This window comes from Paramisgurnus dabryanus, chromosome 8 (assembly GCF_030506205.2).
Source record: "Paramisgurnus dabryanus chromosome 8, PD_genome_1.1, whole genome shotgun sequence".
Taxonomy (NCBI): domain Eukaryota; kingdom Metazoa; phylum Chordata; class Actinopteri; order Cypriniformes; family Cobitidae; genus Paramisgurnus; species Paramisgurnus dabryanus.
The window spans coordinates 34,727,737-34,840,247 of record NC_133344.1 but is presented as its reverse complement, the minus strand read 5'-3'; the positions used below and the strand labels follow the sequence as shown (position 1 = coordinate 34,840,247).

The 112,511-nt window shown below is 37.6% G+C and overlaps 5 protein-coding genes across 9 annotated transcripts; 2 read left to right on the top strand and 3 right to left on the bottom strand.

The window, feature by feature from the left end:
• Positions 1–1,606: 1,606 nt before the first annotated feature.
• Positions 1,607–5,922, bottom strand: LOC141282519 (uncharacterized). The gene is made up of 2 exons (XM_073815626.1): positions 5,660–5,922; positions 1,607–2,996 (listed from the first exon to the last, which is right to left on the bottom strand). The coding sequence occupies exon 2, from the start codon at positions 2,716–2,718 to the stop codon at positions 2,011–2,013; it is 708 nt and encodes a 235-aa protein (XP_073671727.1). The 5' UTR covers positions 2,719–2,996; positions 5,660–5,922; the 3' UTR covers positions 1,607–2,010.
• A 1,614-nt stretch (positions 5,923–7,536) lies between these two features.
• Positions 7,537–14,492, top strand: LOC135771414 (uncharacterized). The gene is made up of 3 exons (XM_065281651.1): positions 7,537–7,827; positions 7,945–8,152; positions 12,577–14,492. The coding sequence occupies exons 1-3, from the start codon at positions 7,663–7,665 to the stop codon at positions 13,830–13,832; spliced, it is 1,629 nt and encodes a 542-aa protein (XP_065137723.1). The 5' UTR covers positions 7,537–7,662; the 3' UTR covers positions 13,833–14,492.
• Positions 14,493–17,855: 3,363 nt separating this feature from the next.
• Positions 17,856–67,562, top strand: nek3 (NIMA related kinase 3). 4 transcript variants are annotated; one of them, XM_065281650.2, is made up of 14 exons: positions 17,856–18,185; positions 18,283–18,376; positions 18,462–18,559; positions 18,657–18,740; positions 21,603–21,670; positions 21,762–21,848; positions 21,933–21,987; positions 22,279–22,479; positions 25,035–25,143; positions 25,841–25,993; positions 26,541–26,663; positions 27,167–27,281; positions 27,360–27,453; positions 67,009–67,562. In XM_065281650.2, the coding sequence occupies exons 1-13, from the start codon at positions 18,069–18,071 to the stop codon at positions 27,424–27,426; spliced, it is 1,371 nt and encodes a 456-aa protein (XP_065137722.1). In that variant the 5' UTR covers positions 17,856–18,068; the 3' UTR covers positions 27,427–27,453; positions 67,009–67,562. The 4 variants fall into 4 exon arrangements, with proteins under 4 accessions (XP_065137722.1, XP_065137720.1, XP_065137721.1 ...); XM_065281648.2 differs by lacking the exon at positions 67,009–67,562 and adding an exon at positions 41,505–42,332; XM_065281649.2 differs by lacking the exon at positions 67,009–67,562 and adding an exon at positions 27,616–28,140.
• lpar6a (lysophosphatidic acid receptor 6a) lies at positions 61,766–64,200 on the bottom strand. The gene has a single exon (XM_065281646.1). It carries the CDS (start codon positions 63,417–63,419, stop codon positions 62,331–62,333), a length of 1,089 nt encoding a protein of 362 aa, XP_065137718.1. The 5' UTR covers positions 63,420–64,200; the 3' UTR covers positions 61,766–62,330.
• Positions 67,563–79,946: 12,384 nt separating the features above from the next.
• Positions 79,947–111,772, bottom strand: rcbtb2 (regulator of chromosome condensation (RCC1) and BTB (POZ) domain containing protein 2). 2 transcript variants are annotated; one of them, XM_065281644.1, is made up of 13 exons: positions 111,622–111,772; positions 110,659–110,790; positions 106,201–106,351; positions 104,695–104,861; positions 94,735–94,893; positions 93,020–93,127; positions 92,574–92,716; positions 91,650–91,840; positions 87,004–87,130; positions 85,107–85,246; positions 84,538–84,668; positions 83,951–84,114; positions 79,947–83,121 (listed from the first exon to the last, which is right to left on the bottom strand). In XM_065281644.1, the coding sequence occupies exons 2-12, from the start codon at positions 110,782–110,784 to the stop codon at positions 83,974–83,976; spliced, it is 1,584 nt and encodes a 527-aa protein (XP_065137716.1). In that variant the 5' UTR covers positions 110,785–110,790; positions 111,622–111,772; the 3' UTR covers positions 79,947–83,121; positions 83,951–83,973. The 2 variants fall into 2 exon arrangements, with proteins under 2 accessions (XP_065137716.1, XP_065137717.1); XM_065281645.2 differs by lacking the exon at positions 79,947–83,121 and having other exon boundaries at positions 83,951–84,136.
• Between the last annotated feature and the right edge of the window lie 739 nt (positions 111,773–112,511).

Sequence of the window (112,511 nt, the reverse complement as noted above, 5' to 3'; positions counted from 1 at the left end):
TTTTCTGAAGCTGGTTTCTGTCATTTACCGTAGTTTTTATCATGCTGATGTAAATTCAAGTGTTTGTTTCACGGACACTACGTCCATATTATGGTTCTTAAAGGGACACTTCACCCATTTGCATAAAGCTTGTAGAACCCCAGTCATGTTTTTGAATGGTCATGCATCATTTCCTCAGTTGTCGCTGAGACAGGAGAAATACAGATTTCAGTGTTGCACTTCTTTCTTTTAATGATGTAAAAATCATCATTTTGCCTCATTGAAAGAAGGAAGTCCAATATCTTTGTTGAGGGGTGAGACTACAAACACCCATCTTTTTTCTCGGTCAAATAGGGACCAAATTCTAAATGTATGTTACATTTTAACTACAAATATGACACACTTTCAATAAAGATTAATGTTTCTACAGGTGAAATGCTCCTTTAAAGGTGCGGTGTGTAAATTTTAGCGGCTTCTGGTGGTGAGGTTGCGAATTGCAACCAATGGCTCAGTTCACTGCTTACCCCTCGCTTTTAAAACGCATAGAGAAGCTACAGTAGCCACCACCGGACAAACATGTCAACTTCAGAGACAACTTAGTAAAAAAAGTTTGTCCTTTAAGGGCTTCTGTAGAAACATGGTGGCACAAAATGGTGACTTCCATGTAAGGGGACCCTCTGTGTATGTAGATAAAAAGGTCTCATTCTAAGGTAATAAAAACATAACTATTCATTATAAAAGGTCTTTATACACCACTGATAATATAGTTTTGTATATTATTTTGCATTTCTGACAAGAGATCCTTCTTAAAATTACACACTGCACCTTTAAGTGGGTCATTCTACAGAAACGTCCACTTTTGGTATGGCAAGATGTCATAAAATGTATTTCTTTTTCTAACATTTAAACTTAGACCACATTATTAGATTACTCTTTGACTTTGAGTACACATACATGACAGCTTAATGATTTGTGTGTGTGTGTGTGTGTTATTATTTTTTGCATGTCCTTAAAGACTGCATACACCATTTTTTGGCACTGGTGTGACCTTACTTCTTTAGCAATATTAAAGGTGTTTATGAAATATTATTTTTATTTTTTTCAGCTTTAAAGCTTAATACTTAAGTGTAACACAATTCAATGAATTCAAAATTCTCATCATGTCACATGTAAAAGATTTTATTTAATGTGAAAGGAAAAAAACCACAGTAACACCAGTGACATCATATATCACCAATCACTGCTGTTACTGATCTTCACTGCTGTTACCCATAAGGAAAGTAAAACAAGTGACAGTAACACCAGTACCAGTGACAATTTTCATGAAAACTGCATTTTGCTGGTGCAAAATATCAAACCACATGTTGTCAATCATTGTATACTCACTAAATTAAGTAGTTTAATCCATTTATATTCTAGTTTTTTTGCAATTCCCAAACAATAAAGGAGGTCATACCAGTGACTTAAACTAAAAGCTTCATATGAAATCATGAGATAAATGAAAAGATTTCTGATAACTGAAAAGAGACAGTCGATGGATCTCCAGGAAATTGAAAGAGGGAAGTCAAGTGATGTCATCCGTGTAATTTTTATTTAAAAATAAGAGCTTTTTTGTTAAACGGTAACACCAGTGACACAACTCCAAGGGACCACTACTTTCACTATATGTTTTATAGAATTTATTTAGCATTTTGTTTATTAATATAATTTACATCATATATTTGGACACATAACTGTATTTTAAATGGAAGAAAACAGTTTTTGATCTCAAAATAAAGCATTTTCCCTCTGTACATGACCGTGGGGACGAGCACTTGTGTGGTGCTTGGATTTCTAATTAATTTATAAAAATCAAATATTGCCACATTGATGGCTCAAGAAGGTGTAATTGTTCATATAACACATTGTTTCCTTTTAAAATATAAAAAATTGTGTTTTTCCAAGTGTAATATTTCTGTAAAGGCTAGGGACAGAAAAAATGACATTTCCGTAGAATGATCCAAGTACGTTTCATCTGAAGACTCTCTCTCCTCAGATGTCCAAAGGTTTCTCTCCTGTATGAAGTCTCTGATGGGTTTTTAAGTTACTTGACTGAGTAAACGTCTTATCACAGTAAGAGCATTTGTAAGGTTTTTCACCTGTATGAACTCTCTGATGAGCTTTGAGACTAGATGGATGAGTGAATTTATTCCCACAATGAGAACAGACAAAAGGTTTCTCTCCAGTGTGAACTCTTTGATGGGCTTTTAAATTTCCTGCCAAATTAAACGTCTTGTCGCACTGAGAGCATTTGAAAGGTTTTTCACCTGTGTGAGTTCTCTGGTGACACACTAACTGGTCGTGTTGGTTAAACCTTTTTCCACAAACACTGCATTGATAAGGTTTTTCTCCAGTGTGAAGTCTCTGATGGGCTTTCAAATAATATTTATTAAAACGTTTATCACAGTGTGAACATTGATAGAGTCTCTCTTGAGAGTGAATACTCTTGTGTGATTTTAATGTATATACATTGCTAAAGGTTTTGTCGCATTCACTGCACTGATGCGGTCCCTCATTGGTGTGTGAATGCACGTGTTTTGTCAGATTGCTTTTTTGGCTGAATCTCTTCTCACAGTGAGGACACTCGTATGGTTTTTCTCCTGTGTGAATTCTTTGATGAGCAGCAAGGTTTCCTTTGTTGGTGAAGTTTTTGCCACATTCAGTGCAGTGGAAAGGTTTTTCACCAGTGTGTGTTCTCATGTGAGCTTTCAGCTGAAATAAGACGACATAATTCTTCCCACACTGCTCACAGTTAAACCGCTTCTTCTTTCTGTGCTCTTCTGAATGAAGTTTCTTCTCTTGTAAGGTAGTAAAGCTGATCTTACATCTCCTGCAGGTGAAGAGTTTCTGTTCTGTGTGTTTTTTCTCATGTCTCTCTAAATGTCTCTGTGAGCTGAACGTGGAAAGAGTTTGTGCTGTCAATCGCTCTTTTGATGTTGAGGATGTTTCTCCATCACAACATGACTCAATCTTCACATCTGAAAGAAACAAACATATAAAGACAACCGTTTGAATTAGTTTTAATACTATATAGTAGGAGAAAACAGTACGTGAAAATATTAGTATGTCCGAATCTTCAGAATTCATAAGTAGGCGAGAAATCCCCGGATGCTGTACTGCGTCCGCCCAGATTCTGAACCTGAAGCAAGCATCGATGGATATTTTTCTATCCAAGTCTTTCCAGGATGTTCCAGGTGAAAAAGTAGTACACTCCATAGTGTACTTAAAGTGCTTTATTTTCGCACACTAACTTTGTACTTAATATACTAAAAATTCATCTTTAGTACTTCACTAAAGATATATACTCTATACTCTAGTATTCATCTAAATGTACTTCACTGTGCTATTTTGAGACACTATGAATATGAACTAAAATGTGCTAAAAATGTATTTAGGTACCACTTGAACCCTTCATTTGTATGAAAGTTAAGTTCAAGTTTAAATATAGCTGCAAGCAGCAATTACCGGGGTCAAGCCAAAAAGGGCTTAAAGTTGAGTAAAGTTGAGTCCGGATGAGCAGTTTATAACAACTAGCAAAACCTCCTGATTTCAGACAAAATATTATAACAGTTATCAGCAAAAAAGCTGTGTTCTCATTCAGTGAAATCTCTGCCTCACTTCTCGAGGAGCATTGACAACTAGAACACTGAAGGAAATGTGAGTGGTGCTTGCAGTGGCAATACTCAGGTCACAAAATGTTACAGTGGTGTTAATGAGTCAAAAGAGCCCACCCGCGTGTCTCTACGATGTTCTGATGCAGAGATATAGCTCTTGCAAGAACAGTTGATAAGGTATTCTCATTGTTTGCTAGGGAGTGCAATTGCATGAACCAATGAAAATACTCCAGGCCATTAAAGGATTAATTCATGGTGACTCAAGGTTTAGTTGTACTGTAAGAGTAGGGTTAGGCAAAAATACCATATTTCTAGCTCAAAACCACTAGGTGGCGCAATGACAAAATTGTGCATGCAACGTCAGGTCACAATTGTTACATCTAGCTAGTTTTATGACTATACACTTTAGTTAAGTGAAAAAAAAGTTGTATGACCATGAGGTTGCTTGATTTCAAAGATTTTGTTTAATTATAAGGCCAACTAGTGGTGCAAGCACACAATTTTTTTTTGTGTAGACTCAGACTGTGGTCGTACATCAGCGTCTCAAATCTGGTGAAAAAAATCTATGTTCGTTGCGGAGTTATATCTATTTATGTGTAAAAAACACCAAATTTGAAGGCAATTTTTTCATTTTTTGCAATTTTTGGCCATTTCTGATGGAAATTTTGATATAACGCCAATAGAACTTTTTGTTTAGAAGGTAATGCAATGTTCTTCCTATGGTGTTTTCGAGTCGATCAAAATTACGCTCGCAGAGATATTCGCCCGTGTTTTTTAAGCGCTATTTTAATGCACAGGGCTAATCGTAAGACGAAATCTGGCATGTTTGGTATCGTTGGACTCAGCAACTATTCAGGACTTCAAGGAAAGAAGTCCTGTGAAAATACGTCAATCACAGCCAAAGTTATAGGCGTGTAAAGCATTAGTCTGACCACTAGGTGGCGCTGTGACAAAACTCTGCATGCTCCCTCAGTTCCTGACTGGGATCACAGCTACCAAGTGCCGTGTCAATAGACATAAGACTGGCGAAGATACATACTAAAACCTGTTTTTTTTTGCGCTCTACGTAAATTTTGTTGACGCGGTATACGACAACGGATTGGTTTATCAAAATTCTTTTAATAACTTTTTGCCGTGAGTGTCTCTAGATGCTGCATACCGATTTTTGTGGCAATCGAGCAAAAGCTCTAGGATGAGTTCGCAAAAGTAGGTTTTAAGAATAATTCAAAATGGCGGAAAAATTCATAGGGTCGAATCATTCGAATCGTCTTGAGCCAAGGAATCAGAGGAAACAAGAATTTCATTTCTAGGACTTACGGATCAGAAGTTATAAGCAAAAACGTAAGTGCAAATTTGGACTATTGGTGGCACTAGCGGGTTTGAGATAGAGACTCCAAATTTGCTGTGTATATTATTTGGACTGTCCTCTATCAGTGTGCCAAATTTCATAACTTTCCTACATACGGTTCTATGGGCTGCCATAGACCGCAATGGCGCAGGAATAATAAAAAAAAGAAAACTAACGGATACAAGAGGGGTCTTCGCCCATTCTGGGCTTGACCCCTAATAATACAAGTGTTAACTATATATATTTTTAATACAGAGATAGTATGTTAAAAGTGCATTTTAGTTCATATAGTTATCAGTGATTTCATTACATTTCTACTTGCCACAGACGCAATAAGTGGAAGAACAATTAAAAGACCTAACAATTACAATAGTGGTCTTCGCCCCCAACACTAGCGATCAAAGACAATATATTAAATGCAATGCATGAATATATTTACTAAGTGAGTAATCCACATTTTGTAGAGGAAAGTCAACATTTTTTGTTTGTACAATCCTTGTTGCATTGTCTGTGGGCTTTGACTCAGTATAACAGAGTAAAGTCAGACTGAGATCTGAGTCCTGTGTTTGATCACAACAATCCACATCCCGACAACACAACACACAGTAAGATTATAAATGATTTGATGTTGTCAAACAGACAGTTTGGTTCAGGTATAGGATGTTTAAGCTGTACAAACCTCTCTTTTCACACCTTCATCTCCTCTTATCCTCAGTTTTGTCTCCAGTAACGCCACCTCTTTCTTCAGCTGAGAGATTTCTGTGATGAAATCATCAATATCCAGCATGGACAGATCAGTTCCTACTGATTTACAGCACATCATCACATCCATCTCATCTCTCATCATCAACACTTAAATACACAAAAACAAGACCGTTTACACTCAATAAAACACTCGTGGACACATAAACACATCTTCTTCTTCTTTTCCACTTTATTGGCAACCGCACTTAACAGTGCATTACTGCCCATAGATATGTATATAAAGCCTTTATATACATATCTATGTTACTGCCATCTTCAGGTAGCATGGAGCTTGGACCCCACGCGAGCTCTCTCTTTCTTTAGTGGGTTTATCGGCGGACTGAAGAGCTGCGGAGCGCCACCTATTGTACTGGAAAGAGAAGACACTCAACACTTTATTCATCGGTCATAATAATTACATAAGGTGGTTGTTTCTTCATAGTGTGGTAAAGCCAAGGCTGTCAATGCTGATTTATAACCAAGGTAAAGATTTAGTGTCAATGAATACAGTCTCTGCAATATAGAGATTTGCACTTTTATATATAAGGAAGGAGGGTTAAATGGTGTCAAACAAATAGGCAAGTGCTGAAGAAATATAGGAAATTGTATAGAAAATAAGAATGGCAATACCCTAGGGCAAAGGGTGACCCGAAATGACCTTTAATTTGGCATGTCATGCAACGTGAAATAAGGAAAAAGGTTAAATATCATTAATACAGATGTTCGTATCTCCAATTAAACATTTTCTAATTTTTTTGTTTTATTTGTACATTACAAAAATTTAGTTAAATGCAAGGAATTAAAGTCAATGTTTTTTATGTACATGAATATTTGAAGGTTTACAGCATGCATCACGAAACTTGAACTCGGGAATATGCTAATAATGGAGAGGTCGAGGCAGTGTCACACAGACAAAAGGAAATTTTAAAATTATTGGCTATATATATATATTTTACAAAAAATACCTTTAAAAATAAAACTGTAGATATTTTTTTCTGTTAGAAAAAAACACAGCATCATTTACTTTCAGCCCACGGCCCTCAGTAAGGTTCGAGGAAAAAGTTTGGGCACCCCTGCCCTAAGGGGACACATGCACACTTGGCGCAGTCTTCAGGCCATTATTGTGATTTTTTATAGTGCGTTTTTAATAAGTTATTGTGCAAAGATGTCATTTAAACGCTAAAAAGGCAAGGGCCCCTATGAACCATGTTTTTTCCTTAATAATAAAGTACATCATATCAGTGAGTTCATCTAAAGCTTCATGAAATCAAGATGAATGAGAAAAAAAATTCTGATATTGAAAAGAGACAGTGGACTGCAATGTCATCAGTGTAATTTTATTTATTTTGTGTTAAAGGATTTTTTAAATGGCAACACCAGTGACCCAACTTCAGGGCAACTTCTACACTACTCATTTACATCAGGTTGTATTTTAAATGGTAGAAGAACCTGTTTTGATAATATACCTTCCCCTCTGTACATGACTGTGGGGACGACGAGCACTTCTGTGCTTGGAATTCTATATTGATGGCTCAAGAATGTGTTATTGTTCAAATTACATTTTTGTTTCATTTTAAAATATAAAGAAATTGTAAGTGTTTTTTAAGTGTTATGTAGAAAATTTTCCACACTAGGGTAATTAATAATGTATACTTCATACAAATGTTTTTTAAGAAAACATCTTGTTTTTTCAGCAGAACCTTCTTTATGTCTAGATAAAGGAGTCCCACCTTGTTTCAGCCAGCATACGGTCCGTACCATAGGCTATACCTCTCCAGTACAGCAGGAGGCGCTCCGCAGCTCTTCAGTCCGCCGATAAACCCACTAAAGAAAGAAAGAAAGAGCTCGCGTGTGCTGTGTTGTGGATCCTTTATTGATTTATTTCTTGCGTGTTTTAAACAGAGTCTTGTCTCTGTGTATTTTAGTGTTGAGGTTTCGATGATGATAGATGAGATGGAAGTGATGTGCTGTAAATCAGTAGGAACTGATCTGTCCATGCTGGATATTGATGATTTCATCACAGAAATCTCTCAGCTGAAGAAAGAGGTGGCGTTACTGGAGGCAAAACTGAGTTTAAGAGGAGATGAAGGACTGAAGAGAGAAGTTTGTACAGCTAATGTTTCTTTACATGAGTTATTCTGTGTTTTTGACAACATAAAATCATTTATAATCTAACTGTGTGTTTGTGTGCGCGTGCGTGCGTGTGTGTTATGTTGTAAGGATGTGGATGTGGTTTGTTGTGAACCTTTAGTGCATGTGACTGTTGGGAGCTCCACAGAGTCTCTGGATTCTGACTGTAACGCCGGAGATCAGCAGCAGACCTCAGTCGAAGTGATGGACTGCAGCGACCAGATGTTGGAGACGGGAAGAGAAACCACAGCCGAGGATGAGGGCAATCATAATGATGGTCATGATATAATTCCTTTAGGTATGTCTCCTCAATTATTGATTTTTATAATTTTAATTGCTATGTGATTACATATTTTATAAAAGGGGGGTTTAGTCACAAACTCACTAACCACATACAAAAACAATTAAAGACTAAAACTAGTGCTAAATTAAATAATTTTAATAATATAAATAAAAATATATAAATTATATTAAATTATTGAAGTAAATACTTCTGTGTAGGGGTGCACCGATATATCCGCTGATGATGCTTGCTATGCTTCTCAATGAATAACTGTAGCGTTTTTTCACGTAATTAATTGAGAAGCATAGCAAGCATCATCACCCGATTTATGGGTGCATCCCTAGTTTGTATTGATTCTAATAAAATATTATAAAAAATGTAACCACATGTTTCCATAATGTAGGTATGATGACAACATTTTCAAAACCCCCAAAGCTCAAAATGTATGACATATGTAGACAGAGCAGACATTCCCATTTACAAAGATACCTGGATTGTAAAAATCCATTGAGGATTGAAAAAGGTTATGATATTTTTAATATTCGAAATCAGAGCAAAAATGTATATATGGATGTCATTGTAATATGTGTGACCGTAAATGCTGCTTATTCACATGTTTTTGCTTGTAACTTTCTCATTTCATGAGATATTTGTGTGTAATTTTAACAGACGGTAGAATTTTGTTAGTTCTTTCAAATGAAATCATGAACATTTACTGTATTAGTTGGAATGGGCAATTTAGTTGGAATTAGTTTGTCATATTCAGACCCATGGTTTTTAGAACGATCCCTGCAGTTCTGATGTTCTGACAGGAGGTTCGCTAATCTACCACCACAAATGTGAATACCAAATTTCCACGTGAATACATTCTCCTTTCTCGGTTTCGATGAAACTTTGTCAGTACCCAGATAAAATATATATATGATTTCCATTCATAAGCTATCGGATCGATTCGATTCTCTGTTCTCAATGAATATAGATTTAATACAAATACTTTATTTATAAAAAAAAAACAGTGAACATAAGTTTACAAGTGGGTAGTTAATAAAAAGAAATTAAGAGCCACCAACCTGTATATTACACTTTGTTTATTTTAGGTACACTTGGGTACATTAAAGGAATATTCCATTTTCTTAAAAGAAAAATCCAGATAATTTTCTCACCACCATGTCATCCAAAATGTTAATGTCTTTCTTTGTTCAGTCCAGAAGAAATTATGTTTTTTGAGGAAAACATTTCAGGATTTTTCTCATTTTAATGAGCCCAACATTTAACACTTAACTCAACACTTAACAGTTTTTTTCAACAGAGTTTCAAAGGACTCTAAACGATCCCAAACGAGGCATAAGGGTCTTATCTAGCGAAACGATTGTCATTTTTGACAAGAAAAATAAAAAATATGCTCTTTTAAACCACCACTTCTCGTCTAGATCCGGTCCAGCGTGACCTCACGTAAATGCGTAGTGACGTAGGGAGGTCACATGTTACATATATAAAACGCACATTTGCGGACCATTGTAAACAATAAACTGACACAAAGACATTAATTAGTATCAGTTGACATACAACAACGTAGGAACGGTCCTCTTTCAAGACGCTTGTAAACAATGGTGCGGAGTTTCGCGTTCGTCCTCTGTGACCTCTTGACGTCATGACGTATTGAGTGAGGTCGCGCTGGCACATCACGACCGGATCTAGACGAGAAGTTGTGCTTTAAAAGTGCATATTTTTTTATTTTTCTTGTCAAAAATGACAATCTTTTTGCTAGATAAGACCCTTATGCCTCGTTTGGGATCGTTTAGAGCAGTGGTTCTTAACGTTATTCCTGGAGGCCCACTGCCCTGCACATTTTGTATGTCTCTTTTGTCTGACAGACTCAGTTCAGTTCATGGAGATCTCTTCTAATGAGCTGATGATTAGGGCTGGGCGATTCGTCCCCATAAAAAAATCTGAGATTTTTTTATAAAAAACTCGATTTACGATTCGAATCGATTTTTTTCCCCGACCCCATTTAAAACAAAATAATTGCAAACTGTATATATTTTTAAAATATATATTTATTATATTTAATTAAAATGCATCAACAAAAAATTGGGAAGGAATGAAGATTGGCGAATGCAAAATGTATGTCAGTGTTTCCCACAGATCTGAAATTTACTTGTGGTGGTAGCTGGTGAAAAGGGCAATCATTATAATCCACCGACAAAAAATGGTCTACTATACATGTGACACAGAACTAATAATGTGTGACACAACACAATACTTTGAATTATTGAACATTAATATTAATTTCACATTATAGTTCATTAATCTAACCACCCCAAACTTTCTTTGTCATGAACAAAGCTGACACTGTTTGTCAAAGCACCACGAAAACACTTTCTGTTTTTGCACTGGTATATGAAGCAATTTGACGACCCCTTTTATCAAACTCAATATATACAATACTATGTACAGTATATTAAAAGACAGTGCAGGTCTATAGATTATACATGTGACTGATGTTATAATGGTAATAATTTCTAGAGATAGGCACTTTTACTGCTTCTGCTTTCTATTTCTCTTTTGCCGATTAAAAAAGCTTAATCCACTCATTATTTCAGATTTAAAAGTTTACTTGCTGTCCTGATGACAGACTTTACATTACAGCTTAGCGTTTTTTTATATCCTGAGTCAGCTTTAGCTTTGCTCGTTCAGTGCAATGGGCTTGACATTAGCACTGCTTTTTGCTACAATCTCTGTGCAAACTTTTTAGATTTTAGAAAAGATATGGTCTATTAATAGTATAGATTAGATTATAAAAAAATGGATTAAAGAAAATGCAGCGCGTGGGCGCAACAAGAGACAGTTGTCATCACCATAAAAACCGGAGGCACGCTGAAACTTCACTCGAGCTTTAGGTAGCGCTCACGGCAGTTCTCCGGTCGAATCGGGTTTTACACACAATATTAATCATACTTGGGACTCAAAGTAATAAACTAGGACCGACCCGGACCAGACTGACCATTTCTAATATAAACCCGGAACCGTACGGGTCCTCTCAGGGAAGAAAGACCTCTAATGGTAAAACTCTGCTCAAGTTCAGAAACATAAAGGATACGATGTGACACTGAGCTTGCTTCGCGTCGCACCCAATTCATTGAGAAACTAAGAGCACGTGAACGGACACTCAACGGGAGAGACACAACGTGCTTGCACGCAAAATGAAGCCAACTTGGATGCTATAAACACATATGCACATAAGCATATGCGACCATTTTGGTCGCAGTGTAGTTCCCTGGCTGCTCAGTTACCTCAGTATGTGCTGCAGTTGATCCAGTTTGCCGTGCTGGATGATGAGTTTATGATGCGCTGGTCGCTGGATAATGAGTTTATGACGCGTGCATCTTCACGGGCTCTCTCAACAAAACACGGGTCATCCAGTCGAGTTCAGAAAATACGGAAATTCGTAAAGTGATTTTTTTTCCTGGGCGGGTCCATTTTACCTGGGCGGAATGCCCAGTAGAGCCTATGTTTGGGAAACACTGTATGTACTGCTCTATACTGCAGAGGGGGAGAAAAAAAATCTAAAAAAATCGATTTTTTAAAAAATATGAATCGATTTGACCTGCCAACTCGATTTTAAAATCAAATCGATTTTTTTCCCAGCCCTACTGATGATTTGAATCAGGTGTGTTAAATAAGGGAGACATACAAAATGTGCAGGGCAGTGGGCCTCCAGGAATAACGTTAAGAACCACTGGTTTAGAGTCCTTTGAAACTCAGTTGAAAAAAACTGTTACGTGTTGAGTTAAGTATTAAATGTTGGGCTCTATTAAAGTCCATTAAAATGAGAAAAATCAAAAAACATAATTTCTTCTCGACTGAACAAAGAAAGACATCAACATTTTGGATGACATGGTGGTGAGTAAATTATCTGGATTTTTCTTTTAAGAAAATGGACTATTCCTTTAAAACAGAACCCATCTCTAATTTTCAAATGCATGTTAAATACAATACAATTTTGATGCAAGATGAAAAATGTATGCTAAAAAAAGTAAAAACTTGATCAAACAGGATCAGGTTATTAAAAAAAAAAACGATACTCGCCTTTTTTAATCGACCACGTTTTTAAAAAAAACGATTAATTGATAAAATAGATTTTTTTGCCCAGCCCTAGTATTTATTGTAGTATTTAGTAAACAAATACTACATCCATGCGGCGAGAAGTAGATATTGCATGACACGCATCTTAAGTAACAAGCTGGATGAAACCCAGAAGTTTGACGCGTGCGCCCGCGATGTCAGCATTGCTACAAAATGTATTAATTTGATATGCACTGACCCAGCTATAATAACAGTACAGACAGCTGTGCGATCTGAAGAGACACATCTCAATTCATGCTTCTTTGTGTAAATAAGAATGAAAAGAGAATTGAATTGTTTCGTGTTTCTTTCAGATGTGAAGAGTGAGTCATGTTGTGATGAAGAAACACCCTCGACATCAAAAGAGCGACTGACAGCCCAAACTCAAGAGAAGAAACTTCATTCAGAAGAGCACATAGAGAAGAAGGAGTTTCGCTGTGAGCAGTGTGGGATGGTTTGTGTCTCTTCTTCTACTCTAAACATTCACATGAAGACACACACTGCTGAAAAGTCTTTCCACTGCAGTGAATGTGAGAAATATTTCAGCAGCAAGCACAGTCTTGATCTTCATAAGAGAATTCACTCAGGAAAAAAACCATACGAGTGTCCTCACTGTGAGATCAGATTCAGACAAAAAGGCGATCTGAAGAGACATGTGCGTTTACACACCAATGAGAAACCGCATCAGTGCAGTGAATGTGGAAAAAAATTAGATTCAGGTTCGTTGAAACCACAGCAGAATATTCACTCTGAAGATAAACCTTATCAGTGTTCGGACTGTGATAAACGTTTCCATCGGAAATCTTACCTGACGGTCCACGAGAGAATTCACACTGGAGAGAAACCTTACGTCTGCCCTCACTGTGGGAAGAGCTTCTCTAATTCATCTTATTTCAAAGTCCATCAAAGAGTTCACACTGGAGAAAAGCCCTATAAATGTAATGTTTGTGACAAGAGTTTTAATCAACGTGACAATTTAGTGTCACACCAGAGAATTCATACAGGTGAAAAACCTTACAAATGCACTCAGTGCGATAAGACGTTTACTCAGTCAAGTTCCCTTAAAGCCCATCAGAGAATTCACACCGGAGAGAAACCTCACGTCTGCTCTGATTGTGGAAAGAGCTTCTCGAATGTTTCTCATTTCAGAGCTCATCAGAGAGTTCATACCGGAGAGAAACCTCATCAATGTAGTGTTTGTGGGAAGAGTTTCAGTCAACGGGACAATTTAGTAAGGCACCAGAGAACTCACACAGGTGAAAAACCGTTTAAATGCTCTCAGTGTGATAAGACGTTTACTCAGTCAAGTTCCTTAAAAACCCATCTGAGACTTCATACGGGAGAGAAACCTTTCGTCTGCTCTGTTTGTGAAAAGAGCTTCTCTAATCCATCTCATTACAGAGCTCATCAGAGAGTTCATACTGGAGAGAAACCTTACCACTGCTCCATCTGTGAAGAGAAATTTGCTTTATTGGGAAGTTTTCGGAATCATCAGAAGAAACACGCCAAGGAACAAGCTACAGTGAAAACTGAACTTTCATGCAAAGTGGAATCCAATAACACTGTGTAATGCAGTGGATGTAGTTGTGTGTGTTGGGCGGAACAAGCCACGAAGCAGTTTTTTATATATATATATATATATATATATATATATATATATATATATATTAATGACGACTTATGTTTTTCTTACTTACAAGTGTATGTAAAGTAGAGGTTCATGTAAATGTACAGGCACATAATGATCAATTTTTTTTTTAGTTCACCCAAAATTGAAAATTCTGTCATTTACTCACTCTCATGTTGTTACAAACTTTTTTTATTCTAATGATCACAAAGGAAGATATTTGATACAAGCCCCAACTGACATCCATAGTAGGAAAAATAATACTATTAAAGTCAATGGGGCTTCTGATCAGTTTGGTTACAAACATTCCTCAAATATCTTCCTTTGTGTTCATCAGAACCAAGAAATTTATACAGGTTTGTTTCAACATGAGAGTGAGTAAATGATGACAACATTTTCATTTTCAGGTGAACTTTAACTTGAACATGACAAAATTTGTACAGTTTAGATGCTTTAAAATTAAATGCATTCACAACCGTTATCTCTATTATTATGTTAGACATATTATTTAGTGTTTTTTCTGTTTGCTTTTGAGAACTTGTTTATAAACAATGTGTTGTCTGATGACAAAAAAAAATAAAAAAAAATAAAGCTGCAAGCATAATAAACAATAAGTTTCACACATACAAAACACTGTTTACTAACAAGGGGACCCAGGCCCATTCAACAAATTTCCAAGTGGGCCTCAAGATGACTAAAAATGATTCAAAATAAGCTAAAACAAGTTAAAATCTGGATATTTCTTAGGCCTCGTCCACACTGAGACAATAGGTCTCATTCACTAAGCATGCGTATGCACAAATTTGTTCGTAAAATGTGCGTACAGATGTTTTAACTTATAAATCATGATTCAACAAAAACTTTCAAACTAAAATTTATTCTAAATGTTTGCAAAAACGTTAGAACAACTTAGACCAGACATGCGCAATAATCATAAACAAGTAAAAAGAACCCTTTAATATATATCTGTGTTATATATTTTATATATTTTTTCCTTGTTCATGAATATTGCATACGTGTGGATTATTGCGTAAGTTGTTCTTACGTTTGTAAATAAATTTTAGTATGTTTTTGTTGAATTATGATTTGTAATTTAAAACGTCCGTACGCACATTTTACGAACAAATTTGTGCGTACACATGCTTGGTGAATAAGACCCAATGCCTTTGTCAAGAAAAAAAGTTTTTTATAAATGCTTTTCAAAGTGGACAAATTGTAGTGTTGTAGTGTCGACTGTGAAAACTGCGAATTTTCCATTTTTTCGTTTAAAGAAGTAGAAAGTAAATGATGCACCTTTGTCCTTTATCAAGAATAAGGATTCATTACAAAGAATAAAAGGGAAGATAAATCACAATAATAACAAGAACAGGAATAATAGAACAAGAACAGCCAGGAAAAACATTGCAGACATAACACAGAAAAAAGAATAAAGAATAATTACATAGTTTATAAAAAAACTAATCCAAATGGGGTTTTAAAAATATTTTTTTAAAGAGTGTTTCATGATATTGTTTTAAATCATTGAGAAAAGTATTAAATAAAGGCTTAATCAATAATATAACTGCAAAAGCTCTTCCAAAAGTCTGAAAAAAGTTGTGCTGCTAATAAAATAATGAGAAGAGATAGGAAAACCTTGCTGTTTACCCCTTTTGACATCAAATCTGGTGGAACTCCCATACTTAAATTTAATTGAGCGGTTGACATTACAATATGGAGTCCTTATACCACCACATCCTTATACCAAAAAAAAAGGGTCATGACCAAATCTTTCCAAACTAATAAATATGCTATCAAATTGAAATCCAAAAATAAATTAAAGCTTTGATCCGAGATCTTAAATTTCTCATCAAAAACACCAGCAAATATTTTATAATCAGTGTTAAGGGTACAAATTGGTCACCGGTAAACAATAAATATTTTGGTATCAAGGTAATAAGAACCTGATCTATGGTAGATGAAAGCTGGTCAATAAAAATACTTTCATTGAATAACATTATTATTATTTTGTGGTGAATGACTGTCTGTCCCAGGGGGCTTGTTATTTTTTAGTCGGTTGATAGAATCTGTTTATTCTTTAATACTTATTTTTGTCACACAATATTTTCACACAAATCTTTATTTTCTGTAGATATACTTTTAGGTTGTCCTAGAGAGCCAAAAAAGGAGGCTGTTGGCTGTTCAGAGAAATAGGGCTTAATAAAGCCAAAGTAGAAATTAGAAATCACCTTTAAATCAGAAGTTACATTATCTATTAATATTGAGTTGATGTATAGTATTATAATTAGTCCATTTTTTTCCGAGATGAAGAAGTAAGAGGAATTTTGCTCACCCTAGTCGAGCCACTTCTTCCTAGAATGAATGAATTTGCCCTCGGCTTTAATTGTATAGATCTTATCTGAATTTTTCTGCAAGATTAAGCTTATGTAAACCCTTCTTCATAACAAGAAAATAGGTATTCATGATATAACATTATCCTCTATCTATTTAGTTTATTATTATTATATTATCATATTGTATTGTATTATAATATATTAAATCAAATTAATAATGCAATAAAGTTTAGTCTGGAGCACAAGTTTATTACTTATACAGAAAGCTCTTGCCCGTCAGGGGGGCGTTCCACTAAGTGCGTGACGACACATGAAAAGTATCACAAATGACAGCAGAACAACGGAGTATCTTTAAAATAAGGTGACCAGACGTGAGACGTCCCCGTTTTCCGGGGACAGTCCAGTTTTTTGGTGTTTTTTTCACCAGCAGAGGGGGCCGCGAGCTACACTTTATTTGCGCACGCCACTGATTTAGCGATGAAGAATTTACTACGAAACACACGAGAAAGCGTCTTTATCAAGTTGTCATAAGATATGAAAAAAGTTAAAGTTATGGGGGCTTAAGGTACAAAATACTCAAATAAAGTAATAAACCAATGAAGTGAACTGATCACAGTATGTTACGGAGCATTTGTTTTGTGTAGGCTAAATATGTTTACATTTTGCACTATTCCTTCTGTTCTTCACGTTTACAATGTTATGAAATCAGCTGAAGTAGTACCTTAGATTAGAAGTCATTTTTGATGGGGTATGTCTCTTTTGTAAAAAACGGGAAAAAATAGATTTTTAGGATACAGAAATTGTTCAATTAATTGAATTAGAAACACTGCAAAAAATGACTTTCTTATTAATATGTTTCTCTTGTTTTCAGTACAAATCTAAAAAATTCTCAAGTCAAGATGCATTTTCTTGATGGGCAAAATGACCTAAGAATATACGTCTAATTTTTAGACCAAAATATCAAATTTGTGCTTAAAACAAGCAAAAAAATCTACCACTACTTAATTCAAGAAAATTTTTTTTTTGCATGTTTTAAGCACAAATTCACTTAAATTTATTTTTTTTGTCTTTTTTCTTAGGGGATTTTGCTTATCAAGAAAATGCATCTTGATTTAAGATTTAGATATTTGTACTGAAAATAAGACAAAAATACAATTAAGTTAGAAGTAATTTTTGCAGTGAACCCACAACAATAAAAAGAAGAAAACTTTCAAAAAATCATTTTGTCCCCATAGATAACAACAAATAAGATTTTAATGATATTTTGACCATTTAACTAGGAAATGTCCCCGGTTTTCATTTAAAAAATCTGGTCACCTTACTTTAAAAGCCTCTCTAGTGAACTACTTCCTTCTGAGCGCTGCACCTGGCGCCATTTTTTTTTTTATCTTTCTTAAAACCATAAATACCTTACTGTTTGGAGAACAGCATAATTACAAAACCAACTGCCAAATATATATATATATATATATATATATTAAAGCAGTTTTTCTTGTTTACAGTTTCAACATTATTGTATAATAACAATAATTTTATATTATTTTATTACATCGTTCTGTAAGAGTAATATATAATTATGTCAATAAACAAATCTGTGCAAGTTTGCCACGATACAGCGAGACGTCATCGCCACGTCATACAACAACACGGAAATGATACAGTCATGCTGGTGTCGCTTTGTTTATAAGAAACATTCACACTTAGTTAATGGTGCACTAGTTAAAACTACTGATAGCTGTATATAAATAAATGATGTGCTATCTGTTGATTAAGCGTGCCAGTGAGTAACATAGCTGCTGCTTTATTAAGATAGAAGAAAGCGTCTGTATGTTGTGTGTTTGTTGCTGTTATGGATCAATATTCATTGGTGAGAGTCATTGGCGGGGGATCTTTTGGTCGAGCTTTGTTGGTTCAACGAGTGAACCATGAGGAGAAATATGTAATAAAGGAAATACGTCTTCCAAAGGTAATAAACACGGAAGTGTTAAAAGTCAATAACATGCATAAAATGAATCATGTACGCAGCGCAGTTTATAATAATGTTAAATATGAATATAATGCAGACTGAATCTGCTTTGAGGAAGAGCAGAAGAGAAGCTGTGCTCCTGTCCAAAATTAAGCATCCACATATTGTGGCATTCGTAGACTCATTTGAAGGTTTGTAAGGGTGTTACTTACATTTCATGATATTTTAAGATCTGAACAAACACGTGTAACGTGTACTCTCACTGTCTGTCTTCAGCTGATGGTCATTTATATATTGTGATGGAGTTCTGCAGTGGTGGAGATCTTCTTCAAAGAATACAACAGCAAAAGAATGAGCTGTTTTCTGAAAACATGGTATGACAAAGACGATGTACAACTTGTGTATTTTCTTTTAAGAACATTTGCAATTATTTCTGTCTGTTTTTATTTAAATTTAAATTCTCTTGTGTAGATCCTGAAGTGGTTTGCACAGATGTGTCTCGCTACTAAATACATTCACGACAAGAGAGTCCTTCACAGGGATTTAAAATCAAAGGTACAGAAATTCAGTTGTTAGCATAATTGCACAAAAAGTGAGCCATAAGCCAGACTTAAAAACAAAATTAATATAGTTAACACTTTTCAATAAGGTTGTATTTCTTAATAATATTATAGTATATAGTATAATAGTATTTTGTAATTAGTTGCATAAGCTAACATGAATTAGCAATGAATAAAAATTATATTTATTATTTGTTACTTTACATTTATTAATCTTAATCATGTTAATTTCGGCATTTATTAATACATTTATAAAATCAAGCGTTGTTACTGTTTAAATTAATGAATGCAATGTAAACTAACATGAATAACTGTATTGACATTAACTAAATGGATAAATGCATAGACAGTTTGTTATTGCAGAAATAAGCCCTGAAAGTGTGATCAGGACCAACAGTGACTTGAAGTGGGGCAGGGGCTTATTTTGCAATAACAACCGGCGGCCTGTACATTATCCTGCTTATTACACAGCTATTTACCTCTTCATATTTTTTATTTTATTTATTTTGAGCTCCATTAGCTGCACATAACCAACTACTCTTCCTGGAGTCAATACAATAGTACATACCGTCTACAGGACTTTTACACAATGTTCAATACATTACATTTTATAAAAAACAAAAACAAAACACAAACCAAAAACACTAATGCAATTAGTGCATTAGTAATACCTACATACAAATCCATACACACACTCATATACACCAGACCTAGTTTAAGTATAATTCTAAAATATGAAATAATCACAATAATACAATTTGATCATAACACTGTAAGCACATAGTTTATCATGAAATAAAAGTTTACCATTTGCAAGACACTTTAATTCATGAACAAATACCCTTTTAAAATAACTTTTAACTGATGTTTACTCTGTGCATTAACAATGTCTCTGGGCAGAATATTGCAACCAGACATGGCTCTATAGAACATGGCCCTCTTTCCATAATTTGTTTTTACTTTAGGTAATATAAACCTCCCTTCTGTGGCATAATGATGTTCATCAGAACTGAAACATAGCCTACGATAAAGTACTTTTGGTAATTTAGATAAAATTATATTTCTTGTTAAATTTAATCTTTCTTTTACCTTTAACCAAGAAAGTGTATTATACATCCAATTCACATTCGTTCTGAATGGACACTGAAGTACACATTGCGCTGCTCTATTTTGGACCATTTGTAAATCTTTTATATGTGTTACCGCAGCACATGACCAAACCTCTGAACCATAGTCCAACTGTGACAGAACAAGTGATTTTATAACATCCGTTCTCATATTAAACGAAAGTTTAACCATACTGATATTAGGGATGCACCGATAGGATTTTTTTGGGCCGATTTAAACAGACAACTTCTGGCTGATGCTGATACTGATATTAAACACTTGTATACAATACTATACAGTTGGTCTATAAGCTAGTTTATTTCTGCATCAAATTATTTTTACTGAACATGGATTGGATCTAATTAACATTCAACTGACCAACATAATAAGAGAGGCACAAATATAATATAATAATAAAAAATATAATAAGACAGCATGACAACCTTCAAAGGTGGTTTTTGCTATTCAGCATTTATTTTATTAACGTCATTAACTCATTTTTTACATATAATGGATTTCTTAATGCAGTTAATTAATAAACAATCGGTATCGGCCTTTCTCGTGCTATTGCCGATATGCAGATGGTTTCAAATTCATCAAAAATCGGTCGATAAATATCGGCGGCCGATACATCGGTGCATCACTAACTGATATGCTTAGACCATGTTAAATAGTTGTCAACTTCAATACCCAGAAGTCTTGTCTGTAGTACCTGCTCAACACACATAGCTTTAACTACTAGATTCAATTTCGGTTCACTCAACAACATATGTCTGGTACCAAAAACAATACTTTTTGTCTTGCCAACATTTAATTACTAACTTATTATTTGTAACCCACTCTACCATAGACTTTAAAGTTTAGTTCATCCAATAACACAATTTCAAGATCTTCAATTGTTTCTTGAGATAAGTAGATAGTTGAATCATCAGCATACAAAGCTATTTCCATTCTTTTAATGTAATGGCAAATCATTTGTATATATAGAAAACAGGAGTGGTCCTAAACAACTACCCTGCGGTACTCCACAGTAAACTGCTCTTTCATTTGAAAAACTTCCATTAAAAAAAAGTAAGGTAAGGAACATTAAATATTGATAAGAAATATTTTATTTGCTCATTTTTGAAGAAAAGAAAAGTCCGCACACAGTAATCGAAATAATGTCATTCTATGCCGAAATAATCCAATGGCCACAGATGCAACAATACAGACAAACGTTTCGGGCTTAGCCCATCATCAATGTCATTAGTCCACCTGACTCTAACGCGTAGCTTATATATCTACGTATTCGCTAATCAGAAAATACATACCATATTTGCTTGTGTAGAGTGTCTCTAGTGGTAGATCACAGAACTTACATTTGAAACCTTTTAATGCAAATCCACTTGTTCAATTTCTATTTAGACAGGGCCGGTTCTAGATGTTTGGAGGCCTTAGGCAAAATTTATGTTGGAGGCCCCTCACACTTCTTTAATTTTCAGAGTAATCGGAGAAAGTGTTTTTTTTCCTACCCTGTAAGAATTCATTTGACCACTACAGTGATTAAACATGTTTTCCCCATTACTTTTCTGTTTTATAAAGTTAACAAATTGATCAAATTTATGTTAAAATTTAATTAGAAATTATGCAAAACAACATGTGTTAATCAGATATTAGCATATCTGATATCAGAGCACATTACAACACAAAACATAATGTGAAATTAAAGCTGAACATCAATGCTAATTTTACTTGTATTTCCTCTATGAAGAACATTTTCTTGACGGATGAAGGAATTGTGAAGGTTGGAGATTTTGGTTCAGCTTGCACTCTTAACAGGTATGGAGAAATTTCATCATTTTTATTTTTTTCAGTAGATTTCATTTAATACAATCATGTCATTAAAAACACTTCCATATGTAATTCTCAGTGCAAAAGCATATGCTCAGACATATGTTGGTACCCCATACTATGTGTCACCAGAGATATGGGACAACAAACCTTACAATAATAAAAGGTAAACTTATAGCTGATAATATAACCTTCATTTCAACACCAAATTCACATACAATATGTCAAATACAATATGTATCTGTTACAGTGATGTCTGGTCTCTTGGCTGTGTCTTGTATGAACTTTGCACTCTCCAGCACCCGGTATTTCCCCTTCACACCCTCATAAATAAATATAATGTAGTTGCAGTGAAACAAACTAATCCTGTATACATTCATATATGTTCAGTGTAAAATGTAATTTATTCAGTAATGGCACTGAACTGTGTATTCCTAGGTTTTAAAGGGATAGTTCACCCAAAAATGAAAACTCTGTCACCATTTACTCAGGGAGGTACAGGTTTGTAAATGATGACAGAATTTTTATTAATGGGTGAACAATTCCCTTCAAAACCCTTTGATATCCTTTTTTATTTTCATCCCTCTCTTCATAAGTTTCAGGCACAGAGTTGGAAGAGTTTGATTCTGAAGGTGTGTCGGGGGGCGTACGCACCTTTACCCAGTCAATTCCCATATGAGCTGCACTACCTCATCAAACAAATTTTCAAGATAAACCCTAGAGACAGACCATCTGTACACACCATACTCAACTCTCACCGCATCTCACGCCTGCTGCATAAACATTTGACACCAGAGGTACCTTACAAGCACTTATAAAAACGTGTGTTTGACTTCATGCAGAGCTGCGCAGATCGAAAGGCAGATGACATCAAAGTAAAGCGAGAGCGATTTGAAAGCCTAAGAGCAGTCTGTTCTTAAATCGTTCTTGATGTACTTTCATGCCACATATCTGTTGCTACCGGGTGTGCCTCATAAGCCTTGAAAAGTGAAGCCTCTGGCTCTTTGATCGCCCCCTGGTGGCTGGCTGCAGTACAAGTCATAACCCCGCCCTCTCCATTCAAACGAATGGGACTCTACTCTAAATAAAAAATTTATTTACACTTCCAATAAAAGTTTCCGAAAGATGGTTTTGGGCCTTTCAAGTAGAGGTCTACACGGGTCCAAAAATTCCTACCCGAACCCGATCAGGCCCGCAAATGTGCTACACTGAACCGACCCGGACCCGTCTGTTGTTTTGAAAGCTGGACCCGGACCCGACCCGGACCCGTATATTATTTAAAAGCTGGACCCGGATCCGACGAAGACCCGTCTATTATTTAAAATCTGGACCCGAACCCGTCCGGGAAGACACAGACCCGAAAATGACCCGACCGGCAAATATTCTTAGCTAAATGTTATTAATAAGTCAATAAACAAGTAGCGAAAATTAAACTTTTTGTCTTACCCATAGAAGTTAGTCTTCTCCCTCCTTGTACCTGTCTGTGTGATGCACAATCCTTATTTCCAAGAAAGTTCCATCCATGTTATTCCTCTCTTGACGATTGAATTTTTTAATGCTTATTCCAGCTTTTAAAGTCCACTTTACAGTCATGGTGATTAATAACGCAGTTTTACATCGGGTCAACTTGCTTAATAATGTTTGCCCATTTGAATTATAATAACGATTGCTCGTTCAGTGCCATGGCTGCTTTCGTTAGCTTTGCTTCTTTGCTATCATCTATGTGCTCTTTGAGTCGCGAAAACTTTAGATATAAGAGCAGCAAGACGGTCAATTTATAATATTATTATAAAAATAAGAGAAGTCAGTGCAAAATGCGCGGTACGGCGGAATAGGTCCCGCCTTCTAAATAAAAGAGCCAATTGTCAAAGGTAAAGTCGTTGCGTCTCACTGCAGAAGCTCCTGACTGGTACCCAGAGAAACATTACAAGAGCGCATGCGCGTTAGCTGCCTGGTTGGAGCAACCAAATATAAACCTTTTAACGCAATTTTAGCGTCATAGAAAAAATTTATGCGACAGTTCATCTAAGTTTTTGTTGCTGATTTTGAAATATTTTATTTAAATGTGAGTGTGTGTTCTCCGAGTCCGATTGACCTCGGGTATTACCCACAATGTTAAACAGACCCGGGACCCGAAGTAATAGATTGAGACCCGACCCGGACCCGGCTGATCATTTAAAATATAGACCCGAACCCGTACGGGTCCCGGGTCGGATCCCGGGTCTTCGGGTCTCGGGTCTTCCGTGTAGACCTCTACTTTCAAGTAGTTTTTATCACGCTGGTATATGTTCAAGTCTTTATTATTGTGGTAAGTTTCATTTTAGCTAGTAATTTGATGCAATAGAAACGGGGCGTGACGTTATGATTGGCGTGGTTGAATTGGTCGTGCGGGCGTTTGGGCGGAAGTTTGATACCGCGGCTCCGCCTCTGGCTCCACGGACGATTCCTTCTGCGCATGCCTTGGCTCCAAACTGACGTTTTTACGTAACATGGCGGCGACCGTGGTCGGACATTTTTGGCTTCAATTCATTTCAATGGTGGGAGGCGCCGTCGCGTCGTCCATCTTTTTTACAGTCTATGGTTGCTACGCAGTGTCCAATGAAGTCAAACCACTTTATTTGTTGCATGTTACTCACTAGCTGCATTTCCATTACCCTTTAAATTGCGCAAACTGTCAAATACGGCCAATGGAAACACGTCAATTTTGCAAAAGTTTAGAATATAGCGCAAAAAGTTTATACGCTCGCATGAGGTGGTTTTTCAGGCAATTTGGAAAAGTTGTATTTCGCAAAACTGCAATGGAAACAGTTTATTCGCATGTCCAGGTCACCTGATGCAAGTAAGTCACATAATTATTATTCAAATATGACACGGTATGTACTAAAACCTCCCATAAACACGTCAATACGTGTCTGCTCCCAAGTATAAGAGGCTTTCCTTGCCAATAATGTTTGGATAACACTCCTACATCTCTTTTGATGTAAAATAATCTTCTATTAACTCCAAGAAACACCTTTCAGAAGTATAAGGGGCTTTCCTTGGCATTAATGTTTGGATAATACTCTTACGTCTCCTTCGGTTAAAAATAATGCCTAGTGCGGTGGATGTGATATTAGCAACTTTACCAACATCAGTCAAATGTTTGGATTGACTTATCGCGAGAGGAAAAATATCATCGTATCAATAGAAACCGTGTCATTTTGCAATAGTCTTTTTTGTCGACATTTAGAAAATAACGCAACATTTTTGCGCAAAACTGCAATAGAAATGCAGGCACTGTTAACGTCATTATGTTTGTTATTATATATAATTATGAGTATTATTTCTGTTACTATTGTCTATTCCTGTATAGAGTAAAGAGTTGCTGAAAGAACGAGCGTGCTGTTGGAGGAAAGAGGAGGGAGAAGAAGTGGCCAGACTGTTAGGACAAAAGAGTTTAGTGACTTCATCTACCACTGAAGGTTGCTTAAAATAATTACTGTTGAAAAATAATGAAACAATTATCATTAAAAATAATTTATAAATGTATTATTAATTAAAACAAATAGAAAAGGCTGAATATATTTTATATGTTGAATAGTTATTTTACTCAAAAAAGGAGACATTTTATGAATATTTCCATGTTTAAGTGCTATAATTGGGTCCCCAGTGCTTTTATCAATCTAAAAAACATGATAAAGAACAACCCAGTAACTTAGTTTTGGTAAACCATTCTCTGCAATCATGTGAAAAAATATGTAAAGGAAATTTGGTTCCCCTTGTGATGTCAGAAAGGGATGTTTTATAATAATACCACCCCTTGATCTACATTATCCAACCATAGCATTGCACTAAATGAGTGCAGAGAGAGAAAATAATTGACAGCACAATTGAGTTTCAATTTCAACAAACTCTACCACCATTGCGATCATTGTTTGCATTTCATTAACTCATTTGCATTTTTGCTCACACCTACAAAGTGGTTATTTTAACATAATAATAAATTATCTTTAAGATATTTTGAGCTAAAACTTCACATACGTACTCTGGGGACACCAAAGATTTATTTGACTTCTTAAAAAAGAAACTTGTGAAACGTCCCCTTTAAATGTTAGTGGTAGCTTAAATCTCTAATTAAATGTAACTACAGTAGGTGTATTCCTGTATCTTTGTTTAAAGGACCTTCCTGCACCGAGAGTAACAGCATCGACCCGACGTCTCGTAAGAGGTGGACAGTGGGATCTTGTAATACAGTGCTGGGTGTCTTAGGAAATGCTGATATTATTTCCTCTGGTAGCATGGCAGATACAGAAGGGTCTCATCCCATCTCAGGTACCTTAACACCAACAGAAATTACTTCATTATTTGGTAATATTTAATTTAAGTGCAAATTGTGTAATTTCTAATCAGAAGATGGCGCTGTTTCCCCACCGTTCTGGTACTTTGTTTAATTTAAAAACATCTAAGCATTTTAAAATTTTACAATTACAAATGCTAGGCAGAATAAGGACAAATGAGACAAAAATATAAAAACAAAAATGTTCAACTGTCCAAAGCATTGCCAAGATAAAGTTTGTTAACCTTGCATTTAAGCTTACATATTAAACAAAAATTTTAATTTGTTTATATATTTTGATCTTTATTCTAAAAAAATAAATAAAACAAAAAGAAGTAAACCCTGTTAGACAAATGTGTTAATGTTATGTTATAGTACAGTACACCACGCTCTCTTTAAAGTAAAGGTATCTATGGAAGAGCATTGTGTATATGAATCTTAGCACATTAAACAGTTTTGTAGCATCTATAAACATGCCTTTACCAAATTTCATTACATTGAGAATGTAAATGTATGCTCTTGTGTTCTCTGGCTGTCTCATAGAGGACATAAAGGAGAGGAGAGCGAGGAAACAGTGGGATAAAGATCAAGCAGAAAGAGTCCTTAGCGTCCTGGAGAAAGTTCAGCTTTGCTCCGCCTTTGAGACCTACACTATACACAGACACGGTCAGCGAGTACACATGACATCATCAGCACTCCGGTTTATGACATTAATAGCTGTAGTGTTAATAATTCATGGCAAAGAAACAAGACACTTAACCTCTGGTTACCCCTGGAGTATTGTAAGTAAGGAATAATTGACGACGGGCCATTGAATTATAAGAAAATAATGCACACCCAAGGTGCAATGCGGCACGACGCGAAGCGGAGTGGGCATTATTTTCAAATAATTCAAAGGACCGGAGTCAATTATTCCTTTTATACCACGGTTACCACAAACATTGCTCTGGTGCCTATTTTTAAGACATTTGAAAAGTTAGGTGTGCGGTTATCAGAAATTAATGCATACCCACAGAACATTTCTCAGCCAATCAGAATACAGCATTCAACAGACCCGTGGTATAATAGTAATACATTTATTGTAAGTCACTTTGACTAAAGCCTGCTTACCTTTCAGAAAGCTCATGATTAAAAGCTGTTAAAGATGTATAAATTAATTTTGTCAACAGGTTCTGATTATCTGGGAGGTCCTTTAAACTCTGAGCAGGGAGACAACGTTGATGGTCCTGAGGAGATCATCACAGACAACAGCAGACTGGAGTCACGCTCGGATGATGATGACACGTCAGTATCTCCCTTTTTTTGCTCAATATTTAAATATAATGCTCTTTTGTGAATCTCACATCGCTTTTCTGACTACAGGGATTTTGAAGAGGACTGTCAGTACGACTGGATCAATGAACTCGAGATGATGGTGGACGATCACTAGCAAATGTTTTAGGATTTGTACTTTAAGGTAATCACGTGCACTTTTCATGTAAATATAGTATTTTATTTGATGAGGTTTTCGTTTTAAATAGACCGGTATAGTTCAACATTAATCATGATATTGGATAAAATTTGCATAAACAACTATTTAAAATACATTCAGTACTGAAAACCAAATTGTTTGCTGTAGTTTATAGGTACACATAAAGGAAGGACTTTACTTGCAATCCAACATGTTGGGTTTTGTCTGTAAACATTTGTTTAGCAAAAGATTTGATCACATGTGTGTTTAACAACAGAAATGAATCATATTTTCTAGTCACTATTGTGTAATATTACAGAATACAATGACAACTTGAACTGAAGCATTTTATTACATTATTATTTAATTTTAAATTATTTAACTGATTTGATAGTGCTGGTACTACTGTCTAACAAAACTTATTTTGAAGTATAAAAATACTTAGAAGACTTGTGTATTGAATAAGGCTAAGATATGCCATATGCCACGATAGGCCACAGCTTTGGTACACAAAACGTAGCAGAATTTTTAATACGTATTATGTTATGTAATATGCCTAAAATATGATTTTTAACTTTCTAGGTGAAAATTACGTATGCTCAGAGACAGAAGTGAATTTTTAGATGCATTATCATTTATAATTTAGCTGATGCTCTGTAAAATAATAATAAGATAATAAAAAAAACAAATAGATTACCTTCACTAGTTCTGTGCTTATTTCAGAATAGTGGATGTGGGCTAAGTCAAGTCAATAGCTATATACATTACTGCATATGGCCAATATGTCTGCATCTTAAAGGAATAGTCTACCCATTTGCCATATTAAACTATGATATTACCTCAACCTAGACAAATTAATACATACCTATCTTTTTTCAATGCGTGCACTATAAAGTGCGTTGTGAATGTGTTAGCATTTAGCCTAGCCCCATTCATTCCTATGGTACAAAAAAAGTTTTATTTTGTGGCACCATACTTACTGGTATAACTCCTCATGTAACAGTCTTTAAATAGGGAAAACACGGAAGTGTTTGGTGGCTTCCCTGTTTGGTACCATAGGAATGAATGGGGCTAGGCTAAATGCTAACACATTCACGATGCGCACGCATTGAAAAAAGATAGATATGTATTAATTCGTCTAAGTTGAGGTAATAACATAGTTAAATATGGCAAAAGGGTAGACTATTCCTTTAAAGAGATCACCTAAAAATAAAAATTGTGAACTGAAAAGATGTCTACTGAAGTAAAACAAAGGAAGTGGAAGCAAATTAATTTTACAGTGCCTTTGTTAAACGTTACATGTAATTATCATAGTAATAACAGTAAGTTTTGCATAATTATATGCAACTAACCCTAAACCAAACTCTAACCCATAGTAAATGCATATTGTTAATTTTAAGTACTCTAAATGTATTATTTCACCGTAACAGTGACACTTAAAAATAAAGTGTAGCCAAATATATTTTCATTCACTTGGTTTAAAGTTTAAAAAAAAATCTGTCATAATTTACTTAGCCTCATGTTGTTACAAACCTGTATTAATTTCTTTGTGATAAATGCAAAGGAAGATATTCGTAATGAAGCAGGAAACAGAAGCACCATTGACTTCCATAGTCGAAAAAATACGTTGTTGCTGCTACAGAACGGTTGGGTTACAAACATTGCTCTAAATATCTTCCTTTCTATTAATAAATAAATAAGAATAACAACATGTTATTACTATAATAATTACATTTAATGTGTAACAAAGGCACTGTAAATTGAATTGTTACCATTTCCTTTGTTGTCCTTCAGAAGACATTTTTTTCAGATGAATGCAAAGTCTAAATGAAGTGAATGTTCGCAAATGTTGTGTCGATTTGTTTTTAGTGTAGTTACAGTAATTTGTTTAACACTTTTCAATCGAATAACCATAAAGGAATCTTTGATCGTCATTTCCTTTTCCAATAAGACCAACAGGTGTTTGGCCTTTCGGTGCTCTTTTTCTCTGTCTGTTTTCAGTCTGTTAGTCATTATGAGAGAGCACAGCTGTTGAAGCACATCTGAAAGCACTTAGGAGTCCTGGCACACACATGCTGTGCTAAGCTTTAGATTTCTAGAGGAGCTGTGTTTCCATTTATAACCACTAGGGGGACTCAATATTTTGCAGATGAAATGCTTGCAAGATTTCACATACTTTGGGTAAAAAATACACCTATTGTGAAAGGTAAACACATTTTAAACTATGTTGAGGACAAAGTAAACACAGCTCACTTGATTATATTATGTTTAATGTTTATTATTTAAGTAATATTCAAAAAGTTCACAGGATCATCACAATAAAAAAATCATTTTAATATGATACAGGATCATGAAGTACATTATACCTTTCTTATTATATGAAAGTAAAGATTTAATAATAATTCAACACTTTTAATACAAAACGCACTATGAATATACCCCACTTCTTATATTGCTCAGTCAGGCAGACCAACAGAGCAAGTGTTGATATTAGATGAGATAAAAAGCTCAAATTCCTGCAGGTGAAATCATAAACATGTTTAAACCTGTACAATACCTAGTAAAAATATCAAAACTACTGCCTCTTATAAAAGGAATGCTGCAATATCCCTCTGCCAAAGGCGAGCGTCATTTTGTAGTTTTGCAAGATCTGTTTGTTTTACGAGTGGTCTCTAGACTGACTGTTGGGGTGCTTGTTGTGCAGATAAATGCCCCTGCTTGAGTTATTGAGGAAACGCTGGGCCAGCATGGAGGCCTTATCTAAAACCCGCACGGAGTCCCTCAGGGTTCCAGTCTGGGCCCTTTAGCCATTTTTAATTTCCCTCATTCACCTCGGTTGAACCTCAACGTCTTATGAGAGACAAAGATAAACGTACGAGGATGTGCAAAGAAAGAACTGTTTCGATGATAGCAACTCATTATGGCCTTTCTATTAATGTCACTTTTGGGCTACTCTACTTTGAGATGTTTAAAACAGAAAAAACCCTGATTAATTATGTGAGATGCTGGCCTTGGACTTAGTTATATACCATTTAATTCAGAGTTAGAGTGAAACAGAAAAAAGCGGATATTAGATCTGGATTAGATGCGATCAGTTAACTCTTTCACAAAGGAAGAGACATCTGAGGTCAACTGCTCTGTACTCAACACAAACTCATCAGCCTTACAAATGGCTGTCAGGTCTGACATGTTTTATTGTAAATTAGCGACTCTTAATGGATTCTGACAAACAAACCGGTATTTGTGAATGACTTGAGGCCAAGATTAAGCGGATTTGAAGCTAACGTATTTTTGATTGAGAACATTTTTGACTGAGGTGGTTTGGCGACTCTGCATCTGAGCTCTTTATTTAAGTATATAAATAAAGATTGCAACACCAGGTAGTCTCCCAAAACCTATTTTGAGAATGTTGTCTACTAATACTAAAAATGCAAATAATAATTTATGTTTTGATAAGAAAAGGATACTCGGGTTAAGATTCTTTTTTCATCTTTCGTTTCATGCCACAAAAAAATCTTTTTACTGAGATATTTGTTCAAAATGGTCTTCCTTTACTAAACATCATGCGCAGTATGCAAGTGAAGTACTGAATGTTCCCCTTGCAGGAAGGAGACATGAAGTCATGTCTTTTTCAAGAATAACAAACAAATCAGCACAGAAATGTCACATTGTATTAATTGTTTGGCTTTACAATGCTCACACACGCAGTGCAGGCTAACAATGACTTCTCCCTGCCTTCTGATCTGTAAATTGCTCAAATTTTTAACAATTCTTCACAAATTAAGTGTAATGGTGAAGTTTGAATGCGAAATGTTCATGAGAAACCAATGATAGGTGTGAAACCACACAGTGCACAAAATGTGTTTACCACTAAAAACAGTTGCACGCAGGCTTTGTATCAACACATTTTTTAAGGATATCCTGTAGCTTCTTTTTACTTTCACATGTTTTTTTATTATATACATTTTTAATACTAGGGTGTGTTAAAATGTACTTTATATGTTAACTGCAGATTATAGGAATTCAGATCTTATGTTACTTTTATATTGAGATGGTTGCTGATTTAGTTTTAAAGAAGTGCCTTACCGGAAACTGATCATTTTGTTATCATTAGCACATCATAAATTATTCCAAACTGTATGATTTGGTTTTATCTGTGAAACACACACACACAAAAAAAGTTTTAAGCCAAATGCTTTTCTGTCCATACAATAAATAAAAGTACATTGAAAGTGAATAAGCAACGCTATCTCACGGCAATTTGTGGTATAGTCACAAAATATCTGATTTATTTATTTGTGACTTTCCTCCATTTCCTTGTGAGCACACATTTCTATAAATAGTTTTTCGTCATTATATATGTTGGTTTTTTTCTATTTTTAAACCATTGTCGCTTGGGTTGGGTTTGAGTTGGGGTTAGATTTGGGGTTTGGGTTAATATATCTGAAATGTTACAGAAAGTCGTTCTAACCCCAAGCGGCAATGATCAAAAAATGACACAAAACCAATTAAAAAAAAGGCACGAAAAAGAAAGTCATGCTCTGGGACACGAAAAAAAAAAGGAAAATTGTGCCCACCAACTCCATCAAATAAATAAATCAGATATTTTGTGACTATACCACGAATGCCTTGAGATTGGGTTGGGATAAAAGGCACCATTCCATCTTTGACTATATTCATGTAGAGAGCTGGTTAATCCTCTTGGGTCTTGGCTGATTTTGCATCCTTGAGCAGTTTTGACCTGACATTTGTGCTTTTTTCAGTTGCTTAAAAGCATCATAAAACACTGTGTTCGGCCAAAGTGATCTCATGAGAATACGATTGTATTTTTACGTTTCAGTGTGGTTGTACCATACGTACATTTACGTACGTTTAAAACACACTGAAACGTATAATATCGACATTTTGACAGGACTAATACGTAAATTATTTACGTATTTACAGCTTTACAAACGTACAAATATGTACGTAAGTTATTCCAATTCATAAATATTAAAATCGCGGGCATTGGCGTTTCTTACTATATTAATGACATGTTTTCAGTCAAATATCGCGCCTCAAGAAGCTTTACGACACACTGCTTTACGGCAGTGATATCAAAAGCTCATTGGCTCTTTGCGTGCCACGTGACATATTTGCGTCATTTCCTTTTCCGTTGGTGTACGTTTGAAATAAAAAAAATGCGTCGTGACAGAGGGAAGCCGGATCAACGCTGATCAAACTCTTGAATTAATAACTTTAATACTTTTCTTTACTTTACTTCATATACGCCAAAGAGGACCGCGGCTGCAGCACATCGTCATTTTAACTACTTTTGGTGCTGATTTTAATATTCGCAATAAATAAGTTGTTGTGATTACACTTGTCTCTCTGTTATGCTTTTTGTACCAGTAACGTTAAATGATTTTAATAAACTGTTCTGCGTAGGACTGTAATGGTTAAAATATATTTTGAATGCAATATTGTTACTATTGTTTTTTTAAAATGTTCCTAAACATGTCTCTCCGTTACGTTGCATAATATAAAAATAATAGAATACATATTTAAACATTTTGTATAAATGTTAAGGGTTTAGGGAAAGGTTTGGGGCAGGGTTAAGATGGTCAATTATTGCTAAAATGGTTAAAGGGAAATTATACAGCAATCTTTATGGAATGAAAGATACGTAAATGTTAAAAGTTTTTTAGCTGTATAAACATAATAATGCTACATTTAAATGTTGTAAATACGTCTACATTGTACGTTTTAGCATCTATTTACATACAAAAAATATGTTTTTTGTTTTTTAAAGTTACGTGTAAATACTACGTATTAACAGTGAGACACAAACTGGGCTACAATATTATATGAGCAACATGTATGTACACAGGTTGGGGAAGGACAATTTGTTATCTACAATTCACCTAACATGCACGTCTTTGGACTGTGGGAGAAAGCTGGAGTACCCGGAGTAAAGTGTTTACTGACACAGGGAGAACAAACAAACTCTACACAGAAAGGCTCAAACTGGGGCACACTGTGAGGAAACAGTGCTACCTTTTGAGCCACTGTGGGGCACCATGGGTTATCTGAAGCCATGTTTTTGATTTGTGAGGATGAGATCTTTCAATTCTCATTTTCATATTTTTAAATAAAGTGTCTCATGACACGTCATGAAATTATTAATTTGTCAATTAAAACATAAATCAATGGTTCTCGTGTCTTGGCATCAACCGCGGTTCACACATATTGAGGGTGCATATTTGAATGTGCGTTGACACAAATGAGATGTGAGAGAGAGGATTTTAGATGAAAAATAATGTAAATTTTAGTCTGTTTTTCATTAGAGCTTTAGAATACAGGTTTGGGAAGTAGGATACAAGTACTGTATAAAGCCCCATTCCCGTCTTACTTTTATTACAGTATCAGAAAACTATACTGAAGAGTATAGTATGCAAAAAACAACTTTACATTCACCAGCCACATCTCTATGTCTTCATTTTCATCTCATCCCTCATATTTTCTGTCTGTCTATGTATAAATGTGAATTCACAGGAAGAGGATGAGACAGCAGATGGACAGTGACCTACTGATCTTGACTTTACTGACTCCATTAGGTTTTATATTTATGTACTTCAGGTCTTCTGAAATTGCAGACACATGCAAAGTACAGTGGTGGCCAAATTTATTAAAACACCTGACAGATCTTAAAATATCGATCTGTTTTTTCCTCCAAAGCAATTATTTTATTTAATAATGATGGTTGCTTTGGGCACAACACATGTCCTGATTCATGCTGTTTTTATCCACGTTTAACTTTAATATTTGGTGTGTACACATTTTGCAGCAATTACAGCAGCACATCTCTATGGCATAGTGTCAGTATATTTCCTCAGAACTTCATCAGTATTATCTTATATAATATTTGCAACTCAAAAGGACCTAAATCTCCTTATGATGGCTCTATTCTATGGTTTATAGAGAATAATGATGACTCTGTATATACATTATCGCAGGCGATACATCAGCAATAATTAATGTGAAATTGCCTCGATTGTCAGTGAACTACGGCTTTGTGTAGTAAATGGCGCTCCATCTGAAAGCAGGTGATGGCGATTTACTTCGAGATGCGCAATGACAATCGCATGTGATTTATCGTGCAGACAAATAATATACATATACCAGTAATGCGCGGGTTGATCCAAAAAAAGTCACCAGCAGTTACGAGTCATCCAAAACTACTTTTAATGATATTCGGGTCACGGTCGGAAAAGAAATCTAAGTCTAGTAAATGATGAATTAATTGACAACACTGAATAAAATTGTATTGTGTATTGTGAGGCGTGCTCCTTTTTTTAACTCTTTCACCGCCAGCGTTTTTAAAAAAAGTTGCCAGCCAGCGCCAGCGTTTTTCATGATTTTCACCAAAGTTTAATGCCTTCCAGAAAATGTTTTTCTTTAAATAAATAAACATACAATATACCAAATGAAAGAACAGACCCTCTGCTTTCAAACAAAAAAAAAACGTTTCATCCTACCTTTAGTGGTTCTTTTGCAATCAGCTTTTGAATATGGGTAGGTTTTTGCAAAAACACCATATTTTGAGCAAAAAGCAAAAATAATTCAATTTTTGTGACGGACTTTTCATAGAGATCCCATTCAGAGCGATCTTTCAAACAGACACGGACATGCAGCAGCTTGCCATAGGGCAATACTTCCGGTTTTAAAAAGTTGCGGAAGGGCGCCACCTGGTGGATAATAGCGGTATTGCGGAAAGACGGAAAATCTCGTCATTGGCGGGGAAGCGTTTTCTCTTAATTGACGAGATATCTCGTCAATGGCGGGGAAAGAGTTAATGTTCACAGTGTTCTTATACATGCATTTTGTGGTGTACCCGACTTCAAACCAATGCCTAAATCTTGTGAGAGGTTGGGTTTAGGGTGAGGTTTGGGGTAGGATTAGAATAAAAACAGCGCCCATGTGGCGAGTTTTCATGACATTTTGCCGTTTGCTGTATCGTTTTGTCTTGTGTGGTTCTGTGTGATTTGGACAATGTTAAGTTACGCCCCTGCTTCAAGCCCCTGTGATTGCAAATAGCACCAGAGCGCGGTTTTAAGGGCGACACGTCAATTGCGCGACCAATCACCTTTATCAGCCTTCATAAAAACGTTCTGATGCACATAGTGAAACGTGAATGTCTGAGTTGCACAATCGATAGATCTACTAACCAATATGATAGGCAGGTGATAGGGCTGTGCGTCATTGCGCACCAAATGACTCAGAATAAAACACACAGACTTAACATCACGATGGGCTCCTGTGTTAAGAGAGCGATTTACGTCCTGTTTTCCTGTCAATCGCATGTTAATGACGAACATGTGCTCTGGCTCGTATTGATAAAAGTACCATGTGAGTGTGCTCTTACTGGGGAGTAAAGGGGGGGGGACAATCGCACTCGGGCGCAGTTCAGTTGGGTTAGGCCCTAAGAAGGTATAGGTCAAACTTTAAAAAAATAATTGAGGATAAGAGTACTGGATGATGCCCATGGTCACTAAAGGGTTAAACAACATATTCAATTTAAATGTATTTATATAGGCCAAGTGCTTTTTAATAATGTTGGATTGTCTTAATGCAGCTTTATATAAAAAAAACACAGAAACAGGTAAATTATTAAATATATACGCTAAAATATGTTCTATTTCACAAAATAGGATTGAAATGATGCTTCCGTCTTCATCAGTGAGGTTAATGTGACTGGGACCTCACAGTAGCACCATGAGTCAAAGATCCTTGGGTAACTATTTATATAGTCGTAACATTGTTATCGTCTCGCTCTATTGTCTCGGCGTACTGATTTCAGACCGGATGGGCCAAGAGAAATTGCTGCAGTGTGATTGGCTTATGTATGCCAGCGTAATTTATCCTTCGTTCAGTGCCCAAAGGTCGTCAGTGGGTAAAAATGGAAACAGTCGCAGGAGGAGCAGGGTGACGTGTGGAGCCACTGAAGCATTGTTCTCAAAGCTGTCTCTGATATGTCTGTCCACCTTTAGTGAGAGACATTAAACATCTGTCCTTTGCCTTTCCTTCCTGTTGGCCTGAAATAGACCAGAGTAGCCTCAGTAAAACATCTCAAACAGTCAAACTAAGATCTGAATTTATATTCACTGTTCATTATTTGAATCATGTCATTTGCACTGTATGTGAATAATGTTGTAAAGAAAATTCAAAATAAATAAAAACTATATTTAAGTCTTTAAAGTAGTCGCACTCTATAATTGTTGGGTTATTTTTAACCCTAAAAGGGATGAACCCAACCCATTGGGTTGTAATATAGCTTACGCTGGGTTGTTTCAACTCATTGTTGGGTCAACTAAAAACATTTTCTGGCTAAATTTAACCTGACACTTGGGTTTGTCCCACTTTTTTTGAATCCACCCTTTGCATAGAAATCATCAACATGTACTCTTGGTATTTTACCATCCCGTTTCTTAAGGTCTCAACTTAAGATGCATTTTAAGTATTTAGGGAGTTCACATATGTGCTTTATTTGCTAATAGTTTCTGTCCTTCAAAGTCATTTTAATTCTCAAATTTTAGTTTTTATCTACAAAAATAATTTCAAACATTCAGGCATACACCTTTATATTAAAATAGCTTTAAGATCAAGGGAAACATTCTGGTTTAGTGACACTAAACTGCTTAATGGTACAGTAGTCACCTTCATTTATCTGAAAACGAAAATGAATCTTGTTCTCCATTCCTCTTCTTCTGCCAGAGGCAGCGCTACCAAAAAAAACCGTGAAAACTGAAAGTAAAATGTGTCCTTGAGTCTATAAAGTACCGTATATAAGTATTTACAGTTTAAACTTAACATGATACTATCCTTATGCTTTTATATTGGGTAGTATCATCAGACTTTGTGTGTATCATGAACACATGTGTTCATTCTGTTATGGCTGCACATGTGCAGCAGTTATAGTCCTGCAACTGTCTTCCAGTCATTTGACACTGTTACGGCACGGGAAACAGGAAAGATCAGTTTACCTCCCAAATGATTCTTTGGAACTCATGAGCCCGTTTGTCATTTTCGGTTTCACGGTTTATTCAGATCTGAAGACCTAGTCATTTCTGTTTCCTAGTGTTTACTATACACGCAGCTGTTGCGTGGCTTGAAAGGTGAAGGACACACAGTCAAGGGCTTGTTCACTGTTTCACATCATTTTAATCTGGATGTAGTTTAATGAATATGAAATTTGTGTGAATGGATGGATTCAATGACTTGAATCACTTTGCAATATTGTGTATTATTACACGGCTCTCTAAAATGCTTGATTCTGATTGGCCAGTTGTGATATGCCAAGGTTCGTTCTTTTCAGATAGCATCGGCTCACAACTAATAACACACAGAAACCCTAATGCTGCAAATCATTTTGATAGGTACGATTTAATATTACACAAAATTAAATATAAATGTCTTTTAATAACATGTACAGTACTGTGCAAATGTCTTACTGTGGGTTCACACCAGATGCGAGTTCAACGTTTTGCGCGAGTAGTTGCATACAAAGTCAACGCAAACGTGTGATCAGACGCGACCTTGCGTGGGGCGATGCGAATGATGCTATAGGCGGCGCATTTGCTGCGAAAACACACGCTATTCGCTTCGAACGCGTCTTCGCCCAAGTTGAAAATGTTCAATTCGAGCAAAAAATTCTCATAAAACCCACGAGTAATCTAGAGTGAATAACGCGATGCACAGCATAATGCTACATACACACCAAACGCATTTGCGGCGTCAAATTCGCATCTACCACTCGTAGTTGGACGCTTGAACATTTTGACTTGGGTTCACATCAGCTGCGTTTGAGGCATCAAAGTCGCGTCTACCGTGTCTAGTTTGCCGCTTCAACATTTTGAGTTTACTCACTTCATTCGCATGTGAAAGGCGGGTGTTAAATTCTAGGCATCGAGACATTCACATGGAAATTTGTGTCATGGCTTCTGCAACTTCGCTCACTTCCTGTAATCACTAGGGCTGGGTATCGATTCAGATGTTCCAGATCGATTCAATTTCGATTCAAAAGCTATAAAATTAATTTGCTTTTAATTCTCGATTCAATTTTCGATTGCGGTTCTCGGGTCGGTTTTTATACTCGATTCTCGATTCAACTCAATGAATATAGATTTAATACAAATACTATATTAATAAAAAATACCCGTGAACACAAGTTTACAAGTGGGTAATTAATAAAAAGAAATTAAAAGCCACAACGCTATCGTTGTCATCTTGCTTGCGAAATCTAAAATGCTTCCATACCTCTTACTTTTAATGTGAAGGTGGCATCAACGTCGATGAAGCACCTGAAACCGCCATTTTAAGCACTGAATGAAATATGACAGGCTCCTTGCTAACATCGCCCAAGGCAAAAAAGAGGGTGACATCTAGTTAAGAAGACTAGTAATTTGATTAACGTTAATCTTATTTTCAATGTTTGCAGAAACAAATATGAAAAAAAATATTCTAAATTGACCACGTTTAAAAAAAACGATTAATCGAAAAATAGATTTTTTTGCCCAGCCCTAGTAATCACGTCAATACTAGAGCAAGCTCCTGATTGGTTAACGCGGCGCGTTTTTTCCGCCAAAGTTCAAATTTTTCAACTTGTGCGTTTTCCGTGGCAATGCTCAATTCGCACCATTCGCGCGAACTAGACGTCTCATTCATGGGAATTATGCTTCATTCAGGCGGAATCATGGCTCATTCGCACCGCGAGACCCCCAGACGCGCGCCAACGCATCATTACATTAACTTAACATTGAAATCACTCGCGCTTGATGCCTCTACCGTGGCTGGTCTGAACGCAGCATGAGTTTACTCGCTTCATTCGCGCATGAAAGCCGTGCATGAAATTCTAGTCATCGAGACATTCACGCAGAAAGTTGCATCATGGGAGGGGCTTCTGCGCCCCCGCTCGCTTCCTGTAATCACGTCACTACTAGAACAAGCTCCTGATTGGTTAACGCGGCCCGTTTTTCCACCAAGTTAAAATGTTTCAACTCTCGTGAACTAGACACATGAATGAGGTGGAATCACGTCTACCACGCCGCGCTAAACGCCTTATTCGCACCGCGAGACCTCCGGACGCGTGCCAACGCGTCTTTACACTAGGCTTAACATTAAAATCACTCGCGTTTGACGTCTCTACCGCGGCTGGTCTGAACGCAGCATTAGGCCACCATCACCAGCTTTGTTGTTTTAGCCAAGTTTTAAATAAGTTTTTTTTAAAATACAAACAGAAAATACAGGAAATATGTACACAAAATTAAAAACAAAACAATTTTCCGAACTAAATATCTTCTTCAGGCATCAGTCAGTATTTAGTGTGACCTCTCTTGGCACGAAACACATCTTGAGCTTTTTTGAGGAGACTGAAGTGCTGAAGTCATTCGATTAGAATTAGAAATTAGGATTTAATTTCATGTAGGTTTAAGAGATCCTGCAACTGCCTGCTATTGCTCACGTGGAAGGGGACTTTACCCTAAATACTTGACACTTCAACTTATACTTTTACTGTTTTTAATACACATTTCCTGGTTGTATTCTAATAAAGAGACTGAGAAATAATTACATATGATCATCACTATAACTGCAAAAACAACAAATCTAATGGTAGCATGAACATTAAATGTGTTGTAAGACTTTTTCACTGCATGACATTATATTTACAAATAATTAAACCAATTAGTATGTTATGTTGTCAATTTTAATGCTCCTTACCTTACTTATGAGGTAAGTAGTCGTGTAATAAGCGGGATAATGTACAGACAGCAGGTATTGCAAAATAAGCCTCTTTGATCCACCTGTTCACATGTCGGGGCCTGCTGCATATACATTATCTTTTACTTATAAAAACATCTTGTGAGGTTCACAACTCAAAACATCTTTGTTAGTCCAAAAACAGCTTTTATTGAAACCAAACCGCCTAAACGCTTCATAGCCTATCAGATTTTATCTCAGTATGATGTCATAGTGCGAGGTGAAAAGATCAATGCCTACTTCTACATCAGAGGTAGAGGTGAGACAACAAAACAATAGTTTCCAAGGATTATAGTGTCTGTGCATTTCTTTTTTTGGGATCCTAGTATAAAATTAGGAAAGCACAGGCTTTTTTTACTTAATTTTACTGCGATTTGTTTTTCAAACATGACACAGTTGGATGCAAATTTTACAGAGAGACTGAAAATAAAATATGATGCATTTCTGACAAAACACCCCCACTCCTCACTATCATCACTGACTCTTCTTTGAGTAATAATAACACTAAGGCCGGGGACACACTGGATGATTTTTACATGTTAAGTGATAGCCACAGACATAGGGACACAACATAATCCTACGAACGCAAACACTGGATGATTCAACCAGACCGCGAGACCACACACGTGATGACTGTGGTAGCGCTTTCAAAGTGATGTGAAATCTCACAGAAATGCGAGATCAAATGTGACCTGAAAAAACAAAATAATGATGTGGTAGGTCTTGCATACCACATTGTAAAAGCACTTTTACTGTTGCCATAGTCAATATTCTTTCTCAATACTCCTCTTTCATGTCATCTTTGTGGCTGTCTTGTTTCAGCCAGAGCCAGCAGAAGTCCAAAAAGCTCGGCCGTCAAGTGATTCATGGAGACTTCAGTTAGTGACTGAAAGCTCATAGTGAGCCATTGAAATACATTGAGTTAGAGGCAAAGAGCTGTGATTATTCCTAATTATTCCTAAGGCCACGCCCCCTTTCAAGCGCTTAGGGTGCAAATCGTGCTTAAAATCTTCACACACACACACACACACACACACACACACACACACACACACACACACACACACACACACACACACACACACACACACACACACACACACACACACACACACACACACACACACACACACAGATATACTGGCGCCAGCTACTGTTGAGACATTGCTGATCTCTAAATGTCATTAAAAAATTAAAGCAGGACAGTCAGTTAAACCCATTGTGTCTTTGTGATATGTGATGTGTGCGTGTGTTTTGTGTAGGTTATCCAGAGGACCCAGAATATCACGTCACCTTTGCTCCGGATGAGCTGAATCACAGTACAGTCACGAAATCCTCCAGACACAGATTCACAACTTGACTTCATGAATGTTTAGACACTGATGTATCTTTCCTGAGCCATTGGTGTCTGGTTCGAAAGGTTAACTTCTCTCTATTCCAACCCGTAGTTAACTTTTACGCCACAGCATGTAAACACTTTTACGAGATAATGAAAAGGCAGTTTGTGAGTTAATTTCACAGGATTTGTGTATACAACTGTTTATTTGGTTTTGGTTTATTACAGAGATAATTTGAGGGAAACGTCCCTCCCCGGCTGTTCTTATCTGTAACGGCTAAATAGAAAGAAAAGTTTCCATTAGATTTTTATCTTGAAAACGTTTACTGGGGGAAATTCTGCATAAAGTTCATAAATATTTTAATTAAAATATGACCCAGTTAGTGAAAACCCATATAAAGTCATTTTTGTGATTTAAAATGTACATAAAATCATCCATAATGTAAAGATCATTGTGTGAATATATAACCTTGATAGTAATGTGAATTCAAACTTTAATGCTTTAAATCTCATATTTAGATCATGAGACTTTAGCCTGGATCTTGCAGACCAACCCCACCTCAAGACATGTGGTGGTATAGTCATAAAATATTTGATTTATTTTTTCGTATTCATGGACACGATTTTCCTATTTTTTTGGTCATTGTGCACGAATGTCTTTTCCGGGTCACTCAGCACAAATTTCTTTTTCATTTAATTTTATGTATTGTTAGGTTTTTCAATTTTTTTTTTCAATTTTTAATAGGGCTGTCAAAAAATAAATCTCGATTAATTGCATACATAATAAATGTTTGTGTTTGTACATTTGTACAAATTTAATAAAAAATGTATGCAATCATTATTTATATATAAATACACAAATTTAATTTAAGAAAAACAAATATATATAATCGCATACAAAATAAAAGTGATTTTTTGCATAAGATATGAGTGTGTGCTGTGTGTAATTATTATATAACAATAAATAAACACACATTTATGTATGTATTTAAGAAACATTTACATCTGTATATATATATATATTTATATTTTTATATATTCTATATATAAACAAAAAATGGATATATAAATAAAAATGTTCTGAAATGTATATATGTATGTGTCTGTGTTTATAAATAATTATTACACAGAGACAGATATACATATTCACATATATATATTATGCACAAAATGGACTTTTATTTTGTATGCGATTAATCACGATTAATCTTTGCCCAGCACTATTTATATAAAATATATCAAAATGTAAATATATATATAAATATACATGTAAATGTTTCTTAAATACATACATGCATGTGTGTGTCTTTATATATACACAAAATAATTACACACAGCACACACACATATATTATGCACAAATGCACTTTTATTTTGTATGCGATTAATCACGATTAATCTTTGCCCAGCACTATTTATATAAAATATATCAAAATGTAAATATATATATAAATATACATGTAAATGTTTCTTAAATACATACATGCATGTGTGTGTATTTATATATACACAAAATAATTGCACACAGCACACACACACATATATTATGCACAAATGCACTTTTATTTTGTATGTGATTAATCGCGATTAATCTTTTGACAGCCCTAATTTTTAGTCCATTTTAAAACCTTTGTCGCTAATTGTAAAACCAACTTACAATGGTAAAATATAGAAAAAAATGAGAAACCAATATATAAAATGACATGAAAAAGAAAGACGTGCTTAAGGACACAAAAAACATTATATAGAAATCCGTGCTAAGTGGCGCAAAAAAAATATTTGTGCTCAATTATACACAAACACAAAAAAGTGAAAAATCATGATTTTTAAATAATAAATAAATCAAATATTTTGTTACTATACCATAAAATGCATTGAGACAGACAGGATCACAAATGCATTCATTCATCTTACCCCAGTCTTGACCTGGGCACAGTATGTCCAAACCACTGCTTACTGTAAAGTACTTATATACAGTACATATACATTTACCGTAGATCCTTGCTCAATTTGCAATGAATAGACGTGCATTACAGCAGTAGACACGCGTCAGTATAGATGATTCTCCTGAGGCATTGTAGACATTCCTCACCACGACTGTAAACGAACATATTTTGACTGTCTCAGAAGACCGTCATTGATGTTAAAGTAAGATGTCCCATAGCCTGAAGCTACTCTGACAAACGTGATGGATAGCCCATGCCCTGATCAGGTTCTCTCAGGTGACTCATGTCAACTACCAGCCTGCACACGCTCTTTAGTCAATCACTAATGTTCATAACGTCTGCATCCACCCTCTTAGAGAATCTGGAAGTTATGTTCCCCAAATATTCAAAGACAGGCAGAACATTCAATGCTACGAAGAAAGGTGCATATCCACTGCTAACACAATGCTCTACCACTAAGCTAGAAGCAAAATACAATATGAATGTTTGCTTTAATAATACGCTACTGTATATATAAAAACAAAGATGCTATAGCTGGTTTAAGTCGAAGCGAAAATATTTTGGGTTGGAGTTGATGATGAGTTACTCAACCGATACGCAAAGTTAAATACACTTGAGGAGCGCAGGAAGTTCCTGATGTCAGTTAACGGTGGGAATTTCCATGGAAGTGAAGTGGGAGGTTTTTGTGGAAAAGATTTCAGCACGAGAGTGAGTAACATTCGGAGATAGGTAACACTCCTCAGACATGCATCAAAAACATGTTGCAACAAGACTGGGAGCTTAAACGTAAAATACTCGCCTTTCCACTTATGTTTGAAAGCGTAACATTTTTTTTAAACGTAAGAATAATTTGATGAGTAATTGCAATGATTTGATGTTGTATTTGATTTATATAATTAAATCTTGAAAAAGTCAATTAGCAAGCTTAAACCAGGTGAGATTAGTACTGTGTTGAAGTGGCGTGTTTGCTGTTTGTCCTTGAGTGATGTTTACCCAACGTTGGGTTGAAAATAACCCCAACATTTTGGGAGTGTGTAACTCTCAGAATTGAGTTATTTCAGCTCAGTTCAATCTTTCATGTCCATTTAATTGGTAAGCAGCGCAATATTGTTAAGTTCATGCTACTGTAATGCCATCAACAAACCTAGAACTACATTACTTAAAATGTTGAGTTGTTTTAACCCATGGTTGGGTCGAAAATTGACATTTTCTTGGTTAATCTAAAACAAAGGATGAGTCCATATTTCAGACATCCTACCTCTCCTGGATGCTCTTTGTCTCTTGCATATTGATAGCGGCTCCCTGATGCCCGCAACTGATATAAAACATCTCGAAAATCAATTATTTGAGAACGTGCATGTTAAAGAGGTCAGTCTACGGTTTAGTCTGAGGAGACAAGCGACAAAAGTAACAAGTTACAGTCGACCACTTTCTCTCTCGCTCTTCACTTCCGTGTACCACTGTAGTTCATTGTAGTTCATTTACAATGTGGTGTCTAAACATAACACAACATAATATGTAACAATTTACATTAAAATATAAATGATTATAGTTGTCTTTTTTGGGGTGGGCTATTGAAATGAGCTTTTGCAGGGTGGGATGTCTGATATTTTACCCAACCATGGGCTAAAACAACCTGGCAGCTGTAGAAAATGAATCAAGACCCCACCAACCACATTCTGACAGGATGTTGGTTATCAGTTGGTTATCAGCTGTTTTGAATTATTTTTAGCATGTTACATACAGTACGCTTTTACGAGTTTGAATTTTTCCACCTGCATGTTTAAGTCAGTATGATGTAATGCATAATACAGGTTAAGGCATATGAATGTGTGTTACTGACACTGCACTGGCTGTTTGTTGTAATTCTTGAATTGTGTTATGCAAGGCAACGCTGATAGAGATCCTCCCTTGTGCTTTGATAAGACTTGTTTGTGGTTTCGAGAAGCCTGGATTGTATGACAGCTCGGTTTATGCTTTCCTCCCTTTCTTACCCTAAATGCTTCTTATTGAAATGATAACTCTGTGGGAGAGGAGGAGTTTGAGAAAGTGAGTTCTTCTGACATCTTACTAAAGTATGCAAAAATGAGTCACGCACATTAGTAACCAACGTGAGAAACTAGTAGTTTCATATGATATTTTAATAAACAAGATAAAGTTAATTTCCATTGACTGTCTTCCTGTGGGCTTTATTTGTGGCTTTTCTAAAGAAATGCTGCTGCTAATCCACACAGGCATAGCACAACACAACACAAAGGAGGAGATTTTATGAGGACAAATTGAATTAAGCCCTAAATTACTAAATAACACACAGGTCAGCACTGTATGCATGACTGAGTTTTATTCTAATTCACATCCTGCACAGATACCGCAGCTGAAAAACACACATGCCAATTCTGCACACAACCTTTACTCACACTTTCACCAGCGGAAGAAAGTTGCAGTTTTTCTCAGAAAAAGCTTCTGATACTCTCAGTAATTAGATGGCTTAAACGGCACCTTTTTCATTGCTAGAAAACAACAATATTTTGTGTATTTGTTATAATACAATGTGTTCATTATTTTCCACATACTGTACATTTTTGTAGCTCCAGATTTCCCTGCTTTCCTGAAACGCACGGATTTTGTACAAAATTCATCGATTTGAAAAGCACTGTGTCCCTGATTGGCAGCTAATCTGTACGTTGTGATTGGCCTGCATACCTCTGACGTTAGCAGGAAATGTGACGCTCCTTACCATGTTTGAAAGATTCGCTCACAATGCAATGCTATCAGGAGTTAACTTACAGGCTGAGAGTCCGAAGCGGGAGGAATTATGATAATGTCGGTCTTGTCTACATCACCAATCCCAGGAAGTAAACTGTTGCCTACAATGCGTGTGTTTGTTGTAAAAGAAAAGAGATTTATGTTGGAGATGATAACTCGCATCATTATTACCTTTAGGGTTTGTACCTTTTGCATATCATTAACATGTACTAATACACACTTACACACCAAATGAAACGTAAAAACGTGAAAAGAAAATAGTGGCGCTTTAAAAAAAGCTGTATTGCGTGTGCCAGGACAGTAGATGGCGATGTTACCATGTAAAGAAGCAATACACTACATTTCCTTCTACAGAGCGATAAATACAAACAATCAACACAGCAAAAGCATCTACAATCTTAAATCGAATGTGTTAAAACAACACATGTTATGTCTAGTTAAAGGCGCTCTAGGCAAATCTGTTTGATGTCCCTTCTTGTTGACGTTCAAACAAAACGGAGCGTAGCTAACTCCTCCCCCTCCCTTCCGTGCTTTCTGAACGAGTCATGAACGCGCCCAACCCCCATTCCCAAATCCTTCTTGTTGTTTATTGGCTGGAACACGTTTGTTATGTTTCGTGGTTGTAGGTTTGACCATTTTGTTTTTGTTGCAGTTTGTGGAGCCTGGGCTGTCTACAGAGACTGCATTTTTTTACAGTGTGTTCAGAGGACAGGCAGCTAGCAGATAGTGAGGAGATGTTTACTGTATGAAACAAAACATGTTTTATGGCCTAAAACGCGTGAATTCGCTTAGAGCACCTTTAAGGACAACACATTTAATGGTGTTGTCCCAAAATCAACACTTAATGTGTGTTTTTAACACATTCGTTCTACTGTTGCGTTTACACCAGCCGTGGTAGGGGCGGCAAAAACGCGCTATTCACGCGTAGTTGGACGCTTGAACATTTGAGTTCACTTGCTAAATTCACATGGAAATTCGCATCATGGGAGGGGCTTCTGCGACTCTGCGGAGACTCCAGCACTCCGCTTGCTTCCTGTAATCAGGTCACTACTACAGCAAGATCCTGATTGGTTAACGCGGTGCGGAAAATCTGCCTAAGTTCAGATTTTTCAACTTGCGCGTTTACCGCGGCAACGATCAATTCACGCGAAACACGCCATCGCGTGTAATAGCATCTTTGCATTGACTTAACATGTAAATCACCAGCGCCTGCCGCCTCTACCACGGCTGGTGTAAACGCAGCATATGAGCGTAACACAAAACATTAAAAAATAAACACATACTTTTATAAGACTATAGCAGTTAGTGTGTGTTGGTGGACGTTGATGAGCTAGTAAGCAGTGGCGGCCGGTGACTTCTTTTTTTGAGGGCGCTTGATGCGAAGTTCGTCACAACATGTATGTAGCCCATCATGTGTGTGGTTCCTTTTTTCATAGTATGTGTTTTGCGCATCGAGAGATCCTGTGTGCATCACATGTCTTGTCAAAATAAGTGTATGCTGCAGACGCATCTAAAGGATTTATGATTAAAGAGACGCTCGCGTTTGCCAGATACTCTCATAATCTCATGCGTATCAGAGTTTACCTTGTGTATTTTGTGAACGTGAGCGTCTCTTTTATCATAAACGGTTTTGACATGTGGGCAGCAAGCACTTATTTTGATAAAACACGTGTTACACATGGTTCACATGACGCAATAAACACATCTTTTGAAAACGCAGGCAACAAACGACACTCCGAACACTTATTTTGAATTAGCGCCCCTTGGATAAGCGGTCACGAGCCGTCACTGCTACTAAGTGACCATGGACTATAAAATGGCAACATTTTGTAAACATTGTTGGAAAAGCGTTAATAAACTCAGTATCTTAAGCAGCACAGATACAGTCCTGTAGGCCACCATTGTTGTTTTGGTTGTATTTGCGTATGTAGACTGAATTACCACATAGTTACGACGTCACCGTTATCACAGATTGGCATTTACGTAGTTTACACAGAGACGACGAGGCATCGTTATCAAAAACGTGCACTTTGAAACCCAGAGTTTGTGTTTTCAGGACCCAAAAAACAGCCAAACCGCATTAAAACTTGTGTAAGCGGCCTCTCAATATTTGCTTTTTCCTCATATGATAAGGGTGATTTACAAGGACTTCAAAGTATGACAACTTCTTTCATGTTTTACTCACCGTTTTTTACATATCTCTTTTTTTCTATTTGTATGTGTTTAAAAATGTGACCCTCACATATTTGTGACTCGAAAAACCCAGCTACAGTCATTTTATGTGACTTTCTGTTTTGTAAATTCATCCTACATAAAGTAAAGATCATTGTATAATCTCGACATCTTTAATATTGACTGAGTAAAGTCATGTCAATGACTGAAATCAATGATTGAAGTCAAACTTTGATGCTCCAAATCTCATTATTAGATGATGAGACTTTAGCCTGGATTTCACAGACAGGGTCACAAATCGACAAAAAACAACTCTCTCACACCCCTGACCAAGCACAAAGATACAGCGGTGTGAGACGCTTGAGATTTGTGTATTGGACACAATGACTGTGTGTGTTTTGTGTGTGTTCGGTGCTCTGGCTATTCTCAATCCTGGCCCCAGGAGGAGAGCTGTAAGTGTGATAAGATAAGACTGCACTGAGAGCAGTCCGTTAGGTTTACGTGCGAGCACTCTGATGGAGTTCAGATACAATTTGAACATCATGACCGGACCAGGAATACCACCCATACACACACCTCTCTGAAGTCTCTTTGACATGCAGAAGACACATTATTTATGTATGTTTAGTCTCAAGTGCAATAACATTTGGCAATTTTTAAATTCCTGAAATATTTGACACTACGTAATTGTCTTGTTTAGAGGCCTTGTAAAGTATGTTGTTGCCTGATAACTAGTTTATGACAAGTTACAATGGTACAATCTGTACGTTTTTATTTAATTTTTTTAAATTGGTACCATTTCTACCTCAAAACAAGACCTCTCTCAGGAGCCACTATAAGGTTTTAATGAGCACCTATTGTCCGATTCATGATTTTATATTTCCTTTGGTGTATAAGTGTGTATTAGTACATGTTAACGATATGCAAAAGCTACAAACCCCAAAGTAAACGATGATGCGAGTTATTGTGTCCAACGTAAATCTCTTTTCTTGGACTACAACAAACACACGGATTGTAGGCAACAGTTTTCTTCCTGGGATTGGTGATGTAGACAAGACCGACATTATCATAATTCCTCCCACTTCAGACTCAGCCTGTAAGTTAACTCATGTTAGCAACCCGAATCTTTTAAACATGGTAAGGAGCGTCACATTTCCGGCTGACGTCAGAGGTATTCAGGCCAATCACAAAGCACAGATTTGCTGGCCAATCCGGGACACAGGGCTTTTCAAATCCATGCAGGAAGAGATCTATACAGTATGTGGAAAATAATGTGTTTTTAACCATAAACCAAAATATGTACACATACAGTGCAAGTGGATGAAGGCTGGGGCTGTCAATCTCTGAAACAATAAGAAAATACCTTAAAAGTTATTTTTAGCCTCACGTTACAAACAAAATCCCAATATGTATTTTACGAGGTGACTATTCAATTAAATTCGTACGATCTCATTTGCCCATTTTAGTATTATCTGCTTTTGCATCAGTGACAGTGTGGTTCTGGATGGGGATTAATTTGTGCTTTTTTTTAATAATCGTACATTTCTGTACAATTTGCATTTTACAAATTCATAAAAAATTGCAAACCTCGTAAAATGTTTATGTTAAAAAGTTTGTGTTTTCTCGTAAAATCAGGTTATGTGTAAAGAACAGATAGAAATGCAATCTAGGCCACTGATCACACCAAACGCGTTTTAAACGCTTGGAAACCCAAGGAGCGCAGCACTGCCTTTTTTGTCAGTGCATGGCTTTTTATGTTGCTAAGCAACCACTGTAAAATTTTAGTGAAGTAGAAAGTGAAGTAGAGCTCCGACCTTGTTTGAGAGACCACACAGGAGACCGTGAGTAAGTGCAGTCTCCGGTTGTTCCAAGCACCACAAGTGAAGGTCCGCCTCTCCCCTTATTCGATTAGACAATAGAAGAACGCGAATGACGTCGGGCGCTTTTCTGCTCAGAGCGCTCCTTCTAAAACGCATGACGTTGGAGGCGGCCAAAACTCAAGGCGTTCGGCGCGGATAAACAGCGCGCATAACGCTCACTGCTTATAGAAATACATTCAAAAAAGGTGCCTGCCACTGCCATAAACACGTTCTGTGTGATGGGCCCCTAACACACCAAATGCGAAACATCGCGTTTCTCATTCTAGATTACTCGCGGGATTTAACTTCGTGTCATATAAATTTTTCGCTTGAGTTGAATTTTTTCAACTTGAACGATGATGCATTTTATGCGAATAGCGCATGCTTTTGTTGCAGTCGCGGAGCTCGTATCTCATTATTCGCAGTTTTGAGTTTATTCTCATCTTAGCATTGACTTTGTATATCGTTGCTGTCCGATGAAAACCACGTATGTCCATTTTGCCGATTTTCGAGATTTTTCGACGGGATTAAATGTCCAGGTTCATTTCCGTATACAGTATTCTTCACATATCTAAATGGCCAATGAAAAGTTGTGAAATCACGTCATCTGATTCTCACGTATATTATTTTGGTGTCAAAGCTGTCAATCACACTGCGTATCTCCCGCCTTGTGGAAGCATCTCGCCGGTCTCGTGAAGTTTCATCGAAGCTCAGCACTGGATAGTCGAATGAACATAGCCTGGTGAGACAATGACTTTCCTTCATCGAGGTAAACGTTTCCCTCTGACGTCAGACGTACGTCTAGGAGTGACAAAATTACAGTAGAACTGTGCAAACAAAGTATCTGTCTAGCATTGCCATGTCAGTGTATTGATTCATTGTCCCTTCATAGTTTGCAAGAGACATTTAATAAATGTATAATTAATATTAAATAAACTAAGCGTATTTAATAAACTAAGACGTAGGCTATTTAATAAACTGAGCGTATTCATCTGTCAATATGAAACGCGACTTGGCCATTCTAATTAATGATCGGAAGAACGCGTATCGACCACCGTTTCTGTAAAATATGCACGTATGTCCATTTAAACTCAATTTTGGTCAAATATGGATTATATCATTACACTGGCAAGAATATGGTTACATGTAAAGATGCCGTACCAAGTATGACAACGCTACATTCAACTGCTTTTGAAATACTGTGTTTTTTTCACTTCCTGAAAAGTAACCGTTTTGGACATACGTGAGTTTCATCGGGCAGCGACAATATAATCTACTCGCACAAAACGTAGAATTTGCGTTTGGTGTATACGCCCCATAAAGGATGTGTACATTTTTACACATTTTTGTGATATGCTATTGAACACATTATGTGTCATTTTGTGTTGATTTTGTGTTTAACAAAATGTGTTGTTCCAATAATAACATAGAGATGTGTGTATTCTGGGACAATGCATTTAGTGTGTTGTCCCTAAACTGATTATGTTGTTTTAACACATCTGTTCTAAAAGTGTACAAGCCATTGAACCCTAACTATATTATTTTATTGATGATATTTATTGGTTTAAAAAAAGGGGTGGGCCGATGCGATATTCCGTATCGATATAAGTCCGGTATTAGCGGGAATGACCGGATCGATTATTGTAGAAGTTGGGAAGTACAATCTGATCCAATACTAAACTGTTATGGCCACTTGCCGTAAATCACGACTTGCTGAGCAACATAAAATTGCACAAAGTTTCACTTTAAATTGTCCAAAGTTACACCTTAAATTTCATTTTGAATTTTTTGTGTGCTGACCAACTAAAAATGTTGCTACTAGTTTGTATGAAACATTTAAATAGAAATGAAGCAGCAGTATTGCACAATGTTTCATTAAGTCCTGAATTTGCAGTCATTTGTTTCACAGTAAAATGTTTGAGTTCTGTTTAAGCTTTTCGTATGACTAACAAATGTGCAGCTTAATAGATTAAAATGGCGATAGAGATGGTATTGGATCGGTATCGACATCGGGATCAGACATAAAAAAGTGGTATTGGCACAGCCCTAGTTTAAAATGCATCTATTTTATTTTTTTAAAAATCTCTGGTATCTTTCCTCTTGTTCCAAAACAACCACAATTACAGTCAGTCAAGCACATACAGTGAACTTATCCTTTTAAATTAGTGAATTTATGAAAAATGACCATTTAGTATGTTTAGTTTGCATTATAAACATGCCATTATATACTATTCATGTCCCTGTAAACCACATATATCACCCGGCCACACCCCAAAAACACATTTGTGGTTAGCTTAATGTTTACTCTGTGCGAGCTGACTCAATTCACACTTTTAACAGACACTTCACAATCGATGCGATTTGAGCTCCTCTCTGGAAAAAGCAAATCACATGCTTTGCTCACACTGGGACCAATTTGGTAAACTGTTCTGACACTTTTAGCACAGTGTTTTAGCACAAACACTTGTATCGTACTTATCCTAAAAAGTCAAATTGTGGTGATTTATTAAATGTAACACATACTTAACAACTTGGCACTCAGAACCGCACATCAAGGTAATTTTGTCGTGCAAATTTATTTAGCAGAATTTGCACTGTTACCTGATTTAATAATTATTTCAGATATAATATTGGAGGCAGTATATACAAGATAAAGGTGCGATCAGCACAGTTCATATTTTGTAAATGATTATATTTTAAATCTTTGGTTAATAAGGCATTCAACTTATGTCTTAGTCACAGGCCATGAAATTATACGATACTATAGCAACACTGTATCAAATATGAATTGTTTATGTTTACATTCATTTTGCATTATTAAAAGTCCAGACTGATCTCACGGAAACTTGTGTTATAGTGACGAAAATTTTTATTCATTTATTCATGTCCATGACACGAAATTCAGCTTATTTTCGTGCCTTGATCACGAATGTCTTTTTCGTGTCACACACACATTTGTATAATAGTTTTTCGTGTCCGTTGCATGACTTTCTATTTCGTTTCATCTTATGTATTGTTTTCTCTTAGTTTTTTTTCCTATTTTCTTACCATTGCTGCTTGGGGTTGGGGTTAGAATTACTGTCTGTTACATTTTTAGACATCCTAACCAAAACCCCAAGTGACAATAATTTTAAAATAGAGAAAACAATACATAAAATGACACGAAATAGAAAGTCGTGCCACGGACATGAAAAACTATTTATAGAAATGTGTGCGAGTGTCATGAAAATGACATACGCGCTCAAGGCATGAAAAAAGCTGAATTTAGTCCCTAAAAAAAATTAACCATGGTTTTACTACTGTTAAAACAAAAAACCATGGTTACTGTAGTAAAACCATGGTAACCACAAAATAACCATGGTTTTGACACTATGGTTTTCAAAAACCATAGTATAACCACGGTTAGTGTAGTAAAACCATAGTTTATCAATACAACAAAAAACATGGTTACTACACTTTTACCACAATAAAACCATGGTTTATTTTTGTAAGGGGTGCCATGGACACGACAAGTCAGTTATATCAGGTATGAGATACTATTTACCTACATTTTATTCCTGAGGTCACCGGCATTTTGAATGTTACAACATAACGTTGTGGCAGTCAGGTGGTGCAAGAGTTCACTCAAAATTCTGTATTGATAAAATGTAATTACGATTACATGTCAGGGTTTTTTTTAAACCCATGTATTAAAAATTACGGTAATTCAAACATGCCGTGAACGCACCTTTTATTGTACATTGTATGTGGTGCGATATAAAAATAATAATACTTGTACAGAATATTAAGGCATTTTTGTGAAATTTAGGGGTGGATTCCCAGACAAGGCTTAATCCTAATCCCAGACTAAAATGCATGTTTGAGAGCTGACATCTTGGACAGACATATCGTAATATATATCAGGATAACCTCAAGATGCACATAGTAATGTTTTTTTGCAACATGATCTCACAGAAATTCGTGTTATAGTCAAGAAAAGTTATTTATAAATTTATTTGTGTACATGGCACAATATTCAGTTTTTGTCATGCCTTGAGCACAAATTTCTATAGTTTTTCGTGTCCGTGACACAACTTTTTCTCTCTCTCTTTTTTTCCCTTTATTTTTAAATCATTGTCGCTTGGGGTTAGATTTGGCGTATTGGTTTCTACATGTTTTTCTTACGCTTTTAAAACTATTCTCGCCTGGAGTTGCACTGAAAAAAATGATTCATTCAATTTACTCAATTTTTTAAGGTAAGTGGTTGCAATCAATTTATTTAAGCTACATTTAAACAAAAGAATTGTAAATTAAAATACAATAAAAAACTTTTGTTTAAATGTAGCTTAATAAATTGATTGCAACCACTTACCTTAAAAAATTGAGTAAATTGAATGAATCATTTTTTTTCAGTGTGGGGTTAGGATGTCTAAAAATGTAACAGAAAGTGATTCTAACCCCAACCCCAAGTGACAATGGTAAGAAAATAGGAAAAAACTTAAAAAACAATATGCCATAAAAAGAAAGTCGTGCCACGGACATGAAAAACTATTTAGATACATTTGTGTGAGTGACACTAAAAAGACATTCGTGCTCAAGGCATGAAAAAAGCTGAATTTTGTGAACGAATTAATAAATTTTTTCGTGACTACAACACAACTTTCCTTGAGATCAGTCTGGTTTTTATGTTTGTTAAAACTACTCAAATAGTCTTGGCCTAATCAAAACCTTGTGTAGGTTTTGAAAATTGTCTTTATACAACCCTCCACTCCTGAAAGTGTCCTTTAAAAAAGACAATGTGGTCAACTAACCTAGTTTATTTCACAGATGTCAAGATTGTATGTTCGGGTAGGTGTGGTTAAAGGTCTGACAGGAAAAAACAGACCTCTCTACATTTGAGGAAACAAGTTTTCAATAGCGTGCATTCGTTTCGTTTGCATACCTGAGTCACTTTTCAGGGTTCCTGTCACATGCGCTGTTGAAACAGGGTCAGGGGTGATGAAGAAACCTAATCTTGCAGACCTTGGGGTTTCTATCAATAACTTCAGTTGGGTTCCTGCTTTGCTTGTACAGCTGTCATGGATCACCATGAGTACACGAGTCAATAAACACGCTAATCTCTCATTTAAAGAACAGAGGAAAATAAAACACAAATGTTTCAATGGCAAAGCTTCCCTTCAGACAGTTACTTTTCTTCACATGACCTCTTGTAATGCGGCACTCACATGTCGAAAGGTCAACAGGTCACTTGCGTGTATACACACTAGGCTCTTTGTATTGTTGTGCCATTTTACTCCTCTGTAGTCTTGAATTCTCACCAAAGATCTTATCACATCTTTATGTAAAAGAATAGCTTAAAAAGGAATAGATCTGTTGGAAAAAAAATGCATCATTTATTAATGTCCAAAACATTTGCTAAAGCATGCTTATAGCACCATTTATGGTTCAACATAACACAAAATGGTTCTTCACTGATGTTTTGCACAAAAAAATGATTTTGAGCCAGTCAACAACTTTTAGTGCTATTTAGCACGATTTTTTGGAGTACTCGTTCATGTTTATTTAAATATTGCCTGATAAAGACACATTATGACAGGTTTGATTTCACTTCTCGCATGTTGTAACCGTTAACTGTGAACCATTCTGAATATGCGAAAACAACTGAGATTTGAAAGCAAGCGTTTATAAAGAATTAACATTTCAGTATTTCAAAGCTGCATAAAAAATGCAAAATCCTTTTTGGAGCGCTACCTCATCTCCATTTACATTTGGCTGACACTTTATCCAAATTAATTTACAGTGCATTCAAGGTATAGATTATGATTGAACTTAAAAACCCCTTAGCATTCCTGAAAAAAGCTAAAAAATGACACAAATTGTACCTGCTGTGTTGATTGTATCTTAAAACAATTTACAGAATTCGAATCACAAGAATTTCAGCATTCCAAAGATATGTGACATGTTTAGCGAGTTGCTGTATTTGATGAAGTTTTCTGTCAAATAATGCAGTGTCCCTCCCACGGTACGCTGGAATTTTAATGGTTTTAATGAAATATTTCAGTCCTAAATAGTAGACTAAATATTATAAGCTTTGATCTAGTTAAGGCAGTGTTCAGATCATGTACCCGTCCTTTTCACATCATCAGGAAATGAGCCAGTCAAAGGTGAAAAAAAACTAAACAACCCTGTGTTGAAGTTTTTGAAGCTTTGAAGTAGGGTTGAAGGTGGCGTGCTGGGTTTCGGATGCGGTGTTTGTGCAGGGTTAAGCTGTGGAAAAAAGATGGGCGTGTAACGCTTGTTTGAAGTTAGAAGATTTAATCCTGTGTTTATTCGAAGCACCCCAGTTTCATCCTCTTACCGGGTAAATAACACAACGCTGAGAAATAAACACAAAACAAACCCAAAGCAGTGTTTTTTTTTTTTTTTTTTTTGAGTAAAAGAAGAACACATGAAGATGTGTGAATCTCACAAAATCTTTTTGCAAGAAATTGTAAATTATTTTTTTATAACAATTAAACACATTCCCAAGGAATTCTTGTTATCATAATTCTCCTAAAATGTGCTTTATTTTTGTTTTTTCTTTTTGTTATAAAATTTTCATTAAAAATGTATTCTTGACTTGTTCACAGGGGAAATGTGGATGTGCTTTTGTAACATTCACCCATTGCACACAAACACAAAATGAGATTAAGGAACCGCCAATAAAACAGGATCTCAATACAGGAACTAACACAATAACAACTGAGGATCTAATAATCATTATTAATAATAATAATAATAATCATTATGTGTAAATTTATGTAGAAGTAGTATTCCTGTACTACATAACACCCAATGAAGTGTTTCAAAAGCCTTAAAGGGGACATTTCACAAGACTTTTTTTAAGATGTCAAATAAGTCTTTGGTGTCCCCAGAGTACATATTTGAAATTCTAGATTTCAAAATATCATATAGATAATTTATTATAAAATGTTAAAATTTGTAGGTGTGAGCAAAAATGTGCCAATTTTGGGTGTTAATCTTAAAATGCAAATGAGCTGATCTCTGCACTAAATGGCAGTGCTGTGGTTGGATAGTGCAGATTAAGGGGCGTTATTATCCCCTTCTGACATCACAAGGGGAGCCAAATTTCAATGAGCTATTTTTCACATGCTTGCAGAGAACGGTTTACGAAACTAAGTTTCACTGGGGACACAATTATAGGACTTAAACATAAAAAAACATGTTTTTATGTAGAAAACGTAAAAGTTTCATGATATGTCCCCTTTAAGGCACAGTCTATCAATAGGCCTATATCCATCATAATAATAACTAGCTTTTAGCTCATTTATGCTAAATATCAATCCATTATATGCTTGATAAAATGAAAACTTAGAAAATACAAAATCGTTGTATTATGAAACTGGAGAATTTCGGTACGGTTGCATCCCCCCAGCATCCTTTCCATGTAACATTGCTCACAACTGTTTGCGCAACAAGACACTTTCTAACAGTTCTCTTTTTACTTTCAAAAGGTTGAGAAACACGAAGCTAAACCTGACACAAATGTTTTCAACCTATGGATCTGAGGATAAAGTAATGGTGAATTTATTTATGCAAACGCACACAGGATAAGATAAGTGGTATTTGGATTCAGTGTCATAAGGTATTAGTTGGTCCTGATACATGGGTGATTCTCACAAAACCATTGAAACACCACGGCACTAATGATTTTAGCTATAAAATGTGTAATATAGTAATATTAAAAAGCATCAGAATTAACACAATTCTGTGTTCTACCTTGCACAATGTGTGATTTCAACATAAGAATTTATAATTTGTCAATTTTATCTCATTTTCTGCTGAAATTCTCATTACCGCAATGTGTCCAGCTGTGTTTGAACATGCGTTATGTTGTAATTTAACCAAATTAACACAAAAATATTTAGAAAAAAATAAATGGATGTTTTGCTAGACTACTTTAGATGACAGAAAAAATGTTTACTGAATATTCATGTATAATAATAATGAAGAAAAATTAGGAAAATGATGTGTCCATGCCTGATGTTCTCATCCTCCGCAACACTTTTTGAGAACAGTTTAAGCACACATACAGAATTTTAATAAAGTTTGATTTTGAGTGACCAAGCACATGGACCAGTTACTTCAAGATGGCTACCAGGTAAGATCATTTTTTTACAGTTAATTTGAAATATTGTCTTGTCAGAATGCTTACACAACATTTTGATTATCATTACCGCAACAGATGCTTATTAAATGTTAATTTAATTAATAGAAGCATAATACTTTGATTTTAAATGCATGTGCAGAATCTTCAAATTATGTTCTTTCAGGTTTGTCATGTCATTTTGAAAATATGTCAGTGTTGATGTTTTCTGACTGTTGCGGTAATGAGATTTTTTAGGAATAATTTTTAAAATTATGTTACAAAAAGTGTTAAATGATAAGTAAAAGTGTTTAAATTAATGTTCCCATTTACTCCAGACTTTGTTTTTCAATGTCTGGTGGGAAAAAAAGTAAATTTAAGCAATTTTTACATTTTCATGCTTGACATTTTTAAAACCAAGTTTTCGTGAGAATCACCCACATGCACATAACTAACGTTTGTTTTTTTTGGTCAAAAATTTTACAAATGTTCAATGTAAGGGAAGAACAAATGTTTAATTGCAGTCATTGAAGAACCAACATATCAACCATTATTCTGGATATAATGTCTCCCACCATCTTTTGCTGTTAGGGCTGCTAATACACACTCTAATACACTGGGATGGTACCCTTTAAAAAGGTCCTTATCTGTACCATTACACTCTCAGAAATAAAGGTACACAAGTTGTCACTGGGACAGTACCCTTTCAAAAAGGTACACCTTTGTACCCAAAAGGCGCGGGCGCATCCAGTTCGCGCAAATGAATTGTCAGTGCGATTGAACAATAAAATCCGAAATGGACCACCCACTGTCATCGCTAGCCTTCTGATACAAATATTTTTGCCATTCATAAATAAGTGTTTTGACATGAGTGGCAATGGCTTTATCCACGGTACTGGGAGGGGGATTTAATTCTTGCGTGTTACTTCGTTGTGCATGATCACAGTTCATATGTGTGTGGAAAGATAAGCTTTTACAGTACAAATATTGCGTTAGGCTGCTTCATGAGTTAAAAAAAAAAAAGATTTTAAAATTCCTGCAAATGCAGTGATGAAGTTCACGTTCTCATGATTTATTTTTATGAATGTTTTGAAATGCTGTGGACAGAGACGCATTCATTTTTTTCTCTTTCGTGCAGGTTATGTTTTGAAAGACGATGTCCTGTAGCTCAGGCACGGCCCAACTTTTCAACAGGCCCACCTAAAACCTCCCCCCACTAAAAAAAAACAACTTTTACTATATTCTAATTTAGTCAAGAATTATAAAAAATCATCAATAAGTTCATAATTTGTGCTAAAATAGTCTAAGTGTTTAGTTTTATAACCATTTTAAAAAGCTGGTTATATTTTGATGTTTCTGCGCAAGTTCAGCAGACAGTGAGGTTCGGGTTTGTTCCGATCAGAGCTTGTGAGTGGAGAGCGCATTTCTGAATATTAGAAATATTTTAATTAGAAATATAAAATAATAATAATAATAATATAATGGATTTTTGTTGACCAAATTTCTCTCTCATATTGCTCCTCATAACCAAAAGTCAAATTATTATGGACGAAAGTTAAAAGTGGTGGCTACAAAATGACTCGCGTGTACCCACCGTGACCAAAATCGACGCCTATGAAAACATCCCCCCTCTGTTTTTTTCACAAATCGCACCCTGGGCGTAGTGATATTACACACTGCCTGAAAGTAGTCCCCTTGGTTATTTTCAATGGCAGAAGACTATTTTCGGGCAGTGCGTAATATCACTACGCCTCCTGCAGCCATGTTACATCAGCAAAGTCCTTGATTATTACACCAGAATGAGAGTATAGTTCCTAGCCATATCTGCCTGGAAAATCACAACTTTTAATTTTCAGTTGGTCTTAGTACACGATGTAACTACAGAAGAGTCAAGTTTTAAATAGGAAAAATATCCAAACTCTTTGGTTATTTTTAGCGCGATGCTAATGGTCTAATCAGATTCAATGGATTATGCTAAGCTATGCTAAAAGTGCTAGCGCCAGACCCGGAGATCAGCTGAATGGATTCCAAAACTGTAAAAAGCAATAAAAATTAACTCTAGGGGAGCTGGAAAATAAGCATATTTTCAAAATAAGTGGAGTGTCCCTTTAAAGGGTACTGCCCCAGTGGGAGATTACTATTAATGGTAAAAAAAAGGTGCCAATACTAACCTCTGCGGTACCAGTATGTATTCTTTATGTACAAAGATGTCGTTTTAAAATTGTCAGCTTTATTATCTGAGTCTACCAAGCTGTGGTCTCTAGATTTGCTATTGCAACCAAGTGAACAGAAAGTATAAAACTCTGTTAATACGAGGTTTGGAGGTGGGTTTGAAGTGGGTAAAAGTGAACATCTCATCATACTTTCGGACGGCCTGTTTCATTTCCCCTTTTCTGTTTTTTCAAGTGCTGAGCGAGCTTCAAAGCACGAGTGAGCTGTGAATTGTCTACGCCGTATAGCTGTGGTTGTTTTACATGAATATATTGCATCCGGTTTTAATAGATAAAGCAAGATCTTCAAGCATGAAATGCTTGAACATGTGATCTGATTGCAGATTTTAACTAGCGTGTTTAGTCATGACTGAACGTGTTGACAGTTCCTGCCAAATCTAGTACAGCTGTCATGTCACAAATACGCAGTTTTGATGTTTCTCAACCTCAGTTACCCCATACCTCAAATTGGTTTAGCCTAAAGCAGATGTCTTATTTTCATATGAAAGTTGAAAACAAATAATAATACAGAACGTTCGAGCGTTGCTCAGCTTGTTTTTAAGGTCAGCTGTTTTATGCACGTTAATAATAAGCTATGGTGCAAAAGTTGTTGTTGTTTTAGCAAAGTCTTGATGGCCAACCATATTTATTTTTCTCTCTCTTTATTAAAATACAAACAGGAAATTGCCAACAACACAATTTTTAAACCAACGACAGTCATCTCTTTTGAGGAGACTGAAGTCATTCGATTAGTAATCAGGCTTTCATTTAGGTTTAACAGGTTCCTGCTATTGTTCAAATGAAAGGCGAGTTCACACGTTAGCTTTTAATTTGATTCTGTTTTTAAAACCGCACACATTTCCTGGTTGTATTATAATGAAACCGATCGAGATATAGTTATATATGCAGTTCACTTTGGTGTAATGATGGTACTGTACATCTGAAAAAAAGTGCATGAACTGATATATAGAGCTAGAGATCTGTCACCTTGCATGGCATCACACCTTCACACTGTCAATAACAGTTTGAAAATGAGCTTTGTGATTGCAGCTACGTATTGAGTCAGGCATACTTGCTCTCTTAGTGGATGTTACAGACAAAAACTGATGGTAATGATTTTCAAACTTTATTTTCAAGTGAAGTTTGTAGCAGAAAACCAGTGCATTATGACAGTGTCCACTTCAGTGCAAAGTTAACATACAGTATAAAGTGCCATTAAAAAAAAAAATCAGCTTGTTAATACTATGACACTTCAGACAGTCAGTGTGTTTGCATTAGGAAGATGCGTTAAATGATAACTCTGGTTTGAATTAAATAGTGGTTACATCATAGCACGTTCACTTACCACGTAAGTACATTCACATATGTCTACTTTAAACTAGTTCCAGTTTGCTAAGTATCAGTTAAGTAATCCAAATGTTTGCATATTAATCCAATGAGAACAGGTGTGGCGCCCTGCACCGTGTGTGTTTTCAGTCGGAGTTAAATCCATTTAAAAGGGCATAGCTTGCTTATCACCATGAGAGATATTAACAAACTCAATTAGGGAATATTCCATGTTTACACCATAGAGTGCTTACAGTAGTTCCCCTAAATCCACTTTATGAGATTACTTTGAGATTTGGAGCCGGGATAAGGTGTGGAGCGAGCATCCATTAGTCCTGCACTTTTATCTCATACATTGGACTCATTATGGAACATCTTGTTCTTAATAGACCTCAGGCTGAACTGAAGGGTGGAGCTCGTCTCCGACTGCAAGGCCTCGGAGAACTTCACGTCAATCGAGCGGCCCGTCTGCGACTTCCTCTTAATGGAGTTTTGTATCGTCTCGGACGTAAAGTAGTAGACGATGGGATCGAAGCAGCAGTTGGACACCGAAATGCACAAAGCGATGGGATAGATGGCCCGGATCACCGATTCCACCCCGCACCCCTTTAAGGTGTTCGTCCGCACCAGGGAGTAGAAAACCAGGTTGACGTTGTAAGGTATGAAGCAAAAGCAGAAGATGGACAGGTGGACGATGATCATCCGCAAGATCTTCTTTTTGTTCAATCTCCCTCCTCGACTGATGGCCTGTGGCCTCCTTAAAGTCTGAAGCACCATCGCGGAGCAGATCACATTTAAGATCAGGGGTATAAGGAACCCCACGGTCGTAATAAAGATCACCACTTTGGAAAGATGACTCTTCCATTGTTTTGAAGAGAAGTTCTCAAAGCAGGATATGGTGTTGTTTCGGGAAGTGGTGCTGTTTAGCATGAATCCCGTCGGAAGACTTCCGCACAGAACCAGGACCCAAACGGCAGCGCACACAATTCTGGCGTTGCGCTTGGTTCGGAGTCCCCTCGAACGGAAAGGGTAGACGATGGCAAGAAAGCGGTCCACGCTGATGCACGTTAAAAACAAGATGCTCCCGTACATGTTGGTGTAAAATAGCGAGACAGAGAGCTTGCAAAGCAGGCTACCGAACGGCCAGTTCTGTTGGATGAAATAAAAGACCCTCAAGGGCAGCGTGAGAACGAACAACAAGTCTGATACAACCAGGTTCATCATATACGTGGTGGTCTCGTTCCTAAGTTTCAGGGAACATGTGAAAATGTACATGGCTGCCACATTTGTGATGAGTCCCACCATGAAGACAATACTAAACACTATACTATAGAGGGGATATTTAAAACCGTCGTTCTTTTGGCAAACGGTCCAGTTGCTCAGCTGCAAAGGGCTGGAGTGGTTGGAAATTTCCATCTGGGAAGTTGCGTTATACATCTCAATGAGAAACAAAGGAGCTCTACGGGGTGCCAGTTAGGCAAAGACAAAACAATACGAGGATTTCCCTCAGTCCGAGATTTAGAGCATGGCTTCGAACCCCGAGATGCTCTCGCCTTCAAGGGCACATTCACGTCTGTTAGCAGTTTTGAACTGCGAGTGATCAAACGCTTCCCGGCTGCAGTCTTTAACAAAGCGTGCTGGGTTCTGCGGGGGGGTTAGCTCATGTTGAAGGCATTTTTTCCCCTGAGACTGTGGAGCCAGACCCCAACTACCTCTTCCCCTCCCCCTTCTATTTGCCCTTTCCCCAGCCTCCCCACAAAACTGGAGCCCCTAGGTAACAAGTTACTCACTTTAAAATTTTAAGCCAAGTAGTCCAGTTTCACTTGGGCACATGAATACGTACGTCCATAAGCATCCAAACATATAGTAATCCACAAACGTTAAAATCCACACCGGATAAATTCCAAATAATTCCAGCTTGTATCCCTCAGTTAGTCCTGTCTTTGTCTCTCTTAGTCCTGCAACGTCAGAGCACCTGCTGAATGCATAAAGCACATTGTGTTGACGGGGTATAAGGGCTAGACACGCCGTCTCAGTCCTGCTCTCTGAACGTCTGACAGTGTAAATGAGTGAGTTTAGCTCACAGCTTCAACTAAAGGGGTTTGTTTCCTGACCCACCCCCTTTTCCTTACTACTCTGTCTTGGTATCTCCGCCTCGGGGGCTTCTGTGCTCGCTCTATTGAAGAGGCGGGGTGGGAGACAGCCGCTCTGTGAAGGGTTTTACAAGTTGAAGTGTTATCACTATTGACTCACCAGGGCTCCTCCCACCTCCTGGATAAGTCCCTCCCCCTCGTGAGAGACTGAAAGTATTACTCCACAGTGTGCATGCTGCAACTGAGCTTTTCACATTTGTTTTGAAAGTGAATAATATTATATAAAATTAATGAATATTATCAAAAGATCATGGGTAGATTTATGTGTTTTAACCTACAATTCTTCAGGGGGAATAAATATGGGACAATTGCTGACATACCAATATGAATTTATTTAAAGAATATTTGTTATGTGGCATTTTAATATCATGGCAAATTTAACACATTGTGACCCTTACAAGAAGCACTCTGATGTTACTGTGATACAGCAATAGAGCCAGATGGTATACCATGGTACTTAATATTATTTTGTCTCTTTAAGGGCCATGATAGGTGGAAGGCCATGTCTGGTTTAATTTGATACTTGTCACCTATTAATTGACTGAATGTCCTATAGTCTTAGTAATAAATACCGTATGTACATCAGTGGTCTCCAACATGGTGCCCGCGGGCATCAGGTTGCCCACACAGAGTCTGTGAGGTGCCAACCAAAGCACATTCTATTAATAGTCTCAATTGTAATATTTATTTATTAAAAAATTTTATATTAGCTTGGCTTCTTGTATGTTAATATTTAAACAATGATAAAACTTATCAAAAAGTAAAATAAAATAAAATCAACAACAAAAAACAAAAACGTTTAAAGATAGATAAATATCAAAAAGTCAGAATACAGCATTCAACAGACCCATGGTATAAGTTTTTTTTAAGCATGCTAGTATTTTGGTACATATTTAAAGTGCTATGGTAATAAAATATTACTTTGTGGTAAAAGGAAACATTCTTGAGGTATCTTCAATAAACACAATATATGATATCTACACTGTAAAAAAAATGCAACATTGATGTAAAACCAACATATGTTTTATGTTACTATAATTTAACAAATAAAGTTTAACAATTTCAACTTGTTTTTATAAATAGTGTCAACGTATCATTTACTTGCAAAACCATGGTTATATGTAAATGTATGTATGCATATATTAAAGGGATAGTTCGGCCAAAAATGATATTAAACCCATGATTTACTCACCCCGAAGCCGTCCGAGATGCATATGTCCATCGTTTTTCAGACGATCACATTTTCAGATATTTTATCAAATGTTTTAGATCTTTCAGTTGATTAAATGTAATGTTACGGGGTCCACGACCTTCAAGTCCAAAAAATGTGCATCCATCCTTCACAAAATAAATCCAAACGGCTCCAGGATGATAAACAAAGGCCTTCTGAGGGTAATCCGCTCAGTTTCGCTGTAGAAATATCCACATTTAAAACTTTATAAATGAAAATAACTCGCATCCGGTAATGCCGCCATCTTAGTCGCGTCTGCATTCAAGATCAGAGCTTTACGCAGCGTACGGAGGTTTCTCTGCTGCTGCTCTGTGCCCCCGCCCTCCGAATTTGTCATACGTCACTAAGAAAAGTGCGTACACTACGCTAATACTCTCTCCTGAATACAGAGGAGTCTAAGATGGCCACGCTACCGGAAGGTATTTATTTTCATTAATAAAGTTTTAAATATGGATATTTCTACAACAACACCGCGTGGATTACCCTCAGAAGACCTTTATTTATCATCCTGGAGCCGTTTGGAATTATTTTGTGAAGGATGGATGCACATTTTTTGGACTTGAAGGTCGTGGACCCCGTAACATTACATTTAATCAACTGAAAGATCTAAAACATTTTCTAAAATATCCGAAAATGTGTTTGTCTGAAAAACGATGGACATATGCATCTTGGGCAGTTTGGGGGTGAGTAAATCATGAGTTAAATATAATTTTTGGCTATCCCTTTAAATATACTGTGTGTAGGTGTAAACACAATGGCTCTACGATGCTCAAAACATTGCTTTGTTTGTTTGTTTGACAGAGCAACACTAGCTGAGCCAATGGTGTGGGTTTGAGGCGGGACTATCAGTGTGGGCAACCACTGGTAGATAGGGCAACGTTTAGAAAACATTTGTAAATCCTTCATATTGTCTAAGAGAAACAATTATTGATATAATAAAGAGATATCAAGTGTAATTTTGCCTTTTTAGAACAAATACATAAACACATACAACTGCAAACTCTGTGCTTTCCAAGGTATAACCATACACGAAAAGCAGACAAGGGGCAAAACAGAGGAAGTGTAAGCAGTAACCTCAGCAAAACCTTTCTTTCTGTTTAGATCCCTCAAGGCATGCTCCTGTACACCACACCCCTATGACATATTGCACTTAACCTTTGACATCTTATGCAATATTAGGAGAAACCGGTATTTGATAATTAAGATGACATGAATCTGGTTCAGGTGCTTAGTAAATGGTTCACGCATGCAAATGTTGTGGTCTGTTATTGATTTCAGGATAACTGAATGTTGAATTAGCTTAAAAACTAGCCATTTCATTTTTACATGGATGAAATGATACTTAAAAGTATCATGCTTTTGACGCATTTGAAGCTACTCAATTCAATTTTATTGATATAGCATTTTGAACAATTGTTTATCATACGAAAGCAGCTTCACATGAAAACAAAGAAACATCAAAGCATTGCAATATTTAAATAAAGTCTAGGATAGGAAATTTGAAGCTACTGTACATGAAGTCATTTCGCATGAAGTAATGTAATGAATAGTACTTAGCTAATGTAACTTAGTAACACACGTCTGTGCCACATAACATCAGTATTACAGCACGACTTATTGTTGTTATTGTCTGTGTTACTAGGCAACCGCTTCTGCAGAACTACGGCTGCATCTGAAAGCTTAGGCAGCTGACTTGTTGCCTCGCTGCCTAATGAGGAAATGACTTCGGAGGCATGAAGGCAGCTCAGAGAAACGCATTCAGACACACTACACACGCAGTGTAATGTTTAAAATATAAACAGAGAGCGCCTTTGTGATAACTAATCCAATAATAAAAAACTACAATACTAATTTCTTGCTAGAAATGCAAATAAAAGGTGTAAAAAGTGAAACTAGTCATTTGTTTACGCTAAATTTGTGCTCGACCAGGCTTCGACCAATCACATTCCCCATGCACGCCCACGCATAGAATTGTGGGACAAGAAAATGAAGGTATCTCAGGTGTCGGAAAGTAAAGCAAACATTAGATTCGGATGCGCCTTGATTCCTTGGAATGTTGCCTCCGAAGGCACCATGTTAGGACGCAGCCTATAAACACTATTTTTATTATTCACATCAATAGCTGTGTTTCATTGCATCCTCCGGAGGTTCATAATGAACTGCAGCTAATATATTTTTTTTTACGTTTATTTTATTTTGTGAAAACCTGACAGGTATAGGGAATATCTGTTTCTATAAAATCAATAAGTCCAGTGAAGCTGTACATTTAGAAGAGCTTTATTGATTCACTAAAAATAAAATATGTGGCGGTACCCTTTCAAAAAGTAGACCTTAAAGTATCACTTATTTAAGTACATCAGAACTACATATTGGTTCCAATTGTATACAAATCTGTACCTAAAAGGGTGCCGTACCAAAAAAACAATTTTCTCAGAGTTTTATAAGTGTGATTTTCCCATCAAACTATAAACCACTCTACCACCCTGATTGACAGAAGTGACATTAGCAAGCCATTAAGATTTCTGTATGCTTTTACCATCAAACCATTATCAACAATGTGCATTTGATGTAATTGTGTTATTTAACCTCATGAATATCACTGAAGCATCACTTCAATGTAGAACGTCTCGGTTACGGATGTAACCCTCGTTCCCTGAAGGAGGGAACGGAGACGTCACGTCGTGACCGACGAATTGGGAACTCGCTTAGAGAGACCAATCTGCTTCGAACACTACTAAAACGCCAATGAACTTGGCATTGAGATATTTGCATAATGCTGGCGCCGCCCCGCCAGGTGCGTATATAAGCAGCAGGTGCAAATGAGGAAATTAGCTTCTTTTTCGCTGAGAAAGCCGGAAAGTGTGACCGGCCGTAACAGCAGGTGGCAGCACCTGTGGCGACGGGACGTGACGTCTCCGTTCCCTCCTTCAGGGAACGAGGGTTACATCCGTAACCGAGACGTTCCCTTTCAGTCGGTCACTACGACGTCACGTCGTGACCGACGAATTGGGAATCCCTATCAAAACGCCACTAGGGGCTGACCTCTTCCAGTGTCTGCGTAAAGCCCTCCGGTTCCACTTAAGGAGGAGGAGAATTAGGTTTTAAGGCAGAAGGCCGGGCACTAGATGTTCCTTTAACCCCACAGTAGTGCCAGCGACTGGGAAGCGCCCTATCTGAGCGGGATAGGAACGCTGCGGAAGCCACCACCCGTCTTAAGGGTTAATGGTGGGCGAAAGTCAACCGTAGTTGAGGTAAAATGACAGCCGTGGCTGTGTAAGCAAAGCAGTGCTCTGCTAAGGGAAACGTGGGCTAGTAGGATTAACCCCACGGAAAAATACTCACAATGGAACCCGGTGGGACACAATGTGGAGCCCGAGCCAGACACGTAGGTTCGCGAGGATACAGCTAGTGAAAGGCTGACAGCCAATGCTCCGCAACAAAGGCTGCCAAGGCAGCGGAGGAAGAGCAAATCAAACCATTACGCATTTTTGCTCTGAAGGCCTTCCATACCGACACAGTTATGAAGCATCAGTTGGAGGCTGCAAGCCGACCTGCGAGTCTGCTCTCTGTGCCCTCCCTGGTGAGGAAAGAACACGAGAGGATACAGGCTCGATACGAACACTGTAAAATCTAATGAACGTATTAGGTGTCGCCCAACCAGCAGCTCTGCAGATGTCTGTTAGCGAGGAACCACGAGCTAAAGCCCAAGATGAGGCAACGCTCCGTGTGGAGTGCGCTCTCAAATTAAAGGGGCAAGGAATACCCTGAAGATTATAAGCCAGGGAGATAGTATCAACTATCCAATGAGACATCCTCTGCTTAGTGACAGCTTTCCCTTTCTGCTGGCCACCATAACAAACAAAGAGCTGGTCTGAGGTCCGGAGGCTTTGCGTGCGATCCACGTAGAGTCGCAGTGCGCGTACGGGGCACAACAAAGCCACGGTTGGGTCTGCGTCCTCCGGAGGCAGCGCTTGCAAGCTCACCACTTGATCTCTGAAAGGAGTAGTGGGAACTTTGGGCACGTAACCTGGTCTGGGCCTCAATGTTACGCTTGAGGCAGCAGGACCAAACTGAAGGCACGAGTCGTCAACAGAGAATGCATGTAAATCCCCTACTCTCTTCACTGAGGCCAATGCTAGCAGGGTCAGAGCTTTCATTGATAAAAGCTTCAGACTCACAGACTGCAAAGGCTCGAACGGGGGGGCCTGCAGGGCTTTCAGCACCATGGACAGGTCCCAGGGAGGAATAGAAGGAGGGCGCGAGGGGTTTAGCCTACGAGCGCCTCTTAGAAATCTAACAACCAAATCATGCTGGCCAACTGTTCTGCCGTTAATAAGTGAGTGATGAGCAGAAATAGCGGCGATATCAACTTTAATGGTGGAGGGTGACAGCCTACCGTCTAACCTATGTTGAAGATATAAAAGCACGGTGTTAATAGGGCATTCTCTGGGGTCCTCGCGTTGCGAAGAGCACCAGGTGACGAAAAGGTTCCATTTAAACGCGTAAGCCCGTCTCGTAGACGGAGCTCGTGCCGCGTTGATTGTGTTAGATACCGCCTGCGGTAAATCACTTAAACCTTGCGCGCGCTCAACGACCACACATGGAGATCCCACAGGTCGGGGCGCGGGTGCCATAATGTGCCCCCTCCTTGAGAAAGAAGGTCCTTCCTCAGGGGAATCCGCCAGGGAGGGGCTGTCGCGAGGAGCATTAACTCTGGAAACCAATTCTTGCTCGTCCAATATGGGGCGATCAGTAAAAGGTTCTCCTCGTCCTGCCTGACCTTGCACAGTGTCTGTGCGATTAAGCTCACTGGGGGGAATGCGTATTTGCGCATCCCCCGAGGCCAGCTGTGTGCCAATGCGTCCACGCCGAGGCTGCCCTCGGTTAGTGAATAAAACAGGCGACAGTGGGTATCGTCCGGCGACGCAAACAGATCTATCTGCGCACGACCGAACTTCTTCCAAATTAGCTGGACCGTCTGGGGGTGGAGTCGCCATTCGCCGGGGCGCGCAGCTCGAGAAAGCGCGTCCGCTGCTGTATTGAGCGAGCCCGGAATGTGAATGGCACGAAGGGACCTCAGATGCTTCTGACTCCAAAGGAGGAGATGACGAGCGAGATGCGACAGGTGACGGGAGCGCAAACCGCCTTGACGGTTGATATACGCAACGGTCGCAGTGTTGTCGGTGCGTACTAGTACATCCTTCCCTCGCAGCTCCGTAGCGAAGCGTACGAGTCCCAGATATACTGCCCACAACTCTCGGCAATTGATATGCCAGTGCAACTGGGGTGCTGTCCACACCCCTGAAGCTGTAAGCTCGTCGTACGTGGCACCCCAGCCCGTGTCGGACGCATCTGTGTGTACAACAGCATGCTGAGCGATCTGTCTCATGGACACACCGGACCTGAGAAACGCGGGGTCCGACCACGGGGGGAATGTTAGGCGACACGCAGGTGTAATGGTTACACGATGGATGCCGGCGCGCCACGCTCTCCTCGGGACTCGATCGTGAAGCCAACGCTGAAGCGGTCTCATATGGAGCAGTCCGAGCGGTGTCACGGCCGCTGCTGCAGCCATATGCCCCAGGAGCTTCTGAAATTGTTTCAGCGGGACCGCATTCTTCCCTCGGAATGAACCGAGGCAAGTCAGAATTGACTGGACGCGCTCTTCTGTCAAACGCGCCGATAAATCGATCGAGTCCAGTTCCATCCCGAGAAAAGAGATCCTCTGCGTGGGGCAGAGTTTGCTCTTTTCCCAGTTGACCCGAAGACCCAAACGGGCGAGATGCCGAAGCGTTAAATCTCTGTGCTCGCACAGCGTCCGTCGAGAATGCGCTATTATAAGCCAATCGTCGAGGTAAGCCAATATGCGAACGCCGCTCTCTCTGAGGGGCTTTAACGCCGCCTCCACTACTTTCGTGAACACACGGGGAGAGAGGGATAGCCCGAACGGTAAAACTTTGTACTGGTATGCCCGTCCCTCGAACGCAAACCGGAGAAACGGTCTGTGACGAGGGATTATGGACACATGAAAGTACGCGTCTTTCAGGTCTATTGCCGCAAACCAATCTTGGGGGCGAATTGAATTGAATATTTGCTTCGGTGTTATCATCCTGAAGGATCTCTTCTGCAGAGATTTGTTCAGAACGCGCAAATCCAAGATCGGTCGCAACCCGCCGCCCTTTTTTGGGTACTATAAAATACGGGCTGTAGAAGCCCGATCTCATCTCGGTTGGAGGGACCGGCTCGATCGCGTCCTTCGCCAACAGGACTTCGACCTCTGCACGCAGTACGTGTGCATCGGACGCTTTCACCGTGGTGAAACGAATGCCCGAGAATTTGGGTGTGTGCCGGATGAATTGAATTTCGTAACCGAGGCGAACAGTGCGTAAAACCCAACGAGACGGGCTGGGAAGCTGAAGCCACGCCCCCAGGGACCGTACGAGGGGAATTAACGGCACTGTCGGGGTACCCGCGGTGGGGCGGCTGAGCGGGACAGGTGGTACTGCCGGTACGTCTGCTGAGGCAGCATAAGTATCTACAGTATGTGTGTGTGTGACACTGACCTGAGCCCGCTGAGGGTGACGGTCGTCTGGTCTCCTCAGCGGAGAGCACAGACTCCGAGGAGGGTGCTGGTGGTCCCGTCTCCTCAGCGGAGAGCTGGAACTCCTCAGAACACCCGCTGGCGATAGAGGAGAGGGAGGAAGAGCATGTGAATGCCCGCTCACATCTCTCTCGATCCTCTGAAGACCTGGAGAAGGAATAGGAATGCACTCTTTTTGTGGTTTTGTGGGTGCCGGCTGAGAAGCCGGCGGAACAGAAACAAAAGGAAACCAAAGATTCTCCACCCGGCCCTCTACCGGTGGAGGGAGCGATGCCATCACCGTCTCCCGTAGAGTGATCCCATCCAATCCCAGGTCGCCCGTCTCAGGGCCGCTTCGTCTTCCGTTTGCCACGGGAAGCGGGTGGGGCGGGCGGGGCGAGCTGTCGACGGCTGTTCCCCCTCCGTGGCCTGGAAGATCTTCTAGTGGGGGGGGCGGAGGCAGCCGCCGCAGGGCGCCCTCGGCGAGGAGCAGCCGGGCCCGCCGGCGCTGGAGGGCGAGATGCAGGTCGCTTGCGCCGGGGCATGATCTGTGCGATCGCCTCTGTCTGCTTCTGGGCGGCGGAGAACTGCTGGGCAAAGGACTCCACCGACTCACCGAAGAGGCCAGCCTGTGACACTGGAGCGTCCAAAAACTTGTTCTTGTCCGCTTCCGACATGTCAGCCAGACATAGCCATAAGTGGCGTTCCTGGACCACCATCGTGGACATGGCACGACCAATCGCCTGCGCTGTCACCTTCGTAGCGCGAAGAGCCAGGTCAGTGGCAGCCCGGAGCTCCGAAAGGACAGGCGAGTCGTGTCCTCCCTCGTGCAGATCCCTCAAGGCCTTGGCTTGGTGAACCTGCAGCAACGCCATTGCGTGCAGGGCTGAGGCCGCCTCTCCACATGCCTGGTGGGCAGCGCCCGTTAAACCGGAGGACTGTCTGCAGGCACGAGAGGGGAGGGTTGGGCGGTCCTTCCAAGAGGGAGCGTGTGCCGGACACAGCTGCATCGCGACGCCACGCTCCACGGGAGGGATCCCCGTATAACCCTTAGCGGCTCCGCTGGTGAGGGAGGTGAGGGGGGAGGGCTGAAACGGCCGTAATCTCATGGAAAACGGCGACTTCCAGGTTCTAGTCAGCTCCTCGTGCACCTCGGGGAAGAAAGGCACCGGTGGAGAGGGTTGTGAAACCCGGGCAGCTCCAAAGAACCAATCATCCAGGCGGGACGGTTCGGGCTGAGGGGGGGGAACCCACTCTAACCCTACGGTCTCCGCCGCTCGAGCGAGCACGGCCACCATCTCTGGATCGAACTCCGGCGTCCCAACCCGACCAGAGGGAGGAAGGGCGTCGGGGTCCACGTCAGGGGGAGGAGGCCCACCCTCGGATGCTGCGGCGTCGGTGGACCCGGAGGGCGGCACGATGGATTCTAGAGTCATCGTAGAACACGACGCTGAAGTCTCCATCGGCACATCAACCGGCTGTGGACGAGAAGGCTGAGAGCCTGAGGACGAATCCCCCGCTCGGCTCAGCACAGTGATGCGCAGGTCGTCTTTTGAGAGCTTCACAGCCGCACCGTGGCGGCGTTCAGCACTCGCATGACGAGGGTTGCGTTTTTCCCGGAGGAAAGACAACCGTCTGCGCAAATCCACAAGGGACATGTTCTCGCAGTGAGAACACTTACCCCCAGCGAACGCTGCCTCTGCGTGCTCGATGCCCAAACACGAAAGACAACGCTCGTGACCGTCCTTCGGACCCATGTACTTGCCGCACCCAAGATCGCACGGACGAAAAGCCATCCTGAAAAGGACGCTGATGTCCGGATATACGAGAGAGTGGCTGCCTTTAACAAGGCACAAAGCTCTCTCGTATCACTCTTTTAGGGAAATTCACTCAGATGCTTAGTTGATGAGCGCACAGGAAGGCAACGCACACACTAAACTCAAAACAAAATAAAGATGAAGAGTCGTGGAATTAAGCGAAGCGTCCGCTGTGGTACTGCTAGTCCAACCAACTTCAGCAATCGAATCCCACCAGAGTAGAGTAGCTTCTCAGTAGCAGATACTGCCGGCTTTCGAAGCGATAAAAAGCTAATTTCCTCATTTGCACCTGCTGCTTATATACGCACCTGGCGGGGCGGCGCCAGCATTATGCAAATATCTCAATGCCAAGTTCATTGGCGTTTTAGTAGTGTTCGAAGCAGATTGGTCTCTCTAAGCGAGTTCCCAATTCGTCGGTCACGACGTGACGTCGTAGTGACCGACTGAAAGGGAACTATTATGTGACAAACAATAAAGGTGTTTGCTTTTATTTTTAAAAGTTTGTTATTTTGATAACATTGAACCTTCTCTTAAAGGGACACTCCACTTTTTTGAAAATATGCTCATTTTTTAGCTCCTCTAGAGTTAAACATTTGATTTTTACCGTTTTGGAATCCATTCAGCTGATCTCTGGGTCTGGCGCTAGCACTTTTAGCATAGCTTAGCATAATCCATTGAATCTGATTAGACCATTAGCATCGCACTAAAAATAACCGAAGAGTTTGGATATTTTTCCTATTTAAAACTTGACTCTTCTGTAGTTACATCGTGTACTAAGACCGACGGAAAATTAAAAGCTGCGCTTTTCTAGGCCGATATGGCTAGGAACTATACTCTCATTCTGGCTTAATAATCGGACTTTGCTGATATAACATAGCTGCAGGAGGCGCAATGATATTACGCAGCTCCTGAAAACAGTCCCCTTAGTATCTTTCAAAAGCAGATTACTATTTTCAGGCAGTGTGTAATATCACTACGCCTGCTGGCGTCATGTTACATCAGCAAAGTCCTTGATTATTACGCCAGAATGAGAGTATAGTTCCTAGCAACATATCGGCCTAGAAAATCACAACTTTAAATTTTCTGTTGATCTTAGTACGCGATGTAACTACAGAAGAGTCAAGTTTTAAATAGGAAAAATATCAAAACTCTTCGGTTATTTTTAGCGCGATGCTAATGGTCTAATCAGATTCAATGGATTATGCTAAGCTATGCTAAAAGTGCTAGCGCCAGACCCAGAGATCGGCTGAATGGATTTCAAAACAGTAAAAATCAAATGTTTAACTCTAGGGGAGCTGGAAAATGAGCATATTTTCAAAAAAAAAAAAAAAAATGGAGTGTTCCATTTGTTTAATAATAAAATGTTTAATAATAAACATTTTCTTTTAAAAACTTAAAGAATGTAGACCCACAAAAACTATTTTATCTATTTTAACTATTTTAACACTATTGTTGGTTTGCTTAAAAGGATAGTTTGCCTAAAATTGGAAATTCAGTCATCTTTTACTTATCCTCATGTTGTTCTTCACCTGTACCTTTATTTAACACAAAAAGAAGATATTTTTGATAAATGATGGCAAGTTTACAGTTGATGGTAACTTTTATAGTAGAAAAAACAAATACAATGGAAGTTTATGGGTCCTGTCAACCATGCAGTTACCAGTAATTAGGGCGGCACATTGAGCCATAAGAGGCTCCTCCCCCTTTTGAAATAGACAATAACATTTACTGTAGTTGACCTCACAGTCTAGAATCTGATGAGAAGCTGAAGTGCAGAATGATGTCATAAAAAACACTGATGCTTTTTGGCGGTATATTTTAAATATATATCTTCTAAATGTTCATTTCACCAATGCTTCAAAGCACACTTGTTTATAGAAATCCTCAAATATAACCTATACTCAAAGCGAAAAAAACCCACAAAATTATAATTTTTTTGCATTGATTGATTTTCCGTGCAAGTAAACAATACTTCTATGATATCTAATCTCAGTTAATTTCAGCATTAACTAATGCATATTTAAAATCAAAAGTTAATGGACAATAAACATGAATAATAATCAACAAACACAGTACAATGTATGCGTATTGTTAATTCATGCCAGCTAATGCATTGTGTTTGTGTTGAATTGAACCACTTCATTAAATAATGATGACGTATGTATCAATTGTATTGACAATAATAAAAGAAAACATCATCAGACAAACATTACCAATTGCCGAGTGGGCCATTATACGAAGTCTGTGCCGACACAGTGAAACATGTAAGATGTTTGTCACCATTGTTCTGTTTTCCCAGTGGGCTTACCCAATACAAACACCATCAAGGTCAGAGAGACATTTTCACTTAAAAACAAGCATTGTCTGCTGCACGCAAGACCTCCGTTCCAACGAACCCATAAAACATTGCTTATGTCGCACGAGGAACACAAAGCATCTCGTTTTAAAGGCAGGAAACAATGAAAACGCTGAGATACGCTCAACTGGGGAACAACCGAGATATTACGCATAGACAATCTGTTTATTAATACTGCTTATTGTTGTAAAATGTAAGATTAAATGACGAGATTAAATTGCATTTAAAATGCTTTACAATTAAAATACATTTTTGTATCGTTTTTTACTGTTTTGTTGGCCGATGCAGCATCGCATGAAAGCAAAAGCCAGTTTATCTCAATATTTGTCGTCCATGAAAGTCAAGTGTAAGATCTCTAAGGAAAGCAAACTCTACTTTGTACTATAAATGAGCAGTACTTTGTATTATGATTTTATTTCATCCGCAGGCACAAATTGGTTTAGGGATCCTGGTTTGCAAATTGCTGTACTTATCTGTTAACGGGAAGCAGTTTACGGGAAAATCAAATTTGTTTGCTCTTTCCTGTGCTCTTTGTCTCTGGTCAGAATATTTTATCAGCAGACAAACTGTTTTGCTTGTTACCTTTGCTGACAAGCATTAAATATTTAGCCTCGCAGACAATATATCTGCACATAATGGAGAGACAAATCAATATCATGGATATTGTGTGGTGTACTACATAGTGCATGCGGTTATTTTGCTAATCCCATTATGTGTTTATTCAGTACAGCAGACAGTTCATGCAAATATACAATACTGATAGTGTACAGTAGTACATCACCAGATTAAACATAAAGGCATGCCAATAACCCTAAGTGTCAAGGGTGTTTCACAAAAGATTTAGACTATTGTACTTTACATATTAAGACACAATTAGACGCATTTTTGGTTTGTGATCAAGCCTTTTCTACTTTTTCTTTCTTTCAAGCGAGTCACTTCATGACAGGAAGTCTATCTTTATATATTAAGAAAACTCCTTTGGCGACTTTGGCCTTGTGTTTCTCATCACTTAAAATAAATAAATAAAAATAAGCAGTACTAATAGTGTTATTGTGTGGTTACCGTGTTAAAATGTAAAACCATGGTTTATATTCGTAAGGGGGTCTGTGTCATGCTAAACATAGGACAAAAGTAAGACACCAGAAACCTTTCCTTCATACCAAACAAACGAAAGAAACCTGACTGATCAGTTGTTTGCTATCTGTAGATGTTTACTGATGGTTAACTTCTAAGGATATTTGTTAAACTGAAAAGTTATATAGGTAGTAGACAGTCGTGGAGATGTTGGGGCATGTGTTTTCTTAGAAAACACTCACAGGCACGAACATGAAGTGTTTACAGTTGAATGTCATTCTTACAGTCGTGAGAAAAAGGCAGGGCTCAATATAGAGTCACACATTGTGTTTAATCTGTGAGAACTTACCTATTTGATCAAGCTCAAGGTACACTGCACACGGAGGTACAGTATGGCAACGCACTTTTGTATATGAAATGCTGCCATCTAGCGATGTGACGCCTGCAATTACATACAAACAAGACTTTTATCATTGTTTACTCACCCTCAAACCTCGTATGATTGGCTCTTTTTTGCGCATTTTTTCTTGTATTTATCCATTAAACGAAGTTTGTAAGTGACCATGGCTGTTATAGTTGAATGATGCAATCGTGCCTTCAGAAGTTGCAGTTTCAGTGCTGTACTTTTTGAATCAGCGCCAACTATGGGCCTACTAAAAAAGTGCAGCCAAATATTGCGTCTTTAACAATTAGCCTTGCTTTGCCCTTAAATTTATTGATTAAAAATTACATTTAATTATTTATGATGTAATATGTTAAATTGAAATTAAATTCGACCTGCGTTGCTCTGAGAGGCTCGCATTACTTTCAACTCGTACACAATGCAGGTTTAAAATTACATTCAGTCATTACACTGTCAGATGTGGGACAGCAAGTGCAAAGGACTTATTTAAAAGAGAGCAAAACAACAACAACAACAACGTATGATGTGTTTTTTGTATGTTTGACTATCTGCAGAGCTGCACAGAGCGATCAGCGTGTGACATCACAACACCGCGAGAATGACTCGAAAGCGAGTCGGTTAATTGCGCTGTGGCAAATTAAACCATAAAAACTAAAGTGTAATACATACTAGTTATCTGTAGTATCAGATCTATAGTATATAGTTATATGATTAAAGATATTCAGGACATATATTAGGACCCAAGTACCAAAGTAGCCTACATAGCTGCAAAGCTAATTTTTCGGTAGCATGAGTTAAGTAAACAGTGCTCATAAACGGCTGTTGAGATTGTAGTCTCACTTAAAGAGCACCTATTTCATTGCTAAAAAACAATGTTATTTTTTGTATTTGGTATAATAAAATGTGTTCGCGTGGTTATGGTAAAAAAAACAACAATATTTTCCACATACCGTAAATTTTTGTAGCTCCAGATTTCCCTCTCTTCCTGAAACGCACAGATTTTGTTACAAAACTCATGGATTTGAAAAGCTCTGTGTCCCTGATTGACCAGCTAATCTGTATGTTGTGATTGGCCTGAATGCCTCTGAGGTCAGCCGGAAATGTGATGCTCCTTACCATGTTTAAAAGATTTACTGTCATAGATCTAACAACTGGCAACAGGAAGGGACTTTTCTTGTGATCCTAATTTTAAAACTTTATTGGTGTGTAAGGTTGCTGTTAGAGCACAAATAATACCTGCAAAATTATAAAGCTTATAGTTCAATGCCTAGTGATAAACAGTGGCAAGAAAAGTATGTGAACACAAGGAATTAACTGGTTTTCTACAGTGATTCACCATAAAATGTGATCTGATCCTCATCTAGGTCACAACAATAGACAAACACAATGGGCATAGGCTGACAACACACAAATACATCAAATTTCTTGTGTCTTTTTTGAAAACGCCCAATACACATTCACAGTGCTGGAGTAAAATGTAAGTAAATCCGTAGACTATTTACTTTAATGAAAGCTAATTTGTGTCAAAAACTGGAGTCTAAATAATAAAATGGGGTTTAAATGTGTGGTTTAGTGATACTTTGATCAATAAAACAACACTCCAACATTTTAAGATTACTGTCCTTAAGAAGGATCGCCTCTTATGAACCATGCCTTTTTAAAGATATCCGATCAAGAGTTGTTGCACTTTATAAGGCTGAAAAGGGATACAAAACAATCTCAAAATGTTTAGACATCCATCAGTCGACAGTTAGACAAATTGTCTATAAATGGAGACAGTTTATTACTGTAGCTACCTTTCCTGGACTTATGAAACAAACATTGAATTAGCATGGCTGAGGTTAAACTGTGAAAGCCTTGTTGTTAACACTTTAAGATATCACCATGGTAATATATAAACCTTTAATAATTAAATCGGCTCTTGGTATTGCTTCACATTTAAAAAATGTGTACACATGTCACATTTGCTGTCCATTAATAGGTGAAAGCTTAGACATAAGTGTGATTTTTTCTTAATGTGACGTCACACTGATTAAGTCCCGCCCACGATCACTGACTGGCAGTCTTGCATGACCATATTTTTCGCCCTCAGCAAGTTGTGTGCTGTCCACCATCTTTACAGTGAAATATTTATGTCACCGACAGGAATCAGATCCATTTTATCTGAAAGCACTGACTTTTGGCAAGGTAGTAAGAAAATATGTTTGACTTTTACATTTGTTTGTGACTCTCGTAATTCACATTCCTGATTCAAATTCAATAAATCATCAATGTATCTTTTTTATTCATCATTATCGCAATACGTCATGTAAATTATCTTGTGGAGACGAAATAAAATATGACCCGGACATGTTCTTAACAAGCTTTATGAGATCAACCCATCATCTGTCAATGTCAATCAATCTCTTAAAGTACATAAAAATATCAGTCAACACCACCAGACGGCACCATTTGTCAACTGAACAGTCCGCAGTAACAATGGCACAGCGAACACTCATGTTAGTGCTTGTTAAAATATGACATGACAAAAACATATATATTAAGTTTTAACATATTTAAAATAATAACAATACTACTAAACAGACATATTTTACATGAATCAAATGTAACATAACTGTCAGTAAAAAAACATTAGTTTTTGTTAAATATATTTAAAATCATGATATACAGTACTGCTCTAACATGACATATTAGTACTTAAAAGAATAATTCACCCAAAAATGAAACAATATGACCTTCATATCATTATTTTGTTGTTGCTTTTTTGCTTTGGGTATTATTGTATTTACTGTTATTTTTCATCTTGGTTCTTACATGTAAACGCTTTGAGAAATAGCATCGAAAGTCGCTATATAAAATAAAGCAGTAACACTTTACTCGAAAGGGTGTTCATAAGATTGACATAACACCCTCATAGTCATAATAACACATGTCATGAACTTGAAGGAAATTTAACGCACGTTTATGACAACTGTCATTAAGTGTCATTCATTCAGTTATGTCATTTTTAATGCAAAGATGACATTGTTTGAGATGTCTTTGTTATGACAACTTGACATTAACCAATACATCATAACTTGTCACGACGACTTGATTTAACAAGGCAACATAACTGACTACTTTTTACCAATGATACAAATTGAATTTGACATTAAAATGTCATTAAGTGTTAATACTCTGTCATATAATTTTATAACAGCATCATAAATATTTTTCTTGACCTCAACTAAAAATAAAAATATAATTTGTCATTAAGAGTTAATACTCTTTCAAATAGTTTTACAACACCGTCATTAATATTATTTAGTTTTTAAGAATCCTCCATGTGTTTAACAAATAAAATGAATCATTTAATAATAGTAATAATAATAATAATAATAATTAAAATTGATAAAAGTAAATTTTATTGCATTTGGAGACTGATTCACCTAAAATTAAATTAAAACATTACAATGATGGGTTAAGCCATGCAGTGTAGGGTCCATAATATTGCTGGAAAAACAGTTAATTACAATAAATTAATTAATTCAATTAATTAAATGTTTTTTCTTCTATTTCAGAAAATTTCTGTTAGTTGTATATTTTTATGTCTGTGGCATTTTGTTAAGGTATTTCAAATCTATTAATACTTAATGAAATGTAAATTGCAGTTTAATGTAATGTTAACCCATAAAGCTAAGTAGTTTCTTAAGTTTGATCTAGGGATGCACCGATACCGATACTGGTATCGGGTATCGGCCTCGATACCACATTTTCTAAAGTACTCGTACTCGTTAAAAGTCCCCCGATACCTGGAATCGATACCACAGTCTGAGAAATGTCTATGTTTGAGCGGTGTGTAAGGGGTTAATGACTCTTGTGTTGTCCAAAGAGGCAGAGTTTACAACAAACTGGAAAACTAGTCCTTTGTTTTTTTGTTAAATTATATGACTAAAGCTGTTACCTGTAAATTTAAATCGTGTTTTTTTATTAAGTACTCGGTATCGGTATCGGCAAGTACTGAAATGCAAGTACTCGTACTCATACTCGTATTCCAAAAAAGTGGTATCGGTGCATCCCTACTTTGATCATTATTCTGCTATGTCATGTTTATGACAGATTTATGACAAGTTACAATGTATTGGTTTATGTCAAGTTGTCATAAAAAATTACATAACTGAACGAATTATACTTAATGACAGTTGTCATAAATGTGCAAAATGATTATGAAGGTGTCATGTCAGTCTTATGAACACCCGTTCAAGTAAAGTGTTACCAATAAAGCTTATTATTATTATTATTATTACATTATTCACAAACAATATCATTATTACATGGAATGCAAAAAAGATTGGTCTCAAAGCTATTTCTATACTAGGGCTGCACGATAAATCGCACGCGATTGTCACACGCATCTCGTCAGTAAAGCTGATTCCTTGATTTGTAATAAATGACCGACTTTACTGACGAGATGTGCGTGCCAATCCCGTGCGATTTATCGTGCAGCCCTATTCTATACAATTTAACATGATCGTGTCTTTCTCATAAAAGTAAAATCTTTACAAAATCTCACTGAGAGAAGTTTTTCAGTGAATAGTGACTTAAATTTGGTCTTTTATAAACTATACCTATAGAAACACACATGTACTAGCTTTTTAGTGACAGAACTTAAATTTTTGGGTGGACAATTCCTTTAAATGTGACCCTGGAGCACAAAACCAGTCATAAGGGATCATCTGTAAGCTAAATAAATATGCTTTCCATTAATGTTAGTATAGGAAAATATTTGGCTGAGATACAACTATTTGAAAATCTAGAATCTGAAGGTGCAAAAAAAGAAAATCAAAATATTGAGACGTCCTTAACGTCACATACTAATGATAAATAAATTTTTTATATATTTACAGTAGGATTTTTACAAATATCTTCATGGACCATGATCTTAATATTATAATAATTTTTGGCATAAAAAATTATAATTTTGACCCATATAATAATACAAATATACCATGGCGACTTATAACTGGTTTTGTGGTCCACAAATGTCCTTTAAATGCCAGAATAAAATAGAAAATAATTAAATGTTATTCTATGACATAGGTTTACATGTTTGAAAGCCTAAGAAGATTTTTCTTTTGGCCTATTTTACTATAAATCTGTCAAGCACACAATATGTGGACTGGACAACCTGTTTGGCTAAATGTAATCTTCCAAACCACAAATACTGTAAATATAATGCGAAAAAATGTCAGCACTACTCCGGACAACATTAAATTCTGTCATCTGCCATCTTTTTTTACATGAAATGAGTTTTTCCCTTTTGTTTATGAATCCCTTACACATACGACACCTGATCTTCAGGCCTGTTTTTAAATTCATCCGTTCTGGAGGGCTTCACATGGTGTCATTTACAAGAACTGGAACACAGATGAAAACCAGTGCCAAAATCTTCATCGTTAAATAACAGAAATGTGGCTTATCTTTTCCAAAACTGAAGCATTGAGGTAACATGCCTTAAATAGCTAGTGCAGAATTTCTCTCTATAGACCCTTTTACAGCCCACGTCACTGTGACGTCACCGCTCTAGCTGGAGGCAAAAAATAAGTAGGAACTCATAGCCGGTGCGCTAAAGTTTGAGTTTTTGACTTTAAAATGTCATCTTGTTGTGTTTTTGGCTGCCAGATTAGAAGGAACAGCACTTTTGGTTCAAAAATAAAGTTTTACCGGATCCCGGCAGACATTTCTACACAGAAATCAAGAAGACAATTGTGGTTGAATGCAATACGGCGCACAGACTAGACGGAGACGATCATAAATAATGCTCGTGTTTGCAGTGCACACTTCATATCAGGTAAAATAATCTATGCATATGTACTGTTGTGTTGGTTTTATCTAGTACAAATCAGCAAGTTTCTGTTTTATAGGTGAAAAGTCGCCAACCGCGCTATTGTTTAGCTTAAATGTTAAACAAACATACAGCGATAGATGTGTATGCCATCGTTTGAATGATCTCTTAAAATAATCCATATTGCTAATCATAGTTAGCCCAGTGATAGGTTACATAAGACAGTAAGCCTAGACAAAATTACCCAAATCCACCTGAAAGTAATTCATATGTTGTCTATGAAATATCTAAAACCTGGTTAAAATCGCAAGAGTTAATTAACAAAAATACCTGTCACGGTCCCGCAGAATCAGTGACTGTACATATTCGGACAGATCCGAAACTTCTTCTGCATCCATGTTTAATAAATCCCTCCTAAAACGTGCCAGTTTAAGCTTGTCAACATAGCCTCTGCGGCTCTTTCTGCCTCCAGCTAAGCCCCGCCCACACAAATACGTCACAATGTTTACCAACTGTAAAAGGGTCTATAGCCTTGACCTCTGTGTTATCTCTCTCAGTTTTTGAAGGCCCCATGGCGACTTGCTTTGTTGATAAAGTTCTTCAGAAGGTCATGGTCCATGTCGGCGAATGCCTGTGTCTGCGTGACGGCCGTCAGATGGTTAACGCAAAACTTGAAGCAGAACTCCTCCAGATCCTGCACATGAAGAGTGGGGGGACTGATTCAATGAGAAAGAAAACCAACGCTAAAGACTTAAAAATAACAGGGGTTTATGGCTCTGTACCAAAACCTAATGAGCTGTTTACCTAGGTAGCCGTTTCAGGCGAGGTATGTATGCTGTAAGCATTCACAGAGTCACCCATGTGCCTCTCCTTAACTATTTCACACATTGTTTTGTGTGTTTTAGTGTTTAGATGCCTACTGGAGTATTAAGCTATTAGCTTAGCAACACACTGACAGGTTCACAGGAGTGTTGTTTGTCCAGTGCATGCATTGCTTATACGTCAGTTGAGATGATGCCTTTGAAAGTAGTTGCCTATGTAGACAGAAGGATAGGTTTTGGTACAAAGCCTTTAACTAAAAAGGTCTTCTGATGACTGTATGATTATATATGCTCACCTGTGCCTCATATTTGACAGCAGCTGAGAGTAGTGTTATAGCGTTCTCTTCTGTAATGCCTCGCTTTATGGTCTCCTGACACAGTCGCTTCAAACGGCTTTCACGGTAATATGTGGCCAAATCCAACAGACCTTTACGACAAAAAAGCACACTATGAGAAATGTCACTAAGTCTTATATCTAGCATCCATTTACTCACTTAATTCCTAGGGGATATTGCTTAATGATTCTATTTGGCTTTGAGATAAAAGTAAATTAAAGGCACAATATGTCGTTTTCACTGCTAGAGGTCGCTAAACATCAAACATGGCCACAGCTTAAAGGATAACACCACAGTTTTTCAATATTTACTATGTTCTTACCTCAAATTAGACAAATTCATACAAACCTATCTTTTTTTTAATGCGTGCATTTAATCTTTGTACAGCGCGTCGTGAATGTGTTAGCATTTAGCTTAGCCCCATTCATTCCTTAGGATCCAAACAGGGATGAATTTAGAAGCTACCAAACCCTTCCATGTTTGGTGGGTAAGGTTAGGATTTGGTTAATGTAATAAAATAAAAGGTTCACCTATAGCATCCTCAGGTGGGAGGTTGATGGTATCAGTATACAGGTACTCCAAGAAGGCACGGTACACCAGATAGGAGAACTGATTAACCTCTATGATTTCTTCATCTGTCTCGTTCAGCAACGCCCGGAAATGCTCACACCTATCACAACACACACACACGAGAAACCAACCTGTAGAATAAGACTTGAACTGGCCTGTATGACCTAGTAAACGTCTGATAAACATCACTGAAATCTTCTGTATGTTTATGAAATGTCAGTTTTTGTTGTGATTCAACAAAACAAAACAAAAAACACCACAGGAAGGAAAATACATGGCACATTGTACAAACCACAGCATGAAGCCCGGTACAATACATGAAATGGGAATTTTATGTTAAAAATTGTGCATGGTCCCATTAAAAATAAAAAAATTAATGAACTCTTTCGTCGCCAGCATTTTTCATGATATTCACAAAAGTTTAATGCCTTCCAGAAAATGCTCCTTTTTAAATATATAAACATACAATATAGGAAATAAAAGAACAGACCCTCTGCTTTCAAACAAAAAAATCTGTTTCATCCTACCTTCATGTGTTCTGTTTTATCACCTCTCAAATATGTGAAGGTTTACTCAAAAACACCAAATTTAGAGCAAAAAGCTGAGATAATTCCATTTTTGTGAAAGACTTTTGATGGAGATCAGATGCAGAGCAATCTTTAAAACATAAACAAACATACAGCTGTTTGCACTAGGGCAATACTTCCGGGTTTTATAAGTTGCAGAAGATAATAGCAGTATTGCAAATTGACAAGATAACTCGTCAATGGCGGGGAAAGAGTTAAAAAAGCCCTGCCCTAGTTATAGGATGTGTGCATACTACAGTTTGGCCCCGTACACACTTCAAAATGTCGAGAGTGACAACCACGTAAATGTGGGAGTGATTATCCTAAATGTTCGTTCCATGTCTGTAAAGGACAAGACTCACGCTGTGTCTGAAGGCGGCTACTTCCATACTATACTGTATATCATGTGCCGAGTGCTATGTCCGGATTCATAGTATTGGAATAGATGCAGGTGAAAAGTACCTGGATGACCTACGACTTCCGACAAGATCCCGAAGTTTTCATTTTATGGACACTTTACTATTAGAATGACCCTCTCATGTCCATGATGAACGTTTAAATACTTAATCAACAACTAGTTGTTCTGTACACATTATTTAGAGTTTCCGTAAATGCAGTGGTCACTACCTGCATTTTTGCGGGAGTTAACTCTTTCCCTGGCAATTAAAAGAAAACACTTCCCTGCCAGGAAGCATCTTCATGTGCTGCCAACTTATAGGAAAGCTTTAAAATTCCCCCAGGTTGGTTTACACTGTTATGACAAACTGCATGTTGTCTTCATTCACGGTGTATTATTATACCTAATTTACACCGTGTTTATACCAGCCTGTACTTGTATCAGTAATTTATGGAACGCTGTTTCGTTCCAACGTAAAAAATGAAAAACAAACAAACTTTAAATGAAAGACCCATTTAGACACAGATACAATGCATACATACATGGTTCAATACATGATGACTGTAAGCACGAATCCACACACTACTTTATATGCAGTCAACTATATGTCTGTACATGCTTGGGTCAACAGAGTTCAGTTTCCGGGTGTAGATAAAATCTGAAGAGTATAATGGTGGGAATGAAACCAAGGGGGAAATAACAAGACATCTGCTGAGAATCCACAGGCTATTTTGGAAATGATATTATCAAACTTTTTTATGTTTATAGGAAAGACGAATGACGCAGTAAACCCAGATAAGATGACGAAACAATCTCAACTTCATACACATCATATGAGAGGAAAATTATAAGTTAAGTTAACATCCACTGATTCGATAGCAGGTTTTATGCTACCTGATTTTAAGTAGAGCTTTGTGCACATGGATGCATTTCCCGTCAACCAGGAACTTGAGATCGGAGATTTCTGGGCTGTCGAACTCACGCTTTAGTGACTGGGCGACAGTCAGATAGTCATCTCCATCTGATAAGCAGATAAATGCAAGTAAACATTAAATTTCACAAATTGTCCTTCAAAGAGATTCACGCTTTAAATGTGTTCCTGTTAAAACTAAAAACTCAACTGAGGGGTTTAAGAAATAAAACCATCATTCAAACTCTCCACTGATATTAAGGGATGACATAAATCTTTTTAAAGCTTCAGGGCAACGCCGTAGGCTGAGGATCTGATTTACAGGTACAGTATGTCAAAAATTGGTGTGATTTCAATTAAACAAAGAGTTTTATTGCCTCATTCTGACAAACATGCAATCATGAAGCAAGATCCATCAATCAGAGAAATTGATAGTTGAATTGGACACTATGCCAAAAATGGTAAAATTTTGCAGGATATGGAGTGTAGCTTGATAACATCAGCTAGATTTTACTATCAAAATGTTAACTAACTTAAGAGGAAAATGTATTGTACTTGAGAGGTTGCTCTGTAATAGTTTAAGAGATTCTCAATTTAAACCTCAACTTAGGCTACTGTATGTTTACAAGGCAACAATATAGTACAAATTGAAGATTTTTGCATTTTTAAAAATGTCACTTACTCACAACATTCACACAGATTTGCAAAAACTGTGCACCAGGCCACTAGTTGGCGATGTTATGTTTAAAGAAACATTAAAGATCCACACAGATCCAAAATGACCTGTATTGCAATGTATCATGTAGCTGTCCATCAATGTAAACAATGTGCAAAGTACTTAAACCAAAAAGTGCACGACTGGATTCTAAAGTAGGAAGTCGACCCTGAATCGCTGAAACGAGTCGTCATATGTATGTATTGAATCTCCTGCCTATCTCTATCTATGTAGATACGAACACTTTGCATAATAATCTCTGCCTACAGTCTTGCCCGGGAGAAACGAAAACTCTGACCTGCCCACAGACACTTCAGCTAGTCAGTGTGTAAACATCATAGCGAGAAGTAATTACTTTTTAAAGGAGGGATTTACTAAACGTTTGGCAATGAAAGATGGTTCAGTATCACACTATTTGGAACAACATGCGTCTCCTAGCCACATTATGTGTTTATTTTCCCCCGAGTGTTCTAAAATGTCCTAAAAGTTTACTGTAATGTCTTATCAGTAAGTCACGCTAGCAACGCATGTTGCAGTTAAACTACTGTTTAGATGTGGCCCGCTTAGCTTACATACTTGCTTAAATGTTAGTGTGTGTTGTCGTTTTTATTGCTTGGATTAATGATGAATGATGTGTATCAATGTCAGTGTTTAAATTCTTAATATACTGTCAGTGAGTCATGTTAGCAAGTGGCTAACGCATGTTGCTGTACTGTTTACAGATTTGCTATGACTCGGTTAGCTTACATACTTGCTTAAATGAGTGTAAAAATGTTTGTGTCTGTTATCATTTTTATTGCTTGGATTAATAATGAATTATGTGTATTGATGTTGTTAATATCTTCTCAGTAAGAAGAAATGGGGTAATATTACATTTATATTTTGAGAAAATTAGTGTTTTTTTACCTTGGATGTATTTAAACCTGTTGTCCGGGACTTATAAACAGTGATAGGACGCTTAGAATTTGCATCTTACTGGATTTTTACTTTTTTTTAAAAAAAAGTTGCCAGCCAGCGCCTTTCATAATTTTCACCAAAGTTTAATGCCTTCCAGAAAATGTTCTTCTTTAAATATATAAACATACAATATACCAAATGAAAGAACAGACCCTCTGCTTTCAAACAAAAAAAAACGTTTCATCCTACCTTTAGTGGTTCTTTTGCAATCAGCTTTTGAATATGGGTAGGTTTTTGCAAAAACACCATATTTTCAGCAAAAAGCAGAGATAATTTCATTTTTATGACGGACTTTTCATAGAGATCCCATTCAGAGCGATCTTTAAAACAGACACGGACATGCAGCAGCTTGCCATAGGGCAATACTTCCGGGTTTAAAAAGTTGCGGAAGGGCGCCACCTGGTGGATAATAATAGCGGTATTGCGGAAAGATGGAAAATCTCGTCATTGGCGGGGAAGTGTTTTCTCTTAATTGACGAGATATCTCGTCAATGGCGGTGAAAGAGTTAAAGAAACTTATGCATTTTTTCCACAGAGCGATAAATACAAACAATCAAGATTGCAAAAACATCAAGCAGTTAACTTTGCTAGAGAAGTGGTATGGTAATAATTTTCTCTGATTTACACATGCATATATGTATTTAGACAATCAAAAAATTAACCACTAAGCTTTGAATTATCAAAACAATTTAAAGTAGTTTAATTTTTACAGCTTGTTTTAAAGAGCCAGTAAGATGCCAATTTTAAGCATCCTATCACTGTAAGTCCCGGACAACAGGTTTAAATGCATGCAAGGTCAAAAAACACTGTAATTTTTTTCAAAATATAAATGTAAAATTACCCCATTTCTCAGAGATCTCCAAACGATTCGTGTGAAGCCGTTCAACGACTCAGTCTGCCTAAACCCCACCTTTCAGTAGCCTACTCTGCTCTGATTGGTCAACTGACAGAGTCTCCGCACAGATCAGTGGCACAGACCAACAATAGTGCAACATGTATTGACCTAGTGCTAACATGATTTACTGAGAAGACATTATCGACATCAATACACATCATTCATCATTAATCCAAGCAATAAAAACGACGATAGAAACTAACATTTTACACTCATTTAAGCATTTATGTAAGCTAACCAGGTCGTAGCAAAACCGTAAGTGAGCATAGCCGCTTGCTAACGTGACTCTCTGACAGTATATTAAGAGTTTAAACAACAACATCATTCATCATTAATCCAAGCAATAAAAACCACGATAGAAACTAAAATTTTTACACTCATTTAAGCATTTATGTAAACTAACCGGGTCATAGCAAAACCGTAAGTGAGCATGCATTAGCCACTTGCTAAAGTGACTCTCTGACAGTATATAAAGAGTTTAAACAACGACATCATTCATCATTAATAAAAACCACGATAGAAACTAAAATTTTTACACTCATTTAAGCAAGTATGTAGCTATAATCATACTTACAGGTTGTGGTTAGGAGACGCATGTTGTTCCAAATAAAGTGGGTACTGAACCATGTTTCATTGCCAAACGTCTAGTAAATCCCTTCGTGAAAAAGTAATTTAACCACTGATTCTTCATAGCCAAACGTCTAGTAAATCCCTCCTTGAAAAAGTAATTTTAACCACAGATTCTTCATATATCTTCATCCTTTGGTAGTGAAAACAACACAAACTGAAAACACAGTGTGATATGATGTTTACACACTAACTAGCTGTGGGCAGGTCATAGTTTTCTTTTCTCCCGCGGGCAAGGCTGTAGGCGAACATTATTACGCAAAGTGTTGGTACACGTGGATAAAGTCAGGCAGATTCAATCCATATAACGACTCGTTCCAGCGATTCAGAGTCGACTCCCTACTTTAGAAGCCAATAGCTTTATTAATCGTGCACTTTTTCATTCATCTACTTTGCAAATTGTTTACGTTGATGGACAGCTACATGACACACTGCAACACAGGTCATTTTCGATTTTGGATCATTGTGGCTCTTTAACCTCTCTTAAGACTAGTGCTTCGCAAATTGTGGGTCGTCGCGGTACTGCAGGGGAGCCTTAGCTAGGTTTAATCAAAAATATTAAAATAATTAAAATATTCTAATTGTTCTTAAATGGGATTTTCCCCTCCCTTTTACATAAACAAAGCATATAAAAAATATATTATAATGAGGTGAGATGCATTGCTTGGAAATAGTTTTAGATTTATTTAGATTTATTTTTAAAACATAGTTATGTAATTCAGTGTTTCTCAAACTGGGGGCCGCTAACCAACAGCACAACTTTGTATAATTTAATCTGTTTTGTTTAATTAAAATGTTATGATTTAGAACAAATTTGTCATAGATTTTCTTTTGGGGGGCCGCAAAGGAACGCACCATAGATAAGGAGGGGCGCACACGGAAAAAGTTTGAGAACCACTGATGTAATTCATTGCAATAGATTTATGAACTATTTGTGAACTATGTAGATACTGTTACACACTTTGCATTATAATTGTAAGTTGTATGCAGAAAGTATATAGTGTTATGGATTTAAATATATTTGTAAAGAATGTTTACGTCATCTTTTACCAGAATATAAACATATTTCTCATCATTTTTAAAATATTTCTCATAGTTCTCATAATTCATGAGATTCTTAAAAACAGGTTAATAAATGTTAATAATTTAGTGCAAAGTGACAATCTGCTTTATTAAAAATATATGTGATATACAAATGGGGGGGGGGGGGTGGATCACTTACCACTCTGAAGTTTGGGAAGCTCTGGTTTAGTACTTCCGCATGCATTTGCATTTTATAAAATATTATATAAGCATTTTATCATAAAATGACAAAAAGACCATAACATAATAGTCAAAAACACAATAATGTAAAAAAGGCTTTGATGATCCTGTAGAAAACCTCCCACAACTATATTACCCATAATGCAGTGCTAATTGTGGAGTAATGCACTCACCCACAGACAGAAGATGCCAGGTGACAGCGGGCGTAGCGAAGCAGGCGAAAACATCATCTGTGCTTGTAAAATGTGTGAGGTGAGGGTATGCCACGGCCTGACCCCGACACTGACCCCACATCAGCACCTGACCGCTTTGTGTCTTTGCTGCTGACGTATGGCTAGTGTGACATGCAGCCACCTCCACCATTCTGCAGAAAAGGGTACAGGGACTCATTTCTGGACCATACCGACCAAATACAAAACTGATTGAAATAAAACTCTCAGATTATACCACAGCTGCATATGCATATTTGTAAACTATAAATTGTGTAGGAAATGAAATAGCAAAAATGTAATCAAAGATAATAAAAATTGCAACAGGACACTTTAGCATAACTGTTTTTAGCTGTTGTTCAAGTCAAACTTTAACAGCCTTTACATTGCAAAAAATTATTTAAGAAAAAATCTTGAAAATATTTCTTAAACACTAAATAAATAAAAAATGCTAGAAAAATTTGCAGATTATTTTGCTTGTTTTATGCACAAAATCACTTAAATTTGATATTTTTGGTCTTAAAACTAGACTTATTTTCTTGGGTCGTTTTGCTTATCAAGAAAAAGCAATGAAGAATTTTTTTTTTTGAAAATCATTTTTTGCAGTGTAAGTAGCATGTTATCCTTTTTCTGTTTTCCACAATACAGCGGCTGTCACAGAGAAGTTCACGTGAGAAGTGATGGTTTCTGTTTAAGTCTCTGTTAAATGGTTTAGGAAACTTATGACAGGATCTTGCCATTCCAGTACATCTAACCTGTCACCCAGATGCATTCAAAGCATTTCACAGACGTGTCACCAGGCGAGACGGCAGGCAAATTATTTCCACCACATCAACCGTTTCTGATCTACCGAAGCAGACAGACAGAAGACGACGATCTGGTTCTTACCTCTCTTTGTCAATGTTGATTAGGGTGGGCACGGCCTGGTTGCTCTTGTTGCCTGTACCTAGCTGTCCGTAGGAGTTTGCACCCCAGGAGTAAACAAATCCTTCATCTGTAAGTGCCAGTGTGTGTGCGTAGCCACATGCAACCTATCGAGACAACCTGGTTAAAGGCTTACGAAAGCTGTAACATTAGTTATTTCTTTATTTACTGCCAAATTGATGGTTTGCGTTAGGGCAAGCAATTAGTACATTTCTAAACACAATGATTTATTTGGGGTTAAAACAAGCTGTAAAAATAAAACTACTTTAAATTGTTTTGAAAATTCAAAGCTAAGTGTTTTTTTTTGTCTAAATACATGTGTAAATCAAAGAAAATGTTTACCATACCATAAATGCTATTATGCAGCATGAAGATGTGAAACATAGGGTAAATAATGGCTTGGTCCTCACCTGTACAATGTTTATTCCCTGTAACGCAGCAATTCGACAAGGGGTTTGCTGGTTGCCGTTGTTGCCCAAACCGAGCTGTCCATTGCAGTTATAACCCCAACCATAAGTCTGTCAACACAGAGCTTTAGTTAAACCAAAACTGAACATAAAATCTTTATTATAACTATTAACAACAAATGTGCAACTGCAATTATTGCTATGATTATTATACAAATGATTATTATAAAAATAAAAGCGAGAAAAATGAGGTAAAACATGTATTAAAATAAATATTATGCATTAATACTGTATATACATAAAAGCAACATTAAAGATAAATGTAATCATTTGATCACAGTCCAGTTTCTCATGGTATTGAAGTTAAGATACAATTGTGACCCTGGACCACGAAACCAGTCATAAGAGTACTTTTTTTATAAGATTTAAATTAATGTATGTTTGGTTTGTTGGGATAAGACCATTTTTGGCCAAGATACAACTACCTGAAAATCTGGAATCTGAAGGTGCAAGAAAATCTAAATATTGAAAAACAAATCACCTTTTAAATTGTCCAAATTAGGTCCTTAGCAACACACATTCATAAAGATCAATAAAGTTCTGCTATATTTATGGTTTGCATAAAAAATCTATAAATTTGACCCATACAATGAGTTTTGGGCGGTTCCTACAAATATACCAGTGCAACCTATGACTGGTTTTGTGGTCCAGGGTCACAATTAGGTGAAAAAAAAAGTCTGGCTGATGGTTGAGATCCTTACAATTAGCATCTCTCACAAATCAAAACAATAAGAGAATGAAGCCTGACATCCTGACAGTGTTGCCATATGTATGTTAATTATCGTATTGTACCATAATCTTGACTTCTGTGCAATCAATAATGAAAAAATCCTATAATGTACCATATTTCCACATTTTGTGACACTATAAATGGTTGTTGCAATCATAGGGTTTCTATACTCAATCTATCAGTTGATCCTATGTCTACCATCATAATTGTGAGGAGAATGCAAATGCATGTAACGCATGTCTTCTATCCCTTGGTTTTGGCTAGAAGGGATAAAGCTATGGGCCCGGTTGCATAAAGCACCTTAAGTGTAATTTTCCCTTAAGTTCACGCTTACGTTTCCCTTAAAATTAAGGTTGTTGCAGAAAAACCCTTAAGTTTTTTCTGTTGCGTCTCCATGGCAACAATAGTACTTTATAACAACAAACCGGGGTCCCTGTCATGAAACACTTTACAATTACCTTTACCTAAGAGAACCATTAGGGATTATATGCAAAAGCCTTTAATTATTCTCTTACAGTAGGTAAGGAAAAATTAAGGAAAAACTTAAGGTGCTTTATGCAACCGGGCCATGGCCTAAATCTCACGAGACATTGGGTTGAGGGTTAGGATTAGGATAAAAACAGCACTCATTCTGCGATTTTGGCAGTTGCTGTTTCCCTTCTTGCTATGGTACTCTTAGTCATTTATCTACTTGTAAAATCTACAGGCTATCAAAAGTTGTTTGTCTAGATAAAATAGCTGTATTCTGCACATTTACTTGTGTACAATCATTTTCTTCCAAATACCACAGTCTTGAGGTTCTGAGTGCATGCCAACCCCTAATTCATAAATGTCACTAAATTAAACTACATTTTATTAATCCTATACTATTCAATTTGCAAAATGAAACAAAGGTGTTATTTCTAAATGTTTATGTCTATGGTATCACCTCTCCATTGTCCAGTACTGCCATGGAGCAGAGCTGTCCACAGGCAATGTTGACTACCACCTTGTTCTGCAGACAGCTGCTGACTCTGCGAGGGGTGGGCTGGTTGGCTGTTGAGCCTGAGCCCACCTGTCCGGAGTTATTATAGCCCCAGGCGTACACCTGAGCACAAGAGAGGAAAAGGCACAAAAGATTACACTCAAATAGACTTCAGTGTGAGTTGTTTTAAAAGCACCTGAAGAATGCAGAACACTAACATCAGACCCCTGTAACTGTAGACATTTAAGAAAATTTAACCCTAACCCATTTGTTTTATATTCATTTTTTAAATGTTGTATTATTTGATTATGTTTTGTTTCAATTTAATCTGTTAATTATGAAAGAAAATAGTGTAGTTTGTAAGTATCATCAAGAGCATGAAAACAGATTGAATAGGAGAATGTCATGGAATGGGTCAGACATTATTTTTAACAACCTTACTTTTTGTGGAAAGTCTTCTTAAATATCAATCCCATTTGTAAAACTGGAATAATTAGTTTAATCGATGTTTGGTTGATCAAGAAAATTAATAAGAACAGAGCAAGAATGCCATGTTAAAGGTGACATAGAATGATTGAACGGGGTATGTATCCTTGTTCTGTGATGTGACATGTAGACAAAAAATGTTTTGTTTGGGTCTGTAATGCCTTAGAAGCTTCCTAAAAACCTCTCTCAGATAGCTCTATTAGGGTGGGGGATTTTTAAGTGGTTTTGCACCTATTTGGCTCCCCCTACTGGCTTAACTTGCAATCTCATTACTGATTGGCTGACTTTGCTGCCACTCAAAAAATGTAGCCAATTATTTTAAAGTGGAGGGGCAGTGAGATGCCTGTGATGTCATAAGCATCAGTTTTTCAGATTGGCCCGTTATCTGGCTGACATTTCTAAAAGAGGAATTTCTAGGAGACTGAGATGTTTAGCATGTTTAGCACTTTTTGTATGTTCGTGAATGTGGGTAGACTACCATTATTCTGCCTCTGTCAGAGGCTGTGTATAATTTATGATGGACATTGCATTTATACTTATCTAATCTTTGTTTAATGTTTAATATGCTTTTCATATTTCATTTACCTTTATTTGCTGCTTATGTGTAATTTTGTATATGAGGACTTTTATTTTGACAAGTCTATGTGAGCGCGGCATGTTGGGTAATCAGGAAGCAGTAAGCATTGTGTAGTGCACATTGAGTGTATGTTTGAGTTGCATCCAAGTTAATCCTTCTTCAAAATGCTACAGAAGCACCGGTTGTAAGTCTATTTTGAATAATTTATCTCTCTGGCACATAACATTTTATGTATTTTTAGTTTAATCAGTTTATAATTGGAGATGTCTATGTTGCTGATCTGAGCTAGCGTGCTAAATTAGCCACTTGTCTAATTTAAGATAATAATCCATGTGTATAGATTCTGATTGCTATACTTTTGAGGAGTATAATGTTATTTTGAATATTAATAGGTTTTTGTTATTTCTTTCATTTTATTTACAGTTTTACTCGGTTCATTGACCTGTGAGTTTGCCCTGTAACTGCATAGTGGATTATTAAAGGAGCAAGGCGCTCATTTCCTGGCTCTTGAACAGAGTTTGGCTGGCTGTTTATTTATATCAACGCTTGGATAGCAAAACATATAAAGAGAACAGTACAGTAAAAAACCGTGGTAAGAAGCAGTTGATTAAAAAAGTCATGGATCAGCAAACACAAGAAGGACATACAGATGCAAGCATGGAAGCTGAAGCAAACAGAGGAAAGAAAAAAGCACCTTCAGAGATCAGATCAAAATGCACATCATCTAGCTCTCAATCTTCAGTCAGTCGTGCTGCCGCTAAAGCGAGAGCCTCAGCAGAAGCTGCACGTGCTAGGATGGCATTTGCACAAAAACAATTAGAAATGAGAAAGGAAAAAGCCAGGCTGGAACAGGAAAGAGCTATGGTGGAAGCAAGTCTTGAAGCATTGGAAATGGAAAAGGAAGCTGCTGCTGCCATAGCAGAAGCTGATGCATTAGAATCTGCGGCGGCAGCAATGGAAAGTGATGATAGTCGTAGTGGAAAGAGCACACTCTCTTCACATGTGATTTCAAAAAGAACAAAGGAATATGTGGAACACCAGACATCGGTGAGCTCCAACTTTTCCACTTTACCTCTGAATTTGTCATCCCGTTTAAAAGAATCAACTCCAAATTTGATCAAAATTTCTCAGGGTGTGAACGCTGAAAGTGATTGTGACCCTAAAGCAGTTTGGGAAAGGAATCAAATAAGTGAGTGAACATCTGCAGAGCACAAGACCTCCAGATTATCAATACGCCCTACCGCAATCCATTTCAAACGCTGCATCTAAAGTATCTCCAGGCCAAAATCGTGATTCTCAAGGGTTTGCAGTCAATTCAGATGTGCAGCAATCCTCTCAAGGCCAAGCAACACCTCTGTTGGACATAGCAAGATTCTTAGCACGTAGGGAACTAGTCACAACAGGGCTTACCAAGTTTGATGACAATCCAGAAAACTTTAGAGCTTGGGAGTCTTCATTTGTTAATGTTACACAAGATTTACAGCTCTCGGCCAATGAAGAGTTAGATTTGTTAATCAAATGGCTAGGAAAAGAATCATCGGAGAATGTTAAAAGAATACGAGCTGTTTATGTTACAAATCCACAAGCTGCTCTTCAGATGTCTTGGATGAGACTTCAAGAATCTTATGCTACTCCAGAAGTCATAGAAAGTGCCTTGTTTAAGCGCTTGGACAGCTTTCCACGCTTATCTCCAAAAGACAGTGTGAAACTCAGGGAGCTTGCAGATTTGCTCACAGAAATACTTGTCGCTAAAGGAGATGCATATTTACCTGGACTGGCTTATCTTGATACCCCTCGCGGTATTAATCCTATTGTAGAGAAGTTGCCAGCCAATCTACAGGAAAAGTGGTTATTTGCGGGGTCACGATTCAAAGATGAAAACCAGGTCAGTTTTCCCCCATTCTCATTCTTTACCCATTTCATTTGTAGTGAAGCTAAAGCTAGAAACGACCCTAGTTTCAAGCTCTCAAGTAGTGCCCATACAGTCATTAAAAATGAAAGATCCCTGTATAGACATGGAGATAGCAGGGTCCCTGTTTCAGTGCACAAAACGGATGTATCCGCAGAACCTGAAGAAGACTCTGCAAATGTGAAGGAGACAAGTAAGAGAGACCTGACAAAGAGCTGCCCTCTCCATAACAAACCGCATCCTCTGTCAAAATGTAGAGTGTTTAGGAAAAGGATGTTAACTGAACGCAAGAATCTTCTGAAAGAACACAGAAGATGCTTCAGGTGTTGCTCTCCAAGTCATATGGCAAGAGACTGCCTTGTGAGCCTAAAATGTATAGAATGTGATTCTGATAAGCATTGTACTGCCATGCATCCTGACCCAGCTCTGCCTTTCTCCACACCTGCAAAGCAAGAACTGCATACAACACGACAGGACAACGTTACAACAGAGGTAACTTCAAGGTGTACTGAAGTTTGTGGAGAAAATGTTCAAATGCGATCCTGCGCGAAAATTTGTCTGGTGCGTGTATTTCCTCAAGAGCAACGGGAACGAGCAATCCTGATGTACGTCATTATTGATGACCAGAGCAACCGCTCGTTGGCTAAAGGAGAGTTCTTTCAGCTTTTCGGGATCCAGGGTGACCCCTTTCCTTATTTGCTAAGAACATGTGCTGGCTCCACAGAAATGTCTGGAAGAAAAGCAGTCGGCTTCCAAATAGAGACACTGGATGGTAAGACATGTCTTGATCTCCCACCACTGATTGAGTGTAACGAGATAATGAGCAGCAGAGCTGAAATTCCCACACCAGAGGTCGCCCTTGCTCATCCTCACTTAAAACCTGTGGCACAGTTTATCCCAAAGCTAGACCCCAATGCTCAGATCCTGATATTGCTAGGAAGAGATATGATCCGTGTACACAAAGTGAGACAACAAATCAACGGACCGCAAAAGGCACCCTTTGCACAACGCCTGGACTTGGGCTGGGTTATTATAGGTGATGTTTGCCTCGACAAAGCCCATATGCCAATGGTGAATGTTTTTAAAACTAACATCTTGGAAAATGGACGCCCCTCTCTTCTCACTCCATGCCAAAGCCACGTCAAAGTAAAAGAGAAATTGTGCCATGGCGGGGAGCGCAAGTCTGTTGTTTTTCCCCATTCATACAGTCATGTACCTCAGCAAGCTGAGGACAAACTTGGACTCAATGTGTTTGAGAAAACCAAAAATGATAACAAACATGCCATGTCCTTTGAGGATGAAAACTTCTTGGAGATTATGCAAACAGAGTTTCACCAAGACAAAGAGAAAAACTGGATCGCTCCTTTGCCATTCAGGTCACCGCGTCCATTACTCCCAAATAACCGTGACCAAGCATTGTCTCGCCTAAGATCTTTGCGACGCACATTGGATAGAAATCCTGAGATGAGGGAGCAGTTTTCTGCCTTCATGGAAAAACTCTTTCAGAACCATCATGCAGAAAGGGCACCACCTGTCCATAAAGAAGAAGAATGTTGGTACTTACCCATCTTTGGAGTATACCATCCGCAAAAACCGGGACAGATACGGGTCGTATTCGATTCCAGCGCTCACCACCAAGGTATTTCTCTGAACAGTGTGCTCCTCTCTGGCCCTGACCTGAACAATTCTCTACTGGGTGTGCTTCTGCGGTTCAGGAAAGATCTTGTTGCAATCATGGCAGATATCCAACAAATGTTCTATGGTTTCCTGGTGAAGGAAGAGCACAGGAACTATTTAAGATTCTTCTGGTACAAAGACAATGACTTGAGCAAGGAAGTGGTAGAATACCGAATGAGAGTGCACGTTTTCGGGAACAGCCCTTCACCGGCAGTGGCCATATATGGTCTGAGGTTAGCTGCACAGCAGGGTGAACAAGAGTATGGACCTGACACTTCACACTTTGTCAACAGACATTTTTACGTGGACGACGGACTCATGTCCTTTCCCACGGAAATCGATGCAATCGACCTGCTCAAGCGCACTCAAGAATCACTTTCTAAATCGAATCTCAAGCTCCATAAGATATCCTCAAACAAGGTTGAGGTCATGCAAGCATTCCCACCTGAAGATCTGGCTTCTGGTCTCCAAGATCTCAGTTTTGAAAGTGAATGCTGGCCCACCCAAAGAAGTCTGGGTCTGTATTGGGACATAAAAACAGATACATTCACCTTCAAAGCCGCGACTAATGATCAGCCCTACACTCATCGAGGGGTGCTCTCCACAGTGAACAGCCTTTTTGATCCGTTGGGGTTAGTGGCACCAGTGACGATCCAGGGAAGAGCACTGGTACGTGAACTGGCTAAAGATGTGCAGGACTGGGACACCGTCCTTCCTGCAGGAAAAAGAAAAAAGTGGGAAGAATGGAAAACCTCACTTCAAAAGCTGAGTGACCTTCACATTACACGTACATACCTACACCATTCACTTTCTAACATTCCATACACTGAGTTGTGTATCTTTTCAGATGCCTCGAACTGGGCCATAGGGGCAGTGGCTTACCTTCGAGCTCTGACTGATGAAGGTGAGGTCAAAGTGGGTTTTGTGATGAGCAAGGCCAAGCTGTCACCACGTTCTGAGCCAACTATCCCTCGCCTGGAGTTGTGTGGAGCAGTGCTGGCTGTAGAGATGGCTGAACACATTCTCGACGAGCTGGACCACAAGCCAAATGCTGTGAGATTCTATTGTGATAGCAAGGTAGTTTTGGGCTATATCTGCAACGAGTCCAGACGCTTCTTTGTTTACGTGCACAATCGTGTTCAGCGGATACGTCAGTCAACCACACCAGATCAGTGGAATTATGTACCCACAGACCAGAATCCTGCTGATCTAGCAACAAGATCTGTAGTTGTGTCAAAGCTCAGCAGCACTATATGGTTCACAGGACCCAGCTTCCTCTACAAACTTCCTCAAGCTCAAGAGCGTGTGTTTTTTGAACAGGTGGATCCTGAAACGGACACTGAAGTTAGACCTCATGTAACCAGCTTTGCTACTCGGATTGACAAAAGCGTCTTCTCAGAGCGGTTTCAGCGCTTTTCTACCTGGGAGTCTTTGTTAAAAGCTGTTTCCTTCCTTATTCACCAAGTGCGCTCTTACACGTCCAGTTCCATCAGCACAGCTCATACATGCAAAGGATGGCATCAGTGCAATAAAGTATGCACACTTGAAGAGCAGTCAGCAGCAAAGAGACTAATACTCCTACATGTCCAGAAAGATGTGTATCCAGAAGAGTACGCTGCTCTGCAGAGGAACGAACCAGTTCCACATTTAAGTGTACTGCGGAATCTTGACCCCTACATTGATGATGGTCTTTTGAGGGTTGGAGGACGTCTGAGGCATGCTTCTCTTGAGGCTGAAGTAAAGAATCCAGTCATCCTCTCAAAACAAAGCCACATCGCCAAACTGCTAGTGAGTTACTACCACTCCAAAGTGCACCATCAAGGACGACAATTAACAGAAGGAGCGATTAGATCGGCTGGCTTGTGGATTGTCGGAGCAAAAAGATTGATAAACTCCATCCTTCACTTTTGTGTGACATGCCGCAGACTCAGAGGAAAGTTAGAAGTCCAAAAGATGGCGGACCTCCCACCTGAACGTCTTAGTATGTCTCCTCCATTTACGTACGTGGGGTTGGACGTTTTCGGTCCATGGCAAGTGGTCACTAGACGCACCAGGGGTGGTGTGGCAGAGAACAAAAGGTGGGCCATACTCTTTACGTGTATGAGCATACGGGCAGTCCACATTGAGGTTATAGAATCTATGACCTCTGCCAGTTGCATCAATGCTTTGCGGAGGTTTTTCGCAGTCAGAGGGCCAGCTAAACAGCTCAGATCAGACCGAGGAACCAACTTCATTGGAGCTAGCCAAGAACTAGGCATGCACCCAACAAAGGAGGATGAGACCAGTCTTCTGAAATATCTTCATGAGAATGGCTGTACATGGGAATTCAATCCTCCACATGCCTCCCATATGGGAGGAGCATGGGAACGCATGATCGGCGTAACCCGCAGGATTCTAGATGGCATGCTATTGCAGGACAAACATACTCACTTGACTCATGAGGTACTTTGCACTTTGTTAACAGAAGTATCAGCAATCATAAATGCTAGACCTCTGGTTCCTGTTTCATCAGATCCCAATGCTCCATGTGTGCTCACTCCAGCAATGCTTTTAACACAGAAACCAGGAGTATCTGCCCCAAATGAGAACTACACTGAAAAAGACCTCCTGAAATGCCAATGGAAACGAGTACAAGCACTGGCTAATGAGTTCTGGAGCCGATGGCGAAAAGAATACATTAGTACACTCCAACCTCGACGCAAGTGGCATGAGGCTCACCGGAACATGCGAGCTGGAGATGTTGTGCTGTTGAAGCAAACTCAGTTGCCAAGGAATAACTGGCCTTTAGGCTTAATCATGTCTGTCTTCCCGAGCAGTGATGGAAAGGTCCGCAAGGTAGAAGTCAAGATATCTGAAAATGGTAATGTGAAAACATTCTTAAGACCTATTTCTGAAGTGGTCTTACTGCTAGCCAAAGATGACTAAGCAGAAACAAGGACTGTTACATTGGCATTAATAATGCCAGGCGGGGAGTGTTCTGCCTCTGTCAGAGGCTGTGTATAATTTATGATGGACATTGCATTTATACTTATCTAATCTTTGTTTAATGTTTAATATGCTTTTCATATTTCATTTACCTTTATTTGCTGCTTATGTGTAATTTTGTATATGAGGACTTTTATTTTGACAAGTCTATGTGAGCGCGGCATGTTGGGTAATCAGGAAGCAGTAAGCATTGTGTAGTGCACATTGAGTGTATGTTTGAGTTGCATCCAAGTTAATCCTTCTTCAAAATGCTACAGAAGCACCGGTTGTAAGTCTATTTTGAATAATTTATCTCTCTGGCACATAACATTTTATGTATTTTTAGTTTAATCAGTTTATAATTGGAGATGTCTATGTTGCTGATCTGAGCTAGCGTGCTAAATTAGCCACTTGTCTAATTTAAGATAATAATCCATGTGTATAGATTCTGATTGCTATACTTTTGAGGAGTATAATGTTATTTTGAATATTAATAGGTTTTTGTTATTTCTTTCATTTTATTTACAGTTTTACTCGGTTCATTGACCTGTGAGTTTGCCCTGTAACTGCATAGTGGATTATTAAAGGAGCAAGGCGCTCATTTCCTGGCTCTTGAACAGAGTTTGGCTGGCTGTTTATTTATATCAACGCTTGGATAGCAAAACATATAAAGAGAACAGTACAACCATTATTCAACAAAGACAAGGTAAAAATGGTTTTTCATTCTCTGTCCCCTTTAAAGGAAATGCATGACAAATTGCATACGCACTCCCATTTCTCCACAGCCTTGAGACAAGGCAGAAACATTACCATTTTTTTTTTTACATACACCAATTCACATACTTCCATTTCATTTTTTGATGACTTCACTTTTGTTTTAAAATGTAACTCAGTCGTCTAAAATCATTATAAAATCATCTTACATAATGTAAAAATCATTCTGTGAAAATATAACATTGATATCTTTCGCGTCATGTCACGTTCATCTCAAAGATTAAAACTAATGATTAATATCAAACTTTGTCTTGATGTCCCTAATCTATTCATTTTACAAACGGGGTCACATGTGTGGAAAATATGCCATACTTGTTTATATTTGCTTAGTGAACTTATTTTAAATGCATTTCTTTGCCTGACTTTGTATAACATTACTCTACAACATGAATACAATTAAACAGTTTCGCACAACCACATGTCTTTAGATGTTCTTCTTAGCAAAATTGTTCAAGCCTAATTAAACAACAATATTTTATATATATACACCATATATATTTTTATGTAAGGGACAGCGTGCCTTTTTAATGACTTAATGTTTTCATTGGGAACCCTGGGCAAAAGCCAGACAAAAATTAGGTACATCAGTTCCTCAGAATCAGTGCCTCAAGGGTTCTTCAGTGTTGGAGGTCAGCCAGCCGTGTAAAAAGTCACATCTGCTCTTCTATTTCAATCATATATCTCTGTGCTTGGAAATGTTTCTATGTCCTTATTGAAATTTTCGTAAACCTGGCAACACAAATGCTGTAAATGTTTTGGTGTTTCCAGGAAGCCTGATTCTGGTTTTCATTGGAAATGCATTGCCCAGACATATATTTCCTTCCCAGATGTGCATATCCATTTAATTAAAGTCCCGTTTTTCCTATTCTTGAAGCTATGATTGCGTTTACAGTGCGCATTATAACATGTTCATGTTTTGTGTGTAAAAAAAACGCATTATTTTTCACACAATTTACTTAAATATATCTGTATACCGCAGCTTTCACCTTCCAAAAAATGGGCTGATGTCTTCCTCGTTCTATGAAGTCCCTCCATCAGAAATACGTAACGAGTTCTGATTGTGTAGTTTGTTTAGCGTGTTGTGATTCAACAACAGCTTAGCAGAGCCGTTTGAGCTTAGCTGGCGATTGACGTATTCCTATTGGCGGAGGTTAGTAAAAAAAAAAAAATATATTTTAAAGTTAATCAACGGGGAAGTAGAAGGCTGTAGTCCAAACCGGCCGTTCGCTGTAGACTTTGAAAGAGAAATTCTATAAAAAAATATATTTCGCTTGGCATTGAACTTTATCATTTATTTATGCTCTAACTGCAACATTACATGCTAATCAAAGTTTGACAAATGGGATCAGGAAAAATGGGACTTTTAAGCAATTGGACATTTAAAACAACAATATACATTTTACAGAAGCTTGGCATTTAATTCAAGGTAATTTATATTGTATGCGCCCTGTAAATATGCCTGTAAAAGTATTATTTCCTCATGTTGCTTTGATTTAAATGTAACTCATTGCATCAGTGTAATGGGGTATCAGTGTACCTCTCCATCAGTGGTGAGTGCTATGGTATGGTGAGAACCGCAGGCCACCTCTGTTACTCTCTTGTTGATAAGGTTGGTGGACACCAGGGCAGGGGTCAGACCGTGATTGGTGGTGCCGTTTCCTAGCTGACTGTAGCCATTGTGACCCCAGGCATAAACCTCTCCATCTACAGATATGGAAAAAACATCCTCTATTAGCATCTTTGTACAGCCAAGTTTAAGCGGCTGGAGAGACTAACAAATTTAGGAATTATTTTGGTTATACACAAGTGGTCGAAAGTGTTTACACATGTTAGTGTTTAATGGCTCCACAATAATACAGTATTTGGATTGACCAATAACATCTTAATATTATGCGTATATAGGGCCTAAAATATCTTAAGAGTCTAACATGAAGGACAATTTTTGATTATAAAATGTAGCACCAGTAATTCGCCATGTCAAATTAAACCTTTTATGGTTTACAATAGCAGTGTTTGTGTAAAACATTTAAATGCTTTTAGTGCATTTAGTAAATGTGATACAGGGTCAAATCAAGACATGTTAGTTTAACAAAAACCTTTCCTGTGGCAATCCCATTAAAATCATAAACATTTCATAAACACATGAGTGGTAAGTAAACGTTTTCTAATCTAAATAGCAATATTCTTATAATATATTAGTTTTATACTGATTCTAAAGAATGTGAACCAATTAACCAACTTTAAAAATTATTAAGATCAATTATAAACTTGGAGGGGAGGTTTCCGGGACTAGTCCCAATCTATAATGCATATTTGAGGTGTCTTAAAAACAACTTTTTAAGTTGCACCGACATATCCTTACATACATCAGTGCCATTGTTTTGTTTCAAGATGCACACCTGTATTCTTTTTTCATAAGGTATGTTTGTAAAAAACTAAAACCTAGTTCTAGTTTAATCAAAACCCTGTCTGGGGAAACTGCACAGGAATGTAAATTTTGTCTGTGTCTGAAATAGCTCCCTACACCCTAATACTAGTACACTATTTAAGGGGACAGCTTAAATGTAGAGGTGTCCAAATGATAGTGGACATTATCGAGTGCACATGCTCAATCCCATAATGCACTACAATAACATGCTCAATGGCTAGCCCCTACCCCTTCACTGGGAGGTGCATCCCAAATGCGTTCCTGTATAGCTCATAGGTAGAGCATTGGGTTAGTGGCGCAAATGGACATGTATAATGCCTGTAAGTCGCTTTGGATAAAAGCATCTGCCAAATGCATAAACGCACTCCCGCTACTTAGTGTCCGAATTCACTCCCTTTTTTATTCACTTATTAGTTTAACTAATGTAGGGATGTATATTAATGTATATTAGTTTAACTTATGTAGGGAATGGTGACTAAGGGTATAGGGGCCTATTTCACACTTCAGTCTCTTTTCAATCTCTTTTCTGGACTGGATTTGCAGAAACAAAATACCAATACATTTCATATACTTAATAGGAAACAATTCGCTCCAGAAGAAGACAGCCACTCAAACCTGCAGTGGTGATGACTATATGCGGTCCTGTGCCGTAGCTCAAAGAGATGATTTTTTTGCCACATAAGACGTCGATCCGCCTGGGTTCAATGGTGCTCTGTGTGTCTCCAAGTCCCAGGCAGCCATAGCAGTTTGTCCCCAGTGCAAACACCTGAAGCCAGATTTACAGCGATCAGAAGGGTTGAACATCTGACAACATTTTACAACTCATATGGCATATCATATGATGAATGCAAATTCAAAATGTAATACTGCACACAGCCATTTGTGTATAAAAACAAATATAAAGAGATGCACATATGACCAAATATCAATTAATAACTAATATTGCTTGCCATTCCCAGCCTCCAGGTGCACACAAACGCAGGTGAAAAGCTATGCCAACACACTGACAGCTAAAATTATTTCATATTTCAACTTGCCCAGCTAGATCCTCAAATTGTTGCTTCACCACAAAAGAAGAGAGTTTACACTAATGCTCGTTTTGAACCGCCTTGCGGCATTACAATTATATTCTGACACACAAAGCAACAATGTGTGAAATAAAGCTTGTGTTTTAAAAAAAACACTTGAGTTTAACCTGGATGATGCAAATCATTTTGACAAGTCCCGTTTACACAAAATTAAATATAAATATGTCTTTTGATAACATATCCGGTTTTATATTTATAAATGATTAAACCAAAAACAGGCATGGCCAAAAGTTTTGGCACCCTTGGTAAATATGAGCAAAGAAAGCTATAAAAAGGATCTACAATGTTACTTTTATGAAGCTTTAATTGATGATTAAAAATAAATAAATCACTAAAAGTTTCATTAAAGTAAAACAATTGAAAGTGGTGGTGGGGGGGATTACATTATGAATAATTTTTTTTCTCTAATACACTGGACACAATTATTGGCACGCCTAGAAATTATGAGTAAAATATAAACATTTTCTTAGCAAACCATGTTGTCCAATCATGGCTTCCTGTTTCACAAGAGAATAAATATTAAGTAACACAAACCCCAAGTCCCCATAATGATTCATCACAGTGGATAAAACCAAAGACTATAGTTCTGATGTGCAGCAAAAGATTGTTGAGCTACTCAAAATACAAAGTGGCTTTAAGAAAGAGGTTAAAGGAAAACAACACAGTTTTTAAATTAATACATACCTATCTTTTTCAATGCGTGCACTTTTAATATTTGTACAGCGCTAAATGCATGTGTTAGTATTTAGCCTAGCCCCATTCATTCCTACGGCTCCAAACAAATGTTTTATTTTGTGCCACCATACTTCAGTCTTTAGCGAAAACATGGTGTGTTTGGTCGCTTTTAAATTCATTCCATGTTTGGATCCTAAGGAATGAATGGGGCTTGGCTAAATGCTAACAAATTCACGATGCGCTGTACAAAGATTAAAAGTGCATGCACTGAAAAAAGATAGGTATGTATTAATTTGTCTAAGTTGAGGTAAGAACATAGTCAAATATTAAAAAACGGTGTTGTTTTCCTTTAAATAGGGCTGTGCAAAAAAATCGCCTGCGATTCTCATGTGTGTCTTCTAAGTGAACCTGGTTCCTTGATAAGTAGTAAATCGCCATCACCTGCTTTTAGATAGAGCGGCATTTACTACACAGAGCTGTATTTCACAGAGAAGCTAGGCAAAATCACGTTCATAATCGAGGAACATCGACTCCGATATTCCATGCGATTTTGCCTAGCTTCTCTGTGAACTACGGTTCTGTGTAGTAAATGCCGCTCCATCTGAAAGCAGGTGATGGTGAATCGCAGGAGATTTTTTTGCACAGCCCTATCTTTAAACCATAAAAACATCTATTTCCACAACCAGGGAAATAATCCACTGGAGATATTACAAATCTGGCTAAAAGAGGACGTGTGTCTATATCATCTTAATGCTCAGCAAGGAAAATAATTTGAGTGGACAAAGACTCTCCAAGGATCACAGATGGAGAACTTCAGAAAGCAGTTGAATCTTGGGGTCAGAAAGCTTTAAAAAAATAATAAAAAAGAAAAACAGCACTTTCATAACCACAAGTTGTTTGGGATACAATTTAAGAAATCCTCTGCTCACATGCAAAAACAAACTCCAGTATATTTATTTACTGAACTGAAACTGTAAACACGACTGGGTTCTGCCGCCAATTTGAAACATAAAAGAGTTTTTTGGCAGCAGGAACACAAGATTGGTTTGGTGCACACAGGAATTAAAAAGTGCTTTATATCTACAGTTAAATATACCACAGGACCTTAATTGTTTTGAACTAATTTGTAACAGAGGTCCTGGACATCTTATTTAGATACATGGCTTCATGGATAATATCAACAGATATTAAATTCAAAACCTGACTTGCTAGAAATCTTATAATGGGTCATGATTCAATCTTTCTTGAAGACATTGGTTTAAAACAAACATCAAAATCAACAAAAAATGGGTCACTGAGCGTGAGAACAACATTAAGGTTCTGCCACAGCCATCCCAGTTCCCTGACCTGAACCAGGTGCAGGTACAGAAAAAGACTCAAGAGGAGAGAGCAACAACATATGAAGGGTCTGAGAAATCATCTCAGATCATCTGCCATGAATTCTTCAACCTCATCAGACATTTTAATACAAGACTTATCCTCGGTCATCCTTGCAAATGGAAGTGGCAATGAGGATCGAATAAATGGGTGCCAAAAATTGTGTCCAGTGTGTATTCAGCTTAAATGGGTGATTCTCGCGAGATTAGATTTATGAGGTGTCATGAAACATTTTGATAAAAAAAAAGTAAATACAAAGAAAATGCTATCAAAATAAGAAGTTACAAACATCTCTTCATGAACTATTTTGCACCTGATTTCAAATGACATCATACAAACCAAATTTGTTGTTTTTTCAACATTTAAGAGGAAAAATTTCATTACCGCAACGTGTCCATGACTGGATTTGGGTTCTTTGACATGGAAAATTTATAATTAAAAAAATCAAAAAAATTAAACGCTTCAGTGCATGTTATACTAACATTTACAGTAAAGAAATGTGGTATTTGGTGATCATTGGTAAATGTAGAGACAATAATAAGGAATATAAATGTGTCCGAGACCAATTTTCTCAGCATCCTCCACAACAATTTTCAATCATTATTTAAACCCTCAAGGAACTAACATTTAAAAAAGCAAGTTGTTGGAAGGGACATAATTGACTGTGACACTCAAGATGGCTACCAGGTAAGCAGCTTTTATTTTTTTCTCTTCAAATAAAAGTTACAATTTTGTTTGTCATAGTACTTAGACAACTTTTTAGTTCTCATTACAGAAACATGAGTTTATAAATGCATATATTTAATGTAATATCATGTTGCAGTATGATAATTTTTGATAATGATAATCTAAAAAAATATATTTTTTAAATCCTCTAAAAATAACGGTTATAGTAATTTCAGACCTTAATTTCATATGTGCAAATCTGATGCTGGACACCTAAGTCTGGATTTTGTGAAAATCACCCAAATAGGCATTTCTCATTTTAAAGTAAAATAAGTCTTTGGTGTCCCCAGACTACATATGTGAAGTTTTAGCTCAAAATACCATATAAATAATTTATTATAACATGTTGAAATTGTCACTTTGTAGGTGTGAGCAAAAATTTGCCATTTAGGGTGTGTCCTTTAAAATGCAAATGAGCTGATCTCTGCACTAAATGGCAGTGCCGTGGTTGGATAGTGCTGATTAAGGGGCGGTATTATCCCATTCTGACATCACAAGGGGAGCCAAATTTCAATGACCTATTTTTTCACATACTTGCAAAGAATAGTTTAAGAAAACTAAGTTGCCGGGTTGATCTTTTTACATTTTCTAGGTTGATAGAAGCACTGGGGACCCAATTATAGCACTTTAACATGGAAAAAAGTCAGATTTTCATGATAGGTCCCCTTTAAAAGGAAACCATTGTAGATTATTTTTTATAGCTTTCTTTGCTCATATTTACCAAGGGTGCCAACACTTTTGGCCATGACTGTAGTTCATGACATTTAAACTGTAATATATGATAACAACCTGCCGCCTCTACTTTATTCCTTACGTATTGACTATTCAATTAGCTTTTGCAGTTCTACAGAAGTTTATCTTCCCATAATATGTTTAGAACAATGTGAGGGTGTGTAAATAAACTACAATTTCTATAAACCACTCGAAGAAAACAACTTAAATAGAAGGTGAGCATGCACTGCACAAGAGCTCTTCTAACGCAAACAAAGCCTGAGTTAGTATTACAAACCTATATATAGCATCATTCTATCTGCTTAGCAGCCCAAGATCACTCTGTCATTGTCTTTAACACTTTACTATGTGGGTGTGTGAGAAACAAGACCTCTACTAAAACAAGATTATTATTTTCCAGATGGAATGATTCACCTTAATGTGTTTATCTGTAGATGCAGATTAATGTTTCAATGGTCATGTTTAGCATTCATACCTCATCGTTGACTGTAACGTAGATGGCTTCACTGGCAGCATTGCCAAACACACAGGCTTGACGGATGAGCCGTAGCTCTTCTGGGGGCAGGAGAGCAAACACTGGCCACTTTCCCACGTCAAGCATACTTTTCTATGAAATACAACAGACAATATACTCTTTAAAGAAGAATACACAAGCTGAATTTTAAAACCTAGAGCTGTATTTATTGCCATCATTTGTTACCAATGCAACTACGGGACTTCTAGTAGTTACTGCCATGTTTGCATGTTTATTTTAGACTTAAACAATAGCAATATCAGTTTAATAATGATGCACCATAATTATATTTGGGTAACTACTGAAGATACTATGGAAATGAATATGACATGTTTTAGTTTCACTATCGATGACAGCGATATATCGTAGTAACACAAGACTTCTGTGTAAAAATAATTACTGTAAATAGCATTAGAAATAATAAAGCAGTCGTTTTTTAACATATTTCCAGTGAGGTTAACTGTCACTTAACAAAAACAATTGATACATTATACAAAAATGCATACATCAATAAAAATATACATCTCTAAATAATAATAATAATAACGTGTAACGAGACAAATAACTTACTGAGGTAAATCTTGTCATACAAACATTAGCAATAGCTGGCAAGTCTACGTAAAATTGCATTATGAAAAACTTTTCACTGTTATTACTCGTCAGCTAGCTAACAAGCTAACGAATGTTTACAGTTGTGACAAGTCGTCTGTTTAAAGATGCTACGAGATAATAACCCACAAACCTCCATAAGCGACAGGTAAAGATGTTGTTTTAAAGTCTCAATAGTTAAATATCAGCTGTTATTTACGTAGTGTTTGAATGAGTAAATGCAGCTAACTGATGTTAGCTGGTTGATGTCATACAAGAGATGCTAATTAAATTCAATGCCGCGATGTTTATGGATAAATAGCCCTTGATGTTTACCTTGTATTACCCTGAACTCCACATTCGTCATGTCTTCGTTTATAAAGAGGATGATAACGATGTGTTAAAGCGCACGGGATCGGGCTATATGGAGCGGACTTCTGCAGTCAGTCAGTGCAGTATCAGCTGGCAGTATGTGTCGCGTGCGTGGATTTAACCCACCAATGACTTTAATCGACTTACAAAATAATGCTTTGTAGCCCATAGTTTCCATTAAACTACTATAGTTGGTGGGTCAATATCACCACGGAGTGTTTTGAATACTTTAAAATTTCCTAAATAAAATCTAATATGTTGCATTTAAATGTATTTGTTGTATAAGAAGACCTTGGCTGTTAGAAATGCATGTTAGCCAAGCTCAAGTAGTTTTTATAAACGAACTGCAAGTAGACAATGTACATGTAAACCTGAAAGTAGAATAAAGAAATTTTCATAAAATAGGGCCAGTTGTTCAAAGGTAAACTGATCGGATTTCGGTTATTGGATTGGATCAAATCTTGAAAATGGGTTGTTCAAAAGGGAAAGAAGGAATCTGAAATCAGATCAGATCACAGAATCCAATCCTAGTTTAAATCTGGATCAAACCTTCAGTTTGTGTTGTTCAAAACTTGTCAGTAGGATTTGGATAACTTTGATCCAAAAAAACTGGATTATCCTGATCCCAACAGGGGGTAGGATTTAAAGGTGGATTCCAGGAGGGAAATGTAGAAAAACTTTAAAATTGGTCAAATAACACATTTGTTTCATTTAGTGTATATACTTGTATTTATATTTTGAACTTGACTTGTGTAACCGTTGTAACAGTGATAAAGTAGATATAGTAGACATAGGCTACCAATTAAGCTATTCAGTAAAGTAAAAAATAATGAAATATGAAATAATCCCCCAAA

Coding starts and splice junctions, on each gene's coding strand:
- rcbtb2 (XM_065281644.1), bottom strand. CDS start 110,784: ATGCTTGACGTGGGAAAGTGGCCAGTGTTTGCTCTCCTGCCCCCAGAA. Junction 92,717..93,019: donor AGGGAATAAACATTGTACAG/GTGAGGACCAAG, acceptor TTGTCTCGATAG/GTTGCATGTGGCTACGCACA. Junction 87,131..91,649: donor CTGGCATCTTCTGTCTGTGG/GTGAGTGCATTA, acceptor TCTGCTTATCAG/ATGGAGATGACTATCTGACT.
- nek3 (XM_065281650.2), top strand. CDS start 18,069: ATGGATCAATATTCATTGGTGAGAGTCATTGGCGGGGGATCTTTTGGT. Junction 18,560..18,656: donor AGCTGTTTTCTGAAAACATG/GTATGACAAAGA, acceptor TCTCTTGTGTAG/ATCCTGAAGTGGTTTGCACA. Junction 21,988..22,278: donor TTTGCACTCTCCAGCACCCG/GTATTTCCCCTT, acceptor TCTCTTCATAAG/TTTCAGGCACAGAGTTGGAA.
- LOC135771414 (XM_065281651.1), top strand. CDS start 7,663: ATGATGATAGATGAGATGGAAGTGATGTGCTGTAAATCAGTAGGAACT. Junction 7,828..7,944: donor ATGAAGGACTGAAGAGAGAA/GTTTGTACAGCT, acceptor TTATGTTGTAAG/GATGTGGATGTGGTTTGTTG. Junction 8,153..12,576: donor TCATGATATAATTCCTTTAG/GTATGTCTCCTC, acceptor TGTTTCTTTCAG/ATGTGAAGAGTGAGTCATGT.
- LOC141282519 (XM_073815626.1), bottom strand. CDS start 2,718: ATGAGAACACACACTGGTGAAAAACCTTTCCACTGCACTGAATGTGGC.
- lpar6a (XM_065281646.1), bottom strand. CDS start 63,419: ATGTATAACGCAACTTCCCAGATGGAAATTTCCAACCACTCCAGCCCT.